Here is a 121,896-nt window from a genome sequence, read left to right as displayed (position 1 = left end):
AGATAAATAAAAAAGATAAATAATTAGATATATAAAAAATAAAAATAAAAACATAAGAAATTATGAAAATACAAATAAATGAATGAGAACAAAAGAGAAAAATTCAGGCGTGGAGTGTGCTATAATTTATAGCATTGTAGATGTAATCTGTCCGCAATATACAATGCCTTTGTTAACTTTGACTATCCATGTGTGGATTTTGTTTCTTATATTTACACTTGTTGCCAGGTCTTTAATATCTTTTTCCATTTAATTGAAAAATTTTGGGGCCAGATTCTGAAAATGTCTTTGTCCATAGGTGGTATTTATCTTCGGGGTCATGTGTTGATGTCTGTTTCTTGTTTCGTAATTGTGTTGTATAGTATGATGGTTAAGTTTGTCTTTTTGGTAATATGAAGTTATAGTTTTTATGTATAGTTGCTGTATGTTCAGTACGGTGAAGTCCTTAAATAACTGTATTGTCGAGAATCTGTAAGGTTTTTTTGTGATAACTTTAATTAAGGCTTTTTGCGCTTTGAAAAGAGGGTCCATATTAGTTTCATATTATACTTACATAATTATGTTTCTATTACTATTACATTTTTCAATATTCATTCAGACGGCCGGCATAGTCCAGTGGTAACGCATTGGACTACCATTCCGAAGGTCGCGGATTCGAACCCGGCGTGCGCAAATAAATTTTATTTGACTAATTTGTGTTATTTCACAATTAATTAATTAAAATAATATATAGTGTATTTGCGGCACGTTCCAGAGTGGAAGATACTACCAGTATCGCCCTGGTGTAAGACCACCATTCAGAATTGAAACGTTGCTCCAAATGGCTTTAGCCGTGTTTAGTGACTAGATCTGAATAGCCAGGTACTTCTCCACCTTCCTCTTTCCCTTCCCCACTTACCTTCAGCCTCACAACATCCCCCAATTGGGGATGCCATAGTCTCACTGGCTCCAGACGGGAGCAGTTGGGACTCTTGTGGGGTATTCACTATAAAACAGATAGCATTGAAAAGATTCAACGGAAGTTTCTAAGGTTTATAAATTGCATATTCCTATACAAAACATAAATTACAATTACCTCTTGGATAAAATGTCTCTATTGAAACTTTCAGAAAGAAGAATAAGCACAGATTTAATACTGTTACAAAGAATACTACATTTTAAAATTGACTGTCCCAAATTACTTCAATGTATCAATATCTATTTTCCCAAAAAATCATGCCGACATTTCTTACCTTTTTACTTCAATAACACCAGGACACTAGCTTACCAAAATTCTCTGATTCGGAGACTTCACAATCTTTCTGATCTGGGTGATATATTTCATCTTAAAACTAATCAGTATAAATGTTGTATATTCTATCACTTTTATTCTTCTAGACACAAATAGACCTATATGGGTATATAACTTCTCCGCTTCTACTATTTTGTTTTGTTGAATCTTTTAAATTCAATTATATGCGTGAGGATTCATTTTTGTCATTATGTTTACATTCTTCTTTATTGTATTAATTTTTAAGTGTTTACTCTGATACAAAATGCTTGTATTTTTTTTAAAGAAAAGCCCACTAGGGCGTGTAATAAATAAATAATTATGTGCCATAATACATTCCTCTTTTATGTTAAAATATAAAAAGCAACCTTTCAATTCATTCCTTAAGAGCTTGCAGTGTAGCTTTTACCCAGGTCACAAATAATTTCAAGAGAATCTTAATAAATCAGCAAGATTTTATATCAGTTAGTTTTCTCCTTGCGGAATCCGTATTCTCATTGCAAATTGTCAGAGGCTCTAGGGTTCAATCTGTGTATAGTATAAACATATAAATAAAACCAATAATTAGATTATTTTAGTTTTAATGTGACTTCATTATTTACAAAAAAAACTTACAGTCAAATGAGTTATATAAAATATTTACAAAAGTCGTTTTATTTCGGTGGTAAAAATGTTATAGAAAACTGAAACATTACGGAAAAAAATGCAGTGCTAATGTTTTGTAAAAATTATCTGTTAACTACAAAAATACACTCTATAGACAAGGGCGCTGTTACAGGTGTCACATAAAAAAATATACTTATATATTTTACTAGCGTCGCTAAGGAAAGATTGGAAACAACCACTTTTCTATCTAATCCAAGAACTTAGCAGTTAGGATAAAAGTCCTGATCTGCATTGGTTCAAGAGTTATTTCAAAATATCCATCTCCGAGTTCATCATTCTCTCTGTAATTAGACTCTCCAGTTGGATAGTAATCATCTCTAACTTCTCTATCCTTATTATGCTTCTTCTGCATTTTCTTTTCATGACTTTTATTAGTACCCTCCAGATCTTGTAGATTTTGCAGCTTCCTCGACAGTTCTTTTAGCTGTTCTGTCATAACTCTGAGTTCGTTCGACTTGTCTGTCTTGTGCTTTTTCGTATGCGACAAATCAGCTGTTGTTTGAACGACCGCCGTCTGAATATCTCGAATCTTCTTTGCGTTGTCTTTGATTTGTTTCTTCATGTAAGCAATATCGTCTGCAATATCTTTGGGATTGTTTTGATTCGTCTCTGTCTCGGTGTATTTGGATTGGTTCATCTGTGGCACGGAATTGTCTTCGACATAGTTGATTTCGACTTCTTTGAATTGTTCGGATCTCCATTCCATCCTGTTGGACTCCTCCAGGTAAACGTTTCCTCCTAGCGTGGTTTCTCTTACAGTGAGGACATCAATTCCGGAAAAGATTCTCTTAACATTGACTACGATAGGTTTGGACAAGTCTGCTGGGTCGTCCGTCTTTTGCAAGAAGTGTTCAAGGCGAATGAGGACTGTGTTATCTTTCCAAGGCTCGACTGTTAAGAGATGGACGTTTGCAGGAAGTTCGGTTGTCAAGCCGCTGAACTGAAATAAAGAATTAAAGATAGCATTTTATTCGTAATTTGAGCAGGACAACTTGTAGTGAGCTGTTTACGCATTTCCTAGTTTATCAGTTTAAAAATATCCTAAACAAAAATCAGTAAATTTTCCAGGAGAGCTTTTTGTAGGGAGAGGTTTCTCCTAATATAAAAATTGAATTCCTTAGATCAGGTTTTTTCAAAGTGGGGGCGCTCCTCCTAAGGGGGACGAAAGGACTTACTAAGAGGGGAGCAGGATATATAAATATACCTTTTTAGTTAATCGTAAACACTCGCCAAAACTTATTTTGGAAGCAAATGTGATCGTTCTTGGACCACGAAAGAACGCCATAAAACACATATATTTGCAATACTGTTGGATGAGAGCAAAGATGATGCACAATGCTCTCAATTGATAGTTTTCATACAATATATCTAAAATGAAATAATTCAAAATTCTGCTTTTTACTGAGTTAATTACAACAATAAAAGCAGTTGATATGATTTTCCAGCACTGACTTGTGGGAAAGAGCATTTTCTGCTATTGCAGATTTAGGAAGGAAGTTTTTTATAGCAATTTCCAAAGTTGATCAGCAACATCAGCAGCTGTAGGCAGACTGATGGAACCTAAGCGCAATCCAAATACTATGTTTGGTGATCGCGCTTTCGGAGTATCTGGGCCGAAGGCTTGGAATAAACTCCCTCCGGAACTAAGATCCATAACAAGTCCAACAGAATTCAGGTCTAAACTAAAAACTTACCTTTTTAAGCTATCATACACTTAAATTAAATTTACCATTCCTGAGAGAAAGTCCAGTTATTTCTAATTATGTCCTAAATCCTGTTTCTAAATTTCGTTAATAAACAATTATTTAATTTTGATGAAGTATTAATCGTATGTGATCTACGAGGTAAGTATGGTACTGTATATTATCTCCATATATTGTTAGTAATAACATAGATCATTGTAAAAATGTATTATATATTTGTACAGCACCCTTGAGGTGATTTTGCACAAAAACGGCGTTGTAAAAATCATCCAAATATTATTATTTAAGCCAATAATTTAATGCGTTTTTCATAACTAAGTGTTTTTTGTGCAACTCTATCTATATAAATAAAAAAATGTAAGCGTTCGTTTGTTCAAAATCTTAAATCTCCGAAAATTCTTCACCGATTGCTTTGAAATTTTGACGCAACGTTACATTCAAATACGCGTGTGTTTTTATATGCCTATATATATTAAGTAGATGTGAACTGCATGCTTTATTTTAAAAAATACCGCCATCTGTTGGACGTATAAGCAACAGTACAATACACACCAATAAGTTTGGGAACTCATGCCTCAGATGAGAACGATCTATATTTCGTTAGGTAGTTAAAACTCAAGTGGAATACAATTCACTTATTTGGTCGTCTTTGTATAAAGTTCACTCTGACAATATAGAACAATATCAGCACAAATTTCTTGGGTTCATACATTTTAAGCTCAAAATTCCAATTGAATACATTAATTATGTCAGTTTGATAAATAAATTGCATCTAATAGCGCTGTCTGACAGGAGAATTATGTCAGACCTGTTTGTATTACACAGATTCATTAACAACTTAATTGACAGCCCTGCCATCGTCACCACTATTAAATTCAATATACCGACTAGGAACACAAGACAAAATGTAACATTCTTCTACAACACATACACAATCAGACACTCTCACTAGCCAATAGGATGCATAATTATAAGGTATGGAATCACAGCTTGGGGACTTTCATGTAAAACAAATATAAACCATGTTCAATCAGTTCAAAATTCACTAGTTAAATTATTAGCTCATAAAAGTTTATACGAACAAAGGCATAATGTTCCATACCTTTATCAGAATCTTAAAATTTTCTCGGTAAGATCAATTCTGTGGTATAAAATTATATTTCAGCATATGAATAGCCCTATATACATAAATAGACTGGACCAAACTTACAACACTCGTTTTACGTTAAATTAAGGACTAATTGTACCTAAGCATTTAAAAAAATATGGACAAAGAACACTGGACTACATGATACCTAGTTGCTTAAATATGTTACCTGCTGAAATAAAAAAAAAATGTACAAATTAATGTAAAAACAAATATTATGTTGAAAAATTGGCTCGCTGAAAGAAATAGTCTGTATTAGAGTCTAATACAAACTATTGGTAGATACTATCACGGTTGTGTATATGTTTTTATATTTTTAAAACAGTTTGTTATTTTTTATTGTTATCACTGTTGTCATTAAGTAAAATAAGTTTTGTCTTTTTTTAATATTTTTTATGTGAAGTTGCCATCGACAAACTACTGAAAAGTAGTTTATTGGAACTTTTCTGTTTTTTTTCTGTATTTTATTTTATTATTTACTGTAATATATATTTTTGTCTTGCTTTATTTAAATAAAAAAAAAAATAAATAAAAAAATATAAATCTGGCAACAAGTTTGGGGGGACTATTTATATATTTACTGACTCCATTTATATAACCAAGTGTAATCTATACCAGCACTTTGTTGAATCTTTGCGAGTGATTTGTCGTATATGTAGTATTGTTCCAGTTTCTTTTATATTTTATGTCACTGTTGCATATATTATTTAGTTTATCAGTTTAATGCTTTTTCGTGCTGTGTATAATTTTCTATAATAGGTAATTTTCTCACTAGGTGTATTCTGTTCTTATAATTCATGAAAAAAACCCAAATAAATAAAAATTGTATACATCTAAATACATTTTTTATTATTATGTAATGAGCAGGCAGCATCCTGCTGATGCGCTCATATCTGATTTCGCAACAAGTTTGCCAGTAATTGAGTTGTTTTAAGTTTGAACTAAGTCCTTTCTTCTCTCCAAATGTGAATCCAATAGAGCTTTGAATTGATTTATATTTGTTGCATATGACATGTTGTGGGAGTTTGTTCCAAGCATCCACTACTCTATTTGCAAGGAACTGTTTTCTAGGATTAGATGCAAAAGGCGTTTTGGTAATTGTGTCCACGGAGATTTATATTTTTATTAGTAGTGAAGATTTCTTGGATGCTAGGGCAACTGTAATGTCCAGATAAAATTTAGAAAGTCTCGATCAAGTCACCCCTTTCTCTTCTTTCTTGTAAGGTTGGTAATCTTAGTTCCTTGAGTCTATCTTCGTATCGTAGATCTTTCAGAGCTCTTGGTATTTTGTCTCTGTACTCTCTCTAACAGATTTATATCCTTTGCGAAGTAAGGACTCCATATTTGGAAAGCATATTCCAGGAGAGGTCGCACATATGTTTTATATATTTTTAACATCATGTCCGGTGTTAGGTCAAGGAAGGTTTTCCTGATTAGATATATTATTTGTATGTTTATTTATGGTCGGGGGGTCAACTGTCATGTAATCTTTGATAACATATGTTGGCTTGGCCTTTTTCAACATATCGTGTAGTTTGCCATACATTCCCATTGAGAATCGTTGATAAGTTACCTCATTCCTGGCCTGCTGCCACTGGGAGAATGTGAAGTTATCTGCGTTGGAGGCCAGGACTGCTGGTTCTAGCTGCTTGACCAAGATCAGCTGTCTCCGAGCAACGGCTCCTGCAAACAACCAACAACGGTCATCCAACGGACATAACACAAGTCAAAAGTTTAATGTCAAAGGTCAACAATCAAAAGTCAATTGTCAACAGTCAAATTTCTTAAAGACCTCGCAACAAGTGTAAATATAAGACACAAAATCCACACATGGATAGTCAACAATTCATTGTATACTGCGGACAGATAACATCTATAATACTAAAAATTATAGCACACTCCACGCCTGAATTATTTCCTGTGTCCTCATTATTTTTTTTTGTATTTTCATTATTTATTATGTTTGTTTTTAAATTTTTATCTATCTTATTATTTATCTTTACCATATTTCTTTTTATTTATATCTTTGATTCTATGTAAATTCGCAGTATCTAAAATTAGATCAAACTCCCGCCACCCCGGAACAGGCTCAGCCTAGTGAGATGGATTATACCAAAAAAAATGTATGTTAATTTATTGGTTAATAAATAATAAAAAAGATTTCAGAAGTCGAAAGTCAAATGTTAAACAATAAAATATATAAATTTGTTTTAGACCACTTTAATTTTAATTGCACTCTACCGGTTTCGGAAGCATCCTTCCTTCATCAGGAGAATATTAAAACTAATCTATGATACAAAATATTGACAGAAATATACACAAAAAAAAAATATATAATTTAGGTGTTTGAGTGGGAGGTTAACAAAGGGGGACGGGTAATGGCGGGAATTCCGACAATAACAGAGCGGTTTACTGGAAATATATTTGGAATGGGACTAAAAGATAAATGAATTTGGTTATTCAATATACTAGCGTTATTAAAATTAAAGTGGTCTAAAACTGACTTATATCTTTTATTATAAATTATTACGAGGTAAATGAAGTGTACAACAGTCAAATAAAAAAAGTCAAATGTCAAAGTCAAAAGTGGACAATCAAAAGTAAAAAGTAATCAATCAAAGGTCAACAGTCAAAAGACAAACTCGAAACTCTTAAGTCTAAATCAATTGTTGATGACCTTAAACCCATTGGAAGTTCAAGAATTATAAATTTGTATTGTTAAATATGTGCAAGTGAATTCTTACATAAAGGACCAGGTATATTTTAGAGATTATTAGGTATTACAAATCTAGTATACTTATATTTCAATTTAAAAATAGATGAGGAAAAAATCACAAAATATGTGATAAAAGCAAGAATTTTTTTTATTTTTTAATTTTCGACCTAGTTGTGTTGACTTGCTAATAGCCAACTTCAAAGAAAAAATATTTGTTTTGGTTTGACTGGGGATTGAGCCCTCCTCCCCAGAAGCTGGAGCCAACTGCGCTAACAACTGCGCCAAATACAGATTGGGTAGGACCGACATTTATTTATTAAATCATCTGCTGTGATGTCATCTAATTTCAGAGAATTGCGTACATGTTCGCGTATGTGTATGCGATTGCCACCAAAAGTTGATAGAATGCATTGTCATTGACGTCGAGTCTATTTGCCGAGTATCAGCTCAGTCAGATGTCGGGAGGTGGGTTAATATTCATATTTATTTATTCATTTATTTAACGCCCAGAGGGCTTTTACATGTAGGTGGTACAATTTTAATGACAGTTTTGAAACATGAGAAAGAAATATTAAAAAATAAAAGAACATAAATTAAAAAATACAGCGATTTGACTGGCTTACAAAAATATAACATCCATTTAGGAATAGTGTTGAAATAAGTCTTTTACGTAATCCACAAAATTCGCAAAGTTAATATTAAATATATCGACATCACCTAAGTACCTATTGGTTTCCCATAGTGTGAAACTGTTGTATTGGGGAGTTCGCAATGTAATTGCGCTTATGTGTGTTGCAGTGGAATAGTGTATTTTGTCGTGTTGTTATTGTAGGTATTCGTAAGTTTATGAGTTGCAGAAGTTCGCAACAGTCGAATTTAGAGTTTAGAATCTTGAATAAAAAAGTTAAGTCGTTTATTTTACGCCTGTCTTCCAATGTGTGCATTTTTAGAGTATTTAATGAAAAATGATATTGTAAGTCTTCTAGTGGGATATTTAATTTAAAATTAAAAATTAATTATTTAAAATATATATTTAATTATAAAACAATTATCGTCTTTTAAAACTTTAAAACATATTTATTAAAAATTTGGTTTGACTGAGGATTGAACCTTCGTTCCTAGAGACCGGAGTCAACCGCGCTACCAACTTTGCCAGATGCCACGGCTTTTTGGTTCGGCTCGGTGGATTTTAGAAGCGGAAAGCAAGCCACCAGATTTTCCCCGCACACGATGAGTTTCGGCTCGGTGCGGAGCTTTTGATTGTAATCGTTTATGGATTCTTATGGTAATAGGTATATTTTGTGAATATACTTTATCTTTTACGGTCTTCCAAAAAAAGGGTTCATCATACCTTTGTCCTGAGCGCCTCCGATGTGAAGGTAATGCGTCCCCTTGGCTACCAACCCTCTCTCTCCTTCCGTCTCGTTAAGTGCCTCTCCCACACCAAATGCGTCGTCATGCAGTAGTCTCCTGTGGACCTGCACATATAAGTTTGTCATCATTTTACTTCGTATAGAGACGCGATTACTTCAAATATTATCAATTATTCCATGGGTACGACTCGACTCGAAAGTGGAAAAACAAATAACTGATTAATCGCTAGAGCCTCAACAAAAAAATGTTGACATTCAATTTCAAATAATTTCAATGTTTATGAACGCATTTCAATACGAAATACGGTTTTTGAAATCAGATGAAAAACTATTTGAGATTTAAATGATATATTTTTTTTTATTTTTTGCACAAGAGTCCCAACTGTTCTCAACCGTCTGGAGCCAGTGAGACTATAGCATCCCAATTGGAGTATGTTGTAAGGCTGAAAGTAGTGGAGATGGGGGAGTATCTGGCTATTTATATCTGGTCGCCAAACACTGCCAAAGCCCTTTCAAGCAACGTTTCCAATTTTATATGGTGGTCTTACACCAGAACGGCACTGAGAGTGTCTTCAATTTTGAACTATTTATTATTTTAAATGAGTAAAATGTTAAATAACACAAATTAATCAAATTAAGTTTACTTGCACACGCCGGGATTTGAACAAGCGGCATCTAGCTTGCTAATCGATAGCCTTACCCTTACCGTTTGGCTAAGAGCTGGCCTTGACTACGTGGTCTAAGTGATTAAAATATGCATGACAAAGATAGACAAAGGTTCAAAGTGGGTCCTCGATCCTCACCATAAGTTCCACCTCCCCGTCCTTCAGAGATGTTCCTCCTTGCGCCCGGTCGGTCAGCACTGACAGGTCCAGGCCAGTCTTTTCGTCGTGGATAGCGATCACAGATGTTACAGGGTAATAGTTTCCTATAATCCAAGCAATTCATTACAGTTCTACCCAGTTCTAGCAAGGGTCTGATCCTGCGAAGATCAGATGTGAAATATTTACAATATTGAAAGAAAAAGATTTTGTCAATTTATTAGTAAACATCCTAAATTCAGTTGTTGGTGCATGCGAGATTTTAAACTGTATTCCTTCATAATAATTATTTAAATTCAATTCTTTTTAGGGTCTTTTAGATGAGAGGAAGGAATGAACACAGGTCTTGAGAGACCCATGTTGGAGGAGGGAAGAACACAGAGGCCAGCAAGTAGTTCCACAGATGAGCTGTTTAACTCAAGAACGAGTCGTAGAAAGCACCCATTCTCATTTCCCATTCCCGGGTCTCTGTCGCTTTTGATGATGCTGTGTGGAGCTCAATCTCAATCTGGGGGCTCAATGTGTCCAGGAGTTACGGACGTATGACTGCATTTTCCCATTGCGGTTCTAGGCGATGGGTCCAGCTGGAGTCACTGCTGCCAAGTCACTGGTTGAAGCTTGAAACCAGAGGTGTTGGTTATCCAATAAATGGTACCCGCGGTGGCGGTACCTTTGCCCACCTCCCAAATGGAAAAGATGAAAAGAACTCAAAGTTAGAGTACAACGACGGCATGGAAATATTTTATATGACATTATTAATATTATTTGGCTGTACGCATTATGCGGATTTACCAGCAACCGGTTCTGCAAGATCCAGGGTCCACGTTGGTCTCTGGTTTCGGACCCTCTTGAGCAGCTGCCTCCCGTTGGCGTCTGTGTAGAAGGTACCAGCGGTTTGCATATCTGATGAGAACTTGGAAATGACTTCTTTGCCGATGCCATCTCTGCAAACATTATCAAAGATCAAAAATTATTTTTTAAAAAACCATCAAATTGGATATTATCACCAAATGAAAATAACATTAGTCTAATTTTTGTATTTCTATGAGAGCTTCCTAAGTGAGACAGAGACAAAGTAACTTGATCACTCACTAGCAGTAGAAATTAATGCAATTACAAATTCGATACGTAAGCAGCGGTTGTTTGCTTGGCAATATCGAGAGCAGTTGTTTTCAATCACGCTTTAGAAGGATTGCACAAAATAATGATAAATTTGAAAAATCTATGAACAGTTGTAACAGCACGTAACCAAAGAATTTTATACATGTTTACTAAAAAATCAAAGTGTAAAAAACAAGTTTTTTTACTAAGAATGCTGGATGGTTGGATAATGGGATGACAGGTTGGCGATAGGATGACAGGATGACATAATGACAGGATATCAGGTTGATAATAGGATAACAGGATGACGGGATAACGGGATGACGGGATGAAAGTATGTCAGGGTGACATAATGACACGATGACAAGGTGACAGGATGACGGGATGATACAATTACTGGATGGCATGATAACACGAGGGCCGGATGACGTGATGACATAATGACAGGATGACGGCATGACAGGTTAATAATAGGATTACGGGATGAAGGGATGACGTGATGACAGTATATCAGGGTGACATAATGACTCGATGACAGGATGACAGGATTACGATAGGATGACGGGATGATACAATTACCGGATGGCATGATGACACGAGGGCCGGATTACGTGATGACACGAGGACAGGACGGCGGAATGACAGGATGACTGAATGATTGGATGACTGGATTCACAAGAGGGTTACTCACTCCACAGGGATGGGTCCGACCACCCATTCAAACTCAACATGGTTGCTGTCCTTATATATCCTGATGGTCTGAGACGCCCAGTCGGAGAACCGCTGGTACAGTTCTTCCACCAATGCTCCCTAAACATACAAACCAATGTAGGACATTACGTGTATTATTAATGATTTCGATCCCAAATATACATAGATATATTATCTTTTGATACCTTTCCGTATAAACTCTTTCGTATCAGGAGATCCTTTCTAGTGCGAATTCTTGTAATATATTTCTGGTGTGACTTCTTGTAATAGATTGTAATCGAAAACCTTTTATATGTAATTTCGACAAACACCTGCGATTTTAAATTCTTTGGATTTGTTTGCGGAAACAGAAGTGAATTGCTTTTGTTGATCGGGAATCGAGATTTTGCTACGGTAATAAATAATTCCATGGTCCATTCCTCTCTCTACACTTCCACTCCCGGGCGTCAGTTCCCAATCAGTCGCAGTGGAATGCAGTTCACGCATAACTCATCTATTCTATAAACCGCATTAATTATGAATTAAAGATTATTTCGTATTGGAATCTATTAAAACCGCAGGATGACTAATCCCACCTTCACTGATTTCGATAAAACACAGAAAATAATTTTGTCACTATAACCTGGCTGAATTATAATTAATGAATTGAAGATGAAGCATACCTTATACACTCTGTTTTCAGGTTTAGCTGAGATGGACTTTGCTGTTGGTCCAGTCGGCCTGAGGATGTAAGCTCCGGACGATCTGAATAACAAAAAATACTCGAAATCAAGACGTGTTTTTTTTTGCACAGAAAACATTCTTCTTACAACTAACTGTCGCGTTGTAAACTAAACCTTATTTAGTAAATACACTAGTCTCCTTCAACGGAAGCAATCTTCCCGACATGTCTTCCATTGATATGCTTGGTGTACCTCTAAGTGACCAGCTCAGGCACGGGGGCTCCATCGAAGCCAGGGTCAAGTTAGCCTCTCGGAAGCTGAACGAACTATAAAGGGCCTGCAGATGCTTTAACTTACATAGCAGAAGATCATTTGACAAGTATCAAATTGTAACTTTAATAAATACAGTATATTGTGTCCGACCTGTTTTGTGGTACCGCATTGTTTCCAATTTGTCCCTCGTAGTAAAGAAGCTCCTGGCGAAGGGTAATGGTAAGATTCTTATTGGCAACGTACAGCTTGCTGACGAAACCAGTTTGCGGGTCAATGGACAGTCTAAGTTTCTGAAAAACAAAATAAATATTCATTACGTAATGTTAGCAAATAGTGTATTTTTAATGTAATTACAGCACGGTTTTCAGATTTAAAAAGAAGGCATTTAATAGAAGTGTACCCAAAGCGAGTCCCTGAGGTACACTTGAATAAACTGTTGTTTATTTCCAATCTTTGTAACAAACATTCAAATGATTCAAACTCCTTCTTACACTACATTTTTGCGTCTATATTTGTAATTTAGTTATAAATAAACCCAGACGAGGTGAACATTGCTCGCAAAACATGTCGGTTAAATCTAAAACAATAAAACTGGTTGAAACGAAGAGTTTATTATTTTTCATTTTATCATTACTTACGTTAATAAAGGTTAGTTTTGTATCTAGGGAGTTTTTTCACAAATTCTCTTAGTCAATAAAACTCCGGCTTCAACAAAACACTTGGACTTCTATTGTGATAGATTGACAACGGCTATTATATTTTAACTAGCAGGCAGTTGGAATAATATGGACCCCAACCTAGGTATTCTCTTTTTATTTATTCTCAAATGCCATCTATGGGTTAGCTCATGCATTGATATCAGTTAGTGATAAATTGTACTCACGTCATTTCCAATGGAATACTCCTCATCGATCGCTTCCTTCAACTTCTCATTGAAGTCATCCCCTTCAACCTCTTCTTGCTTGTCAACCTGTCCTCGTCCCTGGTCTGCAAGAACTCCCTGTTGGGCCCGCTCGTATGGCAGCAGATTAGCTGTGCGGTCGAATCCACCACTACCGTTGGAAGCGGGCGACACGTAGTAGGAACGGTATCCTAGTGGAGGAAGATCTTCTGCGAGGAATACCAGTTCTTCTGTTGCGTTGGAGTTGCGGTGCAACTGGCGTACGGTGCTACTTGATATTGTTACTATTTGGGTAGCCATCTTTTTTCCTGTGAAAAAAATAGTTGTGAGTAGCTGAAGTCTATCCTCGTGTTTTGGAGGCCAAGTGTGCAAAATTTGTTAAAATATACCCAAGAGTCCAAACTAGCAATTGATCTACAATTCGATGGCAATCTATATAATTAAATGGAAATTTAAGCAACTGAAAAACTACTGCATAAATTCTGCTGAAAATTTCAAAGGTTGTTCTTATAGGTGCAAGGAGTGAGGAGTGAATGGCAGAAGAAGTGGGGGAGACCCGAGGAAGACACGTATTATATCTGCACTGGAATGAGTCGATGTAATGTAGTTTTATAATTTTTTCCTGATCACTAGACCAAAATTCCTACCACATTTCATTGAGTTCTGATATTGCTTCGCAGTGTTTCTACATCCTTTTCGATGTTTTTATACCCGGGATTTATGGTTTTGCGCCCTGAAGACTGATTGCTCCGACTACATCATTGCTGAAAGGCTTCAATACACGCACACTAACACTAAGGACCGGTTGTTTCGGAGAATTTGAACAATTCTTCAAATTTCAAAGTTGATTTTCATGTTCTGTGTAAGATTTTTTCAAGTTCTGTTATTATTTCAGTTCTGTCAAGCAACCAGCCTAATGATATCATATCAGAACCTTGAATAAGACTTTTAGAGAACCCGAAAATTGATGAATTGTTGAAATTTGATGAATTGTTCAAATTCTCCATAACAACCCGTCCTAAGCCTCGCTGTGTGAAACTTGGTACCTTATAGCGGTGATGATTTGTAATAAATAAACAATAAATAACACCATGTATACGACGTACGTAGTAATGCACCAAATTCACTATACCGTTACAAAGGTAGCACTAAATCAGGTACTATTTATAGTTTGCATAAAGTGGCATTTGTGGCACTTACTGTAAAAAAATAAAACAATATTTGTATTAATTTTTTTTTTCAATACACTATTTAGTTGCAGAGAAAAAAAAAATTTGTTATGTAATTATGTACTTTTCTTAAGGAATAATATGAACTACACCTGTCAATTTGTCTGTCCTGGAACGGGAAACTTTCCTAGTTGGACAAGCAAAGCTTCCTAATAAGTAATTTGTACTTTCTTTTGTATCTATCTATAAATAAATAAATTAAATAACAGTAATAATGCGAGGTTCATGTTTATTATTAATGTTATTTTAACCAAGTTATTATATTACAATAAACACTTATCAAACTCCGTTGTACAACCTCCTGATATACTATCTTTCATTCGTGTGTAACTTTTATAGCTGTATCAATTAAAAAATGTTCTGTAAATACCCAATCTGAGGTAATTAATAATTGCTAAATACAAACTGTTCATGTTTATTTTTATAAATATCAATAAAGTGACTACACATTGCTGTGTAATTACTTTCATAGCAGCATACAATTATTGAACTCCTTTGTAAAATGACAACTTGCATTGTACCTTCTTATACAGGGTGTATCGGCACGTATCAGACAAACTTTAACCAGCTATTGCAGCTACAGCACATTTGGAGTAAAAAATGTTATGGGCACTTTGCTGTCCGGTAAAATTTTTTTTAATAAAAAAACTATCATTCATATTTTCACCACATGTCGCCACTGTTTTATCCTTTGTCACAGTTTGAAAACCCATCTGGCAATATTTTATTCGAGTTTCGTTGAATAATATACGTACGTACCTACATTGCCGCGCTTTTACAATCACAACAATATGGCATGGCACCATTCGTCTCATTTTGAATTATTATTATTTAGTGTGTATTAAAGAGCGAAGACGCTTTTTGACACACTTGCTAATAACAGCTGTTGAACACGAAAAACAATGCCAATGACAGTGACGGAGTGTGGATTTTTTAATAATTTTTTGTTTTTAATTGAAAAAAAATGTTACCGGACAGCAAAGTGCCCATAACATTTTTTACTCCAAATGTGCTAAGGAAAAGCTGGTTAAAGTTTGTCGGGTACGTGCCGATACACCCAGTATAGTTCATACTTAGTTTACTATGTTATGCACTATTGAGGACTACTATTGCACACAGGAAGCCACGAGGAAAATAATTTCCCTCGGGACTTACTTCATCTTTTAGGATGTTGTGTGGAGGCTCTTTTTTAAGGAAAGGAAGTTGTAGGAATGTTAAATATTTGAGGTTTGAATTTAGGGATCAATGTTTCCAGGAGTAACGTATATTTGAAAATATCCTTCCCATTATGGCACCGTGATAAATTACCAAAGGTGATCTGTGGCAAAATTGTTGGTTGATCTCATAAATCGTTCCAGAGGCAGCGGTACTCTTCAAGGCGTGAATATATAAACAAAATGTGCAAAATGGATGATCTGCAGTCTCTCGTGTCTAGGATGAACGAAGTATGCGTGAAGAACGAGTTAATGATGAATGTAAGTAAGTCTATAGTCACGGTGTTTGAAAGAGAGAGTACGAAAACAGTGTGCAATATAGCTGTGAATGAGGAATACTTGGAGCAGGTGGATGAGTTTGTGTATTTAGGAAGTATGTTCTAGAGAGATGGGAAGGCTGACAGAGATATTGAAACAAGGGGAAATGCAGGTAACTCCATTCATGGAGGACTGAACGCAGTTGGCGCTAACTAAACATTGTCCAAAGAAGCCAAGCTAGCAGTCCACAATGGAGTGCTGCTACCTACCCTGATGGATGGAAGTGATTCATGGAACTGGCAGAGGAATGATGTAAGTAGACTGAACGCTGTAGAAATGAGATCCTTGAGGCGTATGTGTTGTAAAACTATGTATGATCGTGTGAGAGATGTGGAGATCCGCAAAGAGTGCAAGGCTGATGTAAGCGTAATGAGTAAGATCAAGAAAGGGACGCTTTGATGGTTTGGGCATGTAGAGCGAATGAGCAAAGAAAGGAGTGTAAGGAGAATATACGATGCAAATGTGAATGGTAGAAGAAGATTATTAGGAGAATATATGACGCACATGTTAAAGGTAAAAAGAAGCGAAATTAGCAGTCCACAACGGAGTGCTGGTACCTACCTTGATGTATGGAAGTGAGCCATGGAACTGGCAAAGAAAGGATGAAAGTAGATTAAATGTTGTTGAAATGAGATCCCTGAGGCGTATGTGTGGTAAAACCATCTTGTTTCATTTGTTTGATCGTATGAGGAATGTGGAGATCCGCAAAGAGTGCAAGGCTGATGTAAGCGTAATGAGTAAGGAACGCTTAGATGGTTTGGGCATGTAGAGCGAATGAGCGAAGATAGTAGTGTAAGGAGGATATATGATGCAAATGCGAATGGTAGCAGAAGTCGGGGACGCCCGAGGGAGACGTGGCACGACCAAGTGAATCATATACTCGAGTCGGGCCATGTCAAGAGTCAGAACAATAGAAGAGTATGTGTGAGACGATGTATGAATGTGAATGAGTCAAGAAGTGTGTGCCAAGACCGTGTTGTTTGTCGGTCTGTCCTCTCTGCCTATCCCTGCGGAGAAACGGCGTGATGGTTAGTTAGTTAGTTAAATGTGCTAGAAGAATTGTGGAAGCATTGCTAGTGTAAATTGTATTACAGTGGGTAGTGGTATAGAGAAAGTACTGACCATCATTATCCTGGACGATATAATCGCTGCCTGTTACTGGGACCCTGACGTAATGGTTAATGACGTGGCCCAGCGGGTTATAAACTGTCACCTGAAAAGATACATGTGTCATTTTATTCTGCTCTATCACTGAGCTAGTTCGACCGCTCTCCTTCGGTCAAATTTTACTAAGAGCTACCGATATTTTCCAAATTTTACTAAGAGCAACCGATATTATCCAAATTTTACTAAGAGCAACCGATATTATCCAAATTTAACTAAGAGCAACCGATATTATCGAAATTTTACCAAGAGCAACCGATATTATCCAAATTTTACTAAGAGCAACCGATATTATCCAAATTTTACTAAGAGCAACCGATATTATCGAAATTTTACCAAGAGCAACCGATATTATCCAAATTTTACTAAGAGCAACCGATATTATCCAAATTTTACTAAGAGCAACCGATATTATCCTCATTTTCTTCAGGCCCCTTAGTAAACCTTCAAAGATGGTTTGAAAGTGAGATATGTAAATACGAATTTTAGAGGGAAAAATTAAGTGAAAATGGGGAAAATATTTAATAAATCACCACCCGTTTGAAGTAGAGCAAAAATCTCTCGCCAACTGCTTTATTTGAATTTAAAGATACACTGTGATTTTTTTCATGCCTATAACATATTAAGAAACGGAACAAAACGTGTTTTAAATAATTTTCGGAGTTTACTTTGCGATTTTTTTCTATCGTGGAAATTTCATATAGTTAACGTTTCGGCGTAACAAATGTATAGATATTATCATCAAAAATAACATATATTTTTTTTGGAGCCTAAAAACTTAAAGAGTGACGAAAAACTTGTTACAAATCGGTAGAAATTGGGTATGTGGGGACTTAATTCTTTTTGTATGATTTTAATTTTTTCCCGAACCAAATGCAAACTAGATAGTGTCTTCAATAAATATATCCATTTTTATTGTAATGTGCGACGTCTATAAGACAAGGGTAATTTTTTTTAAACTGTATGATTTTAACAATTCATCAAATTTCTAAGCTGATTTTCAAGTTCTGTTCAATTTAATATTTCAGAGATCCCTCTCAAATCACGCAAATTGAATTATTGACATACAGACTGAGCCACAGCATAGAGTGGCGGGGTACAGCTAGTAATCTACAAGCCAAAAATGTGTGTATTCTTGGTATACCTTATATTGTAGGTAATAGGCACTAAAATCGCTTGACAAACGCAGTCTAGAAACGTTCGATTTCAAGCACAAAACTGGTATTTATTTATTTTGTAAAAAAATTTATAAGAAAGCAAAAAAGTTAATGAAATGAAACTGTTACAGATAATCTTAGCTATAATAATGTATTTTTTTAAAGTTGTTTTCTAAACGCGTTCATACATTTCTATTGAAAAAATGTTTTTTTTGGTAGCTTACATTTATATTTTTTCTTAAGTAATTTATTTTTTTGTTTGTATTCTACTCAAGCAAAACGATAGGAAAACCTTCAATTTATCTAAAGTATATTTTTTGGTATTCATAATGTTTACTAATTCGTTATCAAGATTAATCAAAATAGTGATTTGGCATTAAGCTTCGCCTTAATAAAGAATAACATTTATATTGCATGAATAACATAAATATTCGCACATTTCAGAACACCTTCGTAACCTTCACTGGCTCAAGTGCCCTGAAAGAATCCAGTACAAATTGTTCTGGGTCGTGTTTAAATCCATCAATGAAATGGCCCCACCCTACATCTCTGAACTATGCTTCCCGGAAAACACTGGTCTGAGGCAGTCAACTCTTAGATCAGCAACATCATCAGCTGTAGGCAGACTGATGGAACCTAAGCGCAAGCCAAATACTAAGTTTGGTGAAGTCTTGGAATAAACTCCCTCCGGAACTAAGATCCATAACAAGTCCAACAGAATTCAGGTCTAAACTAAAAACTTACCTTTTTAAGCTGTCATACCCTTAAATTAAATATACCATTCCTAAGAGAAAGTCCAGTTATATTCAATTTTCCAATTAAGTTCTAAATCCTGTATCTAAATTTCGCTAATAAACAATTAGATAATGTTAATTAAGTGTTAATCTCAAGTGACCTACCAGGTAAGTATTGTACTGTATGTTGTAACATAGATAGATCACTGTAGAAATGTGTTATTAGTTTGTACAGCGCCCTTGAGGTGATTTTGCACAAAAACGGCGCTATACAAGTTATCCAATTTTTAAAACTTCCGATTTAGTTGTCCGGGTTAAATCTTCCCCAAAGGAAAAACTTAACCCTTCCACTCACTTTTCCACAAATGATCATCTAGTCAATCAACATTATGTAAATGCATTATATAAGCAAAATAAATACAAAACAATACAAGAACAACACGTCAACTCACCAGAGATCAAATGGGAAAATAATTCACCGACTCCAGATATTTTCAAATCAGAGGGTTCGGCTCGGTAGAACTTCTAACAGAGCCTATAAATCCTACTGATCCCTCAACATAAATATTTAAAAAATCTTTTGTTATCCTACATGTATTCAAAATGACCGACTTTTGCATCTTTATATATAATTTTTTTGATAGATCTAATACGCCTAAATTTTTAATTAGAGAGCTAGGTATAATGCCAGTAGCCGAAATAACGAATGGTAATATTTTTATAGTCTGAGAATGCCAAATTCTTTTTATTTCATTTCCTAAATCTGTGTATTTTCTTATTTTTTCATTAACAGATTTTTGAATATTACAGGAATTTGGAATAGCGACATCAATGATATAAGTTTTTTTTTTTTTAATTTTGTCATGTAAAACTATATCCGGTCTATTATGACTAATCGCTCGGTCTGTTAGTACCTATAGTTTTATCATAATATATTTTATAAAAATCGTTTTCTAAAAATGAATTTGGTTCGTATTCATAATATGGTATTATATTACGGCAGTCAATCAAGTTATGTTTAATTACCAAATTTTGGTGAATTATTTTTAAAACTTGATTGTGCCTAAATGTATACTCGGACGGTGCTAATATAGAACATCCCGATATAATATGTTCTATAGTTTCCGGAAAAGCCAAACATTTTCTACACAAATCATCAATTTGATTTGTATCTTTGATTATGTGCTTCCTATAATTTTTAGTATTAATGACTCTATCCTGAATGGCAAGCATAAATCCTTCTATTTCTGCGCTCAACTCTCCAATACTCAACCATTTGTTTGACGAAATTTTGTCAACATACGTTTGGTTGAGATAATTGAAGTGTTTTGCGTGTAAAATTTTATTTGACCAGGAATCTAATAATTCCTGGTTGGGATTTATAAAAATGTTGGCATTCTCATCGTATAAATTTAAAGGTGTAATATTTCTATCTGCCTTGCAAATTATTTTGTGCATTTCTGAGCTATGAGCTTATTATTGCATCCTTCGATACCTGCTGCTGTCAGATTTGTTTGTCCACTTACGATAAAGTTTGTAGACTGTTCGGAGACGTCGCATTCTGTCACATTCAGAGCGCACATGGTCAGGGAGAGGTACGGGACATTGGCTCTAGGAACATCATGGCGTCTCTCTACGTAGGCTGGTTTCTCGGACATCAGCTTGCTGCAATATAGAAACAGGGAATGTAATTGATCAGTGTTTTATTATAAGCATTCATTATTACTAGAGATGGCAAAATTTCGTTTTAACTAAAAACGCGAAAAAAATTTTATGGTTCGAAAATAGGGCATTTATAAGTTTTCTTTGCGTTTCAAGGCATTTGAAAGTATTTCCAGTGATTTATATTTCGCGAATTAACGCGAAAAACGTGATTTTGGCCGTATTTCAGCTAAATTATTCTATTTAGCGAAATAGGCGCGAATTTCCTAAAAATACCGGGTATTGACTGACATGCGTACGAGAATGAAGGAGCCCACTATTGAAACGTGCGCAATGCTATCATTCAATCAGTAAAATGCCTTTTCCATTGTTTTTTGTATTTACCTGTATTTCAAATATGCCTACTTTATTTCATTTTTGGAAGCCTGTCCTACCTCTTTTTACAATTTTGTTACTATTTTATGTGTAAATATTTAATATTTTTAATTTATACTGTACGCTGAATTTAAACGCTTTCCGAGAATATAGCGTATTTCAGAAGTCAAAGAACCATACAAATTGGAGAAGCTGATACAGTAATATTTAGTCCAGTACAACTAAAGAATAATTGAGAAAAATGCATAAGGAAGGTAGTTTCATGTGAATGTGCAGGGAAAAGTATTATGCCTACTTTATTTCATTTTTGGAAGCCTTTCCTACGATTTTTTATAAATTTGTTACTATTTTATGTGTAAATATTTAATATTTTTGTACTGTAGGCTAAAATTGCTTTTTGACATGACACAATTTGTGCGAAATAAATGACGCCTATTGATGTTAATCGCAATCTGCATTTGTTGTGTTTGTGTTCGACCCGTACTTAGAGTTTCCTTCCTTATTAATTTAATATTAAAATTAATTATTTATAATCTTTCCGATGGAAATACTTGCAAATGAAGGTTAAGCATATATTTTACCAAAAATACTTAAAATATGCGCTAAAAACATTCAGGAAATACATTTTTTTCTATTTTGCAACAAAACGCTAAATTATGCCTCAAAATGCTATAAAACGCTAAATTTCCAATTTTTAATGCTAAAAAATCTGAGAATTAATGCTAAATTTTGCCATCTCTAATTATTACCCGTCCAAATTTAAAAAAATCTCAAATGATTGAAACGAGGATTGAACCTGCAGCCTTCTGATTGCCGGTCAGCTACTCTTCCATTAGGCTACGTCGACTTATTCAATTCAATGTCTACTCATAGATATTCATTAATGTATTTATTTTAATATCAACGGTATAAAATATACCATATACAGTAAATTAAAAACAATGACATCAGAAAATATACAATCGACAGAAACTCTAGATGGATATAAAAAGTTAGAGATACAAGTACATGCAAAACTTACAGGTAGACTAGGTTAGATTAGTATTGATTGAAATATATGATAGTATAGATACATGATATAATATATTAAAATAGCTAAAATGTATGCATTTCTATTCAGGTTTTGGTTGAAATTAGTTAAGTGCCAATCAAGCTATTTTTATTGACCCAAGTTTCCTCTGTTGCCCCAGGCAGTTCATTTTATATACATATTTATTTGAATTTTTACGTAAGTATGAGTGGAATTACATTTTATTGGCCATGATTTAAAAGATATGATATTAAAACCTTTTTGTACCTAGCTTCTGTGCAGTTAAACAGATCCGCTACATCTGCGTACCTATTACTAATTTAAGGCCCGAACAAACCGCCGCTTTCAAAGCGCGTCCGCGATCCCGTGCACGGTGGCGGGCGATCAGATGTTGTGTATGAACTTGTAGCAACGTGTTCACATCGAAGCGTTCTCTGATTGGCCGCGGCGTCCTGTGCAGCGTCTGGACGCGGCGATCAGTTGCTGCTTGCAGGATCTGCACGCTGCACGCAACGTAATTATCTCCGAGTTTGTGGTATTTCTCATGATGTCGGATACAAATACAGAGAGAATGATCAACGAAATTAGCATCTGCCGATGGTTTTTTCATGTTTTCAGCAATTAAATTACAATTATTATCACTTTCGATATAAAATATAATAAAAATAATCGATTAGCTATGAATATTCATATTTTTTCCGATATTAAATCGCTTATTTTGAGATGTGTATTGACTAAACAGCACCGGAACGCGTGTATTTTTTTAGCAGAGTTCTATGTTTATATTTTGTACAAAAGAAGTTGTAATTATTATATATTATGTGTTCGATTAATTTGTTTTATGTAAGTGTAAACCATTCTTAAGAATTTTGTCCCCATTAATCTGATATTTAAAATATTGAAATCGAAAGAAACTCTTGTAATTGAAATTCATTAAAAAATAGTTAATTCAAATATACATAAATTCTAACAAAATTGCATTATGGGTTTCATTTTATCCTACCAACCCGTCGAAATTATTTATCTTACCAAACCGTCTTATAAGTAAATTTACACTTTTCAGGGGCTTTTTCACCATCTTCCCAATAGCTTATCTACCCTAATAAAGAATATTATTAAAATTAAAATAAAATACATGCAGTGGTTAAAAAAATCGGCCAACTTATCCAATATATAGCCACTATACATAGGTTCGATTACCGAATTATAAACTCCAACTTAATAAATAAATAAACCGTAAATCGTAAATCGAAAATATTCGTTATTAGGGTAGATAAGCTACTATCTTCATCATCTGCAATAGCCGCTAGAAGTAATAATTCTTCTTCATATTCGTCTCCAAACATGATTATGATTATTGAAATGGTTCCCGCTCCGAGCTATACCTACCACACAACCGACACGAACGTACGAGTGCCACGGACGCCAGCTGATCGCTAGTTGATCGCTAGTTTGGTGTGAACGGTTCTGCACGCACACAGGACGCTCACCGTGAACGCCATCGCGGACGCAAAATGATCGCGGCGGTTTGGCCTTGCCTTTAATGTAATCTAGGTACAAGCGAGTGTTTGAAATGTTCAGTCTTAGAATTGTTTCAATTAAAGAGGGTTTTAGAGCGAGTAGCTCTTATGGGTACATGAAATTCATTGAAGTTAATTAAATCAAGGCTGTCTACACTACCATTTACAATTTTGAACATAAATATTAAGTCGGATTATAATTCTTCGATCTGAGAGTTTTAATAAATTTAATTTTTTCATTAAGTAATTATAGTTTATACTTTCAATGGGAATACCGACGTATGTACCAGTATTTTTCTTGCTTAACCCGGCGTTGATCGACTTTTCTCTACTTTAAATAAATATAATATCCATGTATTACATATATAAAATTTTCTAAATTATAGTGAAAACCGTATCAAATTCTATTGCATAGTTTAGAAGAACTAAGCGCACAAACGGACTATTAAACTATTAAGATATACCAATGCATTTTCACGATTACGAATTTATTAAAAGTGTATCAGGAAACGGCCTGTAATCCCGTTTTTAGTTCATTATGAACTGGGATGTTCCGGAACGTGAACCAGACTACAACATTCCAGAATGTTCCGGGATGATCTGGAATGTTGTGGTCTATTCTATAAATGTCTAGAACGTGAAAGTTCCAGCCCTTCTATCTTCAAAAGTACGCCCTTCAGGTAAAAACGGAAACTTTTTTCATGGATGGAAGATAGAGGGCTACCACACCATATAACTCCCTTGATCGTATTGGGACTCGTTGTACCGTTTGATGACTTATCAGGCGTACCCTGGTTCGTTGGATGAGGTTTTTTTCAAGGTCTTGGCGGCGAATACGTTTGCCCATCTGCTGTCAGATGGGTCGGGTCGGGAGAGACTGGTTGAGGGAGACCCTTTAACCTCTCCAGCCGGACTCTCTCGACCCATCGCCTGTGGTGAAATGTGAGCTTATGTATGAGGTTGTGATACCGTGTTGCCAGCTCGAACCCTCTGAGCTAACATTAACGTATCATTAAAAACCTCAAATAACACATCTGCCCTGATGATGGACACTGCAATGCTGTCCGAAACGTTGGCTAAAGAAGGAGTTAGCGCAACACGGCATAACACCCCAAAAACAAATAACAAAAATAGTTCCTTTAACATTTTTTTTCCAATTTTTTCAATCCTAAAATGTCTTTGATCTGCTTTGAAGAACAGTTTTTTTTTGATACACAAAATCGAATCTGGAATCAGTTCTCATAATATGAGACTTACATTGCAAAATGTCAGAGGCTTTAGGGGTTAAGTTGAGCCGGTACTCACTTCAAGGATTCCTTCATGGTGATGAGACAGTCCTGGACTCCCTGATCAAGCAGTCTGGCATAGTCTCTGGCAACGTGCTGCTTCTCAGTTCCTGTCACGGCGTCGTGGTGCTGCATCACACCTGAGGACATCACCAGCAATACAGTTGCGCATTAGTACATCAGTACATATAAACATATGACAGGCAATCCATTGGCTACGAAGGGGATCAATTTATAATTTCTTCCAGACGACATTAAAAAATCAACCGCATCTATTTTCAATTATCGACCAATTGCTTGGGCCATTTAGTAGTCAATTTCAAAGAAAACATCAGGCGATAAATTGCAACACTGAGGGAATAATACAAGAAGGCGCTGCAAAAATACCTTTGCACGAAGATGTCACCCCAGAAGATAGGTGGAAACTTGAGTGCCAATCGGCCAACGTGGGAAATGCCCATATCATGCAGGACCCCACCGAGAGACAGCCATCAATAGGTTATGGTGCTACCATAGCCGCTGTGCTCACATGATGCACAGTTGGGGCTTTAAAGAGTCGGCGATGTGTGAATGTGGTGCGGTGCAGACAACCGAACATGTGGTTAATGAATGCCCGCTCCATCGGGATTGATGAGGTCCACATGGAGACACCTGAAGGCCCAAGAATGGCTCGCAGACCTAGATGTCCCCTTCTGACCCCCCCACCATACAAAAGAAGAAGACAAAACAAATGGTTTGACTGAGGATTGAACGTTCCTCCCCAGGGACTGGAGTCAACACTGCTAACACATAAGCCAAATCCTAATTGGAAATACCAACCATTATTTCATACGACAACTGCTGTACATTTTTCAATTTAGTCACCCATTTAAGGAAAATGCGTGCATGAGTGTCACCAAAAGTTGAAAGAATGCATTGTCATCGATAACGATTCTATCTGTTGAGTTTCAGCGGACGATCGATATAAAGCCCTGTGTTAATACGATATTGAAGAAATCCGTCATCTATGGTCAGTTAGCGATATTTATGAACACGGTCAGAATTTTATTCCGACAGTAAGTAGGCAAAAGTCGCTATTTTAAACATGGCCTCCAAAGCTGCCAATATGCAAGACTTTTTAAATAGTGACTTTTGTTATGCTAATTAATTGGCTTATTAATGAATGGGGTGAACTAACTAAGCTCTTAGAACTGAAAGATTCGGTCAATTGATTCTATTTCAGCTTCGAGAAAAAAGCCCTTAGTAATGGCTAATAATATCATGAACTAATTAACTCCATTTTTATTGTGGAAAGTGCATGCGGACTGCCAATTTATATTAACGTTTTTTTCCGACTTTTATGTCCGGGTTAAATCTTCTCCACAGGAAAAACTAAACCCTTCCACACACTTTTCCACAAATGATAATCTAGTCAATCAACATTATGCAAGTGCATTATATAAGCCAAATAAATACAAAACAATACAAGTGGGAAAGTGGGAAAATAATTCACCGACTCCAGATATTTTCATATCAGAGGGTTCGGCTCGGTAGAACTCCTAACTGGGCCTATAAATCCTACTAATCCCTCAACATAAATATTTAAAAAATCTTTCGTAATCCTACATGTATTCAAAATGACTGATTTTTACATTTTTATAAATAAATTCTTTGACAGATCTAATACGCCTAATTTTTTTATGAGGAGAGCTAGGTATAATGCCAGTAGCCAAAATAACAAATAGTAATATTTTTATAGTCTGAGAATTCCAAATTCTTTTAATCTCATTTCCTAAATCTGTGTATTTTCTTATTTTTTCAGAAACAGATTTTTGAATATTGCATTATTATTAAATATTATTGTTAATTAATATTATTTCATTTGAATATTGTATATTTATTAGTATTTTTAAGGTTTACATAGCCATCTAATGTTTATGATTGTCAATTCGTAGAGCGATGCGCCGAAGTTGTCAGTGCTCGGGAAATCGGTTTAAAATCATCGGTAGTTTCAATTATCGACCCGAAATTGTAGAGTTATCGATTAATTACGGGTTAATTTCCACTTCCAAGATTTAATTTCATTAATTTATTTAATTTAATCTATGTAAATAAAAATTAAATATTAGTTTGTTCAAAATTTTCTAAAGTTCTTCGCCGATTGCTTTGAAATTTTCACACAACGTTGCAATCGAATACGCGTGTGTTTTTATATACCTATATTATATAGATATCACCTGTCACAGGTAAAAACAGCGCCACCTGTTCGACAAACATGTTTTCTTAACAGCGTCATCTTTTGGACTATTACACACGCTATTGTTTCTCTATCTGCACAGATAGACTGAGCCACAGCAATCTACAGCTAGTCATTCAATAAAAAATAATACAAAATTTAAACCAAATTGGTACTTAGATGTATTTAAAAGTGGATAAATTCTCACCCATTGCCGATCTCAGCATATTCAAGTCAACCTTGTCTTTTTCGTTGAGGTTTGTCATTGCGTAGAGTTGTTTGCAGACCTGGACAGAACAATAAGGTTCAAGCGAGGCACCATGTCGTGTAATAATCAGAATCGAACCGCTAACAATAACACTCCCTGCGTAGATGGCGATAAGGATTAAATTCCCGCCACCTGACCAGCCTACGAGAAGTTCCAAAAGCAACGAACAAGCTCATTATGTAGGCAATTGAAATATTAATAAACATGACAGGAATTCGGTGCTTACTACACCAAAACAAAACGCCGCAAAAATGGAAAAATGAATATTGCTTATTTATTAAGAACCTCTTTAAAAATGGAATTGCAGACCTTTAACGAATGATTTCATAGGTTTTCTGATAAACTTTTTGTTAAATAGGAATGTATTATCACAATGTCGGAAGTCGGAACAAATTAGCAATACTTATTTCTCCGTGTAAATTTACAAAAAAATAATGAATGAAAGTCAAAGGTACTCGGGTTACAAATAACCTGACCATATTTGAAAATCTCTTACTACCACCATAGTAAGCGGGATATGTTGCTTGTGTTGTGATGGAGGACTTAGCCAGCTAAGGAATTGAGTAAACAACGCGTGGGTGGAACCCAAACGCTGACTTGATGGATACTGTAACGCTGACCGAAACGTTGCGTTGGCTAAAGAAAGGTGTTCCTCAAGGATCTCTTTTGAGACCAATTCTATTACAGTACATACAATTTGATATAATGTTATATTTTTTATAGATCTGCCCATAGACATATAACATGATGGACTTGCCCTAATATACAATCTGGGTATCATTTCGACAAGCTGTAGGCAAACCACGTGACCATATTTTTGGATTCGAGAATGCTTTAAATAAACTACGGCATTAGAAGTACGTTGACCGCCATATAGCGCACATTGAAATAACGAACCCTGCGCTCTAATTGGTCAAAAAATATATCATTTAAATTAAATCACGATAATACTTTCAGATAACTCAATTCTGAACCCAATCCCACACCTCATAAAATTACCTGCAGAATGTTGTTCCCTTTTCTCTCAAAGTACTTGAGAGTGGGGCGGGAGGAAAAGTAGCCGGTCCAGTAGGAATTTCCATCAGAGGCATAAGGGAAGAAGTCATCCTGCTTGGTGGGCAGTGTCACGTTAGCATCATGAACCGCCTTTATGTAGCAAGACGGGTTGGAGTAAAATAGTTTGACTTTGGGTTCGTTGGTGTTAACGTATCTGAAATAATAATAAATAAGTATTTATCACTGAATATTATAATTGACTACCTGACGTGTACCCGGTGTCACTAGGGGACACATAAATGATTTTGTAAAATACGACAATATAAATTGTACCACCTCTTTTTATCAATGTGATGTAAATAATAAGTTATGATAAGAGAGATATCAAAAAATTTGCAAAAAAATTTACTGAATATATGTAGCCATTTTGGGCAAACTACGTATGATAGATTACATTCTATTTTGGTAAATGTGTAAACAAATTATCTGGTGGGACGGTACAATTTACAAAAACATAATTTTGCAAAAAAACAATTAAGTTATCAAGAAAATAGAATCAAATGGCGTACTGCGAAAATTTTCAAAATCAGTATGTTTGTCAAAAAGGTGCATGCAATTTTTGCAATTTTCAAAACTATAATGTAAATAATATAATATTTTAAATAAATAATAATCTCATATTAGATCTATCAAAAAATTTATATTTAAAAATGCGAAAATCAGTCATTTTAAATACATGTAGGATTACGAAAGATTTTTTAAATATATTTATGTTGAGGGATCAGTAGGATTTATAGGCCCTGTTAGGAGTTCTACCGAGCCGAACCCTCTGATATGAAAATATCTGGAGTCGGTGAATTATTTTCTCATTTGATCTCTGGTGAGTTGACGTGTTGTTCTTGTATTGATTTGTATTTATTTTGCTTATATAATGCACTTGCATAATATTGATTGACTAGATGATCATTTGTGGAAAAGTGTGTGGAAGGGTTTAGTTTTTCTTATGGGGAAGATTTAACCCGGACATAAAATCGGAAAAATAATCATACAAACATAGGATTTTTTAATAGGTAAAAAATACTAACATATTTTACACAATAACATGCTAACATTAATTTTAAACACCACACATGCACGATATGGCAAGCAATCCATTGGCTACGAGGGGATCAATTTATAATATGAATATTGTATAGTTTTGTCCATATTAAAACTCAATTATTTAAAGAAAGGCATACAAATACGGTATTGGATTGAACTTATTAAACTTGTTCCACTATTATAACGCAATAAGTGGTACGTGTAGAGCAGATTCGGTGGTTTTGGTTAAAGTGTTGAGAGTTGGAGTTCAGTTGGAGGTCAAAAAGCGGAACCAATTTTTTCGTTTCATGTCTCATCTAAATGTAATACATCAATGTATCTAGATTGATACGTTTAAGCTAATGAGATAATTAGAAACGTATTGTTGAAAACTGTCTACAGAACTACTGGTGTATTTATGTTGATAAGTGAAAATGTTACTTTTCTTCTTTTGAAATACAAATAAATAGGCAAAACTGACTCACTTTATCAGCTTGTCCATGTTTTTATACCACATGTCTGCATGCATATAGGTAAAGTCACCCCCCATGGTCACCGTCAGATGGCTCGTTTTGTAAGCGTCTCTCTCGTAGGCTATATACCCGTCCATAAACGCCTTGGCCTGGCGCACAACAACATACAACAGGCATAAGCACAACATAAACATGGCATAATATAATATACATAGATACAAGAACATGTAATTTGACAAAATCTCTCATAAATCTACCAGAATGAAGTTTCTAGCGGTGTTCCTCAAGGATCTCATTTAAGGTTAAACGCAACGCTCGTAATATTCTACGTGTTCATAGATGGCGTAATTAATTAATTTGATTAAAATTCGCTTTTTGCAAGGTATTGCTTTACAGTATTAAGACAAATTATATGTTTGCGCCCGCATATACGCAATATGAATATGAATAAATAGTTTTGTCTATATAAAAACTCAATTATATCGAGAAAGGCATGCAAATACAATATTGGATTGAATAATCGGTACAATATTGTATTTGTATGCCTTTCTCGAAAGAATTGAGTTTTTAAACGAACAAAACTATTGATTCATATTCATATTGCGTATATACGGGCGCAAACAAATGATTTTTCTTAATATTGTAAAGAAATACTTTGCAAAAGCGTATTTTAATAAAATTATTTAATTAACGCCATCTATGAACACGTAGAATATAACAAGCGTTGCGTTTAACCTTAAGACCAATTCTAGCACAATATATACAGTTTGATATTATAATGTTACATTTTTTATAAATCTACCAGAATGAAGTTTTTAGCGGTGTTCCTCAAGGATCTTATTTAAGACCAATTCTATTACAATATATCCGATGTTATATTTTTAAAGATCTGCCGTCTGGCTTTAGAATAAAGTTTTTAGCGGTGTTCCTCAAGGATCTCTTTTGAGACCAATTCTATTACAGTACATACAATTTGATTTAATGTTATATTTTTCATAGATCTGCCCATAGATATATAACATGATGGATTTGCCCTTACATACAATCTGGGTATCATTTCGACGAGCTGTAGGCAAAACACGTGACCATATTTTTGGATTCGAGAATGCTTTAAATAAATTACGACATTAGTCTACGTTGACCGCCATAGAGCGCACATTGAAATAACCAACCCTGCGCTCTAATTGGTCAAAAAATATATCATTTAAATGAAATTCACAGTATTTGATTTGGAAAAGTAAATACTTCCCGCTTTAGAAATCCTACAAGTATGCCGTGATTTTTGACGAGTCTGCGCCACTTGTATTATATTTTTATTCAAATAATACATTTTAAACAAGAACAACACAGTATTGTTGTGATCGCTAACATCGGCTGTAAGAGTCAAACGTCCGACAGTGATCTCTGGCATGTGGTTTTTCTACTCACACCTATGGAGACACCTTAAAACTACATATCCTAACAAAAACTACACACTCTAAAAACATCTGTTGAATGGCATATTTATTATTACTGCATAAAAAATTACAAATACAACAATTTTTATAGTATGTTGTGGCCTCTGGGCTTAAGAATGAAGTTATTGCGGAGTTCTTCAAGGATATCATTTAAGACCACTCTTTATTAATTCCATTCTTAAGCCTATGTAAATTCATTTTTTCCTTACTCCTGATAAAATTGTAAATATTTTTAGCTAATGGTAATTATTATTACACGCCCATGACTTAAAATGATCAACGTATTGTGAACGCTCCGAGTGGGGTCTGTATACTATGAGATGCAAAATTTCTTGATGCTACTTGAAATTTGGTCAATACGAGTTGAAAAGTTAGAAGCAAATGTTTAAGTTGTGAGAATAAATAAATGAAAGTCATGAATACCGAGTAAATATTTATAGAATTTTCTTATAACAGACATTATTATAAATATAATACTTTTTCACCAAGCAATAAAAAATATATAAATAAACATGAACAATACTTTATACAGGCACCAGCGCAGTTCTCCAAATCCCTTTTTGCAAAATTAATACAACATTTAAAAATTATTGTTATTGATTTTGAACAAAAACTCCTAAAAACAGATGCATTGGACAGACAAGCTCAAAATTTTGGCAAAGCATTTCCAAATCACCATTTTTGGACTCACTTAATCATTTTATCCAAGTTTTTGAACCAAGAATTAGCTTCTTGATAGTGGAAATCCTCTCCCATCGTCAGCACCACATTGCTGGTCATGTACGCGTCATGCTGCTTCTCAATATAGTCCAGAAAAGCCTTAACCTAGATTGGACAATACGGCGTGTCAGCAAATAAGGAGGAAAAAAAGACAATAATGAAAAAACTGGAGCCATTGATAATCTTATCAACATCGGTTCTTATGGTATGGCATGGAGAGTGCTGGTCATTCCTAGAAACGCCGTTACTCCTGACGTTTCTGTGTAGTTCATTTTATCTGCGGCATTGGCCTCCACACCTAAGGTTAGGTTAGGTTAGGTTAGCTTTCACTACTTACACCATTGTGCCTTTATTTTTTAAGTGAAAGAATGCAACCATTATCATTTCGTAGCTTCTGGCAGTGTTCCCCAAGGAACTAACTTAGGACTGCTTCTGTTTCTTTTATGGCGCCCATGTCTGCACAGTGTAAAGACATTGAAACTGTATCGTCAGCCTGTTGGGCAGCGTTGTGAGGTGGGTAAAGGCAGGAGTTATAGGAAAAAAATTATTGAAGAGGCCCGGATAATATGAAGAGGAAACAATATTAGATACAACTATTGAGCTGTGTTTAACAGTTAGAATTAGAAAGTCATTTTGAATTACCCTGGTCTTTGGTATACGTCTCGATATTATGACCTTGAGAAAAGCTTCGACTCGAATCAAACGTACTTATGATGTACACTGAAAAGGTTTTCTTAACAAACTGTTGGTATATACTCCATACTATCAGACAGGGACATGTAATCGATTGGAGAATGCAGGAACATAGTTGCGTCAATAGGAATTGTTAGTAAATAATACAGTTTATTTGGTTACCTTGACATCGACGTTATAATCGGGACTATTGACGTCATCAATAATGGGGTCATCAGAGCAGAGAACGTCGAAGCAGAAACCAGGAGGTGGCGCGTACGTGTTGAACATTATCCCTGTGAACAGGTCCGATGGAGCACCTGTAGATAAAGTAATGACAGGTTAGTAGCTGAGAGGACAAATACGTCGTGTTCAAACTTCAAAGGTCGGAGTATTTCCGCTAGTATTTTATTAGACAAATGTATTAAAAGCGTTAATGTCACTGCACTTTTAGTCATATCATAAAAAAAAATTGTAAAAAAAACGAATTTTATATTTTTTTCTTAAATTGCCGTCGGAACCTTTCATTTCGAACTTTTTTTTTTGCACTTTGTAGTTTTTCTGTGGTTATCTTCTAGATTTGATTAAAAAGCGTGGTGTTTTCTCTTTCTAGCAGCGTTTGGACCATATTTCTCACCATGACATAAGGGAGCTAAAGGGAGATGCGACGATTTGTATGAGACCTACGTGAGCTATCGATATAAGACCTACGTGAGCTATTTGTATGAGACCTACGTGAGCTATTTGTATGAGACCTACGTGAGCTATTTTAATGAGACCTACATGAGCTATTTCCATGAGACCTACGTGAGCTATTTTAATGAGACCTACGTGAGCTATTTGTATGAGACCTACGTGAGCTATTTGTATGAGACCTACGTGAGCTATTTGTATGAGACCTATGTGAGCTATTCCCCAAAATCTAACAAATAATTCACTTTTTGTGTATTCGTAAACACCATTTAATTTTTACAAATTTAATATAAATATAATTTAATAACGTTATTTTTAAGTTCTGCAATTATTTTAGTTTTTTTGTAATTATTGTGACAGCGGCAATTTTGAAACTGTGGCTAGGCCATTTTAATATGACTTATTTCATAGACATATGAATATTAGTAGACCTGCCCTAAGTGATTAAAAGCGTATTATCCCCACTCCCCATACCGGTTCCATTGGAACCGGCTGGGCTGGCGTATGGCCTCAAGTGAAATTTGAAAACGTGACGTCATCATTCTTGTGCGAACTATGGTCGAGGCATCATCGGTTCATTTTACGAAATAACACGGCAAAATATTGACTTGTACTATGAATACTTGTAAAAATAGATGTGAAAAAGAGAATAAACCCAATTGTCGTATTACATTCCATATATAAGCAATATTTTACTTTATTTTAAGCATATTCACATCGTATTATATAGATCAGTTTTAGAAACATATTATACTATCACATCGAGAAACGTCTGGACGCGAAACACAAAGCTGGTTGGTTGCTGGGAAGTAAATTATGAACATTTATAAAAGTGTCTTAACTAAATACTTAAACGAAATATTCGACTCTGAAAATACAACCGAATTTTTTTGCCGAATTTGGACTTCGCAAATTTGTTCATAACGTGGCGAGTAATTTGCGCTCCCATGTAAAAATGTCTATTCATTCAAAAGCAGATTTTACTTTTAAGAATTAAATGGTGATATTATAATGCGAGATGCCTATTTACTGTCAGATGGATTTATTGACGAATCACAGTCAGCCTTACGCCCTTCGTTCTTCAACAGTTGATTTTACCCCTCGCCATTATCTTCTCGTCTATTAATTCCTATGTCTGTGGACTTATTTATATGATTCTATTTACCTCCTCCCAATTTCGATTTTTATAATATCTAAAATGATTTATTACCGGTTAAACCGATTTACTAAAAAGGGCGAGAAAAGTTGTTATTTTTCGTAAAAGAGGCATTTCTGCTTAGAAATTAGTGTAATCGATGGGGTTTACTTGTTGAAAAAATTCTAAACAGTAATTTATATATTTTTAAATGATAAAATTCTGACCTAAATCATCACTCCCCCTCCACATCATCTCCATCTCCTTGTTGGCGATCCTGTTCTTCTTATCCTGGTAGTCTGCCCTGCCCAGGAGAAGTCCGTCGTACCCCATCGCAGCGAAAAGGTTGGCCTGCTCGCGCGAGTGTCCGAACGGGTCGATCTGCCAGCCAGCTCTTGGACGACCGCACGCACCGAATGTATCGTTCAATTTCCTGAAAAATGCAAAAAAAAAATTAGAGCTAAAACACACTTCGCATACAAAATTTAAATACAGATTTAAAAACAAAAATTGCGATTTTACTTCACATGTTTTGTTAATTTTATTTTTTGATTATTGAAAAAATGAGGTAGGTTCTTAGGTACGTAAATTTTAAGCTTAAAATCTAATTAAATACATTTATTATGTAAGTTTGATGAATCAATTGCATCTACTAACGCTGTCTGACTGGAGAATTATGTTTTATTTTTTTATTTTTATTTATTTGAGAAAATCAACAGATTATTTACATATATAAGAATAAACTAAATAATAAAGATAAAATCCAATAACAGATTTTCACTTAAAATTATAATAATAATAAAGAATATTAAAACAAAAAACTAAGGGTTCTGTACCCGTGGCCTGAGAAATTTACGAAAAATACAAAATTGTAAATAATAAATAAAAAATAATAACAGATCTAGGAACACAAATAAATTAAAATTTAAAGTTAACTGATATACTAATAACCAGCTAAATTTCAAAAAATTAAATTTAACTGATTTACTAATAACCAGCTAAAATTCAAAACATAATGTATTGTAAAATTTCAACACAGCAGCAATCAATTAAAGCACTACACAATAGCAATAATAACAATATAATAAATGTATACCTACAACTAAATTGAACACATGAGTATAAATTGGAAGGTAAGTAACTGGAAAGGATTCAAAGCAATAACATGATAACTTCCAGTAGAATATTTAAAATCATTTAATGTTAAAAACTTTTCATGTTAAACCTGGTTGGGTTGCTCAGAGTCATTAACAACTTAATTGACATTCCTTCCATTGTTACCACTATTAAATTCAATGTGCCGACTAGGAACACAACAAAAAATGTGACATTCTTCTGCAATACATACACAACCAACTATCAGACACACTCACTAACCAATATGATGCATAATCTGGGCAACAACAAAGAATGTTAAAAAATAGGATACATGATTTTAAGCTCAACCCGTAAAATTATTCCTCCTCATGTACTCTTAAAAATTGAATATAACAAATCCTGATACAGGAGAAATATATTGGGGCTATGCATTGATAAACACCTAACTTTTAAACAGCATATTCAAGAGAATTAGTGAGAAATAAAAATCAATTTATTTCACCAAACTTTAAAACCACACAAATGCAAAACTATAACATATATATACCAAGCCATAAAAAACTACAATAATCTCATTAAAAACTATTGTCAACCGATCAGAACAAATAAATTAAATAAATAAAAATTTAAAAAAAAACTTAAATTAAACATTAACATCGAAAAATCTATATTCTATACAAAAATATTATTACAACATAAAACCTATCTAAGAATCGTGGCTCACTTATCAGACACAAGAACTCCTCTTTTCTGATAAGGTATACATAAACAATGATGATTTAAAATGTAATATTGTTAAATATTTATGTATCTATATTCCTTATATTACAATTTTAAAAATATCATATCTGTTACCAAATAAAACTAAAAATGGTCTATATTATAGCCTCGTACATTCACATTTAAACTACTTGATTGGAATCTGGGGAAATTCATATGAAATATTTATAAATAAACTACAGGTAACACAAAACAAAGTAATCAAAAAGCTATTTCACTTCAAACCTAGAACATCCACAAAAAAATTATATATTGAAACAATATTATTAACATTAAGAAAATTATATGAATATAATACATGTCTCCTTATTTACAAAATAAATAATTAACTCATACATACAAATAAAGAACTCATTAAAACGTCCCAAATACCCACACACTTTACACGGCAACACTATAAAAAACATTTAAACACCATACATACTCATTATGGCAAGCAATCCATTGGTTACGATGCGATGGGAGCAACATATATAATTGCTTCCCAGACAAAATAAAAAATTAAAAAAGTGTAGGTACATTTAAAAAAAATTGTTTAGTTTTATGCTCAATCAACAAAACAATGAAAGTGAATAATATCGTAGTGTAATATATTTATGTGTAATGTATTAGTTATTTCTAGTTAAATAAGTGAAAATGTAATTTTCTTTCATCTAGAATAAAAAAAATATATATATTTTTTTTAAACAAAACAAATTTGGTGGTACTATTGGTTTACAAACTAATTTTAATTGGTTACTTCTTTTACATGTAAACCACTCTCTAAGCACTCCTGGAACTAATAAGAACAAACTTTGAAAGTTTCAGCGATATCGGTCGACTACTTTTCGAGTTTTGCGAGTGTAAACTATTTTTTCACAGTGTGCCATGTTTGGATTTTGTCATTAATGATTCTAGTTTCTTTCGGTAGTCGATTTAAGAAAGTTCTTCCTTGGTAAGTATAATAATTTTGTGCAAAGGAAGTATATTGTTGGGAAAGGAAAAATATGTTGAATTTGCTTTTCAATTTTAGTTTGGTTTCATTTAATGTCAAATAATTCCCTTTAATTTTAATTAATTCGGTTGTTCAGTTAGTTATAACACATCAAACGCCTACCGTAGTCCCCAAGTAAACTGGTCCACGATACTCTGATAGTGTGTTGTGGCTTCGTCGTTCATAGACCAGGCTCCTCCGGCGAACTCCAACCGCCCCTCGTTAACAAGTCTCTTCACGATGTGTCGTTTCTGATCGTCCTGTTCTTGCCACCATTTCCAGAAGAAGGCCGTCTCCACGTACACGAACCTGAACACACAAGATGTTGTGTAACATGCTCGTTTAATATGTTATGCTCACATTGAAAAGATCTGCAAATCAGCCACAAAGATTTTGGGGTTTGTCATTCACGATAATGAATTCCAGTGATTTTTTTTTTGCACTTTGGTTCAATACAATAACATTAGTAAATTATTTAAACAATAATAAGTTCATTACCTTCTGGATGGATCCTTGAGCAGAGCGTCCACAACGGAGTCGAGGATGTATTGAACACCCGCTCGCTGCGTATTCGTATTGCCTGGAAAACAATACTGTATAATAGACAGGTGAAACCAATTTGGGAGGCGGTTTTAGGTACCGCCGCCCCGGGAATCATTTATTGGATAACCACACGTGGCAAAGCTACGGCCGGTGTATTTATAATAATATACAGCCTTATTGATAATATTGTGGGAACTTACTTCCATAGTAATACTGGTCCAGTGTCTTCAGCCAGCCCACGTCGTCGTGAGTATGCGCGATTAGATGGACATTCAGGACGCCCTCTGTGATGGGGTGGCACGACTAGAAAACCAAAAATACAATTGAGTGGGGTATCACAGGGCTCCCCTCTTGGGCCACTCTTATTCTTATCCAACTAACTAACTAAACATCACGCCGTTTAACCGCATCTGTCTTTGCAAAAGCTGCTCGCGTCATTTACATGCATACATCATCTCATAATACTGTTATTCTGATATTTGACATGACCCAACTCAAGTATTTTATTCACTTGATCGTTTTTTGTCTTCCTCGGGCGTCCCGACTTTGTCTACCATTCACTTTCCTGTCATGTTTTCTCTTATACATTCCCTTTTCATATCGTTTACATTTGGTGATTTTAGCACATAAGGATTACAATTGTACCTCGTTCAGTCTACTTTCATCCAGATTAAATGTTGATTCGCTTTCACGTCCCTACCATTAGATAAAGGTTCCCTAGTATGTATTATTGTAACAAACATACTACGGTTTCAGACTACAATTTTGTTGTTAATAGACTTACACACCACTGGTAACTCGTATGCAATGTAAGCTGATGTTTTTAATACGATAAATAAAGATAAAACATTTCAGCAGTGCTTATTTTAATGATATCACTGCATAACACGTTTTTTGATTGTTCTTTTATTTATTTTATTAACTTTGTACAACGTGTACTCTTTTTTCTTTTTAACTTATTCAATCTTATAATTTTTCCTTTTTTTATTTTGTAATAACGTTCTGTATGTAAATGTCATTTGTACCAATAATTCTAAATAGATCCTTCATCTGCCAGTTTCATGCTTCAAAGCCACAAATCAGTGTTGATATCCGCAGTCCATTGCGAATTTGGCAGCCATCTCTGGTCCGGAGCCCCTAAATACCTGAAAAAAACCCTTGACTCTGTGCAGAAACGGGCGGTCCGTTTGATAGATTCCCCAATCTTAACAAACGGACTGCAATCTTTAGAGCACAGGCGTCAGGTAGGTATGCTGTCCTTGTTCTATCGGTATTACAATGGAAGATGCTCTGAGGAACTAGCGTCATTGATCCCTTCGGCACCGGTGCGTAGTCGGGATACACGCCAAACGCGCGCCCAACATTTGTACACGGTTGACACTTGTCACATGAGAACGGGTCGCTTCTACGATTCGTTCTTAAGTTCAACAGCTCGGCTGTGGAACGAACTGCCAGCCTCTGTGTTTCCTCTCTCCTACAACATGGGACTCTTCAAGACCCATGTTCACTCCTTCCTCTCAACAAAAAGACCCTCCACACAGCATCCCCAAAGATGACATAGGCCCTGAGGGAAATTATTTTCTTCAGGGCCTCCTGTGTGGAGTTAATATAAAGAACTCTTAGGACAGCTTGGAAACAATTCGAACAATTCTTCAAATTTCATTTTTTTGGTTCTGTGAAAGTCCAATTTCTGTTCTGTTATTATATCATTATAGGCTAGCTGCTACACAAAACTGAAATAATAACAGAACTTGAAAAAATCTTTCACAGAACTTGAAAATTAACTTAGAAATTTGAAGAATTGTTTAAACTCTCCGAAAGAACAAGAAAAAAGTCGTCTTCTAGTCCTTAATTCTGCATTCTCTTGTCTTTCTAAATCCCAATCGGCCTTTCATTTAATGCAAATAAAACACCTATTTTGTGTAAAACCACGGGTTTTAAAATAATATATTTAGCGACCGGTTTCGCTCTGCTCAATCATCATCATTCCCACTTTTCCTGATCACCGAGTCAGTTGATGCTTTTTCGCTTTCGATATACATATAAGTCATTAGTCTACATAATTTTCTGCCAGTTTCTTTTATTCCTTTGTACCAATGTAAATGAACCAGCACCTTCTGATTGCCGGTCAGGTGCACTTGAACCACTGTGCTACGTCGACTTATTTTTAACCGCCAAATAATTCAATAAATACTAGTACCTATTTCATTCAACAATTATTGCTTTTTAGATTTTTTTACCTGAAAACAACCAACTTTGTGCAATTCCATTTCAAGATTTTTTTCAATTTAAATTTGTGTTTCAGATAAATAATTACTGCTTATAATAATTTGTTATCCTTTGTGCTTTGCATAAAACCTTGCCTTGTAAACATATGTTTACCTTTACTAAATATTAATAATGTAAATGTATTCTATTGCCCTTTATCTTGCTGTTTACCTCTTACGACACTATGTATTTCTTGTTTAGTATTAATTTTTAACCTTGAGTAAAGCGAAACCGGTTTGTAAATAGATTAATCTAAAACTCGTAGTTTTACACAAAATTAGTTTTAATTTTTTAGAAAATATGACAAACCATAAAGTGATTGCTTTCTACAATAATATAATAATATCGTTTTAAATTGACTTTTGGAGTAAGATTAGTTTAGTATCTTGTTTTATTTACTCCTATGTAAAATTCGTGGCTGGGCGACTTTCGAAGAGTAAAATTTTTGCTTGGAGTTGTATCAGACCGGCTCAAGTATCGGGGATCCATAGAAGCCCGAGTAAATCAGGCCTCCAAGAAGTTGGGCGTCTTGTACAGGGCTAGGAGATTCTTCAACAGTGACCAGCTGCTGACCCTGTACAAGTCTCAAGTCCGCCCAACTATTGAATTTGGAAGCCACCTTTGGGCTGGTGCCCCAAAATACTTGATAAACCTGCTTGAGTCTATGCAAAGGAGAGAGATCCGTCTGATTGACAATCCGTTGTTAACAGACCGATTGCCTTCTCTAATGCATAGACGCAATGTAGACATGCTGTGTCTGTTCTACAGGTATTTCAATGGAGCCTGCTCCAAGGAGCTAGCAGCATTGATTCCTGATGCACCGGTGCACGAACACGGACACGAACTGAACACCCGTTCACGGTTGACGTTGGCTTCATGAGAACGGGCCGTTTTTACGACTCGTTTTTGTGTAAGTCGGCTCGTATGTGGAACGAGCTACCGGCATCTGTTTTTCCTCCCTCCTATAATCCGAGCCTCTTCAAGGCCCGCATTAACAAATCCCTTCCTACAGCCCCTACCTTATTCCGCCTCACAACGCCGCCCAACCGGGTGGTGACATAGTTCCCCTGTCTGTACACTGCACAGGCAGGGACACTCTTGTGAGGTGTCTCATAAAAAAAAGAACAATTATAAGAAGAACTCTGCAGTAACTTTTACAACAAATTTATCAAACACACAATCTCAAATAAGTTCAAGAATTGTTCAATATTTGTTGAATTATATTTAAAGAAAAATATATTGTTTTGCAATTGTTATCTCAATAAGAACTTATCTGATTGAGAGTTATCGTCACTTCGTTAGTTGAATCAACATTGAACAAAATATAATAATATAATGCAGATAAAATTATTATACATAGCTATTTTTGCCAATTTGATGCGGTTATCAGGTCAACAACCCGTCATCGCATTATTTATTTATTAATTTAAACGCCCTGACATTATACGTGTTTTACATAATTTACTGCATAATACAGTGAAAACAGAAGGTTTTTATTTTTAAAACATCAACACAGAAATAACAAATTTTTTTAAGTTCACAACATATTTACAAGAAAACAACAAATTTAAGTAATCGCTCTTTAAATATGCTACATAAAAATGTCATTCAGGTATCTATTGAACAGAGGCAAACTTATATTAAATATGTCGATATTTGAGGTGAATTTGTTTCCAAGTGTGTGAAAGCGAGAAATAGGTGCATGTATGTGGTAGTTGGTACTAAAGTTATTGTTGCAGAATAATATATATGTTGCCTAGTTGCTGGAGTAGGTACTCTGAAATCTATGAATTGCAGGAATTCACAACAGTCTAGTTTGGAGTTAATAATCTTAAATAAAAAAAGTTAGGTCATTTATTTTTCTTCTGTTTTCTAGGGAATGTATTTAGTAAGAATGTATAGTTTATGTGTTTATTTATTTGTTTATTTAGGAAAACCAACAGATTTTTTACATCCTTAAATAATCAACTTATAAAAAATACAAATAATAGGTATCTAATGATAGGTTTTCACTTAAAAAAATAATTATAATAACAAACTAAGGGTCCAGTACCCGTGGGCAAAAAATATTTACAGAAAATACAAAATACTAAATAAAGTAAACATAACATCGGATATATAAGAACACAAGTAAATTACAAAATATCAATTTTATCCTCACACAACACCAATAATCACCAATATATGTTTATACCTTCAACTAAACTGAACAGATGTTTATAAAATGAGTCACTTGTAACTGGACAGGGTTCATATCAACAACATGATAACTTGCAGTATGATATTAATTATTATTTAATAATAGCTAAGGTATCTTTTTTAAATGTTACACATGAAATGTTAAATGTTACTAAATATAATTAAATGTTTCCACACGAAAATATGTCTATATAATTAAAATTCTTATTTTATAGGGTATAAGCTCTGAATATAAAAGCGTTTTGTCTGAGATTAGTAGAGCATTTTTGAAGATGAAAAAGTGATTTATCTCTAGTTCTAAAGCTTGGAAAAGGTATGTGTAATTTGAAGTTAATAAATTGTAAAAATTTGTGCTGCACACGTTCAATATTTTGTTATATAAATCTGGTAGTATGGGGGATACACTATTGAATTGTATTCTAACAAGCTGCGTACTAGCGACAGATACACGATTTTTATAACCTCCAACGAGTCGAAGTCTTTGATGGTTCTGATTATAAATCCCAGTGTCTTTATAACTTTGTTAGTTATTTGTTGAATGTGATTTACAAAATTTAATTGAGTGTCAAACATAACTCCAAGGTCCCGAATTTATTTTTCTAAGATTTCGCTTGCTATTGTGTATATGAATAATAGTGGGTTCTTTGTTCGACAAACTGTTAATGTCTTACATTTATCAATATTGAGGAATAAGTTGTTAGCTATAAACCAATTATGTAATTTTCCGATGTTTGACTGTAAGATTAGGCAATAGCTTATATTAGATATTATTTTGTATAATTTGATGTCATCGGCAAAAAGCAGAACACATTCTTTTTTTTTTTTTTTTTTACAGTAATACCGCACAAGAGTCCCAACTGCTCCCGTCTGGAGCCAGTGAGACTATGGCATCCCCAATTGGGGTATGTTGTGAGGCTGAGGGTATTGGGTAGGGGAGGGAGATGGGGAAGAGGAAGGTGGGGAAGTACCTGGCTATTCAGATCTGGTCACCAAACACGGCTAAAGCCATTTCAAGCAACGTTTCAATTCTGAATGGTGGTCTTACACCAGGGCGATACTGAGAGTATCTTCCACTCTGGAACGTGCCGCAAATATACTATATATTATTTTAAATTAATTAATTGTGAAATAACACAAATTAATCAAATAAAATTTATTTGCGTACGCCGGCTTCGAACCCGCGACCTTCGGATCTGTAGTCAAAAGCGTATACCACTAGACCACGCCGGCCGTCATTCTACATCGTCAAAACAATTTATGATATCATTTATAAATATAAGAAATAGAATGGGGCCGAGGTGACTCCCTTGCGGTAGGCCACTAGTTGCATGAAATAACTTAGATTTGGAATATTTAATTTTGACAAATAAAATTCTATTTATTGTTTTGGTGTTTAATTCGTAGAACTCCATTTAATTTTTTTTAAATAAATTTAAAATAAATCAAATTTAATAATGTTATAATAATTATAAAGTTCTGCAAGTATTTCTGTTATTTTTACAGTTTTTAATGTGACAGCTGTTTCGGCTTTTGAGGCCATTATCAAACTGTGGATATTTCCACACGGCGACGACTTATTTATATGATTTTATTTATCCCCACCCATTTAAATTTCTATAATGTTCAAAAATGATTCATTAAAAATTGGAATAACCAAAATATTTAGAAATCCAGCAGTGTTTATACACCTGTTAAATTTAATGACCTAAGGGTTTTCTTAATTGTTGGTATGTGGGTGATTATGTTAAGGAATTATATTTTTTGGGTTTTTTGAAAATATTAAGCAGGGGAGAATTGATCTTATTGAATTTTGGTTATTCCAATTCTTAATGAATCATTTTTGAACATTATAGAAATTTAAAAGGGTGGGGATAAATAAAATCATATAAATAAGTCGTCGCCGTGTGGACATATCCACAGTTTGATAATGGCCTCAAAAGCCGAAACAGCTGTCACATTAAAAACTGTAAAAATAACAGAAATACTTGCAGAACTTAATAATTATTATAACATTATTAAATTTGATTTATTTTAAATTTATTATCATATAAAGATATGATATTAAAGCCTTTTTGTACCTAGCTTTTGTGCAGTTAAACAGATCCGCTACATCTGCGTACCTATTACTAATTTCATGTAATCTAGGTACAAGCGAGTGTTTGAAATGTTCAGTCTTAGAATTGTTACAATTAAACAGGGTTTTAGAACGAGTCGCTCTTATGGGTACATGAAATTCAATGAGGTTAATTAATAATAACAGAACTTGAAAAAAACTTCCCCACAACTTGAAAATTAACCTTTAAATTGTTTAGAACTCCGAAACAACCCGTCCTTAGTTTGCATTCAAAATTTAAATACTTCAACAATTATATGTTTATTGCCTTTCAAAAAGTGTTTGTAGTTTTCGGTAATATTCCATTATTTGGTTAATTATTGACTGTGTGTAGACTCCGCACTCTGTTTGATAAATTTTCCGTAGTTAGCCTTCAATTGAAAGAAGATGGTTTGAAAGAGATATATGTTAATAATAATTAATTTCAACCCACAAGTTACTTTACAATAAAAACTTCCACAACCACAATACTGGGAATAACAATAAAATCCGTAATCCTCCAACACACACTACAAAATATGGAATAAAATCTATATTGCCTACACACTCTATAACTCTCTTCCAGATATGTGTGTTAGAGGAATATTTTTAGAAAACATATAAAAACGAAAATACCTAATCCTTGTCGTGTTGTACTTTGTTTTGTTTCTTTCTCTCTCTCCTTTTCAATCCCTTGTATTTGTAATTGAGCATAATCTATTTTTACCAGTGGATTAGTGGGTAAGTACCTTCTTCAATTCCTACCTTGGCTCTGTGCTTATGTGTATATCCCTGCCTGTTTCCAGTTTTTGTTTCTTCTTGTTTTCTCTACTTAACCTCGCTTTTTCTATGTTTGTACTGTTTGTATGTGAAACTTATAATTTTGATATCAAAATACCAATGTAAAATTGCACCTATTAACTCCCTCCTATGTATTGTAAGTTCCTTTCATCATACAATGAGTTTTGTAACTCATTATTAGGATTGCTCTAGCAAAGAAAAAAAAAAGCGATAATAATTAAGCGATAATTTTGAAAACATTTAATAAAACACGACACGTTTAAAATAGAGCAAAAATCTCTTTACAAATGCATAAGTTGCATTTAAAGATACACTGTGAATAGTTTCATACTTATAACATGTTAAATAACCTTGCTAAATGTGTTTTCAATAATTTTCGGAGCGAATTTTTTTCTATCATGGAAATTTCATATTTTTTTTTTTTTTTTTTTTTTTTATTAAATATCAAAAATAATATACAAAAATCAAAAAGTCCCAATAAACTACTTTAAAGTAGTTTGTCATTGGGTGCTTTTAACTTAAACAGATTATATCAAATATATACATTCATATCATGAGAGGTGTAATACAATAAAAATAAAAACAAAAAACAATTAAAGCGTATGCAGTTAGAAATAGTTTGTATTAGAGTCTAGTACAAACTATTTCTTTCAGCTAGCCAATTTTTCAACAAAAATTTTCTTTTTATATTTGTACATTTTTTGATTTCTGCAGGTAACATATTTAAACAATTTGGTATCATGTAGTCTAGCGTTCTTTTTCCATATTTGTTTACATGCTTTGGTACGATTAGTCCTTATATAATTAACATTAGGGCCAAAAACTTTAAGTGTTCAAGAGAAATCTGTAAATAGTATTAAATAATGTCGCTATTATCGTGTCTGTTTGTGCGCTTATTTCTTCTAAACTACGCAACGGATTTTGATAGAGTTTGCACTATCATTTAGAGAATTTCTTCCGGAAGGTTTACATATATAATACATGCATATTATATTTATAGAAAGTAAAGAAAAGTCTATGTTTTATATTCAAGATGTAAACATATATTTTCGGGCGCCTACATTACTAACGCTGGCTAAACCTTATGAGATACATCAAAATACTGTACTACGGAATTGTATATCTTAAAAAGGCCTATAGAAAAGTCCTCGGTGATATAAGTCTATTTTCTAAGGATAACCCGCAGCAACGCGGGGAACAAGTCATATGTTATTTATTTATTTTGGTACAATATTTAACATTTCATAGTAAAATTCAGTAATGTTGGCCTCACTGGGTGGCTTACCCGTGCTTGGCCTTCATTTTATAATACAAAAAATATACATCATACATATAATGAAAATATGTATGATGTTGGTAAAAACTAAAAATATAGATTTAAAATTAAAGTAAAATAAAATTTAAATAAAATTAAATAAAGTTAAAATCGGTGTATTTATATAATATGTTGTGTGTTTGTGAGTGATGTTTTGAAATTTTGGTTAAATAGTATTTTTTGTTCTTTAATCCATTTTGTAATGTTTTGTCTGAATTTATTTTTGTTTTCCTCAATTTTATTTTCAAGTGTTAGACTGTTGAATGCTTTTATAGCATGGTATTTATAGTGTCTTTGTCCAAAGCTTGTATTTACCGTCGGAGTTTTAATGTATTCTTTGTACGCTTGTCTAACTGGTCTGTTAGTGATATTTTGTGTATGTTGAAATTTCTAACGAATCTACATCCGAGTTTGTTGCTCCTCTCCAAGCAATAATTGCATATTCTATAGTTGATTGGCAAAGTGCTAATTGTTTTATTTTATATATGTTTCTTATGTTTAGGAAAATGTGTATTGTTTTGAGGAGTTTATTTGTAATTTGTTTGATGTGAGGTACCCATTTAAGGTTGTGGTCAATTACGATTCAAAATGCTGCCTTTTTCACACATAACTTAATTTTTTTTATTGAAGTCCAAAATGCTTATTTTTTTGATCAAAATAACAAATATCTAGTACGGATTTTATGCAAATATAGGCCATTAAAATTTTAAATTTACTGTCTTAAATTTAAATATAAAACATCGTTAATAGGGCGTTTTTTAAACCAAATAAAAATTTTATACTTATAACAATTTTAGTTTGGACGACGTTAACCCAAAACTTATCCCCGAAGTACCCTTAAATCCTAGCTCCGTACTGTTGGATCCTTGGTTAAGAAAGAAGTGAATTAATAGAAGTGGAGTAGTTTATTCCTACTACTTTCTTGTTACTTCCCTGTAAGCTCTATAAAAGCCCCCTCTAGCTGGTTTGACTCAATATCACAAAAAATTCTACCGATGAAACTAGAAATTATGGGTGTTAAAGGTAACCCAATCGCATGGTTTGAACTCAAGTGGTAGAGATCGATAATAAAGTCATTCGGAGTACCCCAGGGAAGTATACTTGGACCTATACTTTTTCTAGCTGATATAAATTATGCAAAAGAGTCATTGAAAATTGAAAACTTATATCATTTACCGATGATGCAGCTTTACTTTGAAAAGGAGAGACTTGGAAGGAGATACAATCAAAATCTGGAATAGATCTAGTAAAAGTTTTCAACAGTTTTTCGTGGAAAGTTTAAAAAGTGAGCTATCCTTTCTAGGATCTTGGTGGTTTTCTCCGTCAACGAAACTGACACAAATTGCCATAGTTTTATCGTTAAATACGGTAATTATTTTTTGTTGATAAAATAATCCAAAAAATATCAAAAGGTTTGTGCCTCTTTTTACGACGAATCATTATATTTTAGAAAGTCATATTAATTAATCATCACCTTCAGTGATTTTTCAATAAATCAATCTGAAAGTATACAGGCAACTCGCAGTTATTTTTACAATGGACGCAAATTACCGACAGCGTAAAAAAATCTGTAGTATGTCACCCGAAGTGGTTTGCTACGTTTAGTGACTTAGCAGAGTTGTGAAGGGGGTGAAGTTTGACTTGGTCTTGACTGCATGGCGGGCCGGATCGCGAGATTTCTCCAACATGACTATCTATCCATCGTCCTGCACCGCTGTGGGAGAAATGGATTTATACGTTCTCTTGGACTTGAACTTGCTCTCCTTTATTTCCTTAACCCTCGACACAGCATCATAAAAAATGACACAGGTCGTAAGTGTGGAACTAATATATTAAAACTATAATATTATAACATCTGGTAACGCCGGGTACATGTCAGCTAGATTGAATAATTATGATAATGATTCAAATGAGAACAACATTATTACTTTGTTTTTCTGATATAATTTTTTTTAAGATCTTTTCAATAAATTTGATTTGAGTAATCGGTTATTAGTAGAGATGGCAAAATTTAGCATTAATTTTCAGATTTTTTAGCATTAATAATTGGAAATTTCGCGTTTTATAGCATTTTGAGGCATAATTTAGCGTTTTGTAGCAAAATAGAAAAAAATGTATTTCCTGAATGTTTTTAGCGCATATTTTAAGTATTTTTGGTAAAATATATGTTTAACCTTCATTTGCAAGTCTTTCCATGTGAAAGATTATAAATAATTATTTTTAATATTAAATTAATAAAGAAGGAAACTCTAAGTACGGGTCGAACAAAAATTCAACAAATGCAGATTGTGATTAACATCAATAGGCGTAATTTATTTCGCACAATTTGTGTAATGTCAAAAAGTAATTTTAGCCTACAGTACAAAAATATTAAATATTTACACATAAAATGGTAACAAAATTATAAAATTTTTTTTGAAATTCTCACATATTATTTTAATACCCGGTATTTTCGGGAAATTCGCGCCTATTTCGCTAAATAGAATAATTTAGCTGAAATACGGCCAAAATCACGTTTTTCGCGTTAATTCGCGAAATAAAAATCACTGGAAACACTTTCAAATGCCTTGAAACGCAAAGAAAACTTATAAATGCCCTATTTTCGAAACTTAAATATTTTTTCGCGTTTTTAGTTAAAACGAAATTTTGCCATCTCTAGTTATTAGTTATTACTTTCGTAATCTCCTCGTTATCTTAAACTTTGAACTCTCCTCTGTTTGACCCGGCTTCTGTTTACAATATCAACAACACAGTATTAATATGTTTATTAAATTATTGACAGAAATAGTCCAACTACAGCAAATTATAATCAATTAGTTGGTTTTTTACCCAATACAATTTATTTGCTTTGTTTGCAGTAACTAACCGGGTTTCTATAATATTTCTCGAGTACCGTTTTTCTTAGGCGGGCCACAGACAGCTGCGTATGCTTTTAGTGCACGTGTGGAGAAATGTGGAGATCCGCAAAGAGTGCAAGGCTGACGTAAGCGTAATGAGTTACATCAAGAAAGGGACGCTTAGATGGTTTGGTCATTTAGAGCGAATGATAATAATAATAATTTAAAAAAAAAATAATAATTCAAATTTAGGCGTATTAGATTTATCAAAAAATTTATATATAAAGATGCAAACGTCGGTCATTTTGAATACATGTAGGATAACGAAAGATTTTTTAAATATTTATGTTGAGGGATCAGTAGGATTTACAGGTCCAGTTAGGAGTTCTACCGAGCCGAACCCTCTGATATGAAAATATCTGAAGTCGGTGAATTATGTTCCCATTTGATCTCTGGTGAGTTGACGTGTTGTTCTTGTATTGTTTTGTATTTATTTTGCTTATATAATGCACTTGCATAATGTTGATTGACTAGATGATCATTTGTGAAAAAGTGTGTGGAAGGGTTTAGTTTTTCCTATGGGGAAGATTTAACCCGGACATAAAATCGGAAGTAAAAAAAAAAATATAACCACGAGATAACCACCGGGAACATAGAAATGAATGCTCTCCATGATGAGCGAGTTTTCAAACCATCCACGAATCAGTCTAAAGAAATGTGTAGCAATGCGCACATCTCTCCTGACCCGTAGATAGTTCAATCCGAGCATACCCATAAGAAAGTCAGTGGGATAGAGCCACGGGTAGTAGCCATACTCCCTCATGTAGAGAAATCTCAAGAATTTCTTCTGAACTCTCTCCAACATGAGAGAATACTTTACCCGGTGTGGACTCCAAATCACCGACCCACTTTCAAGTCTACTCCTTACTAAGGAATTAAATAAAACTATAAGCACCCGGTTATCTCTAACATTCTTCTTGACTTCGTACGCTGCTATCTGTGGCCCGCTTCATTGATTAACCCTTAAGCCCTACTTACATGGAGATATGATGCATACGCTCACCAGTATCCGAAATACTGTTTTGTACACGACTACGTAGCACGCTACAGAAGTTGTATTCGTATCTCGTTTGACAGAAATGATATCCAAACATGATTTGACTGTCAATAGGTGGGAAAATGTCTATGTTTATATGGCCATAATATACCGGAACATAAGAAAGGATTTAGCAAAGAAATCGTAGATTGAGGTTGGAAATAAAAGTCCATTTGACATCATTCTTATGTAGTTCCTTAGCGGCTACGAATGCCCTACAATTAAAAAATATTGAGTTGTATGGGTAAACCCAAAATCTTCAGTTAGATATTTTTTATGCTTGTAAATATAAAAAAAAAAAAACAATCATGTCTTCATTGCTAGATCACACTTGAAATTGTATAATTAACTCCACAGTTGCTGGGAGTTAAGGCGAAGCTTAATGCCAAATCACTATTTTGATTAATCTTTATATCGAATTGGTTTATATTATGAATACCGAAAAATATGCTTTAGATAAATTGAAGGTTTTACTATCGTTCCGTTTGAGTAGAATTCAAATAAAAAAATAAATTACTCAATAAAAAATATAAATGTAAACTACTAAAAAAAAAAACTTAAAAAAGATAACAGTATTATAGCTAAGATTATCTGTGACAGATTCAGTTGATTAATTTTTTGCTTTCTTATAAAAGTATTTACAAAATAAATAAAAAAAACAGTTTTGTGCTTGAAATCGAACGTTTCTAGACGTCGTTTTTCTTGTGATTTTAATGCCTATTACCTACAATATAAGGTGTACCAATAATATACACATTTTTAGCTTGTGCTTCCTTACGATGTAAGTAAAGCAGTTTTAAAGTGCAGCGTATCTGTTGGCTACTTGTGATTGCATCAGTCACGTAGCTTGCGATTATCTCTGTATACGTAAGGCTTTAAGTCAGCACCGGTTGTCACTATTTTCTTAATAAATTAAATTTTTAGTAATACACCAATTTGAATTTAATTTTTTTTTTCGGAAATGAATTAGTGAAAATCTTTGAAGTGGAAATTAACGCACTTCCCGACATCCGATCGATCTGAAACTCTTCAGATAAACTCGTTGTTTGATTAAAAATAGTTTTCTTACGTTATATCCGCAAGTGTCAGCTTTACCAGTCGAGGTCTTGACGTTTCGGGGTTTGGTAACCGGATCTTCTTCAGAGCTGGTACGTCTCCTTTTGGGCCTTGCGTCGGCACACAGCACGAGCGCCAGCAGCAGGAAACACAAATTCAGCCGCATTTTTGCACTTTTCAGTACGCCAGTACTCACTGTCACCAGTCCAATAGTCTGTCAGTGGAAAACGTCTAAACGAAAAAAAAAACAAAATTTTAATGATTTTTAAAAAAATGTCAATGAAAATTACAATTTAAGCAAATAAGTTAATTTTCATATTAATTTTTTTTTTTTTGGTAAATTAATGTTTAAGACAAGATTTTTTATGCATAGCACAAAGGGTAACAATTATTTTTATAAGCAATAATTATTAGCCTGAAACACTCATCCACATTGAAAAATCTCCTGATAAAAGATACATGACGCCAACGGGACTTGAACCCGTGTCCCTTCGTAATGTAGACAATTTGTCTCGACGCCATCTAGTGAGAGAGTTAGCACTTACAATGCCTTTCTCATATAAAATAAAGTTGGTTGTTTTCAGGTGAAAAAATGTAATAAGCAGTAATTGTTGAATGAAACACTAGTATATATTGAATTATTTCGCGGATAAGAGATAAGCCGCCATAGCTCAGTGGTCAGAGCTGTCGACCGGAAATCGAAAGGACACGGGTTCAAGTCCCGTTGGCGTCATGTATCTTTCATCGGGAGATTTTTCAATGTGGATGAGTGTTTCAGGCTAATAATTATTGCTTATGAAAAAAATTGTTAATTATCATATTTTTACGTGAGAAAGAAACTTATACTGGACAAGAGTACCAACTGCTCCCAACCGTCTGGAGCCAGTGAGACTATGGCATCCCCAATTGGAGTATGTTGTGAGGCTTAAGGGAGATGGGAAGTACCTGGCTGTTCAGATCTGGTCTCACAACAGGGTGATATTGAGAGTACTTTCAACTCTGGTACGTGAGACGAATACACCATACATTATTTTTAAATCAGTACATTGTGAAAAAATGAAAATTAATCTAATTAAATTTTATTGCACACGACGGGATGCTGGGCGGAGGGTCTTTTTGAGGTAAGGATGAAGTGAACACGGGTCTTGAAGGGACCCATGTTGTAGGAGGGATAAAACACAGAGGCCGGCAAACAGAACTCAATAACGAGACGAAGAAATGACCCGTTCTCTTGTGACAAATGTCAACATGTTGGGGCGCGTTTTGTGTGTTTCCCGATTGCGAAGGGATCAATAACGCTAGTTCGTCGGAGCATCTTCCATTGAAATACCGGTAGAACGAGCACAGCATTCTAGGTACGTTTGTTAATATAGGGGAATCCATCGTGATAACTGTAAATCCTGCTTTACACGAAACTAAAAAAATTATTTAACTAAGCAAAGATCACTTTTTATTTTTGTTTCATACAGGGTGTCCAGGAGTAAGTGCGCTAACTTGAGGGGAAGTGATTTTCCACGATGGTAGAAGTGAAATTTTTTTTTTCTAAATTCCAATGTTTTATATCCCATACAAATAACTCAACTCTTTTACTTAAAAACTACATTAAAAAGTTGAAATTTAAAAAAAATAGAATCACCCCCCCGAAGTTATCGCACTTTACCCCCGAAGACCGTGAACACAAATATTATTAAAAATTACTAAATAACAAATAATAAATGTTATTTCATAGAGTTATTTAAATATATATATTGTGATATTGCTTGCGTCATTCACACTCATACATCGTAAATACTCTTCTTTTATTCTGACACTTGACATGGCCCGACTCGAGTATCTGATTCACTTGATCGTGCCATGTCTTCCTCGGGCGTCCCCGACTTCTGCTACCATTCGCATTTGCATCATATATCCTCCGTTCTTCGCTCATTCGCTCTACATGCCCAAACCATCTAAGCGTTCCTTTCTTAATCTTACCCAATACGCTTACATCAGCCTTGCACTCTTTGCAGATCTCCACATTTCTCACACATACGCCTTAGGGATCTTATTTCAACAGCATTCAGTCTACTTTCATCCTATCTCTGCCAGTTCCATACATCAGGGTAGGTACCAGCACTCCATTGTGGACTGCTAGCTTGGCTTCTTTGGACAATGTTTAGTTAGCGCCAACTGCGTTCAGTCCTCCATGAATGGAGTTCCCTGCATTTCCCCTTGTTTCAATATCTCTGTCAGCCTTCCCATCTCTCTAGAACATACTTCCTAAATACACAAACTCATCCACCTGCTCCAAGTATTCCTCAGCAACAACTATATTGCACACTGTTTTCGTACTCTCTCTTTCAAACACCGTTACTTTAGACTTACTTACATTCATCATTAACTCACAATCCAATTAGTTTGTTATTACAAAACACGCCAATCATTTGTTGCACTTCGTCTGGTTCTTATCAGTCAATAATAAATTGATAATACTTAAAGTGCAATTTCATAGGGACATGTATGGGTCATCAGCTCGTTAAGTATAATTTTATAAATCTGTGTAATATTTTGTATGGAAAATAACATATTATTGCAAACCACGACATGTCTACACAGCTAAATAAATATTTCAATTTATTGTTTATAATAATTACACGAGTTGAGCAAAACGTCAGACCTCAGCTCCGTGGCGGTACGGTGGATTTCTTGTCTCTGCCCAATAGGTCACGTGTTCGAATCTGATAGTATTATTATCACAATGACTGTACAGTTTTGGATCATTGCAAGCGGAAGTGGCACCCTCTGTTATTTTCATAAAGAACCATTGAATTTTACAAACAAACCTCCATCTTCACATAGTAAAATTTAAAAAAAGCCTTTAAAAAATTTCCCAACAAGTTTTCCGTCCAATTTCCCTTGTGATAAATTTGAAAACTTCACATACTAATAAAAAGATATATGTTTTTATAAAAATCTTCTTATCCATTTAAATATTTCAAAAAATGTTCACAGTAGATTCTTTTTCAGAAGTGCGACAAAACTCTATCAGGGAACTTTACTAATTTCGGCAAAGCCCCAAAAAAAGCCGCCTACAGGGCCTAGCGGCATTGGCCGGTCATTACATTAGTGTTTATTCTAAATCGAGAGTAATTTTTCTCTAACGTAGATCAAAAAGAAGAAGAAGATGGTTTGAAATGGAGATATTCAAATACGAATCTTTTGTTTCGGAGAATTTGGACAATTCTTCAAGTTAATTTTCAAGTTCTGTGGGAGTTCTTTTCAAGTTTTGTTATTTTATCAGTTTTGTCGAGTAACTGGCCTAATAACAGAACATGAATAGGACATTCACAGAACTCGCAAATTAACGTTGAAATTTGATGAATTGTTCAACTTCTGTAAATCAACCCATCCTAGCACCATAATATATAAAACAAACGATTTTAACTAAGCGAATGTGAATATATTTGATAAAACACGACTCATTTAAAACTACCATAAATCTGTTTACAAATGCCTAAGTTGCATTTAAAGAAACGCGGTGATTTTTTTCTTATTTTAACATGTTAAATAACAGAACTAAACGTATTTTTAATAATTATCGGAGCTTACATTGTGATTTTTTTTCTATCGAAGGAATTTCTTATAATTACCATTTCGAATCCACAAATGTTTCAGATATTATTTTGTAAAATAACGTACATGTTTTTGGGAACAAACTTAAGGTTTTAAAGAGAAATATATTATAAATCGGTAGAAATTCGAAATGCAGGGAATTAAGGGGTCCCATATAAACAGTGACCTAAATCCCATTTAAACAGTGACCTATATCCCATATAAACAGTGATCTAAATCCCATATAAACAATGAACTAAATCCCATATAAACAGTGATCTAAATCCCATTTAAACAGTGACCTATATCCCATATAAACAGTGATCTAAATCCCATATAAACAATGAACTAAATCCCATATAAACAGTGATCTAAATCCCATTTAAACAGTGACCTATATCCCATATAAACAGTGATCTAAATCCCATATAAACAGTGACCTAAATCCCATTTAAACAGTGACCTATATCCCATATAAACAGTGATCTAAATCCCATATAAACAATGAACTAAATCCCATATAAACAATGATCTAAATCCCATATAAACAGAGACCTAAATCACATATACACAATGAACTAAATCCCATATAAACAATGATCTAAATCCCATATAAACAGTGACCTAAATCACATACAAACAATGAACTAAATCCCATAAAAACAATGATCTAAATCCCATATAAAGAGTGACCTTCATCTTGTTTTGAAGGTCATTTGCACTGATGTTCATCATATTGAATAATTACTTTGATGAAGAATATAATCAACTGGGAATCGAACCCAGGATCGTCTTACCGGAACAACGTCTCTAATCACTCGGCCATTGGGACCTAATTATTGTTCGATCTCATGTTAATGAATTATTACGCTCGCTTCTTCATACGTAATTAAAAGCATGATAAATTTATTGCAAAAGTGAGTGAAATTAATTGCTAAAATCCGACGATAATTTTTACGTCTTAAAAAGGTGAGGCGCGTTTACAAATAGAAATATCTCAAAGAAGACGAGGTGCGTTTTCACAAACAGAAATATCTCTAAAATGAGGCGCGTTTTTACAAACAGAAATATATCTTAGAAGACGAGGCGCGTTTTCACAAACAGAAATATCTCTAAAAAGATGAGGCGCGTTTTTTCATTCAGAAATATATTTTAGAAGATGAGGAGCGTTTTCACAAATGGAAATATCTCTAAAAAGATGAGGCGCGTTTTTTCATTCAAATATATATATTCGAAGATGAGGAGCGTTTTCACAAATGGAAATATCTCTAAAATGAGGCACGTTTTCACAAACAGAAATATCTCTAAAATGAGACGCGTTTTTACAAACAAAAATATATCTTAGAAGACGAGGCGCGTTTTCACAAACAGAAATATCTCTAAAAAGATGAGGCGCGTTTTTTCATTCAAATATATATATTCGAAGATGAGGAGCGTTTTCACAAATGGAAATATCTCTAAAATGAGGCACGTTTTCACAAACAGAAATATCTCTAAAATGAGACGCGTTTTTACAAACAAAAATATATCTTAGAAGACGAGGCGCGTTTTCACAAACAGAAATATCTCTAAAAAGATGAGGCGCGTTTTTTCATTCAAATATATATATTCGAAGATGAGGAGCGTTTTCACAAATGGAAATATCTCTAAAATGAGGCACGTTTTCACAAACAGAAATATCTCTAAAATGAGACGCGTTTTTACAAACAAAAATATATCTTAGAAGACGAGGCGCGTTTTCACAAACAGAAATATCTCTAAAAAGATGAGGCGCGTTTTTTCATTCAAATATATATATTCGAAGATGAGGAGCGTTTTCACAAATGGAAATATCTCTAAAATGAGGCACGTTTTCACAAACAGAAATATCTCTAAAATGAGACGCGTTTTTACAAACAAAAATATATCTTAGAAGACGAGGCGCGTTTTCACAAACAGAAATATCTCTAAAAAGATGAGGCGCGTTTTTTCATTCAAATATATATATTCGAAGATGAGGAGCGTTTTCACAAATGGAAATATCTCTAAAATGAGGCACGTTTTCACAAACAGAAATATCTCTAAAATGAGACGCGTTTTTACAAACAAAAATATATCTTAGAAGACGAGGCGCGTTTTCACAAACAGAAATATCTCTAAAAAGATGAGGCGCGTTTTTTCATTCAAATATATATATTCGAAGATGAGGAGCGTTTTCACAAATGGAAATATCTCTAAAATGAGGCACGTTTTCACAAACAGAAATATCTCTAAAATGAGGCGCGTTTTTACAAACAAAAATATATCTTAGAAGACGAGGCGCGTTTTCACAAACAGAAATATCTCTAAAAAGATGAGGCGCGTTGTTTCATTCAGAAATATATCTTAGAAGATGAGGAGCGTTTTCACAAATGGAAATATCTCAGGCAAACAATTTTAAATTTGAATTTTACTTTTCTTTTGGGTAGTTTTTCATTCAAATCTTCCAGACATCCGATTGAGCTGAAGAGAGCAGAGGGCAGAGAGACTGCATTCTATCAATGTAATAGAAATTATGTACATACCCACTTTTGTCTACATTAAAGTGAAATAATATTATAATGTAAAAGATACATTATTATCTGAGTAGGTCCCAACTAACTGCCATCTGCAAGGGGTAGGCAGAGAGGAAACAACTCTGTCACATCCTCCTTGCCTCATTCACATTCATACATCGTCCTACACATACTATCCCGACTCTTGACTTGGCCTGACTCAAGATTCTGGTTCACTTGATCGTGCCATGTTTCCTCGGGACTCGCATTCACAGTAGCGTCGTTTATTCTCCTTACAGCCTTTTCTTTGTGTCTCCAAGTGTCCCTTTCTTAATCTTACTCATTACGCTTACATCTACCTTGCATGAATTGCGAGTCGAATACCACATCTACGTCTCAGAGAACTCATTTGTACAGCATTCAGTCTATTTTCATCCTCTGCCAGTTTCATTCCTCACTGCCGCAAATCAGGGTAGGTACCGGAACTCCATTGTCGACTGCTAGCTTCGCTTCCGACAGTGACCTTCCTCTAGTTTTGATGGTCAAGTGTGCAAAATTACATCAGTCTTAAAAAAAACTGCAAATTTATACATGACGGCCTCCGTGGTCGGTCGAGGCGTGAGATTCTCGACTAATAATCCGGAGGTCGCGGATTTTGTGATATTTCACAATTTAATATCAGACTACGAGTGGAAGATACTCTCAGTATCGCACTGGTGAAATAGCGTTAGCCATGTGTTTAGTGACTAGATCTGAGTAACCCCATCTTCCTCTTCCCCGTCTCCTTCTCAAGTAAAACAGAATCTAAAGAATTCTACAATACTAATATTATTTTCACATTAAGGCGATGCACTACGTCGTGTAATATTTTAAATTGAGCCGCTATCAATAACAACCCTTACGCAGATGGCGATAAGGTTTAAATTCCCGCTTAACACCATCCGCCTGTTTGGATTTATGCAAGAAAAAAACATGTCCAAAAAGTGCCTTTTATTTTATTTTGTGGATGTTCAGGCATAAATATATAATTTTTATTTCGATCATTTTATAAATAACTTAATTTACTATATTATACAATAAAATCATAACCGAAAATGGGTTCGTAAGTAGGAAATTTTGAACTTTAAAGCAGTTTTCATAGGCCTTTACATTATTTTTTCTGGGCTTATAAAAAGACTTATCCAAAAAATGCTCGATTATTTCAATGTATTCTACTCGCAGTATTTAATTAAAGCATCTGAAACATTTCTAGGCGAACAAATTTTCAAACCAAAAATACATGATTTTGCATTACTACGTATGGCATCGCCTTAAAACGTAGAATTCACAACCACAAAACTTTGCTCCAAAACATTGATTCAAATCAAAAAAATGTGTTAAAGAATAATCCTACCTTCTACTTGTATTGATATTATTTACGATCGGTAATAATAACAGCTATCGTTGTTATCACTCACTTACAGACAGATCACTCAGAGACCATGTGACGCTTCTGAGAGAGAAGACTGACTGAACTGATACTAGACTATATCGAATGGCAGCGACCTGAGTTTATCTGTATTGATTGTAAGAGAATCGCGGCGATCTGTTTGTGTAACTTGTTCTCTGTAAAAAGTTGCGGATCTCAGCGGTTCTAAAAGTGTCGATCGGTTACTTATTGTAACAGTTAAATACCAACATCCTACAACAAGACAATATAGTCAAATCACTCGTTAAAACTCAAAAGTCTTAATGGAAATTATTCTGAAAGTACTAACACTGTAAGTAATAACACAAACTTAACATCATGTCACTTAAACAATTTCCCCGCAGGGGTAGGCAGAGAGGACGGACCGCCAAACAACTCGGTCACTCCACACACTCTTGCCTCATTCACATTCATACATACTCTTCTATTATTCTGACTCTTGCTTGACATGGCCCGACTCGAGTATCTGATTCACTTGATCGTGCCATGTCTTCCCCGGGCGTCCCCGACTTCTGCTACCATTCACATTCTCCTTTCTTCGCTCATTCGCTCTACATGCCCAAACCATCTAAGCGTCCCTGTCTTGATCTTACTCATTACGCTTACATCAGCCTTGCACTCTTTGCGGATCTCCACATATCTCACACATACGCCTTAGGGATCTCATTTCAACAGCATTCAGTCTACTTTCATCCTTTCTCTGCCAGTTCCATACATCAGGGTAGGTACCAGCACTCCATTGTGGACTGCTAGCTTGGCTTCTTTGGACAATGTTTAGTTAGCGCCAACTGCGTTCAGTCCTCCATGAATGGAGTTCCCTGCATTTCCCCTTGTTTCAATATCTCTGTCAGCCTTCCCATCTCTCTAGAACATACTTCCTAAATACACAAACTCATCCACCTGCTCCAAGTATTCCTCAGCAACAATTATATTGCACACTGTTTTCCTACTCTCTCTTTCAAACACCGTGACTTTAGACTTACTTACATTCATCATTAACTCATTCTTCATACATGCTTGGTTCATCCTAGACACGAGAGACTGTAGATCTTCCATCCTGCTAGCAATCAGCACCGCATCATCAGCATACAAGTCTATTCTTTATAATAACAATACCCCAAACTACCAATAATTTCTTTCAGGAAGCTTTCCGATTTCTTTCTGCCATATTCTATGAGGAATACGGTAATTTGCTTTTGAAGAGGGCCTGTTTTAACCTTACAGCATTGCTGCTTGAACCCATTATACACCTTAGGAGCCAGAAATACATGAAAACGTTGTCCAAACGATGTGTTCATTTTTGGTACTATCATCCTTTGTTGTGATCTTAGGCTTGTTGTGTAACTTTGATCTACAAGACTATGAAGCTTGACTATTAGCTTATTGTTCGTATAGTACATTATGAGTGCATGTATATAAATCTGTCTTACGTCTAATAATATTTGTTTCCTTAAATAAGGAAACAATATAAAACACAAGTTATAACAATAAACATTAAAATTATTTTTTTAAGACAAGGTTTTTTTGCATAGCACAAAGGAAATTATTAAATAATTAAAAACATAGGGAGATCAGAAATAAATAATATACTGACACTAAATACAGACAGAAACTGAAACCACTCAACTGAACATAACTCAGCCGTCGTTCAATTGACCCGTCGTTCAATTGAGCCGCCGTTCAATTGAGCCGTCGTTCAATTCAGCCGTCGTTCAATTGAGCCGTCGTTCAATTGACCCGTCGTTCAATTGAGCCGCCGTTCAATTGAGCCACCGTTCAATTGAGACATCGTTCAATTGACCCGTCGTTCAATTGACCCGTCGTTCAATTGAGCCGCCGTTAAATTGAGCCTTCGTTCAATTGAGTCGACTCTTAATAAAATGGGTCATAACCCATCGCTATATATAACATATATCACACTGGATATTTTTGTATATATACCTACTCATTAGAAATTATAGTGAATCTTTATTATTTTATGCATTAGTAAATGGAGAGTTAATCCCACTTAGGCCCGAGAATATAACTACATAAATAAATTAAAAAAAAAAAAAAAATTAAAAAAAAAAAAAATAAAAAAATAAAAAAAAAATAAAAAAAAAATAGTTGATTTATTCCACGGGGTAATTTGTTCGATTTTGGGAACAGCTTGTATGGTATCAAATAAATATTTATATCTCCCTTACTGCCAAATGATCAAATCAGTGAGAGAAAAAAATCATTTTTTGTTACGCTTTATATTTAAACTAGGTAACGTTAAACCCGGCGTTTCTGGGAGTTATCCTTAGGAGATAGACATATATCATCAAGGACTTTTCTATAGGCCTTTTTAAGATATACAATTTCGTAGTACATTATTTTGATGTATCTCATAAGGTTTAGACAGCGTTAGTAATGTAAGCGCCCGAAAGTATTTTTTACGAATTGATTACAAAACATCGATTTTTCTCTACTTTTAATAAATATAATATGCATGTATTAAATATATTAACCTTAAGAAAGAAATTTTCTAAACAATAGTGTTAACTCTATCAAAATCCGTTACGTAGTTTAGAAGAACTAAGCGCACAAACAGACAGACGTAGAAAGCTATTTAGAGATTAGAGATATAGACAAAAAAATTAATATTTATGTTCAAAATTGTAAATGGTGTCTAGACAGCCTTGATTTAATTAACCTCATTGAATTTCATGTACCTATTAGAGCTACTCGTTCTAAAACCCTGTTTAATTGTAACGATTCCAAGACTGAACATTTCAAACACTCGCTTGTACCTAGATTACATGAACTGCACAGAAGCTAGGTACAAGAAAGCTATACTATCATATCTTCTAAATCATTACTAATACAGTGTAAGTCTACTCATACTTGTAAATAATTGTGTATTTACTTGTATCTCCTTCTAGTATTATTTTATACTTTCTGTCTTCATTTTATGATCAAATGCAACAGTTAATTGTTATTCAGTGACAATGAATTTTGATGTGATGTGAAATTCTATGAAACCAAAAGTTAGAACCACAATTTGAGAAAAAAATACGAAATTTTTTAATTTTTTTTTCGTTATTAGTAATTTAAGAACAGAGTTTTTACGAAAAAAGGTAATAATTTTTTTTATGTTTTCATTAATTATCATTTAAAAAATTATTTGTTTATTTTTAATAATAAAATATAATAGAGTATTTCATCACCTTTCATAAACAGTTTTTAATTTTGAGATACGTTCATAAATTTTCCATTCATTTTGATTTTAAAGCGGATATACATCCGAACTTCTAACAGTGTATTAGAGAAATATAATGGCCAAGGCCTGTCGGGAATTTTATGTAATATTTTATTAATTTTATATAATTTTGTAATTCCAAAAGGTATTTTTTTTAAATATATATTTGTTAGGTTAATCTTTATGAATTTGTATGTTTTTCTTGATTCTTTTATTGTATTTGTTTATATTTATTTCATATTACTGTTCTTAAAAAAATAATGCTTCTAATTTTGGAAAAATCGGTTCTTTTAAATAACAATTAACTACTATTGTGCACAGGTTCCTATTTTCATAATTTTGTAAATACCTATTATTACCAACTCTGTATTGGTTAGTTTTTAGATTCTCAGGGCCAAAAGCATTTTTGTTGTTTGTTTTTGGGATGTTATGCCGTGTTGCGCTAACTCCTTCTTTAGCCGACGTTTCGGACAGCGTTGCAGTGTCCATCATCAGGGCAGATCCGGTAGATCCGAACACACACATCGTTTCACACATCTTCGGATCTACCGGATCTGCCCTGATGATGGACACTGCAACGCTGTCCGAAACGTCGGCTAAAGAAGGAGTTAGCGCAACACGGCATAACATCCCAAAAACAAAAAACAAAAAAAAAACAAAAAAAACTCTGTATTGTTTTTGTTTATGAGTTATTTTATTGAGTTATGTTTATGTTATACCCTATGTTATGTTTTCTGTTATGTTATGTTATGTTATGTTATGTTATGTTATGTTATGTTATGTTATGTTATGTTATGTTATGTTATGTTATGTTATGTTATGTTATGTTATGTTATGTTATGTTATGTTATGTTATGTTATGTTATGTTATGTTATGTTATGTTATGTTATGTTATGTTATGTTATGTTATGTTATGTTATGTTATGTTATGTTATGTTATGTTATGTTATGTTATGTTATGTTATGTTATGTTATGTTATGTTATGTTATGTTATGTTATGTTATGTTATGTTATGTTATGTTATGTTATGTTTATGTTATGCGTATGTTATGTTTATGTTATGTTATGTTTATGTTATGTTTATGTTATGTTTTGTTATGTTTATGTTATGTTTATGTAATGGTTATGTTTATGTTATGTTTATGTTATGTTTATGTTGTGTTTATGTTATGTTTATGTTATGTTTATGTTATGTTATGTTTATGTTATGTTTATGTTATGTTTATGTTATGTTTATGTTATGTTTATGTTATGTTTATGTTATGTTTATGTTATGTTTATGTTATGTTTATGTTATGTTTATGTTATGTTTATGTTATGTTTATGTTATGTTTATGTTATGTTTATGTTATGTTTATGTTATGTTTATGTTATGTTTATGTTATGTTTATGTTATGTTTATGTTATGTTTATGTTATGTTTATGTTATGTTTATGTTATGTTTATGTTATGTTTATGTTATGTTTATGTTATGTTTATGTTATGTTTATGTTATGTTTATGTTATGTTTATGATGATATTGTTAATAAGAAATATGTTAATTGTATATGGCCAAGATCACCCCTAATGGATGAAAGCCAAAATAAAGAATAATAAAAATAAAAACTACAAAAGTTTGGGAACCTGCGGCAGCCATCACCAGTACAAGGTATTGTAGGTAGGTGACCACAACAACTCCATAATTCTATCAGCAAACTCCGACTCAAGTTTAATAAGGCGGCCGATTCGACTGGCCGAACACACACAGATAGCTCCAGAACAACATACAAACATTTCTTACATACACAATTCCTTTGCCTGGGGTACCTATCTAATATTCAGTTCATTATTTTCAAGTGTATTTTTCTTTTGTCTCTTATAAATTACGCAACAGAAATTTATAAAAAAAAATTGCTTAATATCATTGTGAATGCTTTCATGTGAGCTTTTAATGAGAAATTTCATTACATTGTCCTTCTGCGAACCGGGCAACTGAGCTAACCTCCAAATGCTGGAATATTCACGCTTTAGACATATTTGTTGTTTCCACCGGAAATTTCTTTTCCGAAAACGAATGAGAGTTTTATATTAACTCGTTACCGGGCAATGAAAATATAATGCATGATTTCCTGGTATATTTCCGGAAAATGTGCTTTTTAACAGTTTCACAGTAAATGCTGTCGCAAATAAGCACTCTCCTCAAAAAATGCTTTTAACCAACAGGAAAGTTCGTAAAAACTTAATATAACAAATATAAATTTAACATCAGAGTTCTATGACTCTGTCGTAATTTTGTTTTTACCACTTGTTTCTCGAGATACACTGTCTTATTGTGAGATTCTTACGCGCCGGTTCAGTGTTGGTATTGTTAAACTAGCCGTAAGTCCGTTTCGGGGTCGGTTTAACTATACCTAAACCATTGGTAACAGATGACCGGATAACTTATAAGCGGCTAAACCACTGGAGAGAGAATGAAATATTTGCCGCGCGAGGTATCGCGCGCAGGTTTACAGTGCTACCAGTCTCACATAAATGTGGGCTAAAAGTTATAAAAGCTATTAAACAAACCAATTTGGGTTGTTTGATTGGTTGATGAATGACTGTGCCTGGGACAAACATATCCAATGTTTATTATTTGATTTTGATTGACTTTTTCTAAAAATCCAAATGAATATTCAATTTTTATTCAAACAACCCCACACAGTAGCTTGTTTTGTGAGTTGGGTATTTCTAAGGAAAGGAAAGAGAGGAAGCCAAATGGTTTGAGGGTTCGGTTTGGAACCCTCCCACTGCGGCGCAAGTCGAGTGGTCCCGTGACCAGTTGGAGAGGTCAATGGGTGTCCCCAGACCGGCATCTCTCGATCTGGCCCGCCATGCAGCTGGTAGGCAGTCGTTTCTTGAACACACCTCACCCGATGAACCTGGGCACCCCTGCTAAATCACCAAACGCAGCGAACCACTTGGGTTGACCTATAGCAATAAGTGTTTGAAATGTAAATGTTATTCCCAGTAAATATTTTCAATTAAATTAAATTCAATTTTGTTTATTCATTTCAAAAACATTACAAAATTGTTCATCTCAATGCGTTTTTAAAATATTTTTGTAATAAGAATTTTAAGATCAATATTAACAGTGCGTATATCAACTATACCAGTGATAATAGATCTTGCCTTTTAAAGGAAGCTTCATTGAGGTAAGTTTTTAGATTTTCACGGCCAAAAGCATTTTTGTTGTTTGTTTTTGGGGTGTTATGCCGTGTTGCGCTAACTCCTTTTTTAGCCGACGTTTCGGACAGCATTGCAGTGTCCATCATCAGGGCAGATCCGGTATATCTTCGGATCTACCGGCTCTGCCCTGATGATGGACACTGCAACGCTGTCCGAAACGTCGCTAAAGAAGGAGTTAGCGCAACACGGCATAACACCCCTAAAACAAACAACAAAAAAGCTTCATTGATGCTAAACATGTCGATATCCGAATTGATTATGTTCAACAGCAAGATTGCTTTCCCCACAGGCATGACCATTGGCAAGTTAGTTCTGTAGGCCGGGAGATAAAACAGTATATGTTGTCGGTGACGTAGATAACTATCGGGAACATAGAAATGAATGCTCTCCGTGTTGACCGAGTTTTCAAACCATCCACGAATCAGTCTAAAGAAATGTGTAGCAATGCGCACATCTCTCCTGACCCGTAGATAGTTCAATCCGAGCATACCCATAAGAAAGTCAGTAGGATAGAGCCACGGGTAGTAGCCATACTCCCTCATGTAGAGAAATCTCAAGAATTTCTTCTGAACTCGCTCCAACATGAGAGAATACTTTACCTGGTGTGGACTCCAAATCACCGACCCACTTTCAAGTCTACTCCTTACCAAGGAATTAAATAAAACTATAAAGCACCCGGTTATCTTTAAAATTCCTTGCAGTTCGTAGAACAAAGCCCAGAATTCTCAGTGAAGTGCTACATGCCCCCTCAATATGAGTATGAAATGTCAGCCTACTATCAAACATGATTCCAAGATCCTTCATTGTCGAGACACGTTTTAAACTTCGGGCGTGCATTGTATACCGGTAGTACCAGGTATGACTCGCAATAGTGAATGAAAATATACGAAGATAATACGAATTCATTACAACTTTGTAATCATTCAAAAAGATCGCTGCCAAAAATATGGGAAAAATAGTTACAAGATAATGAATTATTGTGAATTTGAAATATGAGATAGCAAATATAATAATTACTCCCAATGGTCGAGTGTAAAAAGACATTGTCCGGCTAAGAAAAAGATCGTTGGTTCGATTCCCAGTTGAGATCGTTATTATTTTTATTTTCTCTTTCACTTTTCGTTAAGGTTTGCTCTTCAATGACAAAATACATTTGACCACAATACTTTCATTACTAATAAACTAAAAAGAGTCATGCACCTAATAAAGTCAATTAAAAACATTTTCACACATTCAATACTTAGATCTATATATTTCGCACTCTGTCAATCGATTGTTACATATGGCTAGAGATGGCAAAATTTCGTTTTAACTAAAAACGCGAAAAAATATTTATTGTTCGAAAATAGGGCATTTATAAGTTTTCTTTGCGTTTCAAGGCATTTGAAAGTGTTTCCAGTGATTTCTATTTCGCGAATTAACGCGAAAAACGTGATTTTGGCCGTATTTCAGCTAAATTATTCTATTTAGCGAAATAGGCGCGAATTTCCCGAAAATACCGGGTATTGACTGACAGGCGTACGAGAATGAAGGAGCCCACTATTGAAACGTGCGCAATGCTATCATTCAATCAGTAAAGTGCCTACTATTATTACTATTATTATTGCCTAGTATTATAGGCCTACTTTATTTAATTTTTGGAAGCCTTTCCTACGATTTTTTATAATTTTGTTACTATTTTATGTGTAAATATTTAATATTTTTGTACTGTAGGCTAAAATAGCTTTTTGACATTACACAATTTGTGCGAAATAAATTACTCCTATTGATGTTAATCGAAATCTGCATTTGTTGTGTTTGTGTTCGACCAGTACTTAGAGTTTCCTTCCTTATTAATTTAATATTAAAAATAATTATTTATAATCTTACACATGGAAATACTTGCAAATGAAGGTTAAACATATATTTTACCAAAAATACTTAAAATATGCGCTAAAAACATTCACGAAATACATTTTTTTCTATTTTGCTACAAAACGCTAAATTATGCCTCAAAATAAAACGCTAAATTTCCAATTGTTAATGCTAAAAAATCTGAAAATTAATGCTAAATTTTGCCATCTCTACATATGGCGTACTGGCTTGGGGAAGCGCTACAAACACTGCAATCGACTCAATACAAAAAATTCAAAAGGAAATAATTACTAAAATCATCTTGCAAGTACCATTCTACACAAATTCAAGCGAAATTTTCAAAACATTAGACGTCATGTCAATAAGACAACTTTATGCCAAATCTGCACTACTAATTTTCCTCCAACAGAAACTACACATTTCAATGCCACCTCAAACAACAATAAAAACAAGGTCGTCAACAAACAATACCCTGAACATACAGATAACATACACCACACACGGACAAAGACACTTCCAGTATTACGCTACAAAACTTTTTAATTGTATGCCCACCACTCTGAAACTACTACTAACGGGAAATACATACACAAACATTCACAAAAAACTGATCAAAAAAGCCTGGATCAAAAAACAAGATATCCACTTTATACAAAACATTATAACACCAAACCAAACATAATCATGGATGAATGTGTATGTGTGTATAAATGTGTTTATTTATATGTGTGTATGCATGAATATATGTGTATTTATGTGTATACATGGGTGTATGTATATATGTGCTTAAAAATAAAATAAAAAATTCATTATCTTTATAGAACAATGTACAATAACCAATAACAAAATTTAAAATCCCAACTTACATTTATATAAGAAAATTTAACCAATACACATAAATACAAGTACCATTTAATCATAACCACGTAAACACCTCATTACAGGTTCTCCCAGTGAGGTGTTCACGAAACATATAACATTAACCACCACAGTGTCACCTACTCAAACCTACCTCACATCCAGCATAAAACACCATACAACAGTTCTAAATTTATGTATTATATACAAATGTAAATATTTGGTAGACACTGTAATGTACCAATGTATAAAAATAAATAAATTAAATTAAATTAAATTGATATCAATTCTTGTTTATGCCACCACCAATAATCTCAAACACGTGAAATGATAATATTATGTGATAAGAAATTTTTATCTTGTTTCTGATTAAATTTCACTTTTACTAGTTTTCAAAGGCAAATGGTGGCATAATAAAATTTGATAATAACCCCCAATCGTCGGGAGCCACTGAGACTATGGCATCCCCGGTTGATGGGGAAGAGGATGGTGAGGTACCATTTGGCTATTCAGATCTGGTCACCAAACACGGCTAAAGCCATTTCAAGCAACGTTTCTATTTGGAGAGTATAATATTTTCCGTTCCAACAGTGGAGACTTGTCTTGTAAAGTGGCTGGACTACATTGACAGTAAAACGAACCTAAAGGTACCAACCCACATACTACATTATTCCTCCGAGAACTAGTACCTACTCGAAGCGCATCAAATAACGTTGGTTCCCGTACCAGACTACAGTCAGACACAAAAGTAACGTACCCATTATATTAAAATATACCGGATGAATGTTTCTTTGTTTCTGTCTTATACACTCAAAAACTGCATGACCGAATTTGCTTAAAATTTCAATGATTGTTCTTATTTTATGAAGACATGGTATGATGAAATTATGGGGACGCCCGAGGAAGATATGGTATGATGAAATGATGGGGACGCCCGAGGAAGACATGGTATGATGAAATGATGGGGACGCCCGAGGAAGACATGGTATGATGAAATGATGGAGACAACCAAGGAAGACATGGTATGATGTAATGATGGGGACGCCCGAGGAAGACATGGTATGATGAAATGATAAGGGCGCCCGAGGAAGATATGGCATTATGAAATGATTGGGACGATCGAGGAAGACATGGTATGATGAAATGATGGGGACCCCCGAGGAAGACATGGTATGATGAAATGATGGGGACGCCCGAGGAAGAAATGTCATGATGAAATGATGGGGACGCCCGAGGAAGACATGGTATGATGAAATGATGGAGACAACCAAGGAAGACATGGTATGATGTAATGATGGGGACGCCCGAGGAAGACATGGTATGATGAAATGATAAGGGCGCCCGAGGAAGATATGGCATTATGAAATGATTGGGACGATCGAGGAAGACATGGTATGATGAAATGATGGGGACCCCCGAGGAAGACATGGTATGATGAAATGATGGGGACGCCCGAGGAAGAAATGTCATGATGAAATGATGGGGACGCCCGAGGAAGACATGGTATGATGAAATGATGGAGACAACCAAGGAAGACATGGTATGATGTAATGATGGGGACGCCCGAGGAAGACATGGTATGATGAAATGATAAGGGCGCCCGAGGAAGATATGGCATTATGAAATGATTGGGACGATCGAGGAAGACATGGTATGATGAAATGATGGGGACCCCCGAGGAAGACATGGTATGATGAAATGATGGGGACGCCCGAGGAAGAAATGTCATGATGAAATGATGGGGACGCCCGAGGAAGACATGGTATGATGAAATGATGGAGACAACCAAGGAACACATGGTATGATGTAATGATGGGGACGCCCGAGGAAGACATGGTATGATGAAATGATAAGGGCGCCCGAGGAAGATATGGCATTATGAAATGATTGGGACGATCGAGGAAGACATGGTATGATGAAATGATGGGGACCCTCGAGGAAGACATGGTATGATGAAATGATGGGGACGCCCGAGGAAGAAATGTCATGATGAAATGATGGGGACGCCCGAGGAAGACATGGTATAATGAAATGATGGAGACAACCAAGGAAGACATGGTATGATGTAATGATGGGGACGCCCGAGGAAGACATGGTATGATGAAATGATAAGGGCGCCCGAGGAAGATATGGCATTATGAAATGATTGGGACGATCGAGGAAGACATGGTATGATGAAATGATGGGGACCCCCGAGGAAGACATGGTATGATGAAATGATGGGGACGCCCGAGGAAGAAATGTCATGATGAAATGATGGGGACGCCCAAGAAGACATGGTATGATGAAATGATGGAGACGCTCGAGGAAGACATGGTATGATGAAATGATAAAGGCGCCCGAGGAAGACGTGGTATGATGAAATGATGGGGACGCCCAAGTAGACATGGTATGATGAAATGATGGAGACGCTCGAGGAAGACATGGTATGATGAAATGATAAAGGCGCCCGAGGAAGACGAGGTATGATGAAATGATGGGGACGACCAAGGAAGATATTTCGAAAACGAATGTGTTTTCAAAATATCGAGTTCTCTAAGTTTTTCTATAATTGGAGAAAAAAAATATGTGAAAGAGTGATTGGCATTTTTGACAAAATGTTTCACATTGATATTAATATATAATTATTTAGAAATAGTGATATTTATTTTAAATAATTTGACTAATTTGAAAACTGGAAAGATAATTTAAGCTAGTTTCTGAAAAAGTATTTTTTTACACGTCAGCGATCTCTGAAATAAAGAACAAAAACATATAATGAAAAACGCTGTGATATATCTTTTAGTCGCCCTGTAGTTCAATGTCAATGTAATTTACGGTCATTCCGGTCAAGCTACAGTCCACTTCGTTTACAGACAAACGTCAATTTAACGGTCTGCGTGGTTCAGTGGTAACGATCCTCGGCTACGAAAACGGAGGTCGCGGGTTCAAATCCCGTCATGCAAGTAAATTTTATTTTATTAATTTGTTATATTAGTTCAATTATCCATGTTCTAATTCCTAATTGGCAGATGCTTTCAGTATTGCCCTGATGTAGTACCACCATTAAGAATTGAAACGTTGCTTGAAATGGGTTTAGCCGTGTTTGGAGACCAGAATTGAATAGAGTATCCCGCCTTCCTCTTCCCATCTCACTCACTACCTTCAGCCTCGCAACACACACGCCCCACCCAATTGTTATTAATTTGTTATATTAGTTCAATTATCTATGTTCTAATTCCTAATTGGCAGATGCTTTCAGTATTGCCCTGATGTAGTACCACCATTAAGAATTGAAACGTTGCTTGAAATGGGTTTAGCCGTGTTTGGAGACCAGAATTGAATAGAGTATCCCGCCTTCCTCTTCCCATCTCACTCACTCACTACCTTCAGCCTCGCAACACACACGCCCCACCCAATTGTTATTAATTTGTTATATTAGTTCAATTATCTATGTTCTAATTCCTAATTGGCAGATGCTTTCAGTATTGCCCTGATGTAGTACCACCATTAAGAATTGAAACGTTGCTTGAAATGGGTTTAGCCGTGTTTGGAGACCAGAATTGAATAGAGTATCCCGCCTTCCTCTTCCCATCTCACTCACTCACTACCTTCAGCCTCGCAACACACACGCCCCACCCAATTGTTATTAATTTGTTATATTAGTTCAATTATCTATGTTCTAATTCCTAATTGGCAGATGCTTTCAGTATTGCCCTGATGTAGTACCACCATTAAGAATTGAAACGTTGCTTGAAATGGGTTTAGCCGTGTTTGGAGACCAGAATTGAATAGAGTATCCCGCCTTCCTCTTCCCATCTCACTCACTCACTACCTTCAGCCTCGCAACACACACGCCCCACCCAATTGTTATTAATTTGTTATATTAGTTCAATTATCTATGTTCTAATTCCTAATTGGCAGATGCTTTCAGTATTGCCCTGATGTAGTACCACCATTAAGAATTGAAACGTTGCTTGAAATGGGTTTAGCCGTGTTTGGAGACCAGAATTGAATAGAGTATCCCGCCTTCCTCTTCCCATCTCACTCACTCACTACCTTCAGCCTCGCAACACACACGCCCCACCCAATTGTTATTAATTTGTTATATTAGTTCAATTATCTATGTTCTAATTCCTAATTGGCAGATGCTTTCAGTATTGCCCTGATGTAGTACCACCATTAAGAATTGAAACGTTGCTTGAAATGGGTTTAGCCGTGTTTGGAGACCAGAATTGAATAGAGTATCCCGCCTTCCTCTTCCCATCTCACTCACTCACTACCTTCAGCCTCGCAACACACACGCCCCACCCAATTGTTATTAATTTGTTATATTAGTTCAATTATCTATGTTCTAATTCCTAATTGGCAGATGCTTTCAGTATTGCCCTGATGTAGTACCACCATTAAGAATTGAAACGTTGCTTGAAATGGGTTTAGCCGTGTTTGGAGACCAGAATTGAATAGAGTATCCCGCCTTCCTCTTCCCATCTCACTCACTACCTTCAGCCTCGCAACACACACGCCCCACCCAATTGTTATTAATTTGTTATATTAGTTCAATTATCTATGTTCTAATTCCTAATTGGCAGATGCTTTCAGTATTGCCCTGATGTAGTACCACCATTAAGAATTGAAACGTTGCTTGAAATGGGTTTAGCCGTGTTTGGAGACCAGAATTGAATAGAGTATCCCGCCTTCCTCTTCCCATCTCACTCACTACCTTCAGCCTCGCAACACACACGCCCCACCCAATTGTTATTAATTTGTTATATTAGTTCAATTATCTATGTTCTAATTCCTAATTGGCAGATGCTTTCAGTATTGCCCTGATGTAGTACCACCATTAAGAATTGAAACGTTGCTTGAAATGGGTTTAGCCGTGTTTGGAGACCAGAATTGAATAGAGTATCCCGCCTTCCTCTTCCCATCTCACTCACTCACTACCTTCAGCCTCGCAACACACACGCCCCACCCAATTGTTATTAATTTGTTATATTAGTTCAATTATCTATGTTCTAATTCCTAATTGGCAGATGCTTTCAGTATTGCCCTGATGTAGTACCACCATTAAGAATTGAAACGTTGCTTGAAATGGGTTTAGCCGTGTTTGGAGACCAGAATTGAATAGAGTATCCCGCCTTCCTCTTCCCATCTCACTCACTACCTTCAGCCTCGCAACACACACGCCCCACCCAATTGTTATTAATTTGTTATATTAGTTCAATTATCTATGTTCTAATTCCTAATTGGCAGATGCTTTCAGTATTGCCCTGATGTAGTACCACCATTAAGAATTGAAACGTTGCTTGAAATGGGTTTAGCCGTGTTTGGAGACCAGAATTGAATAGAGTATCCCGCCTTCCTCTTCCCATCTCACTCACTACCTTCAGCCTCGCAACACACACGCCCCACCCAATTGTTATTAATTTGTTATATTAGTTCAATTATCTATGTTCTAATTCCTAATTGGCAGATGCTTTCAGTATTGCCCTGATGTAGTACCACCATTAAGAATTGAAACGTTGCTTGAAATGGGTTTAGCCGTGTTTGGAGACCAGAATTGAATAGAGTATCCCGCCTTCCTCTTCCCATCTCACTCACTACCTTCAGCCTCGCAACACACACGCCCCACCCAATTGTTATTAATTTGTTATATTAGTTCAATTATCTATGTTCTAATTCCTAATTGGCAGATGCTTTCAGTATTGCCCTGATGTAGTACCACCATTAAGAATTGAAACGTTGCTTGAAATGGGTTTAGCCGTGTTTGGAGACCAGAATTGAATAGAGTATCCCGCCTTCCTCTTCCCATCTCACTCACTCACTACCTTCAGCCTCGCAACACACACGCCCCACCCAATTGTTATTAATTTGTTATATTAGTTCAATTATCTATGTTCTAATTCCTAATTGGCAGATGCTTTCAGTATTGCCCTGATGTAGTACCACCATTAAGAATTGAAACGTTGCTTGAAATGGGTTTAGCCGTGTTTGGAGACCAGAATTGAATAAAGTATCCCGCCTTCCTCTTCCCATCTCACTCACTACCTTCAGCCTCGCAACACACACGCCCCACCCAATTGTTATTAATTTGTTATATTAGTTCAATTATCTATGTTCTAATTCCTAATTGGCAGATGCTTTCAGTATTGCCCTGATGTAGTACCACCATTAAGAATTGAAACGTTGCTTGAAATGGGTTTAGCCGTGTTTGGAGACCAGAATTGAATAGAGTATCCCGCCTTCCTCTTCCCATCTCACTCACTCACTACCTTCAGCCTCGCAACACACACGCCCCACCCAATTGTTATTAATTTGTTATATTAGTTCAATTATCTATGTTCTAATTCCTAATTGGCAGATGCTTTCAGTATTGCCCTGATGTAGTACCACCATTAAGAATTGAAACGTTGCTTGAAATGGGTTTAGCCGTGTTTGGAGACCAGAATTGAATAAAGTATCCCGCCTTCCTCTTCCCATCTCACTCACTACCTTCAGCCTCGCAACACACACGCCCCACCCAATTGTTATTAATTTGTTATATTAGTTCAATTATCTATGTTCTAATTCCTAATTGGCAGATGCTTTCAGTATTGCCCTGATGTAGTACCACCATTAAGAATTGAAACGTTGCTTGAAATGGGTTTAGCCGTGTTTGGAGACCAGAATTGAATAGAGTATCCCGCCTTCCTCTTCCCATCTCACTCACTCACTACCTTCAGCCTCGCAACACACACGCCCCACCCAATTGTTATTAATTTGTTATATTAGTTCAATTATCTATGTTCTAATTCTTAATTGGCAGATGCTTTCAGTATTGCCCTGATGTAGTACCACCATTAAGAATTGAAACGTTGCTTGAAATGGGTTTAGCCGTGTTTGGAGACCAGAATTGAATAGAGTATCCCGCCTTCCTCTTCCCATCTCACTCACTCACTACCTTCAGCCTCGCAACACACACGCCCCACCCAATTGTTATTAATTTGTTATATTAGTTCAAGTATCTATGTTCTAATTCCTAATTGGCAGATGCTTTCAGTATTGCCCTGATGTAGTACCACCATTAAGAATTGAAACGTTGCTTGAAATGGGTTTAGCCGTGTTTGGAGACCAGAATTGAATAGAGTATCCCGCCTTCCTCTTCCCATCTCACTCACTCACTACCTTCAGCCTCGCAACACACACGCCCCACCCAATTGTTATTAATTTGTTATATTAGTTCAATTATCTATGTTCTAATTCCTAATTGGCAGATGCTTTCAGTATTGCCCTGATGTAGTACCACCATTAAGAATTGAAACGTTGCTTGAAATGGGTTTAGCCGTGTTTGGAGACCAGAATTGAATAGAGTATCCCGCCTTCCTCTTCCCATCTCACTCACTACCTTCAGCCTCGCAACACACACGCCCCACCCAATTGTTATTAATTTGTTATATTAGTTCAATTATCTATGTTCTAATTCCTAATTGGCAGATGCTTTCAGTATTGCCCTGATGTAGTACCACCATTAAGAATTGAAACGTTGCTTGAAATGGGTTTAGCCGTGTTTGGAGACCAGAATTGAATAGAGTATCCCGCCTTCCTCTTCCCATCTCACTCACTCACTACCTTCAGCCTCGCAACACACACGCCCCACCCAATTGTTATTAAATTGTTATATTAGTTCAATTATCTATGTTCTAATTCCTAATTGGCAGATGCTTTCAGTATTGCCCTGATGTAGTACCACCATTAAGAATTGAAACGTTGCTTGAAATGGGTTTAGCCGTGTTTGGAGACCAGAATTGAATAGAGTATCCCGCCTTCCTCTTCCCATCTCACTCACTACCTTCAGCCTCGCAACACACACGCCCAACCCAATTGTTATTAATTTGTTATATTAGTTCAATTATCTATGTTCTAATTCCTAATTGGCAGATGCTTTCAGTATTGCCCTGATGTAGTACCACCATTAAGAATTGAAACGTTGCTTGAAATGGGTTTAGCCGTGTTTGGAGACCAGAATTGAATAGAGTATCCCGCCTTCCTCTTCCCATCTCACTCACTCACTACCTTCAGCCTCGCAACACACACGCCCCACCCAATTGTTATTAATTTGTTATACCTATTAGTTCAATTATCTATGTTCTAATTCCTAATTGGCAGATGCTTTCAGTATTGCCCTGATGTAGTACCACCATTAAGAATTGAAACGTTGCTTGAAATGGGTTTAGCCGTGTTTGGAGACCAGAATTGAATAGAGTATCCCGCCTTCCTCTTCCCATCTCACTCACTACCTTCAGCCTCGCAACACACACGCCCCACCCAATTGTTATTAATTTGTTATATTAGTTCAATTATCTATGTTCTAATTCCTAATTGGCAGATGCTTTCAGTATTGCCCTGATGTAGTACCACCATTAAGAATTGAAACGTTGCTTGAAATGGGTTTAGCCGTGTTTGGAGACCAGAATTGAATAGAGTATCCCGCCTTCCTCTTCCCATCTCACTCACTACCTTCAGCCTCGCAACACACACGCCCCACCCAATTGTTATTAATTTGTTATATTAGTTCAATTATCTATGTTCTAATTCCTAATTGGCAGATGCTTTCAGTATTGCCCTGATGTAGTACCACCATTAAGAATTGAAACGTTGCTTGAAATGGGTTTAGCCGTGTTTGGAGACCAGAATTGAATAGAGTATCCCGCCTTCCTCTTCCCATCTCACTCACTACCTTCAGCCTCGCAACACACACGCCCCACCCAATTGTTATTAATTTGTTATATTAGTTCAATTATCTATGTTCTAATTCCTAATTGGCAGATGCTTTCAGTATTGCCCTGATGTAGTACCACCATTAAGAATTGAAACGTTGCTTGAAATGGGTTTAGCCGTGTTTGGAGACCAGAATTGAATAGAGTATCCCGCCTTCCTCTTCCCATCTCACTCACTACCTTCAGCCTCGCAACACACACGCCCCACCCAATTGTTATTAATTTGTTATATTAGTTCAATTATCTATGTTCTAATTCCTAATTGGCAGATGCTTTCAGTATTGCCCTGATGTAGTACCACCATTAAGAATTGAAACGTTGCTTGAAATGGGTTTAGCCGTGTTTGGAGACCAGAATTGAATAGAGTATCCCGCCTTCCTCTTCCCATCTCACTCACTCACTACCTTCAGCCTCGCAACACACACGCCCCACCCAATTGTTATTAATTTGTTATATTAGTTCAATTATCTATGTTCTAATTCCTAATTGGCAGATGCTTTCAGTATTGCCCTGATGTAGTACCACCATTAAGAATTGAAACGTTGCTTGAAATGGGTTTAGCCGTGTTTGGAGACCAGAATTGAATAGAGTATCCCGCCTTCCTCTTCCCATCTCACTCACTACCTTCAGCCTCGCAACACACACGCCCCACCCAATTGTTATTAATTTGTTATATTAGTTCAATTATCTATGTTCTAATTCCTAATTGGCAGATGCTTTCAGTATTGCCCTGATGTAGTACCACCATTAAGAATTGAAACGTTGCTTGAAATGGGTTTAGCCGTGTTTGGAGACCAGAATTGAATAGAGTATCCCGCCTTCCTCTTCCCATCTCACTCACTCACTACCTTCAGCCTCGCAACACACACGCCCCACCCAATTGTTATTAATTTGTTATATTAGTTCAATTATCTATGTTCTAATTCCTAATTGGCAGATGCTTTCAGTATTGCCCTGATGTAGTACCACCATTAAGAATTGAAACGTTGCTTGAAATGGGTTTAGCCGTGTTTGGAGACCAGAATTGAATAAAGTATCCCGCCTTCCTCTTCCCATCTCACTCACTACCTTCAGCCTCGCAACACACACGCCCCACCCAATTGTTATTAATTTGTTATATTAGTTCAATTATCTATGTTCTAATTCCTAATTGGCAGATGCTTTCAGTATTGCCCTGATGTAGTACCACCATTAAGAATTGAAACGTTGCTTGAAATGGGTTTAGCCGTGTTTGGAGACCAGAATTGAATAGAGTATCCCGCCTTCCTCTTCCCATCTCACTCACTACCTTCAGCCTCGCAACACACACGCCCCACCCAATTGTTATTAATTTGTTATATTAGTTCAATTATCTATGTTCTAATTCCTAATTGGCAGATGCTTTCAGTATTGCCCTGATGTAGTACCACCATTAAGAATTGAAACGTTGCTTGAAATGGGTTTAGCCGTGTTTGGAGACCAGAATTGAATAGAGTATCCCGCCTTCCTCTTCCCATCTCACTCACTACCTTCAGCCTCGCAACACACACGCCCCACCCAATTGTTATTAATTTGTTATATTAGTTCAATTATCTATGTTCTAATTCCTAATTGGCAGATGCTTTCAGTATTGCCCTGATGTAGTACCACCATTAAGAATTGAAACGTTGCTTGAAATGGGTTTAGCCGTGTTTGGAGACCAGAATTGAATAGAGTATCCCGCCTTCCTCTTCCCATCTCACTCACTCACTACCTTCAGCCTCGCAACACACACGCCCCACCCAATTGTTATTAATTTGTTATATTAGTTCAATTATCTATGTTCTAATTCCTAATTGGCAGATGCTTTCAGTATTGCCCTGATGTAGTACCACCATTAAGAATTGAAACGTTGCTTGAAATGGGTTTAGCCGTGTTTGGAGACCAGAATTGAATAAAGTATCCCGCCTTCCTCTTCCCATCTCACTCACTACCTTCAGCCTCGCAACACACACGCCCCACCCAATTGTTATTAATTTGTTATATTAGTTCAATTATCTATGTTCTAATTCCTAATTGGCAGATGCTTTCAGTATTGCCCTGATGTAGTACCACCATTAAGAATTGAAACGTTGCTTGAAATGGGTTTAGCCGTGTTTGGAGACCAGAATTGAATAGAGTATCCCGCCTTCCTCTTCCCATCTCACTCACTCACTACCTTCAGCCTCGCAACACACACGCCCCACCCAATTGTTATTAATTTGTTATATTAGTTCAATTATCTATGTTCTAATTCCTAATTGGCAGATGCTTTCAGTATTGCCCTGATGTAGTACCACCATTAAGAATTGAAACGTTGCTTGAAATGGGTTTAGCCGTGTTTGGAGACCAGAATTGAATAGAGTATCCCGCCTTCCTCTTCCCATCTCACTCACTACCTTCAGCCTCGCAACACACACGCCCCACCCAATTGTTATTAATTTGTTATATTAGTTCAATTATCTATGTTCTAATTCCTAATTGGCAGATGCTTTCAGTATTGCCCTGATGTAGTACCACCATTAAGAATTGAAACGTTGCTTGAAATGGGTTTAGCCGTGTTTGGAGACCAGAATTGAATAGAGTATCCCGCCTTCCTCTTCCCATCTCACTCACTCACTACCTTCAGCCTCGCAACACACACGCCCCACCCAATTGTTATTAATTTGTTATATTAGTTCAATTATCTATGTTCTTATTCCTAATTGGCAGATGCTTTCAGTATTGCCCTGATGTAGTACCACCATTAAGAATTGAAACGTTGCTTGAAATGGGTTTAGCCGTGTTTGGAGACCAGAATTGAATAGAGTATCCCGCCTTCCTCTTCCCATCTCACTCACTCACTACCTTCAGCCTCGCAACACACACGCCCCACCCAATTGTTATTAATTTGTTATATTAGTTCAATTATCTATGTTCTAATTCCTAATTGGCAGATGCTTTCAGTATTGCCCTGATGTAGTACCACCATTAAGAATTGAAACGTTGCTTGAAATGGGTTTAGCCGTGTTTGGAGACCAGAATTGAATAGAGTATCCCGCCTTCCTCTTCCCATCTCACTCACTACCTTCAGCCTCGCAACACACACGCCCCACCCAATTGTTATTAATTTGTTATATTAGTTCAATTATCTATGTTCTAATTCCTAATTGGCAGATGCTTTCAGTATTGCCCTGATGTAGTACCACCATTAAGAATTGAAACGTTGCTTGAAATGGGTTTAGCCGTGTTTGGAGACCAGAATTGAATAGAGTATCCCGCCTTCCTCTTCCCATCTCACTCACTACCTTCAGCCTCGCAACACACACGCCCCACCCAATTGTTATTAATTTGTTATATTAGTTCAATTATCTATGTTCTAATTCCTAATTGGCAGATGCTTTCAGTATTGCCCTGATGTAGTACCACCATTAAGAATTGAAACGTTGCTTGAAATGGGTTTAGCCGTGTTTGGAGACCAGAATTGAATAGAGTATCCCGCCTTCCTCTTCCCATCTCACTCACTCACTACCTTCAGCCTCGCAACACACACGCCCCACCCAATTGTTATTAATTTGTTATATTAGTTCAATTATCTATGTTCTTATTCCTAATTGGCAGATGCTTTCAGTATTGCCCTGATGTAGTACCACCATTAAGAATTGAAACGTTGCTTGAAATGGGTTTAGCCGTGTTTGGAGACCAGAATTGAATAGAGTATCCCGCCTTCCTCTTCCCATCTCACTCACTCACTACCTTCAGCCTCGCAACACACACGCCCCACCCAATTGTTATTAATTTGTTATATTAGTTCAATTATCTATGTTCTAATTCCTAATTGGCAGATGCTTTCAGTATTGCCCTGATGTAGTACCACCATTAAGAATTGAAACGTTGCTTGAAATGGGTTTAGCCGTGTTTGGAGACCAGAATTGAATAAAGTATCCCGCCTTCCTCTTCCCATCTCACTCACTACCTTCAGCCTCGCAACACACACGCCCCACCCAATTGTTATTAATTTGTTATATTAGTTCAATTATCTTTGTTCTAATTCCTAATTGGCAGATGCTTTCAGTATTGCCCTGATGTAGTACCACCATTAAGAATTGAAACTTTGCTTGAAATGGGTTTAGCCGTGTTTGGAGACCAGAATTGAATAGAGTATCCCGCCTTCCTCTTCCCATCTCACTCACTCACTACCTTCAGCCTCGCAACACACACGCCCCACCCAATTGTTATTAATTTGTTATATTAGTTCAATTATCTATGTTCTAATTCCTAATTGGCAGATGCTTTCAGTATTGCCCTGATGTAGTACCACCATTAAGAATTGAAACGTTGCTTGAAATGGGTTTAGCCGTGTTTGGAGACCAGAATTGAATAGAGTATCCCGCCTTCCTCTTCCCATCTCACTCACTCACTACCTTCAGCCTCGCAACACACACGCCCCACCCAATTGTTATTAATTTGTTATATTAGTTCAATTATCTATGTTCTAATTCCTAATTGGCAGATGCTTTCAGTATTGCCCTGATGTAGTACCACCATTAAGAATTGAAACGTTGCTTGAAATGGGTTTAGCCGTGTTTGGAGACCAGAATTGAATAGAGTATCCCGCCTTCCTCTTCCCATCTCACTCACTCACTACCTTCAGCCTCGCAACACACACGCCCCACCCAATTGTTATTAATTTGTTATATTAGTTCAATTCAACAATCTACCTACTAACTAACGTACACGCAAATCAATCGCTCCGAACAAAACAATTAAAATATAAAGTTTAAAACGCTTATAAAACAAAGTATAAGTTTTATCCGTGTTTACCACAGATGATTATAGTGTCACATCTAATTAACAAAGAAATATTCTTCAATTAAGTGATTAAAAAAGAACAAATATTGAAGTGAGGTGACAGATCAGCGTCATTTTACAGTGAATTTGTCATATCATCTCCCAGTTTAATTTGAATTTCAATCTGTTGGTGATATATAATTAATTATCAAAGTGTTCATAATTATTGATCCCGTGATAGTGTTTAAAAATAATAAAATTACAAAAGTGAACTGATAATATTGAAAAGAACAGTAAATTATTTAATTTACAGGTGCTCAGTTATATTACAAGCCGCTAAAACCACGCTTTGCCGCAAGCCTTGGTTGGTTCAGTGGTCTAAGGCGTCACCTGAATTTGGTGCAGACATTTGATGATCCTAGGATCGAATCTTACAAAATCCAGAATAATAAAATAAAAGCGATTTTATTTTTATTTTATAATTTATAAAGTTCAACCAATATACCTAATTCGATTATCATCGTAGTGTCGTTATAAGGCGGGAAGTACAAAATATTATTCAAGATGCACTGCAGAGTATGTCCAGAAGCCGTCCTTTCAGACGATTCAATATTTGTGTGTGCGACGTGTAAAGGCACCTATCATTTAGCCTGTGGAGGCATAAATGAGAATACATACCGTCGATTTACTCAAGAAAGGCGAACCCAACAGAAGTGCAAGCAGTGCAAAAAGGATACTCGTTCAGCCGCCTCAAGTGCTACTATTTTAACGGAGACCACCAGTGATACCGCAACATTGGAACCATCAAAAAAAGTGACCAACAAAGCTTCAACGCCCACCTACAAACCATCAACTAATCTAGAAGAACTGCAAGAGTTAGTCATTTATAAAACGACTAATTTGGAAAAAAAACAAAATGATATTTTGGACCAAAATAATAAAATTCTAGAAAATATCCAATTCATAAGTGCGCAGTATGAGGACTTTCTTGCCAGATTTCGTAACATGGAGCAACGGAATGATGAGCTCACGAAGAAGAACGCCGTTTTGGAAGCCAGAATTACGGTCCTGGAGAATGGTCTAGAATTTCAGGAGCGTGCCCTCAAAGCAAATAATGCCGAAATAAGAGGCATTCCTGAAATCAACGGGGAGAATTTACAAGACGTAATGTTCAACATCTGCCAGACTACAAAATCCTCGATTCAAACTAAAGATATCGACTCTATCTATCGGTCAGCTAAAAAAAATAATAAACAGAATCATCCGAGAGAAATAATAATCAAATTAAAGACGAATCTAGCTAGAGATCAGCTGCTAGCGGATGTGAAAAATTACAATAAAAATCAACAAAATACCGAAGACAAACTTAACACATTGAACATTGGAATTGCCGGTCCTCGCTCGCCTATCTACGTTTCCGAACAACTGACCTTTCGATCAAAGCAGCTCTGGTTTAAGACACGCCAATATGCCAAGGAACGTATGTTTCGATTCGCGTGGGTTAAAGGAGGGAACATATATATTAGAAAAGAGGCGGGAACAAATGCTATTCTCATTTCCGATGAATCAAAATTGTCAGCACTGTGATAAAATTGTACCAATTTCGCTCTCGAGGTATATTTCGTCTCGCTTGTTTACTATTATATTTAGTCGTTGTTCCCGCTTCATCATGTCTATTGCCTTCCACTACCTGCTAGGAACTTGTATTATCACCAGATTCATAGTAATTTTAGGTGTCAATAAAACTAAATTAGATATTGTATTAAAACTTATATTATGCGAAAGTTTATCACAGCACCACGTTAATCTAAAATATAATAACTATGTTACGCAATACTACACTTATCTAAAATATACTAAAAATGTTTCGTTTACCATATGATAATTATAATGATTCCGATATAAATTATAACACAAATGTTATTTATGATCTAAATAATCTAAACAAATACAATTGGGGCTCATATAGTCTAAAAATCATACATCAGAATATCAGAAGCATTTCAAAAATCGATGATTTTTTATTATTTCTTGATCAATTTAATTACTCATTCGATGTTATAATTTTGTCGGAATGTTGGATAAATAAAGAATACACCTCCAAAATTATACACAATTACTGTGAATATCACACTAACATAAGTTTAAATAAATCAAGTGGAATCGTTGTTTACATCAGAGACGGAATACAAGCACAAGTAGATGAAATTTTATTATCACAAGCAAACTGTCTGAAAATTGTTTTGAACAACAACTTATGTATCTTTGCAATCTACAGATCACCCGCTTTCCAAAACATCGACACTTTTTTGAGCTCACTTCAAGCAATCATCAATACTTCAAAAAAAATAGAACGTCAAATCATCATAGGCGATCTCAATATTAATACTATTCCCGAATACCACCGTCAATATAACGATTATTTATGCCTGCTTACTGAAAATGGATTCATTCAGACAATTAAGAGCCCTACTCGAGAACAGGGCATGAGTAAATCTTGCCTAGACCATATCAATGTTAAAAATGTTAACCTAATCGACTCATTTGTTTTTCACACTACAATTTCAGACCACTACACCACAGCTCTCTGTCTTAAAAACAAACCTCCCACTGATGCTAAAATTAAATATGTCCCTCGAACAAATTACAATAACTTGGTCGAAGACTTGCGATCAGAAAACTGGCAAAACGTTCTAGACCAAATTGATACTGACTCAGCAATGAATGAATTTATCACAAAATTACATTCATATATATCTAAACACACTAGTCACATACACATAACAAATAATCAAGTAAAACTCACACCTTGGATCTCCCCTGGCCTTGTCAAATCTATTCACAGAAGGAATCAATTACACGAAAAGGCGAAAAGATGTCCTGAAAATATTTTAGTACAAGCTCATTATATAAAGTATAGGAATTTATGTAAACATTTAATTAAATCGACCAAAGAAAATTATTATAAAAAAATTATTTACGAAAATAACTGTACGCCAAAACGTCTGTGGGAAGCTTTTCGTAATATATCTAAAACAAAAATTAATAAATCTTCGGAAATTAAATCGTTGTACATTAATAATATAAACTGTTCGGACCCAAAAATTATGGCAAATTTTGCCAATAATTATTTCACTTCAGTGGGAGTCACTCTTGCGAAAAAAATTCTTGATAAACTTAATACTACTGAAATTGATCTCGCTAAGTTTACTACCTCTAATTTCGGTCATAAAATAGACAATATAGAAACAACGACAAGCGAAGTCATGAAAATAATTGACGATCTTAAGTCATCAAATGCTTGTGGTCCTGATAAAGTCTCATCAAATCTGTTAAAACTTATTAAATCCTCAATCGCAATACCGATCGCGTTCATCTCGAATCTAAGTTTTAAATCAGGAATATTCCCCAACCTTTTATAACATTCAGTAGTTATATTGCTTCACAAAAATGGTGACAAATCGCATGTACATAATTACCGGCCAGTTTCTTTACTAAATTCGGTCTCGAAAATTATTGAAAAAATTGTAAAAAATCGCCTTAGCACATATCTGGAAGATAATAACATTCTTTCTAATAGACAATACGGCTTCCGACCAGGTTTAAGCACAGAAAACGCTATCACTAACCTGACAAAAATCATCTCTAATAATATCGATGGAGGAATTAAATGCACTGCACTATTCCTGGATCTAGCCAAAGCGTTCGATACTATATCACATAAAATTCTGTTGAAAAAACTACAGTGCGTTGGAATACAGGGTCAACTATTAAAGTGGATGGTTAGTTATTTAGAAAACAGAAGCCAAAGAGTGAACATTAATGATACTCTAAGCGATTCAGCAAATATTAAATTTGGTGTACCTCAGGGAAGTACTCTAGGGCCAATTTTGTTTAATATATATATTAATGAGCTATGTAACAGTTCCCTTGCCGACCACATTATTACCTTTGCAGATGATACGGTCTTGTTATTTGAAGGTAAAAACTGGAATGAAGTTCACAATAAAGCAGAAGCTGGTATAAACAGTGTTAAACAATGGCTTGATAATAATCTACTCACACTCAACACGGAGAAAACAAAATTCATCCGCTTCAGTGCAACTCAAGCGGGACAACCGAAAGAAACACAAAACATTATTATACACCACTGCAATAACCCAACTACTTGTAATTGTAACACCCTAGAATGCGTAGATAGTATAAAATATCTAGGAATTATGATAGACAAATTTCTGAGATGGGACCTACATATAGACTCAATTTCCACAAAAGTCAGAAAACTTACTCATCTTTTCCTGGGCATTAGAAATATTCTCTGCATAAAAGATCTGAAATGTTTATATTATGCTCTGTGTAACTCATTACTTGAATATGCATCTTTGGGATGGGGCGGATGTACCAAAACAATACTGGATCCCTTAGCAAAAGCACAGAAATCACTATTAAGGGTCATCCTAAAAAAACCATTTAGGTACCCCAGTGATGTATTATTCGAAGATATACGAGTTCTTGATGTAAGGCAACTATACATAAAAAAAATTATATTACACACTCAAAAACAACGTCACCACTACCCTTCCATTGATCATTATCACGACACTAGACATTCAAGGAGGAATCCAGTTGTTCCACCTACTACTATGACATCCTTTGCCCAAAGACAATTCTATTACCTTGGTCCAAAATTATTCAACCACTTACCCGATTTATGGAAATCGAAAAGCATAAGCATTCTGCGTAAATTAGTTTATTATTGGCTTCTAGACTTAGGAAGAGTCGAAAGCGAACTTATGATGACCAACAGATAAACAAAAATGTTCTGTACTCACATTTATTCATTGTTATTGGCAGTTAAATAAAAAAAATCCTACCATGCATCTGATTTATACAATGCGATTGATAATTTTTGTGATTGATAATGTTTATACAATATGTTTTCATGTACCTTGTTTATATTTTTCTTGATTATGTATATTATATTATATGTACCTTAATTATGTAAATTAATACACAGCACAGTAACAGCGATCAAATTAAGAAACCCACCTAATATTTTTCTTATATTGTAACTATAAATTGAATTAATCCAATATGTTATCATGTACCCTGATACAGTGTTCCTTAATTGCATATTATTACATGTACCTTGATAAAATTTATCAGGTGTTTTCATAAAAAAAACTAATATTCGGGTGTACAAATATGTCTGAAAAAGTTTTTATTTTGATTACTTTGATAAATATATATGTGTATAGACTATATTACTAGCGTAACTATTAATGTTAAGTATGGAAATATAATTCATAACAGCAGCGTGTACAAATGTTAACTAAACCAGGCAATTTGGCTGTCCTAAAACGGGAAAATTTCCTAGTTGGACAGCCAAAGCTTCCTTAATATGTGTGTAATTATTTGTATCTAATAAATAAATAAAAATAAAAAAAAATAAATAAAAATAAAAATTATCTATGTTCTAATTCCTAATTGGCAGATGCTTTCAGTATTGCCCTGATGTAGTACCACCATTAAGAATTGAAACGTTGCTTGAAATGGGTTTAGCCGTGTTTGGAGACCAGAATTGAATAGAGTATCCCGCCTTCCTCTTCCCATCTCACTCACTCACTACCTTCAGCCTCGCAACACACACGCCCCACCCAATTGTTATTAATTTGTTATATTAGTTCAATTATCTATGTTCTAATTCCTAATTGGCAGATGCTTTCAGTATTGCCCTGATGTAGTACCACCATTAAGAATTGAAACGTTGCTTGAAATGGGTTTAGCCGTGTTTGGAGACCAGAATTGAATAGAGTATCTCGCCTTCCTCTTCCCATCTCACTCACTCACTACCTTCAGCCTCGCAACACACACGCCCCACCCAATTGTTATTAATTTGTTATATTAGTTCAATTATCTATGTTCTAATTCCTAATTGGCAGATGCTTTCAGTATTGCCCTGATGTAGTACCACCATTAAGAATTGAAACGTTGCTTGAAATGGGTTTAGCCGTGTTTGGAGACCAGAATTGAATAGAGTATCCCGCCTTCCTCTTCCCATCTCACTCACTACCTTCAGCCTCGCAACACACACGCCCACCCAATTGTTATTAATTTGTTATATTAGTTCAATTATCTATGTTCTAATTCCTAATTGGCAGATGCTTTCAGTATTGCCCTGATGTAGTACCACCATTAAGAATTGAAACGTTGCTTGAAATGGGTTTAGCCGTGTTTGGAGACCAGAATTGAATAGAGTATCCCGCCTTCCTCTTCCCATCTCACTCACTCACTACCTTCAGCCTCGCAACACACACGCCCCACCCAATTGTTATTAATTTGTTATATTAGTTCAATTATCTATGTTCTAATTCCTAATTGGCAGATGCTTTCAGTATTGCCCTGATGTAGTACCACCATTAAGAATTGAAACGTTGCTTGAAATGGGTTTAGCCGTGTTTGGAGACCAGAATTGAATAGAGTATCCCGCCTTCCTCTTCCCATCTCACTCACTCACTACCTTCAGCCTCGCAACACACACGCCCCACCCAATTGTTATTAATTTGTTATATTAGTTCAATTATCTATGTTCTAATTCCTAATTGGCAGATGCTTTCAGTATTGCCCTGATGTAGTACCACCATTAAGAATTGAAACGTTGCTTGAAATGGGTTTAGCCGTGTTTGGAGACCAGAATTGAATAGAGTATCCCGCCTTCCTCTTCCCATCTCACTCACTACCTTCAGCCTCGCAACACACACGCCCCACCCAATTGTTATTAATTTGTTATATTAGTTCAATTATCTATGTTCTCATTCCTAATTGGCAGATGCTTTCAGTATTGGGCAATAAAATGATAAAATTGTTTAAAAACTCTATAATTATTTTGATTGTTAGACCTGAGAAACCATTTTGCATTTTCAATGCATTTTGAAAATAGCTATTTTGCATTTTGCATTTGAAATGCTTTTCTAAAAACCATTTTGCATTTTGCATTTTCAAATGGAAAAGTTTTGACCCATTTCTATTTTGCATTTCAAATGGTTTTGGGTACCCATTTTGCACGTCTCTGGTTATTTGTATGTATTGTGTCATTTACGGAACTCCTAAATATTGAGTTGAGGTAAATGGGGGTCCGCTTGTATGTACCCCCATTTGAATCTCGTGGACCCCCAAATTTTTTTCTCGCTTACATAGACCCCCAGCAAGCCGATATCGACCCCTGGGGGTCCATATAGACCACTTTGGGAACCTCTGGACTAGATGATCATTTGTGGAAAAGTGTGTGGAAGGATTTAGTTTTTCCTGTGGGAAAGATTTAACCCGGACATAAAATCGTAAGTAAAAAAAAACTTTAATTTTAATGTTATTTTAATTTATATTTTAACTTTAATTTTGATGATAATTTTCATTACCCTGACAAAGAAACTATTGGCTTTTAAATATGTAGATTATAATTAATTAAAAGTTGTGTATACAAAGAAAAAATATAAAAGTCTTTTTCAATCGTCTACCAGAAGAAATCAGAAGCATTAATGATAAAACCCAAATACTGCTCTCTGTCAAGAGACACTTTAAAAATATTCTGAAAAAAAAACTACTGTCACTTAATTAATCTCACAAATATCCTTAGTTTTCCATAACTTTCTTTCTTTTTTTAAATTTATTATATTAATATATTATCCTTCACTACTATAAAAAAAAAATACTACAGCAAACATACATTTATGTACAATGAATTATTTAAGTACTAACTAACAACAACATTTATGTACACTCCCCTTCCATACACAAGCAAATGCTTTCAATGGAAGAGTAGTAAAAAGACCCAAGATGTAAAATGAATTATGTACCATGTAAACATATTATTAAAAATAAAAAATAATTACAAAAAAATATATATAAATAAACATGTAAAAGTCCAGCTGAACGTGAACGTAAAAAAATTACAACCACCATCTTGAAACGGAACGAAGTAGCATATTTAAACACAGTCGAAATAGTTTTCAAGTACCTACCGAATTCAACTGGCCACACATTTTTACCTCCAACAACCATAGAAATTAATTTTAAAAAGAAACCGTTCTGTCAACTTCACAATGATAACAAAATGTACTCTTGTTTAGATTTTAGAGTGGATTATTTATGTTTAGATTCTACAAAGTGCATTGACTCTATTTACATTTGAGAATAACTTGTGTAATTCCTAAATTTAACATCATAGCCATGGCGGCTAGACGCGTCGCAGTTGAAATATTATAATTCGTATTTAATGTTGTTTTTGCGTCAATCAACGTGATTTTTGTTTTTCAACATGTCTCAGGTTGACTTTAAAATAATTTTGCTGGGCAGTCAGGGCGTCGGGAAGACGAGTATTTTCATGAGATACGTCTATTCACACTTTGCGACTTGTCCTTACAAAACGGTTAGTGTACGTAGTTTCATTTTATAACCTAAAACTTATATTTGTGATTTGATGTACGTCGCCATTGAACCTTTTGTTTATCATACAATGGTGTCAGCATGAGTCATTTTGTTTATTTTATCTCGCATATGGTGTCATTATATATCTCTGGAAGTGGAAGTTAGATAAACATTGTTTCATTTTGTCGTTTTCACCTAGAAGCTTATGTATGTAATACTGAATAACCAACAAAGAATACATTCATATTTCACCGTCCAAACCATCTACGCATTCCTTTCTTGATATCGCTAATATTACACCATTTGCCTTGCATGTTCTCAGATCTCTCAGTTATATAAATATAGTCTACATTCTTTACAAAATCAGTGGGAAATATGAAGGGGGTGTGGCTGCTGTCAATGTTGCCCTAATCCTCCATGTTTCTTCCGACTTTATGTCCGGGTTAAATCTTCCCCATAGGAAAAACTAAACCCTTCCACACACTTTTCCACAAATGGTCATCTTGTCTATCAACATTATGCAAGTGCATTATATAAGCATAATAAATACAAGAACAACACGTCAACTCACCAGAGATCAAATGGGAAAATAATTCACCGACTCCAGATATTTTCATATCAGAGGGTTCGGCTCGGTAGAACTTCTAACAGGGCCTATAAATCCTACTGATCCCTCAATATAAATATTTAAAAAATCTTTCGTTATCCTAAATTTATTTAAAATGACTGATTTTTGCATTTTCATATATAAATTCTTTGACAGATCTAATACGCCTAAATTTAGAATGAAAGAGCTAGGTATAATGCCAGTAGCCAAAATAACGTGGTAATATTTTTATAGTTTGAGAATGCCAAATTCTTTTTATTTCATTTCCTAAATCTGTGAATTTTCTTATTTTTTCACTAACAGATTTTTGAATATTACAGTAATTAATTAATATTATTATTATAGTCTAGTTTCTGCTTTTTTACTATATTTTATAATATATATCTCCAATTAAATAAATAGGGATTAATGCAAAATAAAAACAATTGTAAAACTACAAATTTGCACATCCGACATTGTTCTTCGGAAACGTCGATATGAATAGTAAAAATTATACAATATTTATTATAAGTAACTGAACTGTCACTATAAATTATAGATGTCCACTTGATCGGTGTGATTACTTCCCTCCGTAAGTATTCTGGGCAGAGATATGGTAGTTAGTCCCTGAATTTCTGCACTGAAACAAATCCCGACGCCTAGTATTACGTAATGGAATCCGAAAGCTTATCAATCCAAGCAATTCTGGACCATCAAATGCATCATTTTATATAGAAATACTAAGTCAGTGAAATTTCCTTCTGTCCGACAATTTAAGCAAATTCATATCATTTTAAAATGTGTTGAAATTCAACAGAATTTCTGAAATATCCATTTTAAATCTTAGGAAACGTAACAATTTATTTAGTATTCTTTCAATAGCTTGTACATGAATATCGTAATGTGGCTTCCAGACGGGAGAATTGTATCCAAGTTGACTTTGAACAAAGGCAAAATATATCAGTTTAATACGCTTAATATTGTTGAAATTTCTAGTTAATTTGTAGTTATAAATTCCAATATTTGTAAACTAATGTTAGACGTAATGTGGATAACAAAGAAAGATTTGATTGAAAAGTCAGTCATTGTTTGCACTTTGGCTTCAAACACTTATCAGCTGGAAGCAAATATGAACACTGACATCTTCTGTATGACTTGAGATTTTCACCGCCATAATTATAATAATTATTTATTTTTGGTATATTATGTTGTGTTGCGTACAGCATTACAGACAGACGCGGCCCGTGACTGTAATTACCAGCAGTGCATTTCACTTTTAAAATGTACCTAGTCTGTAATTTAGGTGGAGCTAATTAATGAATGGGAACACCTACTGCAATTCATTCTATCTAAGAAGTTATATTTGTAAAATAACTGATTAAATAGTACAAAATTATCTCGAAAATAAAGGACACGCAATTCATCGTTGAAAATATAGCGAAACCGTTTGAAATCCCCGCGAACGAGTTCCAATGTGTTAATGTCGTAGCATTAACATTGAACATTAGTTTTTCTAAGCGAATCCATTCCAGACGCATTGGATTACACATGATCAAAGTGATGCTAAGTTCACTCGCCGTCAAAGCGTTTGGATAATGCACGGAATGGGTTATGTATCTGCACTGCTCTAACACGTAATTTGACGTTAAGAGTGTAATCTGTCTCGCTCGTGTCACCGTTTGGGCTACTTCGGGCTGTGTCGATACCGCCCGATGCTGTTTTAGTAGTATGGTAAAAGTTGGTTCTGTGCATATCGGGGTGTGCACGACCGCTTGCTCTTGCGCGGGATTTACTAGAAGATAATGGGAATTACTTACATCGATCACTGGGGCACAGATGTCGTTGTAATTTGTTATGTGGAGACTGAAGACAAGCAGTGCAATGCACAAATGCACGTACCAAGGAACCGCCTCTGATTACAGAGAAGATATGTAAAGATTGTGATGAAATGTGTGCTTATGATACCGTGTCGCTAACTCCAATCCTCTAAGAGCTGGTAAAACATTATATTTAAGATGGTTTTTTGCGTTTAGTTTTGATGTAACCGTCAATTATCGGATACCAAGAACTTAGCCCCGTCGTCTTTATTGACATTTATGTGATTTTGTTCCTGATGATGTAATGTAATGGACACTGTAATGCTTTCCGTAATGTTGACTAAAGAAGAAGGAAGCGCAATAAGGCATAATACCCCTAAAAATAAACCACCATAATACTTTTTGTTGTGAAAATTTCAAATCATAACAGGCATTTACTTGACGAAACAGACTATATAAGCTATTCTACGAGTAGTGTTAATCGATGGTTTAATCATGTTGTATAGTACCAACTGTGTTTAATATTATGTGCTATTTTTAAGTATAATAATATAACTCAATAATTTGTCGTTTTATAATGCAGGAATTTACTTTCTGTAATGCGAATTGCATCGACGATATTACGGTCATATCGATAACTTAACCATGTTGGATCAGCTTAAATGACGATGTTTTTATATCATTTTCCCGAGCACGGTTGCGTTCGTTAAGGATGTCGATAGCCGAGCCGATATTGACAAGAAAATAAATTAAATGGTTTTCGAAGGCAACGCAAAATACAAAAAAATTGACAATGTCGAACTGAAATACTCTCTTTAAATACATTGGAGATATCGGAACTACGTGTCGGACAAAACTTAAGCGATGGACAGCTTCCTTAAGTTCAACAGATATGTTAGTAATCGTCTAATCGAACCCTTAACGGCTCTTTTCGTGTAAAACGCCCGCTCATTTGGAAATAAACTTCTCTCAGCTCTAAACTAAAATTAATTAATTAACCAAACCGTCAACAAAATAAGAAAATTAATTTATATATTTTTGAAAATTCTAAATTTTCTCTCATTGGAAATTCTAACATCAGTCTACCACGCTTTAGTACAGTGGTACCTCGACATACGAGTTTAATTCATTCCGCAACCTTGCTCGTATCTTGAATTACTCGTATATCGATGCAGATTTCCCCATACAAACCAATTAGACTGCCATTAATCCGTTCCAACCCCCAAAATGTCACCCCACTTATTTTTGTTACGTGGTTTTGAATAATAAAAACGAATAAATAATTAATTGTACAAAAACAAAAAAGAGAATGTGAATAAATAAATTAGATATCCTTACTGGTTTGCCTTTTTCGCTACATTTTTCTCGCTTTCACCTGTAGGCCGTTTAGAAAAAAACATATCCAAGGAGGTTTGTTTCTTCCTCCCTCTCAGAATGTTCCGGAAATGAGTTAGGCAAGTGTCATTAAAAAGATCACATGCACGAACTGTTGCAACTTTTTCTGGGTGTTTCTTTTCCACGAACTGTGAAACTCTCTCCCATTCCTAAGATCTCCTTTATCTCACTTGTAGAAATAACCTCCTGCTCCTCTGACTCCTCGAAACCAATTTCTTGCATAACATCCGTATGCTGCTGTGACTGTAACTCTTGTATCTCCTCAGTCGTCAGTTCCTGGGTGTGCTCCTCGACGAGTTAGTTCACGTCTCTCTCTTCCACCTCTAGACCCATGGATTTCCCCAGAGACACAATCTCCTCCTCTACTGACATACCGGGTTCCAATTCCTGCTAAACCAAACTCGTATCTCGAATTTCGCTCGTAACTCAAAAGCAAAAAATCACTCGCTCGCCGGCTCGTATCTCGAAAAACTCGTATGTTGGGGCACTCGTATGTCGAGGTACCACTGTACAATCAAATCTCCAATACATAACTACCAATATATAACTGCCTCCTGTTTTATATAGACTACCTGAAGTGAGCCCGGCGTTCCCGGGGGTCACTCTTAGCAGATAGATATATACCACCCTGGACTTTTCTGTGGAACTTTTTAAGATGCACAATTCAGTTGTACATTATTTTGACGTATCTCAAAAGGTTTAGCCAGCGTTAGCAATGTAAGCGCCCGAAACTATTTTTTTTACGACTAGATTACAAAACATAGAATTTTCTCTGCTTTCTATAAATATAATGAAAACACTATCAAAAGAACTAAGGACCAAGCGCACAAACGGACCGACGCGGAGATTGACTTTGTTTTATACTATTTAGAGATTTGAATTGTAATATTGTTGTTAAGTCCTGTGCTATAATAGCACTGTTATTGTTCATTATTTGTTCTCTTATCGCTTTGTATGTCCTGTACAATTAGTTGTTATGTCATTTGATCACTATTATGTGAGGAACCTGTAGCGAACCACTGGTTAACTTCTAACACCCTTTAGTTCATATTTCTAACTAGGACGGTTCGGGGGGAGATACAAACATTTCTATCAGGCCGTATGAGCTGTTGGTTCAAAAACCAATTAACCTGAGGACTTAATGATTATTCATATTCTGCCTTTAACTCTTTGTCAACTTTCAGACGCTTGGCGCTGTGTTCGGGTCGAAGCACGTCACCGCAGACAATAAGAACGTCTTCTCCATCGGGATCTGGGATACGGCGGGCAGTGAGAGGTTTGTGCTCTGTTGTGGTATACTGTTATTTTCCTCTTATTAACGACACACTCGGATGATCGGGAGATTTCAATAACACTTTGGTTCGTTCTGAGATTACAGGAATATTTAACTGAACTCACGTTAGAATTATATTAAATTAGATTATAAGTACACAGTGGTACATAGGCGAATATTAGTATTACATTTAAGAACACAACAATATGTATATAAAACGACATTGAATGTGATACAGCTGAAATTTTCTTAAGGCATAGAATGCTACAATAATAGAAAATACTTCATTTAAACAGGATAAAATATACAGAAAAGGTGACTTGCCAACAGATATAATCTAGCAAAATATTATAGTAGCGCAAATAGTAGTGAGTTTATTGTTACAATCAAATTTATATCTCCACTTGGCCACTATGGCCGGAGTGTATGGCAAAGTAGCTTCAACGGTATAAATATAATACGGTGCATAAGGTCGAAACAGTGACTTATTACCACAGTGTTTGTTATAGTTAAAACGGCTGTAAATCAGGCTTAAGGCTGGCCTTACTATACCAACACTAAACCAGCGTATGTGCGGGATATATAGGGCCTTACCAATAAACGTGTTTTAAATTTTGCACACCTGAGAAATGGAAATGTATGTAAGTTAAACGGTTGTTTATGAGTTGTGTAAAATTAAAAACACGTTTATCGTTAAACCCCCGGTGTTTAATTGTGGGAGAGTCCAACTCAGCCAGTGATAGTCTCTCTGTCCCCAGATACTATTCCATGACGAAGCTGTACTACCGCAACGCCCGTGCCGCCGTCGTCTGCTACGACCCCTTCTGCACCGACTCCTGGGAGAGGGTGCTCTTCTGGGTCACCGAGTTGAGAGCTCAAGAAGAGGTAATGATGAACATTTTATTATTTTTACCTTTCAAATGGGATACTGTGCATTCACCAACGTTAGTTTCCTCACCATCTAGGATTCTTGCTGCAGAGTCTCCATCTTCGTGTCTGTTTCTGTACTTCATCACCTGTTCCTGTACTTCATTTTATTTAACTTAATATCAATTTATTTTTGTAATATTTATATTTTTTTGTAATACCTGCATCAACTGTAAAGCGAACCTGAGATGATATCTCACAAAAGCGGCGCTATACAAATTATACAATAATAAATAAATGTCATCCATTCTACTAATATAGAGTAGTAGAAGCGTAGAACTAACTTCCACAACATGTCATCAATTCTACTAATTATAGAGTAGTGGAAGCATGGAACTAGCTTCTACAACATGTCATCTATTCTACTATTATAGAGTAGTGGAAGCATGGAACTAACTTCTACAACATGTCATCTATTCTACTATTATAGAGTAGTGGAAGCATGGAACTAACTTCTACAACATGTCATCTATTCTACTATTATAGAGTAGTGGAAGCATGGAACTAACTTCCACAACATGTCATCCATTCTACCAATATAAACCTATTTAAAGCTCTGTTGGATTCTTATTTGGAGAGAAGAAAGGATTAACTTATTTCAAATTTAAAACAACTCAATGACTGTTAAAGTTAATAAGAGCGCAACAGCAGATTGCTGCCTGCTCATTCAATAATAATATATATGTCGTAAGCATAGATGTCACCAGTGTTACACCATTTATTTATGCCAAACGGTGGAGTTAAAACAGTATTTCGCTACGCTCCATCAATGAATGTAGCTTTTTTATGTATTTATTTTATCTCTAAATAGTATAAAACAAAGTCACTATCCGCGTCTGTCTGTTTGTGCGTTTAGTTCTTGTTAACTATTCAACGGAGTTTGATAGGGTTTTCACTATCGTTTGGAGAATTTCTTCCGGAAGGTTAAATGTATATATAACTTGGATATTATATTTATTGAAAGTAGAGAAAAGTCGAGCAACGCCGGGTAATCGTCAGATAGTTAATTAGAAACATTATTAACGTTTAGTTTCATAGAGGTGTACATTTCAGATTTGAATATAAAGCTTGGTGTTTTCTCTTTCCAATACCGTTTAGATGATGTTTCTAACCATGAGCTGAGTTCCCAAAGCCCGAGGTGTTAATACAGGACTTCACTGCACTCGATCAATTGGTTATTTCAATAGGTTCTTTAAAAGCGACAGATATTGTTTCACTGTAATGTAATTTGCAGGACTGTAAAGTGTACGTGTGCCAGACAAAGCGCGATATTGTAGAGTGCGAGGCCGTCAAACCGGCTGTGGACATCCACGACGCCCAGGACTATACCGACTCCATTGGCGGCAAGTTCTTCAACGTGTCCAGCAAAACCGGACAGAACATCGGTGAGTAAGCATTCTGATAAGATGAGAGATAATCAGCGAGGTCATGCGCTTTTTATACATCGACAAAAGCAAACAAAATATCTACTGATAAATGGTAAGGGTTGGCGCTATCAAACAATCGACCAAAGAAGCCAAGTTAGCTGTCCACAAAGGGGTGAGGCGTGGACGAAAGCACACTGAATGCCGTAGAAATGACATTCCTAAGGGTAAGGGTTGGCGCTATCAAACAATCGACCAAAGAAGCCAAGTTAGCTGTCCACAAAGGGGTGAGGCGTGGACGAAAGCACACTGAATGCCGTAGAAATGACATTCCTAAGGGTAAGGGTTGGCGCTATCAAACAATCGACCAAAGAAGCCAAGTTAGCTGTCCACAAAGGGGTGAGGCGTGGACGAAAGCACACTGAATGTCGTAGAAATGACATTCCTAAGGGTAAGGGTTGGCGCTATCAAACAATCGACCAAAGAAGCCAAGTTAGCTGTCCACAAAGGGGTGAGGCGTGGACGAAAGCACACTGAATGCCGTAGAAATGACATTCCTAAGGGTAAGGGTTGGCGCTATCAAACAATCGACCAAAGAAGCCAAGTTAGCTGTCCACAAAGGGGTGAGGCGTGGACGAAAGCACACTGAATGTCGTAGAAATGACATTCCTAAGGGTAAGGGTTGGCGCTATCAAACAATCGACCAAAGAAGCCAAGTTAGCTGTCCACAAAGGGGTGAGGCGTGGACGAAAGCACACTGAATGCCGTAGAAATGACATTCCTAAGGGTAAGGGTTGGCGCTATCAAACAATCGACCAAAGAAGCCAAGTTAGCTGTCCACAAAGGGGTGAGGCGTGGACGAAAGCACACTGAATGCCGTAGAAATGACATTCCTAAGGGTAAGGGTTGGCGCTATCAAACAATCGACCAAAGAAGCCAAGTTAGCTGTCCACAAAGGGGTGAGGCGTGGACGAAAGCACACTGAATGTCGTAGAAATGACATTCCTAAGGGTAAGGGTTGGCGCTATCAAACAATCGACCAAAGAAGCCAAGTTAGCTGTCCACAAAGGGGTGAGGCGTGGACGAAAGCACACTGAATGCCGTAGAAATGACATTCCTAAGGGTAAGGGTTGGCGCTATCAAACAATCGACCAAAGAAGCCAAGTTAGCTGTCCACAAAGGGGTGAGGCGTGGACGAAAGCACACTGAATGTCGTAGAAATGACATTCCTAAGGGTAAGGGTTGGCGCTATCAAACAATCGACCAAAGAAGCCAAGTTAGCTGTCCACAAAGGGGTGAGGCGTGGACGAAAGCACACTGAATGTCGTAGAAATGACATTCCTAAGGGTAAGGGTTGGCGCTATCAAACAATCGACCAAAGAAGCCAAGTTAGCTGTCCACAAAGGGGTGAGGCGTGGACGAAAGCACACTGAATGCCGTAGAAATGACATTCCTAAGGGTAAGGGTTGGCGCTATCAAACAATCGACCAAAGAAGCCAAGTTAGCTGTCCACAAAGGGGTGAGGCGTGGACGAAAGCACACTGAATGTCGTAGAAATGACATTCCTAAGGGTAAGGGTTGGCGCTATCAAACAATCGACCAAAGAAGCCAAGTTAGCTGTCCACAAAGGGGTGAGGCGTGGACGAAAGCACACTGAATGTCGTAGAAATGACATTCCTAAGGGTAAGGGTTGGCGCTATCAAACAATCGACCAAAGAAGCCAAGTTAGCTGTCCACAAAGGGGTGAGGCGTGGACGAAAGCACACTGAATGTCGTAGAAATGACATTCCTAAGGGTAAGGGTTGGCGCTATCAAACAATCGACCAAAGAAGCCAAGTTAGCTGTCCACAAAGGGGTGAGGCGTGGACGAAAGCACACTGAATGCCGTAGAAATGACATTCCTAAGGGTAAGGGTTGGCGCTATCAAACAATCGACCAAAGAAGCCAAGTTAGCTGTCCACAAAGGGGTGAGGCGTGGACGAAAGCACACTGAATGCCGTAGAAATGACATTCCTAAGGGTAAGGGTTGGCGCTATCAAACAATCGACCAAAGAAGCCAAGTTAGCTGTCCACAAAGGGGTGAGGCGTGGACGAAAGCACACTGAATGCCGTAGAAATGACATTCCTAAGGGTAAGGGTTGGCGCTATCAAACAATCGACCAAAGAAGCCAAGTTAGCTGTCCACAAAGGGGTGAGGCGTGGACGAAAGCACACTGAATGCCGTAGAAATGACATTCCTAAGGGTAAGGGTTGGCGCTATCAAACAATCGACCAAAGAAGCCAAGTTAGCTGTCCACAAAGGGGTGAGGCGTGGACGAAAGCACACTGAATGCCGTAGAAATGACATTCCTAAGGGTAAGGGTTGGCGCTATCAAACAATCGACCAAAGAAGCCAAGTTAGCTGTCCACAAAGGGGTGAGGCGTGGACGAAAGCACACTGAATGCCGTAGAAATGACATTCCTAAGGGTAAGGGTTGGCGCTATCAAACAATCGACCAAAGAAGCCAAGTTAGCTGTCCACAAAGGGGTGAGGCGTGGACGAAAGCACACTGAATGCCGTAGAAATGACATTCCTAAGGGTAAGGGTTGGCGCTATCAAACAATCGACCAAAGAAGCCAAGTTAGCTGTCCACAAAGGGGTGAGGCGTGGACGAAAGCACACTGAATGCCGTAGAAATGACATTCCTAAGGGTAAGGGTTGGCGCTATCAAACAATCGACCAAAGAAGCCAAGTTAGCTGTCCACAAAGGGGTGAGGCGTGGACGAAAGCACACTGAATGCCGTAGAAATGACATTCCTAAGGGTAAGGGTTGGCGCTATCAAACAATCGACCAAAGAAGCCAAGTTAGCTGTCCACAAAGGGGTGAGGCGTGGACGAAAGCACACTGAATGCCGTAGAAATGACATTCCTAAGGGTAAGGGTTGGCGCTATCAAACAATCGACCAAAGAAGCCAAGTTAGCTGTCCACAAAGGGGTGAGGCGTGGACGAAAGCACACTGAATGCCGTAGAAATGACATTCCTAAGGGTAAGGGTTGGCGCTATCAAACAATCGACCAAAGAAGCCAAGTTAGCTGTCCACAAAGGGGTGAGGCGTGGACGAAAGCACACTGAATGCCGTAGAAATGACATTCCTAAGGGTAAGGGTTGGCGCTATCAAACAATCGACCAAAGAAGCCAAGTTAGCTGTCCACAAAGGGGTGAGGCGTGGACGAAAGCACACTGAATGCCGTAGAAATGACATTCCTAAGGGTAAGGGTTGGCGCTATCAAACAATCGACCAAAGAAGCCAAGTTAGCTGTCCACAAAGGGGTGAGGCGTGGACGAAAGCACACTGAATGCCGTAGAAATGACATTCCTAAGGGTAAGGGTTGGCGCTATCAAACAATCGACCAAAGAAGCCAAGTTAGCTGTCCACAAAGGGGTGAGGCGTGGACGAAAGCACACTGAATGCCGTAGAAATGACATTCCTAAGGGTAAGGGTTGGCGCTATCAAACAATCGACCAAAGAAGCCAAGTTAGCTGTCCACAAAGGGGTGAGGCGTGGACGAAAGCACACTGAATGCCGTAGAAATGACATTCCTAAGGGTAAGGGTTGGCGCTATCAAACAATCGACCAAAGAAGCCAAGTTAGCTGTCCACAAAGGGGTGAGGCGTGGACGAAAGCACACTGAATGTCGTAGAAATGACATTCCTAAGGGTAAGGGTTGGCGCTATCAAACAATCGACCAAAGAAGCCAAGTTAGCTGTCCACAAAGGGGTGAGGCGTGGACGAAAGCACACTGAATGTCGTAGAAATGACATTCCTAAGGGTAAGGGTTGGCGCTATCAAACAATCGACCAAAGAAGCCAAGTTAGCTGTCCACAAAGGGGTGAGGCGTGGACGAAAGCACACTGAATGCCGTAGAAATGACATTCCTAAGGGTAAGGGTTGGCGCTATCAAACAATCGACCAAAGAAGCCAAGTTAGCTGTCCACAAAGGGGTGAGGCGTGGACGAAAGCACACTGAATGCCGTAGAAATGACATTCCTAAGGGTAAGGGTTGGCGCTATCAAACAATCGACCAAAGAAGCCAAGTTAGCTGTCCACAAAGGGGTGAGGCGTGGACGAAAGCACACTGAATGTCGTAGAAATGACATTCCTAAGGGTAAGGGTTGGCGCTATCAAACAATCGACCAAAGAAGCCAAGTTAGCTGTCCACAAAGGGGTGAGGCGTGGACGAAAGCACACTGAATGTCGTAGAAATGACATTCCTAAGGGTAAGGGTTGGCGCTATCAAACAATCGACCAAAGAAGCCAAGTTAGCTGTCCACAAAGGGGTGAGGCGTGGACGAAAGCACACTGAATGCCGTAGAAATGACATTCCTAAGGGTAAGGGTTGGCGCTATCAAACAATCGACCAAAGAAGCCAAGTTAGCTGTCCACAAAGGGGTGAGGCGTGGACGAAAGCACACTGAATGCCGTAGAAATGACATTCCTAAGGGTAAGGGTTGGCGCTATCAAACAATCGACCAAAGAAGCCAAGTTAGCTGTCCACAAAGGGGTGAGGCGTGGACGAAAGCACACTGAATGCCGTAGAAATGACATTCCTAAGGGTAAGGGTTGGCGCTATCAAACAATCGACCAAAGAAGCCAAGTTAGCTGTCCACAAAGGGGTGAGGCGTGGACGAAAGCACACTGAATGCCGTAGAAATGACATTCCTAAGGGTAAGGGTTGGCGCTATCAAACAATCGACCAAAGAAGCCAAGTTAGCTGTCCACAAAGGGGTGAGGCGTGGACGAAAGCACACTGAATGCCGTAGAAATGACATTCCTAAGGGTAAGGGTTGGCGCTATCAAACAATCGACCAAAGAAGCCAAGTTAGCTGTCCACAAAGGGGTGAGGCGTGGACGAAAGCACACTGAATGCCGTAGAAATGACATTCCTAAGGGTAAGGGTTGGCGCTATCAAACAATCGACCAAAGAAGCCAAGTTAGCTGTCCACAAAGGGGTGAGGCGTGGACGAAAGCACACTGAATGCCGTAGAAATGACATTCCTAAGGGTAAGGGTTGGCGCTATCAAACAATCGACCAAAGAAGCCAAGTTAGCTGTCCACAAAGGGGTGAGGCGTGGACGAAAGCACACTGAATGCCGTAGAAATGACATTCCTAAGGGTAAGGGTTGGCGCTATCAAACAATCGACCAAAGAAGCCACTCTCGGACCCACCCCTCATACCTTCGTACCTTCCCAGAAGTTGTAATGTGGCTGAGAATTGTACTCAAGTTGACTTCTCAATACCATATTAATGTTTGGTTTCTCCTTTGCAGATGAACTATTCCAGCAAATAGTGTCGGACCTGAGCTCCGACCCCCGTTGCATGAGTCAACTGAGGTCAGAAAGGGACCGCGCACGACAGGAGGCCACGCTGGTTGGCTTACGAGATAAGATCTCCTCTCGCGGAGACCGCTTCAAGATGGCGTGTCGATGCTGACAGTGAGCGGGGCCCGAGAGTCGTACCTACCCAGCTAGCCGGACTATTCAATAACATTGTCACACTTAATTCAGTTACTACTTTTTATTTAATGTACTCGCAAGAGTTAAGGTTAAATGCGACGTTCATCAAACAAATAATTTGTCTCAATATTCTAAACATAACCTGCAAAAAGTTTATTTTTATTTCATAAATGTTTCAATCAATAATTTCAAAGACAAAATATAGATTTTTCAATTAATCTCAAATCAAAATACAATTTCTTGCTAAACATTTTTTCTACTTTGTAACATTTTTTTGCATCGACTTGTACACAGCATTTTTGGTTAGGTATGATTTTTTGGTCCACATAATCCTATTAAATATAAATTTGTAGGTTAAGTAATATTTGAAATGATGAAGTATTTCTATACAAGTGACGGTGTTTTGTCTCTAAGAGATAGAAACTCTCAGTTAAGGGTCAGCATCTAACAATACACACTTTCTATATATGGGTAGTTAGGAAAAAGTTCCTTTTGTTAGGTTTTGTGAACAAAGAGCTATTATCCAATTTGTTCCCTTTTTGCTCCTTGCCTCTCCCGTTACCGTCATAGGTAGAAATATTAACTAAACGGTGTTAGAACGATTTATATTCAAATGTACACCTCTATGAAACTAAGGGTTCCGACCGCAATTTGAGGAAATTAATTATTTTATTTGAAACGACAAAAAAAGTGACAAATATGCCACTAATAAGTAATAAATATGTTACTATCTCTTACTTGTGTAAACTTTCAGTAGTTAACTTGTATGTTATGTTAAACTATTACTGTCATTGTAATGATAAACTGTCAGTTACTATCTCTTACTTGTGTAAACTTTCAGTAGTTAACTTGTATGTTATGTTAAATTATAACTGTCAGTTACTATCTCTTACTTGTGTAAACTTTCAGTAGTTAACTTGTATGTTATGTTAAACTATAACTGTCATTGTGATGATAAACTGTCAGTTACTATCTCTTACTTGTGTAAACTTTCAGTAGTCAACTTGTATGTTATGTTAAACTATTACTGTCATTGTAATGAAAAAATCTTTCAGTTATTATTTCTCACTTGAGTAAAATGACAGCAGTTAACTCTTATATTTATAAACTGACAGTTATTGTCTCTTACTTGAGTAAACTGACAATAGTTAACTCTTATATTTATAAACTGACAGTTATTATCTCTTACTTGTGTAAACTGTCTGTGGTTAAGTCGTATGTATTTATAAACTATCACTTATTATCTATTACATGTGTAAACTGACAGTAGTAAATTCATATTTACAAATTGTCAGTGGTTTACTCTTATATTTATAAACTGTCAATTATTATCTCTTACATGTGTGAAGTGACAGTATTAAACTCATACATATTTATAAGTTTTAAGTGGTTAACACATTTATTTATAAACTGTCAATCATTATCTCTCACTTGTATAAACTGACAGTTATTATCTCTTATGTGCAAACTGACAGTTATTAACTTTTATATTTATAAAATGTCAGTTAATATCTCACTATGTAAACTGACAATAGTAAATTCATATTTATAAATTGTCAGTGGTCAACTCTTATATTTATACACTGTCAGTTATTATCTCTTACTTGTATAAACAGTTAGTTATTATCTGGCATATGTATAAACTGACAGCGAATAGTTAACTGTTAAAAAGAGAAAAACAATATAATATAATTAACCCCTCAGCTCATATGGTCTCATACAAATCATTGTCTCCCTTTCTGTCATGGTTAGAAATATGAACTAAACGGTGTTAGAAAGAGAAAACACCAAGCTTTATATTCAAATATAGAAGTTAACCACAGAATAATTCAAATGTACACTTCTATGAAACCAAAGGTTCCGACTGAATTTGAGGAAAATTGAAGAAACTTAGCGATTTTTTTGACTAATTACTTTTATATAAAATTAAGAAAAAAAATGGTGTAAATTATGTTTATAATACATTTATCTAATAAAAATTTGTGTTTTTTTTTCATTACCAGTAATTTAGTGCAGTTTTTAGACGGAAAACGTGAGGTGAGCCATTTTTAAAACTGTAAATGTTTATTTCTAATAATACAATTTGAAAGCAGTTTTTAGTTTAAAGCGGAAATATGTCCTCCAATCTTCTGACAAAATAAGTGAGGAATTGTTGAGATTTTTAAACAGATTAATTAATTGAATGATTTTCTTAACTTTTTTTATTTATTTTAAGGACAAATTAATACGTAAATGTACCAGAGTTGAGTTGTATTGTTTTATATACATAATAAAATTATTTAACTATTTTTATTTCATTCCTGAGGCGTATTCATATTAAAAGTCAATTCAGAGTACATGATGCGATGCTGATTGCTAACAGTATGGAAGATCTACAGTCTCTCGTGTCTAGGGTGAACCAAGTATGTATGAAGAATGAGTTAATGATGAATGTAATTTAGTCTAAAGTCACGGTGTTTGAAAGAGAGAGTACGAAAACAGTGTGCAATATAGTTGTTGCTGAGGAATACTTGGAGCAGGTGGATGAGTTTGTGTATTTAGGAAGTATGTTCTAGAGAGATGGGAAGGCTGACAGAGATATTGAAACAAGGGGAAATGCAGGGAACTCCATTCATGGAGGACTGAACGCAGTTGGCGCTAACTAAACATTGTCCAAAGAAGCCAAGCTAGCAGGCCACAATGGAGTGCTGGCACCTACCCTGATGTATGGAACTGGCAGAGAAAGGATGAAGTGGACTGAAGGCTGTAGAAATGAGATCCCTGAGGCGTATGTGTGGTATGATTGTGTGAGAAATATGGAATGATCTTCGAAGCAAATCTCTCTTTCAAATCCCACATATCTGACATTGTCTCCCGCGCCAACAAAATGCTTGGATTTGTTCTTCGTAATGCGAGATCATTTACTAATGGAATTGCAATACGGAGAACATATGAAGCACTTGTCCGCAGCATCCTGGAATACAGCTCCATTATTTGGGCCCCTTCTGAACAAAACCATATCTTAGAAATAGAAAAAGTACAAAAAAGGTTTATGCGTTACCTGTATATGAGGGAATATACATACTATCCATTCCTGTATCCATCCTTGTTCTTAACAGGAATGCTCGATTTCAATACATTAGAAGCCCGCAGAAAAATATTTTTAGGCAAACACTTTATTAACACGTAATACCCGGAGGTTCAAAATAAAACACATGCGGCGATGGTGGGTCCAGATTGACCCGGCTGAAATGATGAAATTAAAAGGCTTTTTATGCATTTTTCGTTCATATCCTTACTTTTATATGATATTATGTAATTCCTCATTAACTCATATCACATCTGCGCGGGACTGTGAGAGACAAAGACGGAAGGACAGAGCGAGAGATATGCTGTTTCGTCGGCTGCTCGAATTCAACTGAGAAGAAATGGAGTTTTTGCGTGTTTTTATACACAATTATTCTAATAACTTTTTTAAAAAGTGTCGGATTTTAATCATTTTCGAGTCGAAATGTGGGTAAATATTTGATGAAAGAATAGACAAAAGGAAATTAGCCTAACCGAGATATTTGCTGCAAAATCTTTTATTTAAAAAACACTGGGTCAAATCAGACCCATCACCGGAGTCGAGGTGTTAAATTAATCTCTGGTACAATACACAATCCGCCTATGTTGAAAGAGGTTAACTAACAATTATACTGGAGGGAGATCCCATGCACTCTTATATGCTCCGAAAGCGAGGACTTCTGCCTATCAGAACGCGCCAATAAACAGAGCGACTCAACTGCTTAACGATTCTGCATTAGCCATCGACATTTTCAATGTCACCTACAGACAATTCATCTTTTAACACATGCCACAAAATAGTAAAACTGCCTCTGTTAACTTTTTAATTTGTAATCTTCTCCATGATATATTGGTGTATAACTGTTTTATGGGGAATATGAAAAATAAATAAGTATGTGTGGTAAAACCGTTTGAGAAATGTGGAGATCCGCCAAGAGTGCAAAGCTGATGTACCTAAGTGTAAGGAGTAAGATTAAGAAAGGGTCGCTTAGATGGTTTGGGCATGTAGAGCGAATGAGTGAAGAAAGGAGTAAATAAATGTAATAAAACACACATTTCTATTTATTCATGAATATGTATTAAAGAACAGGCATTACAACAGTTACAGTAATACATAACAAACATAAGTATAAACAAGTTACAAACTAAACAGAAATGAGTTATTACAAACATCAATAATTATGTGGTTTTTTTTTATTTTATTATTAAAAAATACACACTTTATTTATTTATTTATTAACGCCCTTTTTCGGGGCTTTTACATATGAATATTAAGAAATATACATTATTTATTGTACATAACTGAATTGCTTCATTAACAACATTTTATATTTGTTTAAAGATAAATTGAAGATGTCCACTGACTTGGTATAATTGTTACCCTGCATTAGTATTCTGGGCAACGAGGAATACATATGGTAGTTAGTCTCAGAATTTCTGCACTGAAATAAATCCTGACTTCTAGTATTACGTTGTGGAATTATCAATTCTAGCAATACCGGACTATCAACTAAATCATTTAGAATTTTATATAGAAATACCAAGTCAGTGAAAATTTTTCTGTCTGAAAATTTGAGAATATTCATATAATTTAACAGAGTGTTGTAGTTCTACATAATTGCTGGAAAACCCATTTAAAAATTTATAAAACATAAGAATTTGTTTTGTATTCTTTCAACAGCTTGTACTATAATGTGGGTTCCAGACAGGAGAATTGTACTCAAGTTGACTTCTTATTGACTTGAAAAGAAAGCTATGAAAACATAAATAACAATTTGAAAAGTCTTAGAATAATATATAATTGTAAGTTAATACAAATGAATTGTTTCAGTGCGCCAAGTCTTCAGTAAGTTCACCAATTGTTTGTTTTGGGCACAGTTTTTAATTTCAGCAGGTAACATATTAAAACAACTGGGAATCATATACTTTAACGTTCTTTGTCCATATTTATTTGTATGCTTAGGTACAATAAGTCCTTCATTAAAGTTAAAACAAGTATTATGATTGTGTTCTAGCCTGTTTATTTATAAAGGGTTATTTCTGTGCTGAAATATAATTTTGTACCACAGAATTGCTCTCACTGAAAGAATTTTGAGACTCTGATAGAATTATGGAATATTATGCCTTTCTTTGTATAAATTTTTTTCAGCTAATAATTTAACCAATGAATTTAGCACGGATTGAACATGGTCGATATTAGTTTTACAGGAAAATCTGTTATTCCATACCTTATAACAGATTCAGCTAGAGATAAATAAATTATTCAAAGTGTTGTTAGTTGTGAACAAACTTTGTTTATTTGTATTTCTCACTTGAAAAAGCAATCAATATTGACACCTAAATAAACATATTCTTTAACTAGTTCCATATTTTGACATGTACACATTGCAGGAATACCATCGTGTAATATATACCGGTTGCTTTGAGGCATCTTTTCTGGTTCAAATTCAATTGGTTGCAAGAATATCATTATCAAGAATTCAACGGGCGATTTAGCCATTTGAGAAGTGTCTGTTGTGTTTGCATTACATTACTGTTACTGAAACTAAATGTAAGTTATTAAATACAATTTGCCTCAATAATAATATTCACATCAGATGTAGGATAGGTACTCTTATAAAGATACAGATCCATTCATGTATTGAACAAATACAAATAAACAATATAAATCAATAAATAGTTTTCATAGAACAATAGTATTAACAGAAGAGGGACTAATATAATACATTATATAAAACACCTGTTGTCTGTGTGTGTGTCTGTGCTTTACCTACCAATAATACTTGTGTGTTTTGCTTGCTCAAATAACGCATCCATACCAAGTACTTATAACTTATAACAAGGGTTCTTACGTCTGTTTAATTGTTTCAAGTTATTAAGTCGTGTCGCGGTCTCTCAGCGAACACAAACAGTGTTAATCACGGTGCGATCATTCAAATCAATAAAAGTGAAAGAAAACAACAAGAAACGCTCAAATTACCTCACGATGGTGAAGTGCAAGAAATAAGGACAGTGAATTATACAGCGACTGTGGTTTCCACAAATTGCCAAAACATTCCTGTAGGTAAGGAATGGATTTGTGCTAACTGCGACCGAGATAATAATGCAAATATAAACATCACACAAGAGCACAAGACGAGCAGCAAGAAAATATTACAGAAATGAAGCAAATTCTAAATTAACATTATAAGACATGGAGACACTGACTTATCTAACAAATAGGATGAACTACATATAGAAAAAACTAAAAGAAAATAAACTTAACTAAAATACCTAGAATACCGGATACAAGAGATCCAACAAGCGGACTAAAATTGTAACATTTGGTCTTGAGATGAAAAAAGAGCAGAGAAATTGAACGTAAATAATGAAAACATTGAAAAGGTGTGGAGACTTTACGAAAGAACAAACTCCAAAGCAGCAAACGTAATTATTAAATGGAGACGAATGGAAAACTCCACTGACGAACAATGACAAAATGGAAATAACGGCAGAATATGAAAAGTGATATAAAGGAATATATTTAATATAAATAACAAAACACGTTTCAAGTCTATTTGATCAGTTATTAAATCCACGCCATGGAAGATTCAACACTATTTGAAACACATACAATTATCAACCAAATGTATTGTTCCATTAACATAAACATATTGGATAGTAAAAAGAGTGTAATTACAGAATATCTAAATGTACTCAGTGAAAATGCTTTAGAAAGTGTGACTCATATTGCAATACGTAACCGCTATAACACTATTGTAACTAATCAAATCATTATGTAACAATAGGTACTTCAAAAAGATTTACATTACATTAATACCTTTGTATATTGAAAAATTGTAAATCAAACTGAATACTTTTGTAAAATACAAATGTAAAAAACAACTGTCTGTCTGTAACTCTGCTTCAATGAACTCTAAATGGTAGTATGATACTCTAGTATGGTAGTTGGAAATTGTAATGTTTAAAAAAAAATCTGTAAAATATTAGAAAAAAAAATGTTATTCTTATTTAAATTCGAAATTCGGATATTTTACTTTAAATTTGGATAAATTGTCCTCTATTTGACTTTCTCTAACGGTTGCTCCTTTATTTACTAAAACCTCCACTACAGACCATTTACCCCACAAAATAGCCTCACTAAGAGCTCTACCACCATCCGCATTAACATCCACTCCCCTCTCCAGCAGCAGCTTCACCATATCCAATCTTCCAAACTGCGATGCCGCAGCTAGTGCCGTCTCTCCCCTACTGTTTACCCTGTGAGGGTCCGCCCCCTGCTGCAGGAGGTATTCTACTACATCGACAGATCCCCCTTCTGCCGCGCAATGTAGTGCAGTAACACCCCACCCATCTGTATAGTGGATGTCAGCACCCTTTTCAACTAGATACTTTACAGTTGGTAAGTCTCCACTCCGGGCCGCACACATCAGAACAGGCCTGTATCCATAGTCTATATGAATGTCTGCTCCGCGCTCCTCCACTAAGTACTTTACTATATTCAGTTTACCCCACCAAGCAGCTGTATGTAAAGGAGTCAACTTGACCCAATCCTCCCGTGCCATCCATTCAGTAAAGGGAACAACAGTTTGCTCCACGAGTAGTTTAACCATATCGAGGTGGCCCTTCTCTACAGCAAGGTGAAGGGCAGTTTCCCTATTTGACCTATTTTCGCCTATATTCAATAATAAACAATAACGTTCAACATTATTTTCTAATTCCTCTAACAATATCTTTTTAACTAATTCAATATTATTATTTTCAACAGCCTCTCTAAATGGTGCAATTACTGATTTAACTTTTTTTACTCTATTAATTATTCCTGAGCTACAACTTGAGGTAATAACTTGACAAAATAAATTAATAACATTGGATTCTATCTCCATTTCTTCATCTAAGTTGATAAAAAATAAACATTTTATAAATAACTTTACCACAGTTTCATGAGAATTTTCAATATCCGGATTAGATAAATCTGTTTCCACAATTTCAACAATGCGTACAAAACCTCCATTAAATAAACTTGCAAAAAAGATCTGTTCCTTAGTTTCATCAGAACAAGTTACACGGTGTAAAATATTTTTTGTTATTTCGTCCAATACTAACTTATTTCCACTCAAATCACGTTGTTTACGTGTACTTAACAAATTCAGTGCTGTTTTGTGCTCAAAGTCATATTGTGTCATAAAAGAGGCCAAGGCTTCTTGTTTACTGAATCCACTGATTAGAAATGTGATAATGTGTTCGTTTTTTTCTATAACTGCAATGTGCAGAGCTGTTTGGTTCATCTCGTTCTTAAATACCATTCTGTCTTCAAGCCACAGTTGACTAATGCATTTGGCGTTTAATTCAAGTGCAGTCTTTCCATTTAATAGCGCATTCATGAAATATCTGATGATCCTGCTGTCAGGATGAAGCAGTATTCGAGGGAAAAGTATTTGTTTGAAAAGTTCATATCTGCAATGGAGCGTTCGTTGTTGGAGCCAGCGGACCACCATTACCGCGCAGCAGTACTCCGCGTAAGTACGGTGGACAAATTGGACATCTCCGTCACTGTTTGTTTGAACCAAACCAACTCTGTTTAATTTATTTAGCCACTCGTCTTCAATGGCCTCAAAGTTCGTAACATAAAAATCCGGAAAGAATGTTTTAAATCCTAGTTTACCGTGCATTTCGGTTATATCGTCGGTAATTTTTTTTATTAAAAGTTCATCCGTCGTTGCTTCTACAGATATTTTATCATTAAAGTAAATTTCATATTTTAACGAAATAAATTTACTGTAAAGATTTGACGCAGTTTCAATGTTGATTTTTTTAAATAATCCTTCGCGAGACTGAAGCAACATATCCCCTGTCGGCCTGAATACTTCCGTTAACATCCTCAGCTGCAGGGGAACCCCCATGAAGCTGGTTGTGTCTGAACCGAGAACTAGCTTTGCTTGCCGTAGCACCTCTCCGGCGTACTCCTTTAGTTGTCTCTCTCTCACTCCGTTATCTTCCAGCTCAAGAGAGAGACAGGAACGCCAAATCCTAACTAAAAAGTTCTGTTGCTCTTCTTCACTAAACGGTACAAATAATGTACAAAAATTACATAAGTCCTTTTCTAATGAACTTTCCAAATATTTACGAGCTGTCAAGAATATTTGGACTGTTGGTATATTTTTAAAGAAAATAAGGAGCTTGATTATCTTCTGTTTGGCACTCGCTTTGTCTTTATCTTTAACATAATCATCCAGCTCATCAAACCCGTCTAACAGTATTACGACCCGCTTGGAATGTGTCTTCTGTCCTAACAAATACTCTAATAAACTGTCAGCCTGAGAGCGACACTCTCCTAACAGAAACTTTGCTACGCTTTTAGGAGTGAGCGGATCTGATAAATCTCTTATATGCCCTTGGAAGTGTTTCAATTCTAAATATATAACCCATGGTGCATCCACGAGTCTTGACAAGTTGGCGAGGGAAGTTGTTTTCCCCATACCTGGTTCATCAGCTATGATTACCAAGTTTTTGTCTGTTTTGCTCAAATCTGTTTCAGTTACCGTCTCACGGGAATCTGTGTACATACGGGGTATCAGGCTCTCCACAGACCCGTGGGAATATCGCCACTCTACTTTATAGCTTTCCTCGCGTTGACAAATTTTTACAAAATGGATACGTTTACTAACATAGTTTTGAATAACACTAACCTCTTCTTCTAGGGACGCAATAAGTATATTATCTGTGAACTCTTTCTTTTTAATGCAATTCTTTACCAATTCTAAGAGTAACGTCTTGTTTGCCTCAGTGTTAATAACAAACAGGTCATCGGCATGTTCAGTTTCTGCAAACTCCTTCACGTCAATAAATGCTCTATGAAGAAATTTCCTGTCTAAATAAAAACGTTTATCAAATATTTCCTTGCAGTACACATCTCTGCCTAACACTTCTAACAGGTAAATGCATTTATCCTGGTTCTTCTTGCAGATATCTCTATAGAAAAGTAGCGCATCTCCCTCGACGAGGATGATGTCCATCCTCTTGAGCTGGTCCCAGCCGGCCTCAGTCTCCAGGACCTCGCGGCTCAACCCACTCATCACCACCAGGATGTCAGTGTCGGGCGACTTTACATAATTAACAAAGGATTCTATACTAATTTTTATGTTTAATTTAAAGAAAGGCATCTGTATATCGCCGAGGGTGGGACGCGTGTCCTCTAAGGCGATAGTATAGTTTTTGATTGTTGCGAAATTTTTCAATTTTTCAGAACATAGGATCTGATAGATTTTACAAACTGAACGGTGTTCTCCGAGGAAACTTTCAAAACTATACTCTTTACCCCCCATAGTTATAACATTATCTCGATTAAACATTTTGTGTTGTGATTCAGGAGTTAGATCCGAGAAATTAACATTGCTGGCAAAGTTTATTTTAGTATAATTGAATTCAGAAGAGACTTCTAGCGACACAATCAATACAAATTTTAATAATGATTCAGAAGAAACATTGTCAATTAATTGTTTTATTTGAAGAACGGTGGAAGAAGTGCAGTCTACCATCATCAAGTATTCTTTCTCAATGGGCCAGCCATAATTTTCAATATGTTTTTGTAGCTGGGACAATTCTAAGAATGTGTAGTGATTTTGACTGAAATATTTGCCGAAGCCGACCGAAGAGACAACAGTCTTATGGAGAATGTTCCAAAGTTGGCTCATCTGGAATGCAACGTACTCACTACTCGCGACTAGGCAGAGAACTCGCTCTTCGCCTTCGAGGAACTCTAGGAAACCTGACCTTAAGGAAACCTTTGGGATACCTACGGAATCCGCAAATTCCAGCCAACACTCGGGCAGCGAGTTGAAGTAGCTCTGTCCCTCCGTGAAGTAAATATAGTCTGCAGTGCGGTTAGAGATTTTAATCTGCTCCTCCACTGCCTCCGTAAAGTCCTTCTCCAGCCACCGCATCAGCTGCTTCAGGACATTGCAGAATTGCAGCACAGACTCACAACTGATTGTTCGGTTGAAAGAATCCAAATCAAATTTGGGGAGCAGTTTGGTACTTTTTTCATTATGTCTATAATTAGCGATGAATTTATTTATAACGTTCAAGTTGCTTTGCTGTTCTTGCAATACATAAATTTTGAAAAGCATTTTCAATTCACCTTCTGAAAAAACTCTGAACGAACTAATATTATTTGGGGACTTGATGACAAACCGACAAAACTTTTCAAGAAAGTACTGATCAACTTTATGTTCATCATTTTTCACGAAATAGTTTCTATATTCTTCTCCGCCGCTGGCCCAATCCAACACTTGGTCGATTTTACAATTTTCGTCTTGAAAAGCCTTGACAAAATTGGTAATTGTATGAGTCTTTAATGTATAGAAAAAAGTTTTATCAAACCAGCTGAACTTAGACGTGTCTACAAAAATGTTGTAAATGTTCCCGAGGTGCATTCCGCAAGTGTTGACACGGTTGGGGGGCGACAGGTAAACAGTGATATCCAGCCCGTGTAAGTACACATTGCTCTGGTTACCATACCTGTCGTAATGACTATCCATTACTCGGACCAACATGTCCCGGGCCCCCGGACTATCAAAACTAACAGTTCTCGCATGTATACCATCATCGGGGTTCTTTTCAAAGAGAATTGGGCTATCTAAATGTTCACTGACTAAGTACTTGACTGAAAATGCCGTTATCTGAGCAAGCCACCCTCCCAGAGAGTGGCCAGTGAGTGTTAGTGTGTAGTGCCTTTTGTGTTTGTTGTTTGCTATAAGAATGACTTGACGTATCGAATCCACAAAGGTTATAGCGGAATTCATACACGGTGTATAGTTTGTGCCGTAGATGCCCATTAAGTTTGTATACCACGCTCCAGAGCATTTTGGAGCGGTTCCGCGATGGACCACCACGACTTGCTGCAAACCGGTGTGATAAAAAGCGGCACCGCAGTAACCATTGGTCGGATCTGAATTGATGGCGGTCGTCAGAAGTCCCCAGCCATCTAACTTACCCTCCAGCATTCTATCCCCGTATTCTGCATCCTGTTCTCCGCTATTCTTCTTGGTGTAGATGAGTTCGGCAAACGTAGCCAGAGTTTTATTGCTCGGGTGTGGCTCCACATTCAGTAGGTCATCTGGACACAGCTCCGAGGATTTGAGGAGGAGGTCCTTTACCAGTTGTTCCATTTGCAAAGATGTCAACAGCAATTTTTTGTCAATTTGTACTATGACTATTCCTGTTCCTGAAACACATAGTATTACCATGCATTAGATACATCATGATAGTAAACTTTTATCATAAAAAAAACCCTACATTTAATAGTTAAAAAGTTAAAAGTTAGTTTTCTAGTTAAAAAGACATAATATATAAATATACATAGACGCACTACTACATAGCCCGCGCTTCGGCCGTAAATCACAAAGATGTCTTCACTGCGCTAAAGAACATACAATACATGCAGTGGAGCCTAATGGAGTAAAGCACTAGTGCTATTCTACCGTGGTAAGTAAATACACAATGTCTTCCTTGAGACTAAAGACGGTTTAAAGGCCTCGTCTGATGGAGCATCCTTCTTGCCATCTGTAGCTTACAAGTATCTGTACATGGTAGGTACAAACAAACATACCTTCAAGAGACCCCTTCTGGTTAGCAGAGTCACTTCCTTCCAAGTTCTTGTCCGATCCTCTCGCCTCGTCTGACACAGCATCCTTCTCGTCAGCCGTTAAACGTGCGCGTTTCAGGAATTGGAACATGTCCTCAGCTTTGGTCACTGAAATATAACAAGAAAAGTACAACTAAAAACTGAAACTTTAGCTTTCAATTAGCACAAGAAAAGTCAGTAATGCCTTCCTATAAGTCCTCCGTGGTGGAGGAGTAAGGCTCTCGACTAGCAATCTGGAGGTCGCAGATTCAAATCCTAACGTGCTCAACTTAATTTTATTTTATTAACTTGTGATATTTCACAATTTAATCATTTTAATTAATTTAAGGTACCCATATTTGTGGCACGTTCCAGAATGGCAGATTGGCTGTCTGTCAGTATCGCCCTGGTGTAAGACCACCCTACCATTGATACGTTGCTTGAAATACATGTTCACCATCACAACACACCCCGCATGGGAATGTCATAGTCTACCTGGCTGCAGACGGTTGTGAGCAGTTGGAACTCTTTAAAAAGAACAAGTAAATGGGGGAAGAGAACCTATCTCTTAGAGAGTATCTCTTGGGACGACTGACACCTGAATACTCCGATATCCGTAATTCTATTAAAACATCATTTAGCATGAAAAGGCTAAAAACATAATATAATATTAATATTGATGCATTTGAGGTCAACTTGGTTAATATTTAATTAGTTGGTCTTGATGAGGATGAAATTATGCGAATGAAGTAAACTGCTTCTACTTTAAAAACAGAGAAAGCGGTCAGATTTTATAACCAATTAGAAAGAAGAGCTAACTTTTATCGTGGAAGCAAAACTGACATACTATAATTACATTTATTTATTTATTTATTTATTTATTTATTGCATCTCACTAAACATAAAACACTTTTTTTCACATAAAAATCAACCTCACTAGGTCTAAGCCTGTATCGAGGTTAACAATTTACTTTTGAGTGAAGCAAACATAAGAGTAATCACAAACTTAAAGTAATTCTACATAAAAACACAAAATATTTCAAAATTAAAGAATAAATGAGTATTAGATGTGTTACCAGATGGGTAATTTGACAGTATATTGTAACAATATTTGAACCATAACTAATCATTAATCATTAATCAAAAGAAGAAGCAAAGTAGAAAATAAAGATAGATAGGGTGACATTCAGTTTTTAGCAAATGGGACTCATATGAAATCTTATTATTCTTATTATTATATGCCTATTTCTGACTGTCCTAAAACAGGTAATCTCCTAGTTGGACAGCCAAAGATCACTGTAATATGTAATATGTCATGTTTTTTAAAAAATTAATAAATAATAATAAATAAATAAATAAGAAAGGACAAGGATGAAAAAATATTAAGACAATCATCTGTCAATACAAAAATCTTAATTAACTTTTTAAATTTAACTTAGGAATTGGTAGACTTAATATGATTTGGAAGAATATTAAACATAAGTGGTGCCTGATATAAATAATTTCTTTGACCAAAAGAAGTTTTAGTATGTACCGCCACAAAGTTCAATGTAGAGCTAATTCTAGTTGTCCGCATTTGTTGTGTTCTTTCAGCAAATTTAATATTGATAAAAAATCGACGCAGTATTTGAGTGATATATAGCTGTTTTATACACATAACATTACATTCCTTATAAAGTAGGTTGGATGGATAACAGAATTTTTTTTGTACATTATTTTAAGGATCAATTTTTGAGCAATATTTAGTGGTTCAACATTGGACTTTAGACATGTTCCCCAGCATACTACGTTATAAGAAAGTCGAGATTGGACTAAGGCAAAATAGACAGTTTTTAATTTCTCTTTGTCCAATATGTGTCGCAGTTCTTTAAAAATATATGTAAGTCTCCTGATATTCTTTGTTAACATATCGATATGGTAATTCCATCTTAAAAATGTATCAATCTTTCCACCTAGATACATGATACAATCTACACTTTGTATATTTCTCTCCAATGGAGACACAACAATCACACTGAACTGTTGTCTGTAATATTTTGGAGTATCTTTCATGAAATTATCTAAACTAAATAAGACCAATAATAACTAATATCGAACCATTTACAAAACAAATATATATTCAAAGCGAATTCGCGAAATTTCAAAGTAGCACCTTACTAACTAAAAATAGATTAATTCAAAGTAGCACCTTACTAACTAAAAATAGATTAATTCAAAGTAGCACCCTACTAACTGGACTGCGATAACTTTAAAGTAGCACCGTACTTACTGAAATGAGATAAATTCAAAGAAGCTCCTTACTCACTGTAATGCGATAAATTCAAAGTAGCATCCTACTTGCTATCAAAAACCTGGAAGGCGATATATTTAAAGTAGCACTTTATTGTTTGAAATGCGACGAGTGGAGATTTCTAATAAGAATAAGTACAATTCGAAAGAGCATCTTACTTAATAGAATTAGCTAAATCCGAAGTAGCCCTACTAACTGAAATGCGAGAAATTAATAGTGACATTCAACTTATTGAAATGTAATGATTTCAAAGTAACAGCCTTCTTACTTTAATGCAATAAATTCAAAGTAACACCATACTGTCTGGAATGCGATAATTAAATTCAAAGTAACACCATACTGTCTGGAATGCGATAATTAAATTCAAAGTAACACCATACTGTCTGGAATGCGATAATTAAATTCAAAGTAACACCATACTGTCTGGAATACGATAATTAAATTCAAAGTAACACAGTACTGTCTGGAATGCGATAATTAAATTCAAAGTAAAGCATTTCTAACAAAATAAGTTCAAATCGAAGTAGCCTCTTACTCACTGGAATGCGGTTAATTTATAGAAACATTCTACTAACTGGAAAGCGATGAAAAAATAAAGTAGCATTCTACTAACTGAAATGCTTTAACCTCAAAGTAACGTCCTACTAACTGGAATGTGATAATTTCAAAGTAGCACTGAACTTACTCTTCTTCTTCCTAGCACTATCCCAACTCATTGCCTAGGTAGGCTGTTGGGGTCGGCTCTTCTCGTTCTCAGGTACTGAACTTACTGGGATGCGATAAATTAAAAATAGCATCCTTCTAACTGAACTGCGGTAAATTCAATGTAACACTGTACTAACATTCGATACATTCAAAGAAGCATACTTTTAAATGGAATACGTGAAATTCAAAGTGGCATCCTGCTAACTGGAACACGATACATTCAAAGTAGCATTTACTAACTGGAATGCGGTAAATTTAAAGTAGAATCCTTGTAACTGGAAAGATATGAAAAATCAAAAGGGGATCAAAATACTAAAATGCTCCTCATTGCATCATTCTACTAACTAGAAAGCGTTAAAAAAATTCAGTGGCATTTTAATAACTGGAATGTGGGAAATTCAAAGAAGCACCATCTCTCATCTCTCTGATGTGCCATAACTTCAAAGTATCATCCTAGGAACTGGAATGCGATAAATAAAGTAGCCACACACTTTTTGTTTCATCCACATTCAAACATCAAATCATCATCATCACTTTTAATGCGATAAGTAACATCCTTTCAACTTGAATACAACAAATTCAAAGTTACAAACATTATACATTATACACTATCCTGTTTAACTAACACCCTGTAGCTAAGAGTAAAATTCAATTTATATACCAATTCCCAAAAGTCCACTAGGGCAATAGGTCGTCAAATAATGAATAAATGTAGTTACCTTTACTGCTGACTTAGAACTTGCTTCTGGGGGAGCCCAAGGTGGAGACCTTTAAAGAGAAAATAATTTAAATATTAATTATGAAAAATAACACATTATGCAAAACACGTTTTTAAGAACTTGAAACTCTCTTTTACAACATAATATTAAATATGTTTATATCAGACATAATATGTAATTATCTGAAGGACTGTTCATTAATCCCTTTAAACGGGTGTTTAGATTTAATTATTTTTATTTATACACTAATGTTTATAAGACAAGGTTTTTATGCATAGCACAAATGATAACAAATTATTATAAGCATTAATTACACGCCTGAAATATCCATACAAATTTTACGTATAAATAAATGTCGTCGACGGGAATTGAACCCGCACCTTCTGATGTCCGTTCAGGTGCTCTGGACCACTGAGCTACGTCGGCTTAATTACTATATTACGACAAATTACTCTATTATAATAATTTACTAGATTGTACATGTTAACAAGTCACTCTCTTTATACATACTAATATTCTGTTCAGATAAAATATTCTCTGTTATTATAACATTCTATACCTTAACAGAATTTATTTTATATTAATTACTATCCATTATCACAAACAGTTCAAACTTCGATTCATGTCAGGTCTTATACAAACCTAGTATTCATTCAACTATTACTACACTGGTAGATATTTCTTTTAATTATGTTTTGTCTCACTGCACTTCTATTAACAACTGTATCACTTGCAATTATATTTTGTGTACACATTACTTGTGCTGTAATTTATTACTAAGATGTAACATTTCACGAATAAAGATGCTATAATAGATTTAATATTTGAGGACTCAAGATGCTATCATAGAATTTACATATCAGGAAAAAGCTGCTGTCATAGATATAACATATTTGAGAACTTATAGATTTAACATCTGAAATATTATATTTTTATTTTTTTATTTTTTTTTTTTATTTAATATTTGTATGTTTTTTACAATTAATATACAATTTATACATATTATAAAGTGTTATAAAGGTAAATAATAAAAGCTTTTCCTCACCATAAAGAGACGAGGCTCTTGTGTTTGGTGAGTGAATCCTAGCCTAATTATATGGAATTATGTAAGTAAGTAAATAATATATTTGCAAAACCAAAAGGGATAAGTAAGAAATAGGCAAGATTTATCAATAATACAGTTTCAAGATTTGAAGGAAATAATAATAAGAGTAAGATAAGGTAAGTAAGGACTTTTATAGTACTTTTAGGTAATTTTTTAATTTAATTTTAAATTCCTGAATATCTTCAATATTTTTTAGACATAATGGAAGGATGTTAAAATATGTTATACCTAGATAGAGATAGGTATTTTGTGTGTGCTTTGTATTAAGTTTTGGGATTTTGATAGTTTTTTCATATCTTGCTGATGAATTGAATTGTAAGTTATTTAACTGTATTTCTTTATAAATTTGTAGAATTGAATATTTTTTATATATATTGTCTATTGTGGGTACATTGAATATTGAAAAGAGAATCTCAGTAGAAAATTTGGATGGTTTTTTCAATATTACTTTGATTATCAATCTTTGAACTATTTTAAGTGGATTTAATATATTCTTATAAGTTCCTCCCCAGCCAATAATACCATATTGTAATATAGATTGTACAATTGCATAGTACACTCTTTTTAGGTTTTCTTGTCTAAGAATATTTCTAAGTCTTATAAATATATAAATACATTTTCTAATTCTTTTGACAAGTTCACAAATTTGTTTTTTCCATTTAAAATGTTGATCTATACATATACCAAGATATTTAATTTCAGAAGTTAGACTAAGTATAGAACATTCTTGATTGCAATTAGTTCTGTTACATTTAAGTTGATGTATTATAATTTTTAATTCTGGAATTGATTTAAATTTGTTGATAGAGAATGGGATACATTTTGTTTTTTCAGTATTTAATGAGAGGAGGTTTTTATCGAACCAATTTTTCAGTATATTAATATCAGTATTTGCTAAGTTATTAACATTATTCCAATCAGTACCTTCAATTATTATGACAGTGTCATCAGCATAAGGTATTATTTTTCCATTTAATCTTTGATTGAATATGTCATTTACATAAATGATAAACAGTAACGGTCCCAGGACTGTACCTTGAGGTATGCCGAAGTGACTTGTTTTTTGTTGACTAAGTACATCGTTGATTTTTACGACTTGAGGGC

At 35.5% G+C, this 121,896-nt stretch overlaps 2 protein-coding genes across 4 annotated transcripts; one reads left to right on the top strand and one right to left on the bottom strand.

Annotated features, from left to right (window-relative positions):
• Positions 1-1,834: 1,834 nt before the first annotated feature.
• Positions 1,835-59,455, bottom strand: LOC149415713 (lysosomal alpha-mannosidase-like). 2 transcript variants are annotated; one of them, XM_089642177.1, is made up of 22 exons: positions 59,298-59,455; positions 51,814-52,031; positions 38,337-38,439; positions 38,092-38,173; positions 37,717-37,902; positions 34,970-35,175; positions 33,098-33,234; positions 32,214-32,347; positions 28,516-28,726; positions 27,457-27,535; positions 25,053-25,173; positions 20,687-20,825; positions 17,228-17,318; positions 13,327-13,652; positions 12,594-12,733; positions 12,171-12,252; positions 11,489-11,607; positions 10,489-10,640; positions 9,679-9,803; positions 8,854-8,980; positions 6,360-6,469; positions 1,835-2,876 (listed from the first exon to the last, which is right to left on the bottom strand). In XM_089642177.1, the coding sequence occupies exons 2-22, from the start codon at positions 51,964-51,966 to the stop codon at positions 2,124-2,126; spliced, it is 3,576 nt and encodes a 1,191-aa protein (XP_089498303.1). In that variant the 5' UTR covers positions 51,967-52,031; positions 59,298-59,455; the 3' UTR covers positions 1,835-2,123. The 2 variants fall into 2 exon arrangements, with proteins under 2 accessions (XP_089498303.1, XP_089498302.1); XM_089642176.1 differs by lacking the exon at positions 32,214-32,347 and adding an exon at positions 30,078-30,214.
• A 30,667-nt stretch (positions 59,456-90,122) lies between these two features.
• On the top strand, positions 90,123-104,088 carry LOC149415712 (ras-related protein Rab-24-like). Of its 2 annotated transcripts, none has more exons than XM_089641781.1 (5): positions 90,123-90,446; positions 95,428-95,519; positions 96,275-96,401; positions 97,678-97,828; positions 103,117-104,088. In XM_089641781.1, the coding sequence occupies exons 1-5, from the start codon at positions 90,336-90,338 to the stop codon at positions 103,278-103,280; spliced, it is 645 nt and encodes a 214-aa protein (XP_089497907.1). In that variant the 5' UTR covers positions 90,123-90,335; the 3' UTR covers positions 103,281-104,088. The 2 variants fall into 2 exon arrangements, with proteins under 2 accessions (XP_089497907.1, XP_089497906.1); XM_089641780.1 differs by having other exon boundaries at positions 90,123-90,452.
• Positions 104,089-121,896: the final 17,808 nt, after the last annotated feature.

This window comes from Hesperophylax consimilis, chromosome 17 (assembly GCF_061612785.1).
Source record: "Hesperophylax consimilis isolate HC1 chromosome 17, BYU_Hcon_1.0, whole genome shotgun sequence".
In the NCBI taxonomy this organism is placed as follows: domain Eukaryota; kingdom Metazoa; phylum Arthropoda; class Insecta; order Trichoptera; family Limnephilidae; genus Hesperophylax; species Hesperophylax consimilis.
This window is presented reverse-complemented; position numbering and strand designations above follow the sequence as displayed.

Excerpts from the sequence above, each read along its gene's own strand:
- LOC149415713 (XM_089642176.1), bottom strand. The coding sequence starts at position 51,966 with ATGCGGCTGAATTTGTGTTTCCTGCTGCTGGCGCTCGTGCTGTGTGCC. Across the intron at positions 27,536-28,515 it reads AAGGGAACAACATTCTGCAG|GTCTGCAAACAACTCTACGC; the intron begins GTAATTTTATGA and ends TGTTCTGTCCAG. Across the intron at positions 17,319-20,686 it reads AACAGTCTACAAACTTTATC|GTGACAGTTTATAACCCGCT; the intron begins GTAAGTGGACAA and ends GTATCTTTTCAG.
- LOC149415712 (XM_089641780.1), top strand. The coding sequence starts at position 90,336 with ATGTCTCAGGTTGACTTTAAAATAATTTTGCTGGGCAGTCAGGGCGTC. Across the intron at positions 96,402-97,677 it reads AGTTGAGAGCTCAAGAAGAG|GACTGTAAAGTGTACGTGTG; the intron begins GTAATGATGAAC and ends TGTAATTTGCAG. Across the intron at positions 97,829-103,116 it reads CAAAACCGGACAGAACATCG|ATGAACTATTCCAGCAAATA; the intron begins GTGAGTAAGCAT and ends TCTCCTTTGCAG.